Source organism: Ovis canadensis, chromosome 6 (genome assembly GCF_042477335.2).
Source record: "Ovis canadensis isolate MfBH-ARS-UI-01 breed Bighorn chromosome 6, ARS-UI_OviCan_v2, whole genome shotgun sequence".
NCBI classification, from domain to species: domain Eukaryota; kingdom Metazoa; phylum Chordata; class Mammalia; order Artiodactyla; family Bovidae; genus Ovis; species Ovis canadensis.
Window position 1 is genome coordinate 37683231 of NC_091250.1, and position 117607 is coordinate 37800837.

A 117607-nucleotide genomic window follows, 5' to 3' on the forward strand; every position below is an offset into this window, starting at 1 on the left:
GGTTCAGTTGCTCAGTCATGTCCAACTCTTTATGACCCCATGGAATGCAGCACGCCAGGCCTCCCTGTCCATCACCAGCTCCCAGGGTTTACTCAAATTCATGTCCATTGAGTCAGTGATACCATCCAACCATCTCGTCCTCTGTCATCCCCTTCTCCTGCTTTCAATCTTTTCCAGCATCAGGGTCTTTTCAAATGAGTCAGCTCTTCACATCAGGTGGCCAAAGTATTGAAGTTTCAGCTTCAGTATCAGTCCTTCCAATGAATAGTCAGGACTGATTTCCTTTAGGATGGACTGGTTGGATCTCCTTGCTGTCCAAGGGACTCTCAAGAATTTTCTCCAACAGCACAGTTCAAAAGCATCAATACTTCAGCATTCAGTTTTCTTTATAGTCCAACTCTCACATCCATACATGACTACTGGGAAAACCATAGCTTTGACTAGACGAACTTTTGTTGGCAAAGTAATGTCTCTGCCTTTTAATATGCTGTCTAGGGTGGTCATAACTTTCCTTCCAAGGAGTAAGCATCTTTTAATTTCATGGCTTCAGTCACCATTTGCAGTGATTTTGGAGCCCCCCAAAAATAAAATCTGTCACTGTTTCCACTGTTTCCCCATCTATTTGCCATGAAGTGATGGGACCTGATGCCATGATCTTAGTTTTCTGAATGTTAAACTTTAAGCCAACATTTTCACTCTCCTCTTTCACTTTCATCAAGATGCTCTTCAGTTCTTCTTTGCTTTCTGCCATAAGGGTGGTGTCATCTGCATATCTGAGGTTATTGATATTTCTCCCAGCAATCTTCATTCCAGCTTGTCCTTCATCCAGCCCAGCTTTTCTCATGATGTACTCTGCATAGAAGTTAAATAAGCAGGGTGACAATATACAACCTTGACATACTCCCTCCCCAATTTGGAAACAGTCTGTTGTCCCATGTCCAGTTCTAAATGTTGTTTCCTGACCTGCACGCAGATTTCTCAGCAGGCAGGCCATGTGGTCTGGTATTCCCATCTCTTTCAGAATTTTCTGCAGTTTTTTTTGATCCACATAGTCAAAGGCTTTGGCATAGTCAATAAAGCAGAAGTAGATGTTTTCCTGGAACTCTCTTGCTTTTCAATGATCCCACGGATGTTGGCAATTTGATCTCTGGTTCCTCTGCCTTTTCTAAATCCAGCTTGAACATCTGGAATTTCATAGTTCACATACTGTTGAAGGCTGGCTTGGAGAATTTTGAGCATTACTTTGCTCGCGTGTGAGAAGAGTTCAATTGTGCAGTAGTTTGAGCATTCTTTTGCTTGCTTTTCTTTGTAATTAAATGAAAACTGGCATTTTCCAGTCCTGTGGCCACTGCTGAGTTTTCTGAATGTGCTGTCATATTGAGTGCAGCGCTTTTACAGCATCATCTTTTAGGATTTGAAATAGCTCAACTGGAATTCCATCACCTCCACTAGCTTTGCTCATAGTAATGCTTCCTAAGGCCCACTTGACTTCACATTCCAAGATGTCTGGCTCCAGGTGAGTGATCACATCATCATGGTTATCTGGGTCATGAAGATCTTTTTTGCATAGCTGTTCTGTGTATTCTTGCCACCTCGTCTTAATATCTTCTGCTTCTGTTAGGTCCATACTATTTCTGTCCTTTATTGTGCCCATCTTTGCATGAAATTTTCCCTTGGTATCTCTGATTTTCTTGAAGAGATCTCTAGTCTTTCCCATTCTGTTGTTTGCCTCTATTTCTTTGCATTGATCGCTGAGGAAGGCTTTCTTATCTCTCCTTGCTATTCTTTGGAACCCTGCATTCAAATTGATATATCTTTCCTTTTCTCCTTTGCTTTTTGCTTTTCGTCTTTCCACAGCTATTTATAAGCCCTCCTCAAACAACCATTTTGCCTTTTTACATTTCTTTTTCTTGGGGACAGTTGATCCCTGCCTCCTGCATAATGTCATGAACCTCCATCCATAATTCTTCAGGCAGTCTGTCTATCAGATCTAATCCCTTGAATGTATTTCTCACTTCCACTGTATAATCGTAAGGGATTTGATTTAGGTCATACCTGAATGGTCTAGTGGTTTTTCCCTACTTTCTTCAATTTAAGTTCGAATTTGGCAATAAGGAGTTCATGATCTGAGCCACAGTCAGCTCCCAGTCTTGTTTTTGCTGACTATATAGAGCTTCTCCATCTTTGACTTCAAAGAATATAATCAATCTAATTTCGGTGTTGACCATCTGGTGATGTCCATGTGTAGAGTCTTCTCTTGTGTTGTTGGAAGAGGGTGTTTGCTATGACCAGTTCTCTTGACAAAACTCTGTTAGCCTTTGCCCTGCTTCATTCTGTACTCCAAGGCCAAATTTGCCTGTTACTCCAGGTATCTCTTGGCTTCCTACTTTTGCATTCCAGTCCCCTATAATGAAAAGGACATCTTTTTGGGTGTTAGTTCTAGAAGGTCTTGTAGGTTTTCACAGAACCATTCAACTTCACCTTCTTCAGTATAATTGGTCACAGCATAGACTTGGATAACTGTGATATTGAATGGTTTGCCTTGGAAATGAACTGAGATAATTCTGTCATTTTTGAGATTGCATCCGAGTACTGCATTTCTGACTCTTTTGTTGACTGTGATGGCGACTCCATTTCTTCTAAGGGATTCTTGCCCACAGTAGTAGATATAACGGTCATCTGAGTTAAATTGGGTATGTTTTAATTTCTTCCTTTCTGCCATCTACAGGTGAACATGGTTCTGAACAACTGCACTTTAGTTTAACAGTCAGGCAGAGGAGGAGGATTCTCTGAGGCAGGCCATTAAGCATGTATGTATAACAAAGGCAGCAAAAATCAAGCCACAGAAAGATTTCCATATGTAAAATTATTAATAGACAGCCAGTGGAAATTCACTGTATGAAGCAGAGAGCTCAAACTCAGTCCTCTGAGACAACCTAGAGGGGTGGAATGGGGCAGGGGTAGGGGGTGAGAGGGGGGTCAAGAGGGCCGGGACATATGTATATCTATGGCTGATTCATGTTGATATATGGCAGAAACCAACAATATTGTAAAACAATTTTACTTAGTCTCCAATTAAAAAAATTACCTTCAACATGGAGTCAGAATTGGCTTTTCCCTGCAATAGTACTAATTTAAATTTTTTCATCACATGCATGTATTGATCTTTCATGTAACAAAAGAGTCATATGACAAAAGAGTTAATAAAAATTTTGATTGCCCTTAAGAGAAGTGGTATGCATCCAAAGTTTAAGCCTCTCTCTCCAGAAGCTCCTTAATTTCAGACAAGTTCTTTAATTTTTTAAAAACAAGAGTTGCATATGCCAAGTCCCTTATCAACAAGAGATTTAACTTAATTACCATTTTAGCTCACCCAGAAATGGAGTTGTAAGCTAGTCAATCAGGAATTGCCTAAATGGCACCAGTTAAGCAATCTGACTGATAGGCCCCAGTCATTCCCTAAAGAAAAGTAACTTTTCAATTACCAGCCCAGTTTTTTGACCTGTATAAGTTCCTCGCCCCTATAAAAGTTCCTTCTGCCTATAGAAGTCTTCCAATTATACTGGTCCTTGGAGCTCCTTTCTATCTAGTAGACTGGCTACTGCCCGATTCAAATCAATTTTGCTCAAATAAAGCCTAACAATTTTTAATATGCCTCTGTTTATCTTTACTTTGTTTATCTTTAACAAATCCCTTTGCCCTCCCTAACCACTTAAATTAAAACATAGCTTCTTTATCTCTGTATTATCTTATCAGATAACACCCAGCATTTTCACAGTTTAGCTGTGAGAAAAGTAGTCTATACCAGCTCACATTTGGTTAATCAAAACAATATTGATTAGCCTATAAAAAAGTAGACTATTTTATTTATAGCTTTTTAATCTACAAATTTCTTAAATTCGGGAGAAAACAGTCAATATTCACTAAGATATTAATAATTATGAAATATTATATATTAAAAGTAGATTTATTTTCTTAGTCCTCCCCTCCAAAGGAAATAAGTGTACCTTTCCAGAAATTATATCAAAACTATTGAGTAATTGAATAGGCAATTTTTAATTGAATGTTTACTAAACTCCAAGCATCTTTCCAGGTGCAGGGTATAAGGAGTAAATAAAAACGAAGTTGCTAACCTCACAGAGTTAACACTTTGGTGGGAGGAAACATAATATAGACAAAAATGAATACATACTAATTATATCTGAAAGTTATGAGAAATATTTTAAAAGAAACAGAATAGACGAGAAAGTTGTTATTTTATACAGAGTTCTGAAAAAGCAAGCGCTATTTCTGAAAAACAAGTATCTAGACTTCTATTTCTGCTTCCCTGATGCTGGGAAAGATTGAGAACAAGAGAAGGGGATAACAGAGGACGAGATGGTTGGATGGCATCACTGACTCAATGGACAAGAGTTTGAGAAAGCTCTTGGAAATGGTGAATCACAGGGAAGCCTGGTGTGCTGCAGTCCATGGGGTCGCAGAATCCGACACGACTGAGCGATTAAACAACAAATTTCTGCTAATAAAAGTTTCACCTAACTACCAGTCTTCAGTAACTCTTTTCCCAAGTCAGCCTATTAGGAACTCACAGCCAATAGGAAAAAATAGTAAGCAAGCGGAAAATGAACATCTAAAACCCAAGAGTTTTCGAAGGAGCACCAGTCTTGTTTCTGGGCTGGGCAGTAACTTTCAACTCTTGTCATCTGAGGTACTTCGTTTGTTTCAATTTTTTTTTCCTGTTGGTTTTTTTTTTAAAAACAACTGTTAATGTAGTTCTTTAACGTTCCTAATTCCCTTTTATTAATAAAGAAAAAAATGTTCGGCTTTGTGTTTTTCCAGATTTCAAACACTTTAAGGGTGGGGCGAAAGAAGGCGTTTCTATAAGGCTGCCAGCACTTCAACGGCATTTAGCAAATACTAGTTATTTCCGCTATTACCCGGTGAATCGCGGTCTTTGCGGCCCGAAACCTTCCAACCCATTATCCTTGGACTTGCCGCCGGCCTGGCGTCCCCCGCGCCGCGACACAGATGGAACGGACCGTGACGTCACGAGACCGCGACTCAATCAGACGCGGCGTTCGGGAAATTTTAAATTTAAAGGCGGGGTGGCCCGTACGCTCTGAAGCGCCGGCGGTGGAGGTTTCTGACGTATTCCCTGGGATCCAACCGGGCAGGATGGCGGAGGAAGGAGCCGTAGCCGTCTGCGTGCGGGTTCGGCCGCTCAATAACAGGTAGGTAGGCCAGACCGAGCCCAGGTCCCCACTGCGGACTCCGGCGCCGGCATGAACCGGAGGAATGAGTCCTCGCTCCTCTTTTGCTCAGCTGCCTAGAAAGTCGGCCACTTGCCCGCTTTGTGCCCCCGTTTCCTATCTGTAATGGGACGGGGCAGGATCGAGGATCTAGAGGATCCTTTTCAGCTGCGGAATTCTCTTATATCTGTAACCCAGGCTCACCGACGTTAAAGACCTTACTCCCTGACCTGCACTGCCATCGCCCCGTCTGCGATCCCCACCGGGAAGGTCGAAATCGGAAAGATCCTACTGCGCTCATCACAGTGCAGTTAAATTTTACGTTTAACTGACTCTCGCTTCCCCTTACTGTATACTCCTTAAGAGCGAAAACGAATCAGTTTTGTTGCATTGTATTCGGTACTTCAATCAATAACTGAATTCCGCATTCAGAATGTTGAATGAACAATATTCATCAATATTTTTTTTTAGTACAGTGTACTGTATTAAAACAGACGCTACCATTGTTGCCCAGTGGATCTCACAACAGAAAATAGATAAATGATATAGAATATTAGGTGGTGATACTGGAGTAGTAAATGCTTTAGAGAAAAAGCAGGAAGGGGAAGCAAGGAAAGTCTGTTTGCTATGCCAGTCTTGGGTCCTAGCCCCAGAATGCTAACACAGTTTTGTCTCTGAGAAACATTTGTTAAATCTTACGAGTGCTTAATAAATGAGAATATCAAGATGAGGAATTTCCTGTTTTTAATAAGCTTATTGATGCATTAGAAGACAGCTGCATAAAGAAACCATTATAATATATCGTGACAGATGTTATGATATACAGTTAAAGAATGTTTGCTAGCTAAGTCATTAGTCCTTTAGTGAGGTGACTGTAGGAGAGGAACAGGGCAGTGTCAGGGAACACCTGAATCATGAATGAAAGAATAGTTAAGGTACTTAGTGGAAACCTCAGTCAGGATATTCCAGGCAGAGAAAGGTTGAATCTAATTTTGGGAGTGAACTTCAGGTAGTTGATTCCTCTGGGAGTTAAGGTGTATACAGTATTTAGAGGAAGATGAGATTGAAAAGAAAAATTATAGTGATAGAGGTATCATGTACCAAATTAAAGATTTCAGATGGTTTTTAAATGTTTTAAGAGAGAAAGAGAGACATATCAACTGCCACTACTCCATAGGAAGGTGGAAGTGAAGAGTTTCACAAGGAAATTCCCATGAACGTGCAGGAGCTCACTGAAGCCCCATTTAAAAGTGTTGCCCCCTCAAAGGTAGATTTTCCACATTTATCTTATTTATGGTGTAAGTCATTACAATCTTTTAAAATATTTATCAGAAGATGAAGTCTTTCTACCGTCTCTCATGTAACACAGCTTCTATGACCAGTTATTCTAAAATGCAGTGGTTTTATTCTTTTAGAGAAGAAGCGCCTGACAAAGATACTCAAGTTTACTGGAAAACTGACAATAATACAGTTTTTCAAGTTGATGGGAGTAAATCCTTCAATTTTGGTAAGTTCATAATAGCATCAAAAGTTAACCTGGTATCCTTTTTCTATTATGAGTACAAAAGCCTTATGAATAACACTGGATTTGTCACTAAAATCAAACCGAGCCTTCAATAAACTGCTTCAATGGAAACTTTGAAAAATTGTTCATCCATCATTTATAAGCTAATAAACTGATGCTTAAATACAGTAGTAGTAAAAAAGAAAAAGGAATTAAAAAATTAAATGCATATACTATTACTGTAGTCACAGTAACTTATGACTGAAACTAACATTCTTCCTCTTACTCATGAGAGTACTTGTGGCCTGAAATTCTGTAAACCCAAAATATTTTGCTTAGTGTCAAGTCATCTTTACGATCTTCCAATTTGTTTCTATTGTTTTGTTTTTTTGTTTTTCAGCTAGTTTCAAAACTCTGTAAAGAATAAATAGTGAAGATATTGCATCTTTGTCTGCTAGAATACAGCAGGAACCTACCTGTGCTCTTGTGGAGCTTACATAATGGAAAGAAAGGCTTTAAACAAGTAATTTCACTTATGCTGACATAAGCTTTTGTGGAAATCTAACTAAACTTGGTGTCTGGAATGGTACCATTTACACCAGGATGAGTAAGAGCTAGCTAGAACAGAGGGACTTCCAGGCTCTGATGATTAACTCATTTGTACATTAATTTAGCATGTATATAGTGCTGACAACTATATACCAGTGCCACAGTGCCAGGCACTGTTCTAAGCACTTCCTATATATTCACTCATGTAATCCTCCTAACAAGCCTGTGTATTTGGTGCCTTCCTGTTTTACTGAGGAACTGAAGCAAAGTGGCCTGGAGTCACATAGCCAGCAAATAAGAGAGAAAGGCTCCAGATCTGTATTTTAGCCATACTGCCATGCTGCCACTTAGCCTCCACAGAGCGACGGTGACGTCCTCTGAACAACCTCAGGAGTAAGCATGGTTAAGTTGTCAAATTAGCGTGAAACTAGAAAGCCACAGAGATGTGTGGAAGAGAAAATGAGTTCTGGTAAAGAAATGTTTGATGGTATTAACATAACCTTTTTTTTCAAACTTTTTATTTTGTGTTGGGATGTAGCCAATTAACAACATTGTGGTAGTTTCAGGTAAACAGTGAAAGAACTCAGCCATGGATATAGATGTATCCATTGTCCCCCAAATCCCCATTCCGTCCAGTCTGGCACATAACATTGAGCACACTTCCTTGTGCTATACAGTAGGTCCTTGTTGGTTATCCATTTTAAATGTAACAGTGTATACATGACCTTCCCAAAGTCCCTAACTCTCGCTCCCCCCTGGCAACCATAAGTTCGTTTTCTAAGTCCTTGAGTCTCTGCTAGAGATTAAAAAACCTAAGTACCACAGATTCTCAGTAGCCATATATGCCCATAAAAAATGTGGACTCATCCACCTATCTGAACCACATAACGTTAAGGTTTGAATCATCTGCCATTTCTCCTTGCTCTGAGATAATGACCCTTAAGCAGCCTTCAGATGGCACTTAGGTTTTCCACATTGTTCTGCCAATAGGGCAGATGTGCGGTCGCCGTGCAAGGAGTGTAATCACTGAACTCTTGATTGCAGGTCAGTAATTTCCCCTCCTGATTTACAAATCCATTTCTTGCGAGCTTTTCAAGGTGAGGCCACCACTAAAAGAGTGGTCTATTTTTAATGTGCTAACAAAAGCAGAGAACCACATCCTGGACTTGTGAATTCATCAGTGTAAATAACCACCCTAAACACCAGCCTTCAGTAGCCAGCTCATTGATCATTCCCCATAAGACTTCAGCTTTGGTCAGTTCTTTTCTTCCAGATACCTGCATTTCTTGGTTTCGTTTGAGCTAGACTTTCTTGCTAAGTATGTTGGAAACATTAGAATTTCTCAAAGAATAGTAACAGTCTGCATTTCCTAAGTGTTAACATATGTTCACAGTAATTCTATGAAGAAGATATTATATGTCCATTTTACAGTTTAGGGAACTGAAGCATGGAGACATCAACCACTTGCCCAAATTCACACAGCCTGTAAGTGGCAGAATCAGGATTTGCAGTCTTGATTCCAGACCCCTATATTCAGATCCAGCCACCATGCCCTACTGCCTCTTGAAAGCACATAGGATAATAGACTTGTATTTTTTGTGTGTGAGGACCAACACATTTTGCCTAAAGAGAGTATTTCCATAGGACCAATGAGTTGAAGAAAATATTGTACCTTAAATATTCTATCATACCATATCCTGACAATTTTATTTCTTTGGGCAACTACTAATTCAGAATGAAAATAGAGTCAATTTGTTTGGTTTAACTTAAATATGTTTTGTTTTGTAGATCGTGTCTTTCATAGTAATGAAACTACTAAAAATGTGTATGAAGAAATTGCAGTACCAATCATAGACTCTGCCATTCAAGGCTACAATGGTGTGTATTCACTGCAGAAGCACTGCAGTCTTTGGTGTCTGCTCAGCAGGCACCGACCATTTTCTGCACTGTAGATTCACTGTAATCTCCGCATGTATTTGTTTTGTTTTTGCAGGTACTATATTTGCCTACGGGCAGACTGCTTCAGGAAAAACGTATACTATGATGGGTTCACAAGAGTATTTGGGAGTAATACCCAGGGCAATTCATGACATTTTCCAGAAAATTAAGAAGGTAAATAACTTAGCTAAGTTTCTAGTACATGCAGGTAAAAATAGTGATGATAGGATAGCAATCTTACTGTTCTCTTGTAATGATGAAAGGAAGTAGATTTATAGTTATCTCTGAATTATCCAGGGGGAAAGAAGGAAGCCATAGCATAGACTCATTTTCTTTTCCCATGAACTTACCTAAGAAACCTAAATTTTTTTTGTTCTTTCCCTTAAATCATGAAGCAGTACTCCCACCAAACAGTGGGCATTAAGGAACAGGAAAACTTCATCACAGTTGGGTCCTTATTGCCTTTGTTTAGCTACCAGTGATTATTAAGGAGCAGTAAAAAGTAGACTAGGTTAAAAGACAAGGAGACCAGAAGGCCAGAATAGGCAACGTAATTAGTTAAGAGTTGATTTAAATTACTTTTTCATCATTATTTTAATGATTTTCAATGTCTTGAATATATACAGGTTGAGTTTTATTTTGAGGTTAGAGAGTTGAATGCGGTACTTTCCTGTTACAATTCTATGATACTGTTGGTTATTACTGAAACTGTGTATTTTGTTGTTGTTTATTATTGTCAGTATAGAAACACAGGGAGAATTTTTTTTTGTTTTTTTTTTTTTTTTTATAAAGATAATTTCTTGAAAGACAAATACATGACTTCACCTCTATGTAGAATCTAAAAAATAAAAAATGAACAAACAGAAACAGACTCATAGATAACAGAGAACAAACAGGTGATTGTTAGAGGGAACGGAAGTTGGAGGAATGAGAAATAGGGTGAGGGAGATTAAGGAGCACAAACTTTCCATTAGAAAATCAATGAGTCACGCAGATGAAATGTGCAGCGTGGGGAATATAGTCAGTAATATTGTAACATCTTTGTATGGTGACACATGGCAATTAGACTTCTGTGATCATTTGGAAATGTATGGAAATAGTGATCCACCATGTTATGTATCAGGAACTAACATAGTGGAATGGGTCAACCACACATCAACTAAAAAATAAATTAAAATTCTATAAATGTGTTTTCTTAAAGAATAATATTTAATATTAGCATGTTCGCATTCGTTATTGGGTTTTCATAACTGGATGATCTCTGAAGTCATCACATTATCTTTTTCTTCTAGTTTCCTGATAGGGAATTTCTCTTACGTGTGTCTTATATGGAGATATACAATGATACCATTACAGACTTACTTTGTGACACTCAAAAAATGAAGCCTTTAATAATTCGGGAAGACTTCAATGTGAGTAACAGAGTTAACAGGGTGGCTCAAAAATTAGATACACTGATTGGGATTATCTTTTCTTGAACATTTGCCTTTAATTTCTGTATACTTTAAAGTAAATCCTGTTACTATGGTTTTTTATTTTCTTTCTTAGACACTTGCAGAGATTATCTCTTAAGTAATATGTATAGTTTTTAAATATTGACAGTTACAGTATTTTGGTGTAAGTGCTTAAAAAGAGCAAGGTGGAACTATCAGGTTAGAATTTGGTATACTTTGGCATGGGAAATACATTGTAAATATCGGAAGTATACTTACTATTTTCATACAGAATAAAAATCCCCGTTTTCCACATAACATCCACAAATGAACTCTGTGATCGTTTGTACTTTCTTTTTGAAATTCGAACTTTTAAGTGACTTATATTTCCCTACTTTTACTGTAATTAAACTTGTTTCAGAGGAACGTGTACGTGGCTGACCTCACAGAAGAAGTTGTTTATACATCAGAAATGGCTTTGAAGTGGATCACTAAGGGAGAAAGTAAGACTTCGTACTATATTTCTTAAAACACTTATAGAAACTATTTAGTTGAATGTATTCAGGCTTTAAATCACACTTTTCACTTTTCATCTAAAATACAAGTTAGTGTTTTTCTTTGGATTTTAATACACACAGCTGAAATGTGACTCTCTTACAGAGAACAGGCATTATGGAATTACAAAAATGAATCAGCGAAGTAGTCGTTCTCATACCATTTTTAGGATGGTAGGTAATTCTCTCTATATTTTCTCTTTCCAATTAAGAATACACTAATTTTTCTATAAGTTGCCTTTTCTTTCTAGATTTTGGAAAGCAGAGAGAAAGGTGAACCTTCTAATTTTGAAGGATCTGTCAAAGTGTCCCATTTGGTGAGTATTGAGGAACTGTGATTAATGTACTATATGAGCCAAAGCAAAATTTAATATAGCTGCTGAAGGTTTGGTTTCATAAGAGCTATTGACTAATTTGGCAAAAGCATCTATAAATTGGTAGTTTAGTCTCACCAATAACATGAAATTTCTAGCAGAAATGCAGGAAGAGGTCAGAGGATCTTACTTTCTGTGATCTTATGCTGCCACTCCCTAAGCTTTAGGTGTAAGAACTGTGGGAGTGAGGCTTTCCCTAACCGGTAATGGAGAACGGGCTAGTTCTATGCACACTTAAGAGTTAATGTAATCTTGGGATTCGATGGGGTTTTGTGTGTTCGTGATTTTGGGATTTTGTTTCTTGGCCTCCACCAGTGCAACTGAGACTTGTGAGATGAATGAAAACCTGGGTGAGATAGTTAGAAACAAATAAATCATATTACTCTCATTGTCTGTTGGTAAGTGAATATAAGCATTATGCAAACATTCCTTCTTGCTGAACTGCATCATTTTTCTTCTTTTTTTTTTTTTTTTTGTGCTTCCTTTCTATTCCTTCCTTACCATTATTGTTTTGTTCCCTGTCTTCAAGGCCCGAATTCTTTAGTTTGATGTAGGATATGATTTAAGATTACTGCATTTGATATGAAAATTTCAGGGGAAAAAATAATAAATCTATAATATGTTTACTTTCAGATTTTGAAAACTCATTTAAATATCTAATTGCAGTTCACCTTAGTTATTTTACCATATAAGTATAGCATTTATTTTAATAGACTGGTCTTTTAATAACAACAGACTTAACTTCTGTTTTGTCGTCCAAAGCTGGCCTATGATATATCACTACAATTTTAACTTTTAATATAATTTAGCTTTACTAGTCTTGACGTACTCAGTGATCCGTTTGGTGTCTTTTCTCATATTTTTTGATGATCTATCATCTAGGGACCATACATACTATCTAACCCAACACTCCAGATTTGCCACTTACTCTTAAGTATCTTATTGGAAAGAATACTTCCCCAGTCATTTTCTGGCTCTTTAAAGATGATTTTTTGTTTTGCTTTTTGTATTTTTTTAGTGTCTCCTGGCCTTCCTAAATAATAACATCCAAGTGCTCTCAGCCCAGGTCCTTTATTTTTGGGGTTTCTTTCCTCCTACCCTCCTAATCAAAGCACAAGAGTATTCTGTAGCCTTTCTTCCCTTGTTTGCCCTTAGGCATTGTTACCATTTCTGTGGTGATGATGGTCAAATAATTATTGTTTCTGAAGTCTCTGAGTTCTAAATTATGTCTCTCCATAAAGATTGTCCCACTGTTAAATCTCAAGCTTCAGTGGGTCTAAAGCCAAATTAATTTATTACTATCATAGTGAATATTCCTTTTACCAGTAGTACTTACATCTTAATTCGTGCTGCTTTCCTTACCACTTTGCCCCTTTATTATGCCTCTACCTAGGTCATTTGTAGTAGATGCTATGTAACAGCAATTAGATTTCTTTGAGGACTTTAGTGAAAACAGTACATATCTGAGACAGGACTGTAAAACAAGAGTACATAATTATCTGCCCACTCCCCAAAGAAAGAAGTAATTTAAATCTCCACTTTCTTTTACTACATTAAGAATATTTACTGGGCTCTCAAATTTAAAAAAAGAAGAAGAAGGCATCCCTCTGCCACTTGCTGTCTTCACTACCACCTCCCTAGCCCAAGCCACCGTCACCTCTCACTTAGATTCCTGCCCCAGCCTCCTGACTGGGCTCCCACTGCCACTTTTGCCCCTCTCCAGCTCATTTTCCATCTAGGGGGGCCACAGGTGATCCTTCAGAAAGTTAAATCAAGGTATGTCACTCTTCTGCTTAAAGTCCCATCTCGGCTTCCCATTGCATTTGGAAAATCCAGAGTCCTTATCCTTGTTTACAGAGCCCTGAGTAATCTGACTCCTGTCTCCTCCTCTTACACTGTATTATCCCATCTCCACTTCACCAACTCTGCCATGCTGCCTTTTCTATTTTAGGAACATACCAAGCTCATTTCTGTTTTGTGACTGGACATACTCGCTATTCTTTTAATTTGGACTGTGTTTCTCTTGGTCTTGCATGGCTGCCTCCCTCTGTCATTTCAGATCTTAGCTTAATGGGGAAGCCTTCCCCTACCAATCAGAGAACCTCCTGTGTCCCTTCTTCCCTCTTCCAGGACTATTTAAATTATCTGTATTACACTTACCATATTCTGTTTCTCATTTGTTTGTCTTTTTCTGTCTCTTCATCCATTTCCTCCTCTCATACACTCCGTAGACAACATAAGCTCTATGAGGACAGGGACCTTGCTTGTTTAGTTTACTGACGTATCCCTAGCACCTAACATACTACCTGAAGCATGACAGTCACTTTTTTCAGTAATATCTGTGAAATGAAAGAGAGTTTTGTGCTTTTAAAGATGCTGCAGTATAGTAAAACACATAACTAGCTCTACACAGTAAATGTTGTAAGAATAAGTCATGCCTATAATGACCTCTGGGTGCACATTTTAAAAGAGCAGCTCGTTCAAGGAATGGGAGGAGGAAGGATAAAATCAGCAAAACTACATTGAGCAGGTAACATTTGCCTTGGATCCTGAATAAAGAACTTTAGAAGTAACAGAGAATGGCATAGGGTAGCACTTGGAAGTGTAGAAGTATGTGAGGGATTCAGGGTGTAGTGAGTAGTTCCGCTTGAGTTAGGCGTAAGTAATGAATAGATATAAGGCTGAAGCAGCACAAGTGCCAGATTGCAAAGAATCACCAAGTTCTGAACTTTGTGTAGGAAATAGAAAACCTGTTCTGGCGGCATTATGGAGGATTTGTTACATTACAAAGAAGGAACAAACGTTACGGATTGGTTTGACAAGGGAAAGCCTAAACAGTCGGGTGAGAGATGAGGTTACAGATGGAGTGTTCAAGTAAACTGTGTGTTTAAAATGTCCTTTCAGTAGTTTGGATTTTATCTCGTTATGCTTTCTAAAGGTTTATTTCCATCTGTCTTACAGAATTTGGTCGATCTTGCAGGCAGTGAACGGGCTGCCCAAACAGGTGCTGAAGGTAAGGAAAACTCATGAAATACAACGTTGACTTGAGTGTCTTCCAATTCTTTCGCAGAATAAAAGTGCTGCCATGCATTTTAGAAGCTAATAAAGTAATGACAATAATAATATTGTGATAAAAGTCCCCAGTGTAAAAAGTAGCTTCTGTATCTGACCAGTTATCTCATTTGGGATACTATGTGTGTGTTAGTTGCTGAGTCATGTCCAGCTTTTTGCAACCTCAGGGACTCTGGGTCCCCATGTGACCCACTAGACTCCTCTGTTCATGGAATTCTCCAGGCATTGAGTGGGTTGCTATTTCCTTCTCCAGGAAATCGTCCCTGGGCCAGGGATTGAACCCAGGTCTCTCACCGAAGGCAAATTCTTTACCAGCTGAGCCACCAGGGAAGTCCTTGGGCTACTGGACCATCAATTTTTTAAAAAGCCAAAACTATGCAGATTCTAGAATTGCATAGCTGAAGAGCTTATGAGAGTACCATGAAAACCATCTAAATTTTCATAATCAGTAAGAAAATTCAGAAAGGTCATGGGGCACACAATTAATATTCAGACATTAATCATTCTTAAAGACAACCAGCTACAATATTCAGTGTAGAGAAACATGCAATATACAAATAATAGGTTAGAAGATGTAACACCTCAGAAGAAACTCAACAAAAATTGCACAGGGCCAAAAAAAGAAAACTTCAAAGCAGACCTAAAGGACGTAACCAAATATTAATACATAAACAAATGGAAACGCACACTTAGATGGAAAGGTGCAAATTCATAAAGATTTCAAGCCTCCCTCTGTGTTAATTTCCTGCAGCCTGACATAAAGTTACCCAGCTGAGCATGGCCCATATCCACCAAATCAGTCTTATGAACAGGAAGTACATACTGTTGTTTCAAGTTGGCTTATTAAATAACAGTATTATAGCGGCAGCTAAATAATGCCCCTGTGAAATAACAGCTCTTCAGAGTTATTTGATGCATTATTTTTTGGGTACATAGTAGATTGGAATCCTACTTAACCCTCAACAGGGTTCTAGGTAAGTAATTTCTGATGCATCCATACAGTGAAATTCTATGTTATGAAAAAGACCAGTGTTTACTAATCTGATGCATATATACTACCAAGTGAAAAAAAGCAAAGGGCAAAATAGTATATATAGTATGCTACTATTTGTCTGAAAATTAAAGGGAGAAATGAGTGTATATGAACTTGTATTTCTAAAAATCTCCAGAAGAATAAATAATAAACATGGTTTCCTGGTAGAGGGGATAGGAAACCTGTCCTGGTTGGGGCATAAAACTGGAAGAGAGCTTTTTCAGAGTATTTGTTCTTTTTTTAATGTTAGAGTCATGTGTGCCTATTTAGTTTTAAAATTAAAGATATGGGGGTTGTGAGTCCATATAGGAATAAATTTGGTTTCAAGTCTGTGGTAGTCTGTATTTGAAGTTTTAAAAAAACTAGATTCAAATGGAGTAATTAGAGGGGATCTTTTAGGAAACGGACTGTTCCTCCCTCTTGTTCTTTTTTTATTCATCTTTTTTGTTGTGCTGTCTCTCTCAGATGATAACCTTTCTGATTAATCTAATAGGTGGGAGGGTAGGGAGAGACTGCCTCCATCAGTGATATTAAAGTTAGACTCAGATTTAGTCCAAAACAGAGACTTCAACTTTCTAATTTCTACTTTCTCTCATAATTTGCTGATAAATAAGTTCATCATCAAATGCAGGGCTCAATATTAGTATTTATATTTGTGTAATAAATACAGGTTTACGACTCAAGGAAGGCTGTAATATAAATCGAAGTTTATTTATTTTGGGACAAGTGATCAAGAAACTTAGTGATGGACAAGTTGGGTAAGTGTACCCCACTGTACATTTATCTGTTAATTCTTATGTTTAAATTAGGTCAAAAATTTTAATAGTTTTGTGAGTGGTTGCTCAGTCATGTCCAACTCTTTGCAACTCCATGCCCTGTAACCCGCCAGACTCCTCTGACCATGGAAGTTTTCAGGCAAGAACACTGGAATGGTTTGCCATTTCCCACTACAGGGAATCTTCCTGACCCAAGGATTGACCCACGTCTCTTGAGTTTTCTGCATTGGAAAAGGCAGATTCTTTACCACTACGCCATGTGAGCATCCCTTGCTGATGCTTCTACTGCTAAGTTGCTTCAGTCGTGTCCAGCTCTGTGCAACCCCATAGACGGCAGCCCACCAGCCTTCCCCATCCCTGGGATTCTCCAGGCAAGAATACTGGAGTGGGTTGCCATTTCCTTCTCCAGTGCATGAAAGTGACAAGTCAAAGTGAAGTCGCTCAGTCGTGTCAGACTCTTAGCGACCCCATGGACTGCAGCCCACCAGGCTCCTCCATCCATGGGATTTTCCAGGCAAGAGTACTGGATTGGGGTGCCATTGCCTTCTCCAGTCCCTTAGTGACGCTCAAAATATATGTACCTATTTCTTTCATATATTCAAAAGCTCTCATGACTCTGTGAGCATTTGTGGCATTTAGTGTCCTACTAAATTTGCTTTCTGTATTTTAAATATTTTTTTTAGTTAATAGTTTCGATCTGCCCCATATAACCTGTAAAGAATTTTATAACTGTATCTGTTTTAAGGTTCTCCATTAAAAACCAATCAATTTTGTTACATAAAAGCTTTCTCTTTTTCTTCCCAAACTCATTTCCTTTAAGTGGTTTCATAAATTATCGAGATAGCAAATTAACACGAATTCTCCAGAATTCCTTGGGAGGAAATGCAAAAACACGTATCATCTGCACAATTACTCCAGTGTCTTTTGATGAAACACTTAGTACTCTCCAGGTGAGTTTGATTTTTATCTCAAATTAATCTGAGGGGATATCATCTTTAAGAAGGAAAAATTACCTACTAAAAATAGGTATAGGTCTTTTAATTGACATAACATAATTGATAAAATAAAATTGATGTGTTTTTCCCAAATCATAAAATCCAAAATCCATTATCCCACCTCCACAATTTCTGCCACATTCAAAACTATTTTACTGAAATTGACTTGATTTTTTATTTTTACAAACTCACTTATGAAAGGAAACTTTATATCAGTTCCATAAGTGAAAAACTAGTAGCACTTACAACAAATAGAGGGTGACTCAAAAAACATGTGTATGTGTTTATAACAACAACAAAAAAACTTCCAAAACTCCTACTAGCTAATTGTTGCCTATCCTGCACTGAGCCTAGGTCCTCATTTTATGTTTAAAGAAAAAAAGGAGGAGGGTTGGGGTGGGGGAACTAAATTGTCAATAGAATGGCTGTCTCAATGAAGGATTCAGTGTCATATATAATGGACACCTTCATGTACCCACTTAAAGTTACTTCTGATACACTGTAAGAAACATTGGTTTAAGTAGCTACTGAGTAGCTAGGTACTGTCAGAGAAAAAAGATAGAAGATAGAGTTATGGGCCTCACAGAATTTATAGTCTTAGAGGGAAGACAAGACCTGTCTTCCAACGTGATTGCCTTGGATTAATGCTTAGTTCAGTTCAGTCACTCAGTCGTGCCTGACTCTTTGCGACCCCATGAATCGCAGCACGCCAGGCCTCCCTGTCCATCACCATCTCACAGAGTTCACTCAGACTCACATCCATCAAGTCTGTGATGCCATCCAGCCATCTCATCCTCGGTCGTCCCCTTCTCCTCCTGCCCCCAATCCCTCCCAGCATCAGAGTCTTTCCCAATGAGTCAGCTCTTCACATGAGGTGGCCAAAGTACTGGAGTTTCAGCCTCAGCATCATTCCTTCCAAAGAAATCCCAGGGTTGATCTCCTTCAGAATGGACTGGTTGGATCTCCTTGCAGTCCAAGGGACTCTCAAGAGTCTTCTCCAACACCACAGTTCAAAAGCATCAATTCTTTGGCGCTCAGCCTTCTTCACAGTCCAACTCTCACATCCATACATGACCACAGGAAAAACCATAGCCTTGACTAGACGGACCTTAGTCGGCAAAGTAATGTCTCTGCTTTTGAATACACTATCTAGGTTGGTCATAACTTTTCTTCCAAGAAGTAAGTGTCTTTTAATTTCATGGCTGCAGTCACCATCTGCAGTGATTTTGGAGCCCCCAAAAATAAAGTCTGACACTGTACTGTTTCCCCATCTATTTCCCATGAAGTGATGGGACTGGATGCCATGATCTTCGTTTTCTGAATGTTGAGCTTTAAGCCAGCTTTTTCACTCTCCTCTTTCACTTTCATCAAGAGGCTTTTTAGTTCCTCTTCACTTTCTGCCATAAGGGTGGTGTCATCTGCATATCTGAGGTTATTGATATTTCTCCCGGCAATCTTGATTCCAGCTTGTTTCTTCCAGTCCAGCGTTTCTCATGATGTACTCTGCGTAGAAGTTAAATAAGCAGGGTGACAATATACAGCCTTGACGTACTCCTTTTCCTATTTGGAACCAGTCTGTTGTTCCCTGTCCAGTTCGATTAATGCTTAAGTGGCAAGTAAGTAGGATAGAGTTCAAAGGAAGGAGAAGGGCTTTTGATGGGAGCACTACTGGCCTTGTTATGGGGACATAGAATGCTCTCTGTATTCAAAAGTATTAAACTACCTGGGAAGAGTACTGATTTTTTTTCTTTTGTTTCTTTTTTCTTTTTTTTTTTTTTTTACAAATCTTAATTACAAGAAAACCAAGTATTATTAATTTGTGTATGTGTTGAGTGCATAACACTTTTGCATTTTTCCCCAGTTTGCCAGCACTGCCAAATATATGAAAAATACTCCTTATGTTAACGAGGTATCAAGTGATGAAGCTCTCCTGAAAAGATACAGGAAAGAAATAATGGATCTTAAAAAGCAATTAGAGGAGGTATGTATGAACCATGTATTTCAGTAAAGAGAAGAGACAGATTTAGAACTGAGATCTGCCTAAATGCCCAGAGAGTCTGAAGCCATCAATAACAGCTCTGCAACCTAGATTTAAAACAATTTTCAACTAAGAAGAAATCAACTCATGCAAAATTTAGTTTAATTTACTATAAACTAAAAGACTTGGTTTCCTGAAATTATTTTAGGTTTTGTTTTTCATTTTCAAAGGGCAAAATTTGATGTTTTCAAATGGGCCAAGTTGACAGAGATTTTTTTAAAAATTATTACAAATGTGTAGGAAATTAGGTTAAAAAAGAGAGAGACCATATATAGTAGTTTAGGTAACTAAACTACTTTCCAGAGTTTCACATTATCTTGAATTTTTCTTCCAAACCCAGGATAGGAATTCAATAAAGTAGATAGGAATAGTAGATAGGAATTCAATAATTTGTTTGTTTTAACTATTATGGCCCTCGATTTTGTGTAAATCTTGCATTCTGGTGATATTTTTAGGAGTGATCTAAAATAACAAATGGTAATCTTATGAAAACATCTCTTCTTTTGCTGTAGGTATTCAAGTCTCTGCTTTTATGATCTCTTTGCCTTCTATTTATATTTTAAGCAGTTAATAGAATTGCCTTAGCTGCATTATAATAATTTTATACAGAGCATATAGAATAATGACATGAGAAGAAATGGATATTTTACTTTTAGTTTGAGAAATTACTGATTATGGTAACTGTACTTAGAGTTCGGCACATAGAGTATATTTTATTTCAATATAATTAAAATTCTCTTAGTTCATATACAAATATCTATTCTATTCTTTTAAGCTACTTTCAAAGTTTTAAAAAATATAGCTATGTATATTATTAACATAATCCATTATTACATTCTATAGGTTTCTTTAGAGACTCGAGCCCAGGCAATGGAAAAAGACCAACTGGCCCAACTCTTGGAAGAAAAAGATCTACTTCAAAAAGTCCAGATTGAGAAAATTCAAAACCTAACACGGATGCTGGTGACATCTTCTTCTCTAGCATCACAGCAGGAATTAAAGGTAAAATTTAAAAGATGACAGCTTAAACTTGGTATACAGAGAATAGAACCGGACATTCCTATTTATTTATTACATAATTATTCATTTATCATCTTTCAGTACTTTATATTCAAGAAACCAAGAACCTGTCGTATATTTGAAGTTCATTAAAATTACCGATCCCTGATGTAGAAGTACTAATTCAAGGATTCAAGCTTACTACCTTAGTTTTCTTCTAGGAGTTTTATGGTTTCAGGTGTTAACATTCAAGTCTTTAATCAGTTTCAATTGACTTTTATATATGAGAAAAGCATCTATTATATACGTGTAAGTATAGTGGTCCAGTGTAAGTGTAAGTAAGATAGTGGTCCAGTTTCATTCTTTTACATATGGCTGTCCAGTTTTGCGAACATCACTTACTGAGCAGACTGTCCTTTCCCTATTTTATCTTCCTGGTTCCTTTGTTGTAAATTAATTGATCATATATGTGAGGGTTTATTTCTGGGCTTCTATTCCATTGTTTTTATGTGTCTGTTTTTGTGGCACTATCATACATATTGTTTTGATTGCTGTAGCATTGTAATGTAGTTTGAAGTCAGGAAGCATGATGCCTCCAGCTTTGCCCTTCTTTCTCAAGATTGTTTTGGCTATTTGGAATCTTTCGTGGTTTACAGTCTACAGTTTAGCCAAGGAATCTGTTTGCAATATGTTTCTTAAGAAATTCTAATATAATTAATTAGCTGATTGGAAACCATGGGTGTCTGAAGTATATTGGAATATTTTCTGTTTAAAGAAACAAGAATGTTAATATCAAGAAATTGATCTAGACTGTAGATCAACATAGTAATCAAAATTCTGACTTCCGATTTGTATGTTTTTTTTGTTTTTACTAGGGTTTTGTTTATCTGACAGCTTTTTTTAATTTAAGAGGATAGCCTTTGGGTTTGAACTCCCTGGGTATGAATCCCGGTTCTGGCAATTCCTAACACTTGACCTTAGACAATTTCTCAAATACACGTTGCTACAGTTTCCTTATCTGTGATATAATAGCTTGGTCCCTACTTCATAGGATTGTTGTGAGAATTAAGTGAAGTAACATACAGTATGTGCATAACACTATACTTTACACTCAGAAATCCTCATTAATTGCATACTGCTAAGATTATTACTGGGCTTTCCTGGTGGCTCAGTAGTAAAGAATCCACCTGCTAACACAGGAGACAGTTTTGATCCCTGTTCTGGGAAGATCCCAAACGCTGCGGAGCAACTAAGCCTGTGCTCCACAGCTATTGAGCTTGTGCTCTAGAGCCTAGGAGCTGCAGCTACTGCAGCCCGCCTCGAGCCCATGCTCCACAACAAGGGAAGTCACTGCAATGAGAAGCCCACTCACTGCAATTCAAGGAAAGCTTGCACAGCAACAAAGACCCTACATAACCTGAAATAAATAGGTTTTTTAAATATATATATATATATTATTAATAAGTATCATGTACAGATCACCACACTAAGTATAGAGACACTCAAGATCTATTTCTTGACGGAGTGATGAGTACAGAATAGCCCGGTGGAAGGTATAGGGAATAGTATTTCAGAAAAACACATAGACAAAAGCTTGAAGTTGTGGGACAACAGTATATTAGACTTTCTGGTGGCATGGGCATTGTAAACCACATTAAGGGATTTGAACTTTGAATTTTGCTAAAAACAAGGAAAAGCCTTGTATAGAACGTAATTGCAATTACATTTTGGAAAGGTGTGATTGATATGTGCATCAGATTGATTTGGCCTCTACAAGGATTGTGGTTCTGAAGATGGAAGAAATTGGATAAACTGGAGAGCTATTTGGGAGGCAGACTCAACTGGACTTTGTGGTTGTTTGAACGCAGAGGCAAGGAAGGAGAGAAAGAGGCATCCTGAATGACTTGGAAGCATTACTAGGCTTTCTGGGCAGTTGGTAGTGTGTGTATTCACTGAATGAAGAGTAGTGGAGCTGCTCAATGTTTGATTCAGGACATCTCCATTTTAAGACAGCAGGCAGTTGGAAATGTGAAAGGTCTGAGATGGACATGTTAGTTTGGGTATTAATTACAGCTGATCCAATTTAAAGTCCTGGGAATGGATGAGCTTGCCCTTGGAGCATGTTGAGAATGGAAAGAACAAAGGGTCAAACACAGAACCCCAAGAAACAACAACTTTTAGGCAAAAGCAGAATAAAAGAATCCCTAAAGGAGCCCATGTTGAGCTCTAGAATTGAAAGGAAATCAGGTGAATGAGGTAAGTAGTGTCACGTTCTGCTTACAGATGTTGAAGACAAAGATGCTTCAGATTTAGAAATGAGAAGCTTATTTGCAAAAGCAGTTTGAGTTATGCGTTGGTAATAAAAGCCACCTTGTTGTGGGTAGAGATGCCCAAAGGGATGGGATCTTGAATACAGTTGAAAAGTCTGGCCTTAGAAGGAGAAACATCTATTCATTTCAACAAGGACAGAAGAAGGAGTGCTTTTGTAAGTTTAGGCTTATATTGTCTTTGTGAAGTAGGTTTAATTTTTCTGCTGAGATATCAGGAGATGGTTGGAGACATACGTTCATAGTGTGCTAAGAGTTCGAAATAGTATAGCGCATGGTGTTGAGCTGAAGGTCATTGGAGTAGAATATTTATATACAGCTGGGTTTTGCAGAGCAGACTGTGGAAAGGGCTGGCTGTCTCAAACCTAAAGGCAGTGTATGTAGAGGCATGAAAGCGAGCAGTGTATTCTGGGAACAGCAGTTAATCTTGAGATGCAGTGCAGTAGACAGAAATGATCCTGAAGAGACAAAGAAGTAGATAAATGATGAGGAAGATGATAGTGTGTAAACTGAAAGAAAATGGTAGCTAGAGAGAAGTGAGGAGCCAAGAGTTTGTTTCTTTAAAAAATCAAAAGCAAATAAATAGGCTTGAGCATTTGTAAGGCCAAGAAGAAGGAGCTAGGGAAGGTGACAGATGACCAGATAACTGAGGGAATGGAACTGGGTACCCCAGTACCAAAGTGCTGTTGATAGCTATGGGGTGGCAGCAGCAGCTGTCCCTTGTAACACCAGAGTACTTGAAGAGTTGTACATCAACCAGTTCCTCTCAGTTATGTTCCAGAAAAGCTTATAAGTAAACCTTCAAATAAAACGTATAGTATAAATGATAGTTTCATCAAAGTTTTCAGGGGTTAAACAGTGATCTGAAAAGATTGAGTATGTTTTCTTATCTCAGGATATCCTTAAACTATTAAGATACTGAACTCAACTTAGTAAAAATTCCACCAAGGCAATGGTTTTTTAAAATGGAAACTAGTTCCTTTGTTTTACAGTATATGAGCCCCAATCTATGTGAGGTAATTTTGATTTCTTTCTTTTTAGGCTAAAAAAAAACGAAGAGTTACTTGGTGCGCAGGGAAAATTAACAAAATGAAGGACTCAAACTATGTAAATGAATTTAATATGGCAGTGAATGTAACAACAAGAACACATAAGGCTGCTGTAAGTTTAGGAGAAATTGATGAATGTGAGTACTTCTCCAGTTACTTTCATTTATAAAAGCATCTGTATAAAGAGGGACATCTTTTTAAACTTTATTTTTTAATTGAAGGATAATTGTTTTACAGAATTTTGTTGTTTTCTGTTAAACCTCAACATAATCTGCCATCAGTGTACATATGGCCCCTCCCTAAAGCAGCACTTTATTTATAACTCAGTAATGTGATAAACACATTTAAATGAAATGTATGTATTAATATTTTAAATGTAATTACGATGGAGATAATGAGAAGTGATTTTAAGAAAGTGAACGTTCATGAAGTTTTCTTTTATCTCCACATGTCTTAAGAATGATGACACATTGTAGTTGAAGCACACATTTTGGTTCTAATCATTATCCAGTTAAATTAGTATCCACATAACCTCAGCCTTCAACTACTACTCTTGAAAGAATTCCTGTGTTTACGACAGAAATCTGTTTCAGAATTATCCCCAATGTAGTTATAAATATTTTTTAGGGGCATTTTATTTATTTAGTTATTTATTTTTTGCTGTGCTGACTTTTCTTTGTTTTTTTAAATTTATTTATTTTAATTGGAGGTTAATTACTTTACAGTATTGTAGTGGTTTGTGCCATACATTGACATGACTCAGCCATGGGTGTACATGTGTTCCCCATCCTGACCCTCCCTCCCCATCCCATCCCTCTGGGTCATCCCAGTGCACCAGCCCTGAGCACCCTGTCTCATGCATCGAACCTGGACTGGCGATCTGTTTCACATATGATAATATACATGTTTCAATGCTATTCTCTCAAATCATCCCACCCTCGCCTTCTCCCGCAAAGTCCAAAAGTCTTCTTTACATCTGTGTCTCTTGCTGTCTCACATATAGGGTCATTGTTACCATCTTTCTAAATTCCATATATATGCATTAGTATACTGTATTGGTGTTTTTCTTTCTGACTTACTTCACTCTGTATAATAGGCTCCAGTTTCATCCACCTCATTAGAACTGATTCAAATGCATTCTTTTTAATGGCTGAGTAATATTCCATTGTGTGTATATACCACAGCTTTCTTATCCATTTGCCTGCTGATGGACATCTAGGTTGTTTCCATGTCCTGGCTATTGTAAACAGTGCCGCGATGAACACTAGGGTACACATGTCTCTTTCAATTCTGGTTTCCTCAGTGTGTATGCCCAGCAGTGGGATTGCTGGGTCATATGGCAGTTCTATTTCCAGTTTTTAAGGAATCTCCACACTGTTCTCCATAGTGGCTGTACTAGTTTGCATTTCCACCAACAGTTTAAGAGGTTTCCCTTTTCTCCACACCCTCTCCAGCATTTATTGCTTGTAGACTTTTGGATCACAGCCATTCTGACTGGCGTGAGATGGTACCTCATTGTGGTTTTGATTTGCATTTCTCTGATACTGAGTGATGTTGAGCATCTTTTTGTGTGTTTGTTAGCCATCTGTATGTCTTCTTTGGAGAAATGTCTGTTTAGGTCTTTGGCCCATTTTTTGATTGGATCACTTATTTTTCTGGAATTGAGCTGCATGAGCTGCTTGTATATTTTTGAGATTAATTCTTTGTCAATTGCTTCATATGCTATTATTTCTCTTAGGGGCATTTTTAAATCCACTTAGTCAAATCTCAAATTTAGAATTTGTCCTTTTTACCTATACTGTACTAAGGATCTGTGTATTTTATCACTTATTCTAACCACACAATAATTCTAACGACACAGTTAATTCACACAATAATGCAAATGATCACATCTGTTTTTAATGTATTTTTGTCATTCATATAGTAAGTACATATTCAGTTCAGTTCAGTCGCTCAGTACATATTAGTTTGAGTTTATTAACTCTGATGAGAATTTTTTTAATCTTTGAGTTTTAAGAAGCTTAATAACATTTATAGATAAATTTCTTTTCTCTCTAATTATAGCTCTCTGTTCAGAGTCTGATATTTTCAGTAACACTCTTGATACATTGACTGAGATAGAATGGAATCCAGCAACAAAGCTACTAAGTCAGGTAATTTAAATGTATTTTACAGAGTATTATGCTTTTACTCTTTTTTAAAACTCATTTGTTATTGGAGTTTATTGTTGTTGTAACACATTTCTAGCTCTCAATTAATTTCAGTAACAGTTTTAGTTTCACTTAGGGCCTCCTGGGTGGCGCTAATGGTAAGGTGAAAGTAAAAGTTGCTCAGCCCCGTCCAGTTCTTTGTGACCCCATGAACTATACAGCCCATGGAATTCTCCAGGTCAGAATACTGGAGTGGGTAGTCTTTCCCTTATCCAGGGGATCTTCCCAACCCAGGGATCAAACCCAGGTCTCCCGCATTGCAGGCGGATTCTTTACCAGCTGAGCTACAAGGGAAGCCCAGTGGTAAAGAACTCACCTACCAATGCAGAATACTTAAGAGATGCAGGTTCCATTCCCTGGGTTGGGAAGATCCCCTGGAGGAGGGCATGGCAACCCACTCCAGTATTCTTGCCTGGAGAATCCCAGGGACAGAGGACCCTGGTGCGCTACGGTCCACAGGGTCACAAAGAGTCAGACAGAAGTGACTTAGCGACAATACCCTAGGGGTAAAAAGGGTTGACTTTTAGTGTCGAAATTCTCAGTCGTATAGTAGAAGAATGATACATGTTAGGGAATGGTAAGATTGCCAGAAAATACTGAAAATTAAAAGTAAGTGTCTGTTGTCTTATCAAGAGTTTAAGAAATAAGGAATAGTATAATGAATACTATAGTAAGTTAAATTATATACTTACTTTCTAGGCTCTTAATGTTCAAAGAAATATAGTTTTACAAATGTATTTACAAATTTTATTTTCACTTTGGAGGAAAATTGCAGTGATTCTTGGGAATTATTATTACCATTAGCTGACCATTGCAACTAGTTTTAATTAGTTAAGTATTTAGACGAAGTATTTTTGTGTCCCTAAAACATACTCTAGAAGTTCAGTGTTTTTTGAAAATCCTTGATGTTAGTTTTATTTTTAACTCATGGTTTGACTCTCAAACAGTATAGAAAGCAGAAACAGACCCCTTTTGAATATAGGAAAACCCAGCAGCCACTAGAGTTTTAAAGATCAATAATCTCTGTTTCACTTCTTAAATTCAGAGATACTGAGAAATAAAATAGTAGTCAGACAAGAGGACAGTTAAATTATCAGCTTTATGACTAATGAGTTTAAAGACCTGTATTCCATTTTATGAGCCCTACCTCCTACTTTTAACTCAACTTTTCCAGTCAAGAACAGGCAGAGCATTTGTTATATGATCCTTTTTTTTTTTCATCCTAACCCTTTCTTCTATTCTGAGTTAGTTTACCAAAAGTGCAGACCCTTTATCTTACTCTGTATCAAGCTGGACTGTTAAAAAGATATTGAAGAAGAAAATGGCCTGAACCACCAAATGATTCAAAGTTAAATTGATTGATTAAATTTTAGTTAAGAAAACAAAGAATATATGATTAGAATTCTGACTTGAAAATTTGGTTTTGTTTACAATAGGAAAACTTAGAAAGTGAATTGAATTCACTTCGTGCTAACTATGATAACCTGGTACTAGACTATGAACATTTAAGAAGAGAAAATGAAGAAATGGAATTGAAATTAAAAGAAAAGAATGATTTGGATGAATTTGAAGCTCTAGAAAGAAAAGCAGAGAAAGATCAAGAGGTAAAGAATGTGGAAATGTGAAACCAAACTAAAAACACAAGTTTAAAGGAAGTATTCTCTTAAAAATATTTATTTCTAAACTTGAGATATTGAAGATGTACCTGTTTTCCACATATATACACAATTTAGAGAATTTAAGAAATAATTTATATTATTTTTTAAATAGTTAAATCATATTTGTTTCTCTTGTGCTTATGCACAAGAAGAAATTAAGAACATCTTTAGGAAGGTTTGGTGAATCTGCCTATTGATGGATTTGTCTTGAAGAAATTATTTCCTGATAATTTGTATATTAAAGTATTTAATTTGTTGAGCATATGAGAAGCGCTGCCTAGACTATAGCCATTTCCTTCTGAGACCAACATGAATTTTAATATCCAGCTGAATGTTTTATATATGGATAGTATCTATTAATGAATTTTGCTTTTTTAGAAAGTATATACCTAAATAACTGTGTGTAGCATTAGGCTACATGTTAAGCTAATTCAGAAGCCATCAGACTTTGGGACTTGGAAACTGTCCAAGATTCAAGAGATTTCTTAGTGTAGAGAGTCTTTAACCTAGAGTTCATAAACATTTTGAAATTATTTTATGGAATTTTGGAGTCCGTATTCAGTTTTCTAGAGTAAGAATCCACAGCTACTGTCAGACCTGGGACATAATCTATTAGTGAAGTGAAAGTTTCTCAGTCTGTCCGCCTCTTTGCAACCCCATGGACTGTATAGTCCATGCAATTCTCCAGGCCAGAATACTGGAGTGGGTAGCCTTTCCCTTCTCCAGTAAATCTTCCTAACCCAGGGATCGAACTCAGGTCTCCCACGTTGCAGGTGGATTCTTTACCAGCTAAGCCACAAGGGAAGCCTGACATGATCCATGAATCCTCTTAAAAATGAGAGTCAGTGTTTTGGTGTAGGCAAAATATGAGTTAATATGTAGCTGCTTCTCCGATTTCTGTGTGGAGAGCCCAGAGGGACACAGTTCTTTTTTCTGTTTCATAGTTTCTTACCTGTTTTTCTTTCTTAAGAAAAAAAGAATTCTGTGCCAAAAGTTCTGCCTGCAAACTGTAGTATACTTACTTCTACATTTCACAGGTATATCCTGAGAGGCAAAACTCTGTAAGTTCTCCACAGAGTTCCATTTAACTTGTTTTAAAATTTGTGAATTCACAAAATGTAAGACATCATGAAAAGAAGAGTGAACTTCAACGTGCAATCTGAGTTTTATTGAAAGGGAAGTTCTAGTATCATATTTAAGAGCATGGTCTCTGGAGCAGACTAGCTGGAATGAAGCTCTAGTTTTGCTATTTATTAGCTCACCACAAATTTGAGCCTGGCATGAATTGTGGGCAAGGCTTTGAGGAAATCATCAGATCTCTCAGGGCTTACTCTTCTGTGTATCTTCCCTCTTGCAGTTAAATTGGGAGCTTTTCAAGTCCCCTTCTAATGCCAAAATCTTACCTAAGTTTTTATATGTATCTTATAAATAATATGGTATAAAATTAATTTTGGGCAATTTTATACCCAAAGTGTAGCAATAATGTCTCTAAGTTTTCTTACATTAAATAAATATATTCCATTAATCATTAAAAGTGAAAAAATTCACTGAATTGAATCACATACAGAAAGATTACAAAAATAACACAGTCTTACATCTTGATTTTTTTTTCCTTTTTACCATGAAAGGGGTAACTAATCCTATTCTTTACATTTTCACTTGGACACACTTTGAAATTCTAGGTTCTGTGAAGTAACCTAAAAGTTTAAGTAATACAAACTTAATCTGTTCAAAGACAGTTTTACAATATCCATTCCATATTAAACTAAAAATGCAAGTCTGGGTGTAAGCAATGAAGTATGTTCTAAAACCTACATTTTGGGGGATAGTTTAGCCAAAAAGGAGTAAAAGTCAAATTACAGCCTTAGGATATGTGACCATTGTCCTGGCTTTTAAGGGTTTTGTCAAAAATCACTAAAGCTGTGGGTAATTTTCAAGTAAAGATACAGTAATAAAGATATTTAAGTAGTAATTTTAGAGAAAGGAATAAACAAGGTCAAGTATTATCATGATCAGGGAACAAGAGAAATTTCATTTCCCTACCAATTTTAGCTTGATTTAGTTTTATAATTTTCACAACTTAGAGATATTTATGTTTATTAAATGTTTCATTTCACCTGCTAAAAATTATAGCTAAAATATGCAACATTTTTTATGTAGCAGTAGATTAACTTTGACCATATCATGTACATTCTTTACTCTCTGCATTTTAAACAATACATCATTGGAAGAATACACTCATCTCTTTTCAAAAGTTACTTAGTCTTTTTCTGTTTATCTGAACCAGTACTTTAAATGAAGAGCAATTCCAAAAGAGAAGGAATTTTTCCTCCTAAATATTTTAAAACTTAAAGTTAATTATTTACTTCTTCATTTCTGGCAAATGTGGTTTCCTTGCACAAAAGTTAGAGAAGAAAAGGTAAAAGAGCCAGCCAATTTAAATTATAACAATACAGATTAAAACTTTGCTGAACAATGGGCTAGCCACTAATCACACTTCAGGACTGAGCACTTGAAATGGGGCCAGTCTCTACTGACCTAAGTATGAAAAAAAGATGAAAAGTTACGTGAATTTTTTAATACTGATTACATGAAGTCATCTGAGATCTTTCCAGAACAAGAAAAGCCTGGTAGCCTTTAAGATCATGCCCCTGGAGGATATGAATGAGTTCACCACACATATTCTGGAAGTAGTCAATGCACACATGATGCTGAGCAACTCGAACAGCCAGCCTTCCGCAGGGAGAGCACCTATCAGCAATCCAGGAGTGGGTGAAGCTGGGAACTTCGGTGGGAATAACTTCATACCAGCAAGTGGCCTCACTGTGGCCCAGAAACAGGTGCTGAATTTGATCAAGGCTTGCCCAAGACCTGAAGGATTGAACTTTCAGGATCTCAAGAACCAACTCCAACATGTCCGTAGCCTCAATCAAGCTAGCTGTGGATTTTCTAAGCAACGAGGGACACATCTATTCCACCGTGGATGATGACCATTTTAAATCCACAGACGCAGAATAACTGGATCTGATTGGGTATCCGAGATATTTTCCAGTTGAACCTTTTTTTGCAGCCTCTTGTCTCCAGCTGTGCATATAATTGGCGAGTTGACTTCTAGGAAGTAGATTTCATCTATAAAAGATCTCGACTGACATCCTTTTGAAACTTACTACTACTCTTCTGTGTTTTTGATGGACTTCCCTGGTGGCTCAGACGGTAAAGCGTCTGCCTACAATGTGGGAGACTGGGTTCGATCCCTGGGTCAGGAAGATCCCCTGGAGAAGGAAATGGCAACCCACTCCAGTATTTGTGCCGGAAAATCCCATGGACTGAGGAGCCTGGCAGGCCACAGTCCACAGGGTCGCAAAGAGTCAGACACGACTGAGCATGAGCACGGCATGGCTAATTATATTAAAATTAATTCTACCTATTTCTTTTTACTTTTAATAGTGGCTACTAGAAAATTTTTCATTATGAATTTGGCTCATATTATATTTCTACTGAATAATGCTGACCTAAAATAGAAAAATGTCAAACTAGCAGTAGTCTGAAATCTAAAACTAGATAGGACTGAGTTATTATTCTCCAGAAGATTTTATTTAAATGAGATGCTATTTTTGTAAGTCCCTTATATTTGACTAAAAGTTGCTTTTACTCTAATGACTCATCTGATTATGTAGATTAAGGAACTCTAAAGGATAATACGTTTATCTTTGTTAAACTATAGTTTACTTGTTTTGAACACTAAAGTTTCTGGTACTTAAATATTTAATGCTGCAGGTATTTCAATCAAAAAGAAACTTCAATAGAAATTCTCATATCTTTACGTAATTGTTATACTTTTAGACAGTTGAACAATATAAAGCAGTAACACTGTCTTTCCAGTATTTAATGTAGAATAAACCAACAAGGTAATATTTCATGATCCCATACATATCTCTGGAGCTTTGGTGAACAGTAAAATATTATAAAGATACCACTTAAAACTGTCATAATCCAAAACTAAATTTCAAGTCACAACTCATTAAAAGTATGCCAGTATAAAGCTAGGTAGATAATTTATCAAAAGAGAAAAAAACCTTATAAAATAAATACATTCTGCACTTAACCCAAAACAAAAATCTATTAAAAGTATGTTTTTTTAAGAGTTTGATTACCACTATGTCTTCTACAAATGGTGGATGCTGATTTGCTTTTGACATTATTGTAGCTTTATTAACAGATGACGTAGCTATTTTGGGGTCACGCTTAGGCTTTTTTTCTTATTTGTTTTGTAGGGTGTGGGGATTTTTTTGTTTGGCTGGAGAGTTTGGGGTTTTATTTGTTTATTTTTAAATAATGAGGTGCTTTGTTGCAGTAGCTTGAACAGTTGCTTTCCCAGTCCTTCTTGCTGTGTTGGGTGATTCTAGAGCGGTGAATGAATGCTATCTTTTTTTTTTTTTTTTGCTTTATTAACTGTTGGTTTGCTCTGTTGCCTATTCACATGCTCTTACAGATGCAACTAATTCATGAAATTTCCAACTTAAAGAATTTAGTTAAGCATGCAGAAGTATATAATCAAGATCTTGAGGTGAGCATTTATGTTGATATTTCTATTGATAAGGAGCCCAAACTGTAAAACATCTATGTTTTAAATATGATTTCAGAAAATAGAGGGAATTATATTTTTAAAATCTCAACTCTTTGAATTTTGCTATCTACTGATTTAAACTATTAAATGTAAGTTCTTTTTAATTCCTTAAGATTGAAACCCATTTAAATTGTTTCATTCTCCTTTAAATGTTTTAGAATGAACTAAATTCAAAAGTAGAGCTGCTTAGAGAAAAGGAAGACCAGATTAAGAAGCTACAGGAATATATAGAGTCTCAGAAGTCAGAAAGTATGAAAATGGACTCATCATACTCATCGGTAAAAGTCAGATTTATTTTGTTGTATCATCATTTTGACATTTGTAGTTATACTGTCATCATCATTGCAAATATTTATACTGAGCCGACGATGTGCTGGTTGTTGTTCTAGTTGTTTTAAGTATAGTATTTAATCCTATGAGAGAGGCACAATTAATATCATTTCCATTTTATGGATAAAAATCAAGAGTTAACAATACTATCCTTCAATCGAATTTAATAAGTTAGTGATGAACTTCCATTCAGTTCAGTTCAGTTCAGTCACTCAGTCGTGTCTGACTCTTTGCAACCCCATGAATCGCAGCACGCCAGTTCTCCCTGTCCATCACCAACTCCCGGAGTTCACTCAAACTCACATCCATCAAGTCAGTGATGCCATCCAACCATCTCATCCTCTGTCATCCCCTTTCCCTTGTGCCCCCAATCCCTCCCAGCATCAGAGTCTTTTCCAGTGAGTCAACTCTTTGCATGAGGTGGCCAAAGTACTGGAGTTTCAGCTTTAGCATCATTCCTTCCAAAGTACACCCAGGGTTGATCTCCTTTAGAATGGACTGGTTGGATCTCCTTGCAGTCCAAGAGACTCTCAAGAGTCTTCCCCAACACCACAGTTCCAAAGCATCAATTCTTTGGCGCTCAGCTTTCTTCACAGTCCAACTCTCACATCCATACATGACCACTGGAAAAACCATAGCCTTAACTAGATGGACCTTTGTTGGCAAAGTAATGTCTCTGACTTCCATTAAAAATCAGTAATTAAAAATTTTTTTAATTTTTTTCAATTGCTTTATACAAATGCATGGAGAAATATATAATCGGTATCTTCAGGTAAGCAGTTGACATTGATTAGTAATTAGAACTATAAAACATGTAATTGAGCATTATTTCATAAATTACATTAATTCTATTTCATTAATATATATATTAATGTATTCTCATTATAATGAAGTAACTATTTTAACAGTTTAATACTTTTCAGCAGAAACTGTAGCTGTAGGTTATTTTGGTCAGTATAAGATCGTGCTATTAAACAGTAATGAATTTTATGGTGGAATTAGCTTTTTTTTCCTATTTTCTTTCAATTCACTTGATTACTTCAAGAAAGTATCAGTTGAATTTGAGTTTTTAGCTCTCTTTTTTTAAAAGGCAGCAATTTCTAGCCAGAAATTTTAGATTATTAGCTGCTTTTGTTCTTCTTTTGTTTGCATTTGAGGTTTTCAGAGTACTTTTTGTTATCTTCTATTAGTACTCTTTTATTACCTTTTGTTAATGGCAAATGATCTTTTTGAAAGTGTTTTTATTGTTCTAAGGCCTTGGAGAGAAAGACACTTTCAGATCCTGGCGTGTCTATTGATAGAATAAGAATTCCCCACCACCACCACCTTTTTTTTTTTTTCCTAAATCTTTTTGGCTGTGCTACGTGGCATGTGGGATCTCAGTTCCCCAACCAAGGATCAGATCCAGGCACCCTGCATTGGAAGCTTGGAGTCCCAACCACTGGACCGCCAGGGATGACTTTGCCCATTTTTTAAATTGTTGTTTATTTCTTTCTCTTTATTCATCCAGTTCATTGATTCATGCATGCACCCATTAATATTTTGCCAAGGACATATGGTTGAATTCATGTATGGCTGAAGTCATGTTAAAATGCCACTTCTTTCTAAAAGTGAGCTAAATTTTTTTTTCATATTTATCAGTCATTTCCTTTTTCTCTTCTGTGAGTTGCCTTTTCATATCCTTTTTCTATTTTTCTACTGAATTATTTGTCTTTTTTTTAATTTGTTATTAAACGTCCTTAATTTTAACTATTAAGTACACACCTGTCATGTTTTGCAGAGAGTAACTTTAAAAAAAAAAAACAAAGACTTCCCTGGTGCTCCAGTGGTTAAGACTCCACACTTACACTTCAGGGGGCACAGGTTCAGTCCCTGGCAGGGGGACTAAGATCCCACTTGCCCTGCAGCATGACCAAAACAAAACATAAACAAAGAGTAAAGCAGAAAACAAAAATACACAGAAAACTCTAACAGGCTAGGCTTGTTATCCTTTCTAAACAATAGCAGAATTATTATAGTACTTCTACACGATGCATGTATAATTTTGAAACATTATAGCTAGACTTTTTTTTTTTTTTTTTAATTTTTCTCTTTTGGCTCCATTGCATGGCTTGTAGGATCTTAATTCCCTGACCAGGGGTCAAACCCAGCCCCTGGCAGTGAAAGCATTGAATCCTAACCACTGAACCCCTTAAAATTCCCTAAAATATTTTTATTATGAAAAGTGTTATTCATTTTTATCTATTCTAAAAATACACTTGGTAATTTGCATTATTGTAATCATTTTTCATTTCTTAGGAATAACATACATGTATATATTGGCTTTTCCAAATCTAACAAAATTAGATTTCACTAAATCCTTTTTGTCATGTGTAAAGGAAAACACTGAAGACCTAAAACAAATGAGACAGACTCTGCTTGATGCCGAAACTGTAGCTCTTGATGCTAAGAGAGAATCAGCCTTTCTTAGAAGTGAAAATCTAAAGCTGAAAGAGAAAATGGTGAGTGATTTTTGTAATATTTACAATAACAGTTGAAATTCATTTCACAGTACATTTCTGTGAATTTACAGTGTTTCTCTCAATAGAAAGAACTTGCAAGTACATGCAAGCAGATGGAAAATGATACTCAGTTATATCAAAGTCAGTTGGAGGCGAAAAAGAAAATGCAAGTTGATCTGGAGAAAGAATTACAATCTTCTTTTAATGAAATAACAAAACTCACCTCCCTTATAGATGGCAAAGTTCCAAAAGGTATTTTATCATTTCAGACTTACCTCTTTGTAAATCTGTCTTTATATAGAATAATACCTAAAAGATTTTGCAGCTTTATTCCAGTGATTAAAAATCCATTATTCTCTGGTGTTTTTAATTGCTTAATGTTAAATGTTACTGTCATTTAGTATCAAAATTTATAAATGTTAAATCATTTATATCAGACATTAAATCAGAAGAGTTTAAAAATTATTTCTCAAATAAATTGAACCCAATCTTGGACAAGGTGATTAACTATTGGATTAACTATTTACCTACACTGACTCTTTCTTTAATAAATTTTATACAATCTGATTAAATAATCTAACTACATGCATAATTTAGATTGACCCAATAATTGCAAGCTGTTTTAAACTTATTAAAAATTTTCTAGATTTTCTGTCTAATATGGAATTGGAAAGAAAAATAACCCATCTACAGAAAGAATTGAATAAAGCAGTCGAAGAAAATGAAACTTTGCGTAATGAAGTTAATTTGCTGTCAGAATTGAAATCTTTACCTTCAGAAGTAGAAATGCTAAGGAAAGAGGTAAACATTTTTCAAGAAAACAACTCATGATATAAAAACCTTTGCGAAGTACCTTAAATATTTTGCCGTAATTTATTATAAAGTGCCAGGCAAGAGACTATAAATGTTTGATTCAGTTTGTTAGCAAAAGAAATACAAGTAAAATTCTAAGAAAAATCATGCAATGCCTGCCTCATCAGAAAGACAGAAAACATTTTAAAATGATAGGTAAGGATTTAAAGACACATCCTGATTGTGTTTCTACTGAGTGCCCTTCTGTGTGCAATTCTTATTAGAACCAGAGATTAGAAAGCAAAGCTTTGAAAGTAAAGTTAAACAGGATAATATGTGTTAAAGAGATATGACAAGAAAAATATTGCCATTCCTCAATCAAACCTTTGTTTAATTTCAGTGTCTTTGATGGGGAGGGAGTAAGGTAAAGAAAGTTTTTTTCCTCAAAACTGGTCAACTAAGTCCTATCTTGCTTTCATAGCTAAATTTTCTTTCTTTTCCATAGATACGGGATAAATCTGAAGAGCTCTATACAGTAACATCAGAAAAAGACAAATTGTCTTCTGAAGTAGTTGATAAGGAAAGTAGAATTCAAGGTTTACTTGAAGAAATTGGGAGCACTAAAAATGACCTACCAGCTCCCCAGTTGAGTTGTGAAAGCACTGATCAAGAATTCCAACATGTTAAAAATCACCATATTGAATTTGAGCAAAAGTATAAGATGGTCCTTGAAGAAAATGCAAAATTGAATCAAGAAATAGGAAATCTCTATAAAGAAGCTGAAGAACTTGGGTTAAATTTAGAGGCTTTGAAGACAGAGGTTAGTGCAGGACATCCTCTAGGGAAATGATCGTTGTTCTGGGGTTTTGCTTCCATATATATGTTGCAGAATGATCTGCTTTTCACATTTATTTTTTCTCATCTTAAAGCTCTCTCACAAAACCCAAGAACTTCAACAAAAAACAACTGAGACTCAAGAAAGATCAAACGAAGTGGAAGAGCTGAAGAAACAATTAGAAAGTAGGGAATCTAGACTGCAAATGGTAGAAAAGGAGAAAACACTGATTACTGAGAAACTTCAACAAACATTAGTAGAAGTAAAAACCTTAACCCAAGAAAAAGATGATCAAAAACAACTCCAAGAGAGCCTACAAATTGAGAGGGACCAACTCAAAAGTGACATTCAGGATACTATAAATATGGTAAGGTTTTGACTGAACTTTTGAAATCTTAGAGCCTCTTTAAAAACCTTTATTTATTATTTACAATCAAGCAGTAACGGTAAAATTATTTTCATTGTTTCACATTCTAATGAAAATTGTTTTCTATTTCTCTGACAAAGAACATAGACACCCAGGAACAGCTACGAAATGCGCTTGAGTCTTTGAAACAACACCAAGAAACAATTAACGTGCTAAAAATGAAAATTTCTGAGGAAACTTCCAAGAATTTGCATATAGAAGAAAACTTAGAAGAAACTAGGGATGAATTTCAGGAAAAGGTAAAGAGTGTTTCTGGTCAAAGTTATCATAAAACCTTGACACTTAAGTATATAACCTTAACCTCAAACACTAAAGTACATAATGGTAATCTCAATCTTTATTATTCACAGTAGTAATAACTCAGAATAATTTACATGCTTAAGCCTAATGTCTTTGAAATAACTTCAAATATAACTGCTTACCATCAATTTGGAAAGGAAAAGACAAAAAGTACTAACTCAGATTTTGAGCTGACCTTTTTTCTGAGACCTGATATAATTTGCACATCTTCAGAAGTCACTGAAGTCTAAGAGTGTGAGAAAGATTCTGTGCTTATTATGGCTAAAATATTTGTTTTATGTTGGATTTTGTATACTTTTTGTTTGTTTAGTGTTTGCTATAGAATCAACCTGTATATCATGTTTGTGTCTTTTTCTAGGGTTTCGGCCTTAATTTTACTCTCAGGTGCTTAAATCTTACCTTAATTCATTCTGGATAGTAAGATTCATTTTGCCCTGAGACTTTAGGAGAAAAACTGCTTTAAAAAAAAAATATTTAACTGATTATTCAATCAGTTACGAATTTAATTATATGCATTGGGATGCTAATGGTGATTTTTTTTTAAAGGGAGGCATATTAGTCTGCTAGGGCTGCCATAACAAAATATCACAGACTGTTTGTAAACTATGTGTTTATCTTTGCAGAAATGTCTGTTCAAGTTTTTGCCCATTTTTAAGTTGGTTTTTTATTGTTGTAAGAATTCTGTTTTTTGGATATTAACCCTTTATCAGTTTTAAGATTTCCAAGTATTTTCTCCCATTTCATAGGTTGTCTTTTCACTCTGTTGATTGTGTCCTCTGATGCACAGAAGTTTTAAATTTTTACACAGTTTAAGTTAGCTTCTTTTTTTCCCCTCTGCCCTGACACACAATATTCCGGTGCTGGAAAAGGAGCTTCTCTTCTCTCTCCTATGCTTAAGGCCTTTCACTTCCTCTATTATCTCATGTTCTCAGCTTATCTATAATTTGAATCAACCGTGGGCCAAAGGTTCTTGACCTTGATTTGAAGTTTATAACTTCTGCTTTCGTAAGGGGAAGGTTTTATGAATAGTTTATTTAGAATAAGATATAACAATGTATATCTGCTTTAAAACTAATCCAGTCATAGTGCCCCATGAGAAGGAGGCCTGGAGAAGGATATGGCAACCCACTCCAATATTCTGCCTGGAGAATTCCACGGACAGAGAAGCCCATAGTGTCACAAAGAATTGGACACGACAGAATGACTAACATACACACATGTGAGGAGACAATAAATGAGAAGTGAGGGAAATTATACTCATTGGGACCACCTGGCTTCTGTTCATGCTAGAAACTTCCATGGTGACAAAGGGTCTGATAGGATTTTCAGCACCATTCTGTTTATTAGAGGTCTTGAAGTCTGTGCGGGAAGGCTGAGATTACCTTGGTCCAATGATAACCATATTCATGCTGGAATCATCAATGTAGATAAAAGAGAGGGTCCAGGAATCTCCTAGGACCCCTCTATTCTGGGCACCACAGAGGTCTATTAGGAGGTCTGTCAGAAATCCTCTTGGAGTGCCCATTTTCAACCTACTTGATGTCTCTCTCTTTAGAAATGCAGTTTCTCTAGTGTGTCTCAACAGAAATTAAATTTTACTCATAACCACAGTAGCTGAAATATTTCCTAGTCTGAGTTCAGTTTTTAAATGTACCTTGGTTATCATAATAGAATACTTTGTCTCGGTCTTCTTTGTCTTTGTAGATATTCCTTTGTTTAGGAGTAAAGATTCAGGAGTGTGAACTATAGTATCAGACAAACTGGTCCCAAAGGCTATATGTTCCCCACCTTAATTTCTCATATAGTTAGCTCCGTGGTGTGCAACATTGTCAGAAGCTCATGAGTATTGCCAGCACTTAAGAGGGTAACTAAAGAAAGGTTGGTTTGTCCATATCCACTCTAGAGAACAAAGAAACTACTAAAAATACTAATTTGAAGTTTACATAATAGTATGGGAGAATACATATGATCTACATGAAAAAGAAAAGCTACAATGAATCCGATATATGTAAATTAATTATGATTGCTATGTTTTTTAAAAGTTAATGGAAAACACTGGAATGAAATATTCCAGAATTCTAATAGTGGTTGTGTTGGTGACATTGATGATATTTTTTCTCTGTATTTTTCAGATTTTTTTCTAACATTAATTATAGATCTTTATAAAAACTTTTAAAGACATATGTGACCAGTACGGAGTTGAATATTTATTAGACTAGTATAAAGTTACATAGTAACACCTAATTTCATGGCAACAATTGTGATGTTAGCCTTAGTCTCCTTTTACCAGGGACTTCACATTTTAAGTTACATTTGGTTAAGACTTATTATGGATAAATGAATTTACAAACATGCTTTTCTTAAGCAGTAATTGAAAATTATATATTAAGAAAAGATGAATTATACTATTGTAATGTGAGATATATTTCTACCAAAATTGCTTTGCCCTCTACATGTATACTTACAATGGCACATACTTGCCATTGTAAGTAAGTATGCACTACCTCTGAAAATGAAAGTTGGGAATATTCTTATTGGGATTAGGGAATGATTTCCAGCTTTTAAGGAAAGAAATAAAATGATAGAGCTCAAAGTAGCTTACTTTTTCATAAAATCTGGTTAACCCATCATACATAAAATAATTGTTAATATATATAGCTGTTTCAGTTCAGTTCAGTGGCTCAGTCGTGTCCAAGTCCTTGTGACCCCATGAATCGCAGCAGGCCAGGCCTCCCTGTCCATCACCAACTCCCGGAGTTTACTAATTCTCATGTCTGTCAAGTCGGTGATGCCATCCAGCCATGTCATGCCCTGTAGTCCCCTTCTCCTCCTGCCCCCAATCCCTCCCAGCATCAGACTCTTTTCCAGTGAGTCAGCTCTTTGCATGAGGTGGCCAAGTATTGGAGTTTCAGCTTTAGCATTAGTCCTTCCAATGAACACCTTTAGAATGGACTGGTTGGATCTCCTTGCAGTCCAAGGGACTCTCAAGAGTCTTCTCCAACACCATAGTTCAAAAGCATCAATTCTTCAGCACTCAGCTTTCTTCACAGTCCAACTCTCACATCCATACATGACCACTGGAAAAACCATAGCCTTGACTAGATGGACCTGTGTTGGCAAAGTAATGTCTCTGCTTTTGAATATGCTATCTAGGTTGGTCACAACTTTCTTTCCAGGGAGCAAGTGTCTTTTAGTTTCATGGCTGCAATCACCATCTGCAGTGATTTTGGAGCCCAGAAAATAAAGTCTGACACTGTTTCCACTGTTTCCCCATCTATTTCCCATGAAGTGATGGGACCAGTTGCCATGATCTTCGTTTTCTGAATGTTGAGCTTTAAGCCAACTTTTTCACTCTCCTCTTTCACTTTCATCAAGAGGCTTTTTAGTTCCTCTTCACGTTCTGCCATAAGGGTAGTGTCATCTGCATATCTGAGGTTATTGCTACTTCTTCCGGAAATCTTGATTCCAGCTTGTGCTTCTTCCAGCCCAGCGTTTCTCATGATGTACTCTGCATAGAAGTTAAATAAGCAGGGTGACGGTATACAGCCTTGACGTACTCCTTTTCCTATTTGGAACCAGTCTGTTGTTCCATGTCCAGTTCTAACTGTTGCTTCCTGACCTGCATACGGGTTTCTCAAGAGGCAGGTCAGGTGGTCTTGTATTCCCATCTCTTTCAGAATTTTCCACAGTTTATTGTGATCCACACAGTCAAAGGCTTTGGCATAGTCAATAAAGCAGAAATAGATGTTTTTCTGGAACTCTCTTGCTTTTTCAATGATCCATCGAATGTTGGCAATTTGATCTCTGGTTCCTCTGCCTTTTCTAAAACCAGCTTGAACATCTGAAAGTTCACGGTTCATGTATTGCTGAAGCCTGGCTTGGAGAATTTTGAGCATTACTTTACTAGCATGTGAGATGAGTGCAATTGTGCAGTAGTTTGAGCATTCTTTGGCATTGCCTTTCTTTGGGATTGGAATGAAAACGGACCTTTTCCAGTCCTGTGGCCACTGCTGAGTTTTCCAAATTTGCTGGCATATTGAGTGCAGCACTTTCACAGCATCATCTTTCAGGATTTGAAACAGCTCCACTGAAATTCCATCACCTCCACTAGCTTTGTTGGTAGTGACGCTTTCTAAGGCCCACTTGACTTCACATTCCAGGATGTCTGGCTCTAGGTGAGTGATCACACCATCATGATTATCTTAGTCATGAAGATCTTTTTTGTACAGTTCTTCTGTGTATTTTTGCCACCTCTTCTTAATATCTTCTACTTCTGTTAGGTCCATACCATTTCTGTCCTTTATCGAGCCCATCTTTGCATGAAATGTTCCCTTGGTATCTCTAATTTTCTTGAAGAGATCTCTAGTCTTTCCCATTCTGTTCTTTTCCTCTATTACTTTGCATTGATAGCTGAGGAAGGCTTTCTTATCTCTCCTTGCTCTTCTTTGGAACTCTACATTCAGATGCTGATATCTTTCCTTTTCTCCTTTGCTTTTCGCTTCTCTTCTCTTCACAGCTATTTGTAAGTCCTCCCCAGACAGACATTTTGCTTTTTTGCTTTTCTTTTCCATGGGGATGGTCTTGATCCTTGTCTCCTGTACAATGTCAAGAACCTCTGTCCATAGTTCTTCAGTGCTCTGTCTGTCAGATCTAGGCCCTTAAATCTATTTCTCACTTTCACTATATAATCATAAGGGATTTGATTTAGGTCATACCTGAATGGTCTAGTGGTTTTCCCCACTTTCTTCAATTTAAGTCTGAATTTGGCAATAAGGAGTTAATGATCTGAGCCACAGTCAGCTCCTGGTCTTGTTTTTTGCTGACTGTATACAGCTTCTCCATCTTGGCTGCAAAAAATACAATCAGTCTGATTTTGGTGTTGACCATCTGGTGATGTCCATGTGTAGAGTCTTGTGTTGTTGGAAGAGGATGTTTGCTATGACCAGTGCGTTCTCTTGGCAAAACTCTATTAGCCTTTGACCTGCTTCATTCCATATTCCAAGGCCAAATTTGCCTGTTACCCCAGGTGTTTCTTGACTTCCTACTTTTGCATTCCAGTCCCCTATAATGAAAAGGACATCTTTTTTGGGTGTTAGTTCTAAAAGTTCTTGTAGGTCTTCATAGAATCGTTCAACTTCAGCTTCTTCAGCATTACTGGTTGGGGCATAGGCTTGGATAACTGTGATATTGAATGGTTTGTCTTGTGAACTAACAGAGATCATTCTGTTGTTTTTGAGATTGCATCCAAGTGCTGTATTTTGGACTCTTCTGTTGACCATGATGGCTACTCCATTTCTTCTAAGGGATTCCTGCCCACAGTAGTAGATATAATGGTCATCTGAGTTAAGTTCACCCATTCCAGTCCATTTTAGTTCACTGGTTCCTAAAATGTCAACATTCACTCTTGCCATCTCCTGCTTGACCACTTCCAATTTGCCTTGATTCATGGACCTAACATTCCAGGTTCCTATGCAATATTGCTATTTATAGCATCAGACCTTGCTTCTACCACCAGTCACATCCACAACTGGATATCGTTTTTGCTTTGGCTCCATCCCTTCATTCTTTCTGGAGTTATTTCCCCACTGATCTCCAGTAGCGTGTTGGGCACTTACTGACCTGGGGAGTTCCTCTTTCAGTATCCTACCATTTTGCCTTTTCATACTGTTCATGGGGTTCTCAAGGCAAGAATACCGAAGTGGTTTGCCATTCCCTTCTCCAGTGGACCACATTCTGTCAGCTGTTTAGGTAGTTCTTATTAGTGATCAGGCACAAGAGCACACACTGGAGCCAGAGCATTGGGTTCAAAACCTGGTTATTCATCTCTGAGTGACCTTGGGCAAGTGACCTATCCTCTCTGGGATTATTTCCTCATCTGTCAAATGGAGATAATAATAGTACCTATCTCATAAAGTTATAGTGAAGATTAAGTATGTCAATATATGAAAATATTGCATGATATAAAGTAATATGTATTGGCTATTTTTATTATTATTATTAAAAGTATTGTTAACTAAGAAATTCTTTACTATATTTATATTTTAGATGGTTGTCATAGATAAAAGCCAAAATTTGGAAACCACAAAAACTCAAGCTCTGATCACAGATGCTGCGGATAATGAGCTAACTGAGCAAGAGAAAAAGATATTTTCTTTAATACAGGAGAAAAATGAACTGCAACAAATGTTAGAGAGTATTACAGCAGAAAAGGAGCAACTGAAGACTGACCTAAGAGAAAACATTGAAATGGTAGGATTAAGCACTGTAAACTTTGCAGTATGTTTTCGTCCTTGTATACTTTAGACTTCTACAATTTTATTGAGGTATTTCTTACATGCCGTGTGATAAATGTAACAGATGCAGGTATACAGTCTGATGACTTTTGACAAATATCTCTACTGTGGACTTTCCATTTTCATCAGGTCGTGGAACATCACCCCAGAATGTTCCCTTGAGCCCTGATCTACTCAATCCCGATCTTAACCTCTGCCCCATGTAGTCACTGTCCTTATGGTTTTTACCTTAATCATTTTGTCTGTTCTAGAAATTCATACAAATAGAATCACACGGCATACACTCTTTTGTGTCTTCTTTCTGTGTGTGCATGCTAAGTTGCTTCAGTTGTGTCTGACTCTTTGCAACCTTTGGAGCGTAGCCTGCCAGGCTCCTGTGTCTGTGGGATTCTCCAGGCGTGAATACTAGAGTGGGTTGCCATGCCCTCCTCCGGGGAATCTTCCCGACCCGGGGATAGAACCCTTGTCTCTTATGTCTCCTGCTTTGGCAGGCAGGCTCTTTGCCACTAGCGCCACCTGAGGAGCCCATGCCTTCTTTCTGCTCTCCTGCTCATTGCTGGGTAGCATTCCATTGTTGGAAAGACTACAGTTTGTTTAGACTTTCTCCTGCTGGTGGAAATCTAGATTCTCTTCACTATTTGGCTGTTTTGAATAATGATGCTGTAAACATTCATAAACAAATATTTTTATGGAGATTTTGTTTTTTATGTCTCTAGGATAAATATCTAAATGGAATAGCTGGATCATAGGGAGATATATATTTAACTTGCTGAAAATTTACTAGGTTGATTCCCAAAGTAGTTGTACAATTTTATATTTCTATCAGCAAATTAAAAGAATTCTGGTGACTCCACATCCTCACCAGCACTTCACAGTATTGTGTTTAATGTTAACCATTCTGTTGGGCGTGTGCCTCATAGTTTTCATTGGCCTTTCCCTAATGACTATAAAGATATTGGACATCTTTTCATGCTTACTATCCAGTGTTCTTGCCTGGAGAATCCCAGGGACGGGGAGCCTGGTGGGCGCCGTCGATGGGGTCGCACAGAGTCGGACATGACTGAAGTGACTTAGCAGCAGCAGCAGCATGAGATTGCTTATTGGCTGTTGTTTATCTTTTTATAAATTGTTTGTTGTGTCTGTGATATATAATATTTTTCAGTCTACAGATCTTTTCCATATTTCCTTAAATTTGTTCTTAAATGTTTCTTTTATATATGCTGTTGTGATTTTTTACTTCATTTTTAATTGTTTATTGTTAATGTTTGTTTGCAAACCTGCTTTAGTATTTTTTTCTAAATTTAGAGATAATATAATGTACCTAGAATGAAATTAATACTTTGAGAAGTTTGCTATGGATCAGAGTAGCACCTGACCTTCTGTGTGGTTTTCTGTGTTTCTTGGGGTTGTCTGTTTGGTTAGAATTATTGACTGTAAGTAACAATACAGACAAAAGTCATACTCATTTATCAGTCTCTGGCTTGAGATGTTTTTGTGACTTAAGAATGCTAAGTATTCTTAAGAATACTTAAGGATGTTACTGTTTAAGCTTAATAACTTGGATTAGTCCACCTCCTGCTACCAAACAGTGCTGCCATTTTGACCTTGCTATTAAGCAGTGTAAAATCAAAGCCATTCCAGCATATGAAAAGACCATAACCATATATAGATATATAGATGTGTCTCATATTATCTGTTGTCAACAAAAGCTTAAAAGTGTCTTTTGGCTTAGGAGTAGAAAATGAGCAAATCTCTCATGATAAAATACTAAACCCAGTTCTAATTCTCATGATAGGAATGTAAGGTGAGCAATGAAGAAACAGTATTTAAAAAATCAGATTCTTGCCACTTATATGATTAAGGCCTCACTTTTTAAATTAATCTTTTCCAATATAGTTTGTCATGATCTCTTCATTTTTTGGCTAAAGTAAATTCTGATTTTTACCTGATTTCTTAAATGTGAGTATTATTTTGATCTCAACTTTTAAAAAAAAATTCTAGAGCATTGAAAACCAGGAAGAATTAAGATTTCTCGGAAATGAACTTAAAAAACAACAGGATATTGTTGCACAAGAAAAGAACCATACCATTAAGAAAGAAGAAGAGCTTTCTAGGACCTGTGAAAAACTATCAGAAGTTCAAGAAAAACTAAAGGAAAAGGTGACTTTTTAAAGTTATCTTCCTGGTCATTTTTCCTGACTAAATTTTTTACTTATATAATAAATTTGATTCCAGTAAAACTAAATTCCAGAAATAACCTCTCAGATGAACAGATCTTAATGGACAATATTTTGGACAGTTTCAACTCCTACTGAGATGTTAACCAATATCCTTTGTGGTGATTATATTATTCTGGAGTCTTTAGATGGGGGAAGGCCTTCATTTTTCTAAACAAGTCGTTTGATATATTCGTTCATCAAGTGCTTATTGAGCACTACCATAGCCAGGCACTCTTCTGGGCTCTTGAGATACATTGGTCAACAAAACAAAGATTCTGCCCTTGTAAAGATGCATTAGTCTTGCTCTGAAATGTGAAATTCATCTCTACAGTCAGCCCTCTGTATCTGCAGGTTCTGCATCCATGGATTCAACTAGCCACAGATCAGAAATATTCAGAGGAAAAATACAGAAAGTTCCAAAAACTGAAACCCCAAATTGCCACACTTGGCAACTATTTACATAGCATTTATATTGTATTCAGTATCATACGTAATCTAGAGATGAGTTAAAGTATATGAGAGGATGTGTTTATGTTATGTACAAATAGTTGTCATTTTATAAAAGGGACTTGAGCATTCATGGATTTTGGTAACTGCAGAGGTCCTGGAACTACTCTTCCATGGGTAACAAGGGATGACTATATTATCACTTAGATATTTTCAATAAGATGCTATTGTAAAATTTGTAGACAAGCCTAAGACTCTTGTAATAATTATATTCCCCAAGTAATTCTAAAATGCATCCACTGAGATCTTTCTGTATATTCTGGAAGCAGTATCACATTCATTACAGATAATATATAGTCATTTCCATTGTGCTTATATATATTTTTTCCTAATATGGATTCTCTTAATTCTCATCCCTTTTACTATAACCTAATTGAATATGTTAAAACCTAATTTCTATTTCATATTCCTCCTAAAGAAGGGAAATCACTGAGCTTATGTAAAAGTTGATGCTTCATTGTTTGTTTGGGCCACTTCATATGGCCCTCACTAGAAATGGAGGTAAATTATTCAAGTTTTTAAGAGACGTGGAATTATAGTTATTTGGCACAGTAATGTCTGCATATTTAATTAATCCCTTCTGTTTTTTAGTTTTTCTCATTTTCACATTCTTCCTTGATTAACCTAGTGGCACTGTATTAGTTTCCTAGGGCTTTTGTATCAAATTACCATAAACGTGATGGCTTAAAACAACAAGAATTTATTCTTTCACAGTTCTGCATCTTAGAAGTTCACAATCACAGTATTGGCGGGACCAGGCTCCCTCCAAAGGCTCTAGGGAAGAATCCTTTAATTCCTCTTCCTGTCCTTGACTCCTAGCTGACATTGGTGTTTCTTGGCTTATAGCTACATCTCTCCAATCTCTGCCTCCATCTTCATAGGACCTTCTCTGTGTCTCTGTGTGTCCTCTTGTCTCTTATAAGAACTACTCACTTTGGATTTAGGGCCAACCTTAATCTAGAAGGATTCCTTCTCAGTCCTTAACTAATCACATCTACAGAAACCCTATTTTCAAAGATCAGGTTCTCGGGGTCTGGATAGACTTGAATTTGCTGTGGGACACTATTTGACCCACTAGACATTGTACCTAAAAAGTTATTTTACTTTTAATGCCCCTTGTTTGCTTATTTTGGAGTAGTTGACAAGGCTATGATAATGATTATTTCAGTTTGCAAAGTAGATTTTACATAAGAATTTTAAGAGAGTATAGACAAAATAGTAATTATAAAAACTGTATTTCTTAAGAGCCAACAACTGCAAGAAAAACAGCAGCAACTGCTTAGTGTACAAGAAGAGATGAGTGAGATGCAGAAAAAGATGAATGAAATGGAAAACTTAAAGAATGAACTAAAGAACCAAGAATTAACATTGGAGTGTATAAAAATTGAGAAGATAGAGTTAGCTCAGAAACTTCATGAAAATTGTGAGGAAATGAAATTCATAACCAAAGAAAGAAACGACCTAAAGAAATTACAGGAGTCATTTGAAGTAGAGAGAAATAAGCTTAAAGAACACATAAGACAGATTGAAGCTACAGTAAGTCATGGCCTTTCCTTTCATCTATTAAATGTTTTTTTAAAGACTGAGTCAATTGGAAAGGGGGCGGCAGTGTGGATGATGTTCTCACAATTATTCTTTAAATCTCACTTCCTAATAAAGGGTCTAGAAACAAAAGAAGAACTACAGATGGCCCACATGCACCTAAAAGAACACCAAGAAACTATTGAAGAACTAAGAAGAGACGTTTCTGAGAAGACAGCTCAGATAATAAATACTCAGAAGAACTTAGAAAAATCTGGTACTGAACTGCAAGAAAAGGTTTGTCCTTTCTTCTTTCCATCCTTTCTTCTTTTCCTACTTTCTTTCCCTTTTCTTTCTCCTTTGAAGGAAAGATAGGTAGTGAATGGGTTATAAATAATTCATTTATTGAGTAATATTTATTGAGTTTTTAATGTATTGGGTACAGTCCTGGATTATAGAAATAAAGTAGGAACAAGGTGGACAGATCCTCTGCAGTCACAGAACTTATTTTGTAGTGGAAAGAGATTATCAATAAACAAGCAATCAAATGAACAGGATAATTTACGATAATAACAAATGCTATGGAGAAAATGAAACATAAACTAGACCAACCTATGTTAAAAGCCAGTTGTGTGCTAAGTATTGAGACTATAGATATGAATAAGACATTGTTCTTTTTCCCCAGTGTGAGCATATAAAAAACATTCTCAAGTCCAATTTAATAAATGCAGGAATATGATATGCAAAGTAACACAGTAACACTAGTGATCATGGAAAGAGGGAATCAATCTTTACACAAAAAAAATTTGTGAAGTAGCATTAGAGTTCATCTGAGAATGAGGCCATTCATTTATTGGGATATAATCTGCTCAGTTCTGAATTTTCTCCTGTTGTATTTGAGAACTAATATAGAAATGAATCAGTGAAATGGAACTAGTATAGAAATGAATCAGAACTAGTATAGAAATGAATCCAAAATCACTGCAGATGGTGACTGCAGCCATGAAATTAAAAGATGCTTGCTGCTTGGAAGAAAAGCTATGACCAACCTAGACAGCATAATAAAAAGCAGAGACATTACATTGCCAACAAAGGCCCATCTAGTCAAGGCTATGGTTTTTCCAGTGGTCATGTATAGATATGAGAGTTGAACTATAAAGAAAGCTGAGCACTGAAGAATTGATGCTTTTAAACTGTGGTATTGGAGAAGACTCTTATGAGTCCCTTGGACTGCAAGGAGATCCAACCAGTCCATCCTAAAGGAAATCAGTCCTGAATATTCATTGGGAGGACTGATGCTGAAGCTGAAACACCAATACTTCGGCCGCCTGATGCGACGAGCTGACTCATTTGAAAAGACCCTGATGCTGGGAACGATTGAAGGCAGGAAAAGAAGGGGACAACAGAGGATGAGATGGTTGGCTAGCATCACCAACCTGATGGACATGAGTTTGAACAAGCTCCAGCTGTTGGTGATGGACAGGGAAGCCTGGCATGCTACAGTCCATGGGGTTACAAAGAGTTGGACATGACTGAGCGACTGAACTGAACTGATAGAAGTGAAGCATGCAACTGATTGGATTAATAATTTATTGATAAAGTGTACTTTGGATATAAACTGGAGAAAAAGAAAATTATGACAGAATATGACTAGCAGTCATGAATAGCTTGAGTAGGAATCAAGGGAAAGTGAGTAAATGGGAGTTTGTGGTCCGTGGTAGGCCATGAAGGTTTAAAATCACTTCCATTGCTGTGGAGAGTATCCTCATCTTTTCCCTTTAAAAATTATGACAACATTGTCTAGATAGTATCCTTAGTATTATATGACTATCGCAAGATCCCAGTGCTTCATGAGGAACAGGAGCTACTTCCTAATGTGAAAGAAATCACTGATAACCCAGGAAACAGTGGATGAGCCAGAGCTGTTGAAAGCACAATCCAAAGCCAGAGATTCAGCAACACTAGCAAGTATAGAAGTGACAAGTCTCAGGGTGGCTGCAAAACTTCAGGAAAGTCACAGGAGATAAAATCTCTCACTAAGGAAAGAGAGAATCTTAAAATGACAATAGAAGCACTTCAGATTGAACGTGACCAACGGAAGAGATGAGAGAAACTTTGGCTAAAGTATGTCTCATCCTTTCCTCCCATTTAATAAGTGTTTTATAAGTGAGAAAGAGAGCATTCATAGTTATAATATTCCTATCAGTTTTCTTTAAGTATCTCTTAATTACGAAGTGATTGGAAATAGAACAACTAAAAACTGCTCATAAATACTAAGAAACTATGGATAATGAAGGAAAATGTTTCAGGGAAGATACTTGTTTTCTTAAGTATTGAAAATGATTTAGAAAAAGCAATGTTAAATTACAGGAAGGGATAAAGTCCAAAACACTGTTTTCTTCTGTGTTTAAACTTATTTTTCCAGCATCCCATAAGGCATTACCATTTCCCTCACCGATCCAGTCAGAAATCTGAGAATCAACCCTACTACTATCCCTTCCTCCCCACTCCCTCTTTAATCCAAGAATCAAAACCTTGTTGATTTTAAGGCATGTGCCTATGTGTGAAATCCTCCCACTCTTCTCCGTATTCTGTCATAATTTTCTTCTCCAGTTTACATCCAAAGCACACTTTACCAATACCCTAATCCAAGCCAGGATTCTTTCTGGCTGTCCTGCAATAGCCTCCTAACTGGTCTCTCCATTCATTTCATACTTCTGTAATTCATTCCCCATTCTGTGCCAAGGTGATGTTTTCGCCTTAAAACTTTTTCATAGCTTATTATTGCTATTAAATGACCCTGGATCCCAGACCTTGCTGGTTTCTACCCCTGTTTCATCTACTCTTCCTCCTGTTCATTGGGCTCAGGCAGCTCTAGTCTATTGCTCTTCCACGTTTCTCAGCTTTCAGATGGTCTGGTCTTCCTTCCTGTAGTATTTCCATACTCCTCTTTGCCTAACAAGTGCTCTCAGCCTTTGTCTCTCAACTGAAGCTTTCCATCCCCCAGGAAGCCCTTCCTAATCACTCAGAATAGATTAGGTTTGCCACTGGTACCCTGAAATAACCCGCCACCTCTGTTTGGTTAAGATTTGATATAATATGTATTTTTCCTTCTAAAATGTATAAGTCTCAAAAAGGCCAATCATGTAAAGTCTCATTTACCATTTCATCTCCAACTTCTAATATTATAGGATACTAACAACACAATGAATACTCAATAAATGTGTTTAATATCTGAATAATGGGAGAGTGGGTGAGAGGAAATATTGTTCTGGAAATGAGCTGTTAAATCCCTGATTTCATTGTTTTAGAAAGCATCCTTGTTTCTTTTCCCAAAAAATGAAATAAAGTATCTCTGGATATCAACTGTATCATTTTATGATTCTCTTTAGATCCGAACATCTCAAGACAAACAAGAACAGTCCTTCAATATGAAAGAAAAGGACAGTGAGACTAAGAAAATAATGAATGAGATGGAGCAATTGAAGGACCCATTCAAAGACTCAGCACTACTAAAGCTAGAAATGGAAAAGCTCGAATTGTCTGAAAGACTTCAAGAAAGTCATGATGAAGTCAAAGCTGTAGCAAAGGAGAGAGCTAACCTTCAGAGGCTACAAGAACTTCTTCAATCTGAAAAGAACCAACTCCAAGAAAACCTAAGAGAAATGGCAGCTAAAGTAGGTGTCATTCATTTTCGTGTGTGTGTGTGTGTGTGTGTTAATATTCTGTAAGCAGATATCTTGGTAAAAACTAAACCTCTGGGGAAAAGGAATTCGTTACCATGTAATGATTATAATGTTTTCAAATTTTCTTGCAATTTCTTTTAATAATAAAGCAACTAGAAACTGAAGAGAAACTTAAAGTTGCTCATTGTCACCTAAAAGAACAAGAGGAAATTATTGGTAAACTAAGAGCGGATCTATCAAAGAGAGAAACTGAAATATCACACATTCAACAGGAATTGGAAACAGCAAATGATAAATTACAGAAAAAGGTAAAATGGGAGTAAAGGAACAGGGGAAGAAAATTTAAGGGAGGTAGCTAACTAGATTACAAAGGCTACTGTTTACTTACTAAATTGTTTTAAAAAGCATCCTAAATTTTTTCCTTAAAAATACATATATATATATGTATACACAAACATATATAAGCACATGTTTTTATGTGTGTTTGCATGCAAGTATATTTTTGGCTTTGTCTTTTTTAGACTCAAGAGCTTTATGAGAAGCAGTTTATTACTGTCAAGGAAATCAGTGAGACTCAGGAAACAATGAGTGAGCTGGAACAGTTAAAGGAACATCTCAGAGTCAAAGGCTCGTCACTACAAAGAAAAGAAAGCGAGAGGCTCACATTGGCTGAAAAACTTCAGGCAAGTCAGGAAGAATTAAAAACCATAATTAAGGAAGGAGATGAACTGGAAAGGATACAGGAGGCCCTTCAAAAAGAAACAGACCAACTCAAAGAAAACACTAAAGAAATTGTAGCTGATGTAAGTTACCCTCTTTTGATGTTTTTTGGTTATAAAAGTAGTGTTGAGGTGATAATGATGATGTTCACTATTAAGTTAGATTAATTTTCCTGGAATCATAAAGGAACAGAAGATCAAAGCAGAACTAAAAGCTACTTACATTCTTCTGAAGGAGTACCAAGAAACGATAATGCATAGAATAGTTCAGAGAAGACAGATCAGGGAACAAATATCCAGAGAGTCTTAGGGAATTCAGATACTGACAGGCAAACGTAGGTCTCGTGTTGTTTAGAAAATGACATCCGATTATTGTGTTCTGCATATCCCTTAAGGAAGAAAATAATACATACATTAAACTAAAATATAAAGATGATTGGCATAATTATAGAAATAGTTCTTTTTCCTAATATTTTCTGCCTATGTCCTAACTTGCTTTATAATTTTCACAGATTCAAGAACTTCAGGAAAAAGAACATCAACTTCTTGAGATGAAGGATGTCAGTGAGACTTGGGAAAATATATGTGAAATGGAAAACTTGAAGAAGCAACTTGAGGCCCAAAAGTCAACTCTAGAAAATATAGAATGGGAGAATATCAAGTTAACTCAGAGATTCAATGAAAATATTGCAGAAATAAGATCTGTTACAAAAGAAAGAGATGACCTTAGGAATATGGAGGAGACTCTCAAAGTAGAGATAGACCAGCTCAAGGAAAACCTAAGAGAAACAACAAATAGAGTGAGTTACCATCTTTTACCCAACTTGTAAATGTGAAATTGTGTCCTAAAAGAACTGTGATTGATAGAATTGGTGGAGATGTAAAAATGGTCCAACCCTTGGGGAAAACTGAAGGGATGGATATATGGTGGTGGTTGTTGAGTCCGACTCCTTGCAACCCCACGGACTGCAACACGCCAGGCTTCCCGGTCCTTCACCATCTCCCGGAGCTTGTTCAAACTCATGTCCATTGAGTTGGTAATGCCATCCTACCATCTCATCCTCTATCATTCCCTTCTCCTGCCATCTGTCTTTCCCAGCATCAGGGTCTTTTCCAGTGAGTTGACTCTTCAAATTACATGGCCGAAGTATTGGAGCTTCAGCTTCAGTATCAGTCCTTTCAGTGAATATTCAGGGTTGATTTCCTTTAGGATTGACTAGTCTTGATCTCCTTGCTGTCTGAGGGACTCTCAAGAGTCTTCTCCAACACCACAGTTCAAAAGCAACATTTCTTCCACGCTCAGCCTTCTTTATGGTCCAACTCTCATATCCATACACGACTACTGGAAAAAACATAGCTTTGACTATACAGACTGTTGTTTACAGTAACCCCTAAAATCCAGTTATTGCTGTTTATCTGCATATATTAGCATAATTGTGCAAAGATGTTTATGGACAGATATTCATTGCAGCAAGTTCCAATAACAAAGCAACCCCCCTCACCAATAGGAAAAATCCTCACTGTCCATTAGACTGGTTGAACAAAAATACAGCACATTCAGACCATGGAATACCAACCCATAGGTAAAGAATGAGATAGAGCTGATTAAAAAGTTTCCAATGGGAAAAAGGAGTAAGAGTATCTAGAATATATTGACATCCAGAAGTTACTTTTAGAGGATGAGAACTGAGAGGCCCAAGGAGGGAGGGGAATTTTTACTTCTTACCCTATGCCTTTCCTACATATTGTTGAATTGTATTATTCTGAATGTATTCTTTTTCTTTCTCTAATAATAAAGGACCTGGAAAGACAAGAGGAACTAAGAACTGCCCAGATGAATCTGAAAGAGCACCAAGAAACTATCGATAAACTCAGAGGAATTGTTTCAGGGAAGACAGATGAAATATCAAATATCCAAATGAATTTAGAAAACACAAATATGGCCTTAAAAGCACAGGTATTTCTTATAATATCTAAGTAACTGAGAGTTTGAATCAGGTCTTTTGTGTTATGAAACAGGGTATGAGTTTGCCAAATGCTGAAAATAAGTAGAGATTTTCCTATTCAATTTAGAAACTACTTTTTAACTTTCTCTCTGTATCTGTCTATATCCTAACTTACTGTTTGATTATCTCAAGGTCAGTGAACTTCAGGAGAAAGAACATCAACTTCTTAAGGTGCAAAATGATCTCAGGGAAAATATATATCAAACAGAGCAATTGAAGAAGCAATTAGAGACTCAGAATTCAATCCTGGAAAGCACAGAAACAGAGAAGTTAAGGTTGACTCAGAAACTCCTTGAAAACGTTGAAGAAATAAAATCTGTTAGTAAGGAAAGAGATGACCTAAGAAGAATGGAGGGAACCCTCAAAATGGAGCGAGATCAACTCAGAGAAAGCCTCAGAGAAACAAAAGCTAAAGTAAGTTACACTCACTCCTCTTGCCAGCAAGTTAATGTGATGTTTTCCTTACATCAGTGAACCCTTCTTTGAAATGAGTGGTACTTTTGGTGAAAGTTAACAGGATACCACCTTTTAGGCAGGTAATTTGGTATTGTTTGTGAAAATTTTAAATTCTGTAACCAGCAGTTTCTTTATGGGCTTTACCCTACATGTACATTTACTCAATTAAGAAAAAGTAAATATATATGTGTGTGTGTGTGTGTGTGTGTGTGTGTGTGTGTATTCATAACACAAACATACATACCATAAAGTTGTTCATTATAGCAATTTGTGATTTAAAAAAAGATAGGAAATAACCTAAATGTGCATCACAAGGAAACCAGGTAAATATATGCAGTAGGCCCAGGTGTGGAGAAAGAAATGGCACCCCACTCCAGTATTCTTGCCTGAAAAATCCCATGGACAGAGGAGCCTGGTGAGCTACAGTCCATGGGGTACAGAGAGTGGGCCATGACTGAGAACATGTCCGGGTGTCACAGTGGTAAAAGAATCCACCTGCCAGTGCAGGAGACGCTGGAGATGCAGGTTCAATGCCTGAGTTGGGAAGGTCCCCTGGAGGAGGAAACAGCAACCCAGTCCAGTATTCTTGCCTGGGAAATCCCATAGAAGACCTGGTGGGCTACAGTCCATGGGATCGCAAAGAGTTGAACACAGCTGAGTGACTGAGTGTGCACATACAGTATACATGCAACCCCTAAAAAAACGAAATAGATTTGAATGTTCTAATATGAAAGCCCAAAGTAAACCTTAGGGGGAAAGCAAGCTGTAGAAGAGCACATGTATAGCATGTTCGCCTCTGAAAAATGTGAGTACATTGTGGGGAGGTGAGGCCAGGGGAAGCGCAAACCTACAGTTTTCTAACAACCTCAAAGATGTGGAGGAGGGAATAAGAAGTTTATCATTTTTACTAAGGAAATACCGTTTTCATTAAAAAGAAAGTAGTTAACACTAAGCTATGTTGTTTTTGCTTTTATTTTTTCCTGTTAATTAAGGATCTAGAAAAACAAGAAGAACTAAGAATAGCTCACTTGCATCTGAAGGAGCACCAGGAAATTATTGATAAACTCAGAGGGATTGTGTCTGAGAAGGCAGAAGAAATATTAGATATGCAAATGGATTTAGAAAATTCAAATGCTAAATTACAAGAAAAGGTATTGAGGGGGGTCATGGGGCTTATATGCTCAAATACCCAATATATTCCTAGAATAAAAAGTAATGCCTAAAATCCTTAAGGGATATAAAACACTTCAGCCACATTAGAAAGCAGCTTGGTAGTTTTTACTAACCCTGAACCATATACCTGCTGTGGCCCAGAATTTTCTATCCTTGGGTATGTACCTAAGGAAAAAGAATGCATTCTTCCACATAAAGACATACAGGAGTGCTCACAGCAGCTGCAATCATAATTGTGAAGAACTGAAAGCAACCCATATGCCTGTCAACAGGAGAATCGATATTTACATTGTGATGCATAAGTTTAAAAATTGGCAAACGAGCTTATGTTTGCCACAGGGTAAGAGTGAGGGGAAAGGATAGTTAGGGAGTTTGGGATGGACTTGTGCACACTGCTATATTTTAAATGGATAACCAACAAGTTCTTATTGTATAACACAGGGAACTCTGCTCAGTGTTATGTGGCAGCCTAGATGGGAGGGGAGTTTCGGGGAGCATGGATACATGTTTATGTGTGGCTGAGTCCCTTTGCTGTCTACCTGAAACTGTCAGATCATTGTTAATCAGTTTGACTCCAATATAAAATATTTAAAAGACAACAAATAAAATTTTTTAAAAGCAGACAAACTGATCTGGGATGAAAAAGGTCAAAATAGTGATTTGTTCTAGGAAGAGCACACAGGTAAAGTAAGTGTTCTATATTTTGATCTGAGTTTTAGTTACATAGCTGTATGCATTTGTTGAGTATAGCTGAGCTGTATACATGTAAGATTATATGTAGTCATGTATATTATATCACAAAAGACACCAAATCCTGTATGAAATTTTACAGCACATTAATGAGTAAAATGGGGTAACTATTGTCTTAATCAGTTTAGAAACTATTCTTAATTCTTCCCTAAAAAAATGATCCAATTAATCCTACCATGATTATCTTAAGGTCCAAGAACTGAAAGCAAATGAACAGCAACTTTTTAAGTTAAAAGGAGAAATTGGTGAGACTAAGAAAAAAATGTGTGACATTGAGCAACTGAAGAACGAATTTAAGTGCCAGAGTTTAACTATGAACAAAATAGAAATGGAGAACTTAAACTTGGCTCAGAAGCTTCATGAAAACCTTGAAGAAATGAAATCTGTAATGAAAGAAAGAGATAACCTAAGGGGGCTGGAAGAGACCCTCAGACTGGAGAGAGACCTACTCAAGGCGGACCTGCAAGGAAGCACAGCTGGGGTGAGTTGTCCTCCTCCGTCCTGCCAAATAACCGTTTGTATTCTAAGAAGTTTGAAAATAATCGATGCTATTCGTGAAAATTTAAATGTTATAACCTTTCAGGGAGACAATTTGACAATAGCATTTTAAAAATTTATCAATATAGACATTTGGTACAGCAGTTCCACTTGTAGGAATTTATCCTACCAGTATATTCACATGTATGGGCAGAAATACAACAGCATTCACTGCAGCACCATATGTGATGAACAAAATCAGAACCAATCCAAGTGTCTGTCAATAAGGCACTGGATAAGTGGGGTTCGTCTGTATACTGGAAAACTAAGCATAAGAAGAGGACACTCTTTACATGATACTGATTTAGAAAAATATCCAGATGGTATGAAATGTGGAAAATAAGTGGCAGAGTTGAGCATGGTACAGGACTGGGATGGGTGAGGCTAGTGTCAGGGCCTTAGACTTTATGTCCCTCTGAACTATTCTAATTTAGCAGTGGCGTGTTGGTTATTTCTAACTGTGAATATGTATTTCTTAAGATTTGGTTTAACTAGTTCATTGTTAAGAAAAGGTAATGTGCCTTTATCTCATATTTCTCAATTTCTTCTGATAACAAAGGAACTGGAGACACAAGAACAACTAAAAATTGCTCATATCCGTTTGAAAGAACACCAAGAGACTATCGATAAATTGAGAGAGAGAGTTTCAGAAAAGACGTCTCAGATTTCACATATGCAAAAGGATTTAAATAAATCAAAAGATGAATTACAGAAAAAGGTATGTGTTGTTTTGTTCTTTGAGGGAACATGTGCATGCTAAGTCACTTAAGTTGTGTCCAGCTTTTTGCGACCCCATGGACTGTAGCCTGTCCACGGGATTCCCAGGCAAGAACACTGGAGTGGGTTGCTATTCCCTTCTCCAGAGGATCTTCCTGATACAGGGATTGAACCCTGTGTCTCTTATGTCTCCTGCATTGGCAGGCACATTCCTTACCACTAGCACCACCTGGGAAGCCCCTAACTCTGGGGGAATAACTGTCCAAAATTATTTATGAAATGAGAAAGGACATAGATACAGATATGTCAATATAAATATATATGTATGTCTACCATAAATAGACACTATTTTACTTTCTTTAAGGAATTCTGTTTGTATTCTAACTTGTTTTATAATTGTGTCAAGATACAAGAACTTAAGAGAAAAGAGCTTCAACTTCTTAAAATGAAAGAAGATGTCAGTAAAACTCATAAAAAAGTGAATGAAATGAAACAGTTGAAGAAGCAGTTTGAGGCCCAAAATTTATCTATGCAAAGTGTGGAAATGGATAATTTGCATTTGACTAAGAAACTTTATGAAAGCCTTGAAGAAATAAGAATTGTAGCTAAAGAAAGAGATGAGCTGAGACAGATAAAAGAGTCTCTCAAAATGGAAAGGGACCAATGCAGAGAAAAATTAAGAGACCTGCTAGCTAGAGTGAGTTCAGAATCATTCCCTATCTAGTAACTATAAGAATCAAGCTTTTTTTGGTAAGAGTGACAGTTATTTTGTGGTATATTTATGTCTACAAACAGTAAAGGATAATGAAGGAAACTTAATTATAGTTTTCACACAAATAGAAAATGCGGTTTTAAAAAGAAGCCAAAATATTATTCAGAAAATACCACTTTTTTTGTTGTTAAGAACTTTTTAAAATAGAAGTATAATAGATATACAATATTATATGTTGTAATATACAGTATAGTGATCCACAGTTTTTAAAGATTATACTCCATTTATAGTTACTGTAAAATATTATCTATTTTCCATACTGCACAGTATTTCTGGGTAGCTAATTTTATACATTATAGTTTGTACTTCTTAATCCCTTAGTCTTGTATTGTCCCTTTCCCCTTCTCTCTCCCCTGTGGTAACCACTAGTTTGCTCTCTGTATTTGTGAGTTTGCTTCTTTTTTGTTAAATTCATTAGTTTGTTATATTTTTTAGATTCCGCATGTAGTGGTATCATACAATATTTGTCTTTATCTGGCTTATTTTACTAAACATAATACCTTCCAAGTCCATCCAAGTTTTTTGCAAATGGCAGATTTCAGTTCCTTTTTTATGGCTGAGTAACACTCCACTGTGTATGTGTCCCGCATCTTCGTCTGTCCATCTGTTGATGCATGTCTGGGTTGCTTTGGCATCTTGGCTATCGTAAGATGAACACTGGGGTGCATGCATCTTTTCAAACTACTGTTCTGGTTTTTCAGAAAATACTTTTTAATTCTCTAGTTTTAAAAAAACAAAAAATGTTACATAAAGCAGACTATTTCTTTCAGTGTAGTTTTTTAAAGGATTTCTAAGCCAAGAAATGACATTATTCTCAGTGGAGAAAGATTTGAAGAATCATAAAAGATTAAATATCTCATTTCTGTGCTTCTGCCCAGTAGAGTTTTAAACATAGGCTCTTGTTAGTGAGTTTTGAAGGAAAAAGACAAGTATAAATAAGGAAGTTCTTGTGATATGTATTTATAAATATTCACCTATGTTAAAGAACCTGCGTCATTATATAAAATTCAGATGAATAAGAAATCTGTAAAAAATCTTTCTTATTCTCATATTTCATTTTCATGTTCATCATTATCTTCTAGTAAAGAAATAGTGGAAAGTAATATCATTTGTAATCTCAATAGAAATATCAGACACTTGGAAATCATCTTTAGTGGGCCCTAACTAAATCTATAAAGAGACTAAATTCATTCAATGAATATTTATTGAACAATATTTTATTTTGCACTTTTAATCAGAAATACAAAATATATACTGGGTATGAATTTTCTGTTCCAAGGTTCTGGAAAGAATATATCAGCAGGACTTAGAACACCATAAGTAATATACTTGGTTTTACTTGCATATCGAGTTGGCAACAGTGATTGTAAGGCAGAAATTTGGAAGAGTAGGAACCAGAAATATATCTAAAATCCAATTTTCAACTAAAAGTAGTAAAGGAACAGATCCTATCTTCCAAAATTATGTGGTTTTGCCACTTTTTCCAATGACTTGAGGTCACTCACTGAAGACTTACTATTATTTATTTTCTGAGCATTGTTAAGACTACTTTAAGTTAGATGTGTTATATTTAATTCTATTATTGAAAAGATATAAAAATGTAATCAAAGTATATGATTAGACATATGTGAATATAGTTACAGCTGAAGTCTTGCTGATTTCTTTCTATCAAAGCAGGATCAACAGAACCACAAAGAGGTAAAATATGAAAAAAGCTTACTATGTGATGGAAACCAACACCTTATAGGAAGCCTGAGAGAAAAGTGCTTTAGGATAAAAGTAAGTGTTCTCCTGTTAAAGTTACAAATGAAGATTTGTATGCCTCCAGAGGTCTAACGTGGATTGAATAGATAATGCTCAATACTTTTCTAAACTTTATAATCTAGCACTAGTATATATATGTATACATAGATACACGCATACACCACACACACACAAAACAGAGGCGTTTGTGATCATAAGGCTTCACTGGAAAGGTGGTATTTGAGCAAATAGCTGAAAGAGGTAAAGGATCAAGCCACACAGGCCTGTGTCCAGGTAAAGAGCACTATAAGCGGAGGGAACAGCAGGCACAAAGCTTCTGAGACAAGCTTGCTTGGTGGGTTCCAAGGTCTTCAGGAAGGAGGACAGCCAGTTAGAAGAGAAGTGTGGAGTTAATGAGGAAGAGGCAGGCTGTGGGGCTTTAAGCAGACTGCAGGCTTACTCTGATTAAGATGGAGATCTCTTGAGAGAGACATGATCTGACTTAGATTCTAAAGAAATGGCTGTTAGGTTGAAAATGAGTGGGAGCAGGAGGACAATTGAAAGACTAATTCCAGTAATCCAGGCAAAGGTGATGGTGGCTCAGCCCAAAGGGGTAGCAGTGGAAGTGGTGAGAAAGTGTTTGGGTTCTGAATATATCCTAAGGGTAACGCCAACAGGATTATCGTCGCCCCTGTTAAAATGCAGTCCCTAAAAACTGTTTGTGTTGCTTATGGCTATGTCACTTAGCACAGTTCCCAACAGAAATCAGCATTGAGAATGCCTTTTTTAAAAGTACAAATGAATGGCATACAGCGCTGCTCCATGCCATAATCTGATTCATTCTAAGACTAAAGGCAGCACCCCACCCCCAACATCCACAGATTACTGAACATCTATCTAGCTTTTCCTTAAATTATTCAAAAAAGAATTCGTTGTGGTCAACTGCCGCTTCCATAATTTAACACCCTAAACTAAACATGTTATTTATTACATGATTGTAGCAACTTGATGTTCCTCTGCCTGTATTCTCCAGGGTTCAGCTGCCTGGACTTTTATCATTTGTATTTGTGGGCCCAGACTCACTGTCTTTCATATGCAGGCACTGTACTTACCTCGTGAGATAGGTTTTATTGTTTCATTTATAAACAAACTGAGGCTCAGAGGAAGTTTAGAGGTTGCCCAAGTTAATTAGTAGAATAAGGATTTGAAATCAAGTCTGACAAAGTGTAAAACTTGGGCATAGAAGCATTTTTACAAATATAATTTTTATTTCCTTTAAAATAATATCTATATATTTTGTAGATTGCATATATTCAGGTATCATTTAATATTTGATCCTCTAGAAGACTCTATGGCAGTTATTGTAATCTCATTTTATAGTGGTGAAAATGGCTCAGTGTTTCCCCAGTTAGCGAGTGGCAGAGCTGGAATCTAAACTCAAACTCTGATAAAAGGTTAGAAAACTTAGACTCTAGGCAAATAATAGAAATGTGTGAAGAAGCTCCATCAATTTGACAAATAATTAGTTTGATTCTTGGTCGCATATCTGCTCACTCATACTGCCCACTGTAAATATAAAACAGCATTCAGACTTGAGCTACAATACATACTGGATTGAATTCACTCAGATTTCCCTTCAGACTTTATATAAACAAATGCTCCTTCAAATCATGGATGTTCAAAAGACCAAAAGAAAATGCATCAAATGATAACAATGATTGTTTCTGATTTTCTTTGTTATATTTGTTTAATTTTTTTTTAATTTCCACAGTAATTTTTATAATCCAAAATCAATAGTTTGCTTTTGATTTTTAAACACAAACATCATAATTTGTTTTCCTCCTACAAGAAGTAGTAAATCTTTTTGTTGCAGCTCTAGGGCTGGGACTATTTCTTGTTAAAATAAATTAGTACATTGAATAAATTCTAATTTTCTTTAGGAGCTTCTTAAGAGATACTCAGCGATGGATAATCACTATGAATGTTTAAATAGATTGTCTCTTGACTTGAAGAAGGAAATTGAAACCCAAAAAGAGCTTTCAATTAGAGTAAAAGCAAACCTCTCACTTCCATATCCACAAACCAAACAAATCCAGAAACTTCTCACTGCAAACCAGAGGTGTTCCATGGAATTTCATAGAGTCGTAATGAAACTTCAGGTACCATCTTTTTAAGTAATATCTTTGTAAATACTGCTGTAAATTTCTATTACTAACAACATGTTTAAGTCCTACCTTGAAAGTTGGCCTGTCATGCTGCAGTCCATGGGGTTGCAAAGAGTCAGATACAGCTTAGCAATAAACTTTTACTTTTCCCTTTTTGAGAGTTAGCATATTCACTATTAAATTGAAGATTGCATGGGTCTAAGAACAGTGTGCAAGACCCTCAGTGCACCTAGGACCTGTTTATTCAACAAAACCTGAGCTTTGCCTGTGGACCTAGACACTGTCCAGGTATTTAGGAGACAGATGTGAATAGCATCTCAAGAACCTCATAGTGAGTGAAGCAGACATATAAACAGGTAATAAGCCTTGTTATAGAAGTATATTTAGATTGTATGACATACCAGATAAAAAGTTAGAGAAGATAAGACTGGCTTAAGCGATAAAGCTTGGCGTTCATTTTGTAGATGAGGCAGAGCCATTGGATAGTTATTTTAAGGTGTTGGCAATGGCATGATCAGGTTATTATTTTAGATACTTCCCTATAGACAAAGAAGAAATGAGTTTGTGGCCAGAAACAGTTGCACTGGGTCCAGATAAGCTGTAACAATGACACTACTACTAGGGAAGGATTCTTGGGATGGAGGGGACACACTTGTGACAGCTTGAGATAGTAGTCCATGTGACTGATGGTCGAGGTAAGGGGGAGAAGTTTAAAATGAGAATCAAAATTCAGGTTTAGCCAGGTTTGTAGACAGTGTTACCATTAACAAATAAAGAGGGGAAAGAGATTAGGTGTTCAGTTTGAGATGTTTTGAGGTAGAAATACCTGTGACAGAATGTTTGAGAAGAGAGACCAAGTAAGCATTCAGTTGAGAGTCTGAGACTTGTCAGGAGAAATGTCAGGACTAAAGACAAAGATTTGGGATTCGTATAGCTGACACATTGCACAACATCTGTGAGTAACATCACCCAGAAAGCATAGCAGAGGAATAAGAAGTTGGAGATACAATAAGCACTTCAGAAGGGATAATTCAAGAGACAGTAGCAGAAAAGAGCAGCTCATGGGTTAAAGATTAGTAAAAGTCAAAGTGGCGGAAGAGAACCAAGCACAAGTGCTATCACTGAAGTCAGTGAAAGAGTCTGCCAGAGACGAAGTAGTCAAGAGGGCAGATGTGTTAGCCGGCACGAGGACTGAAGAGATCCCCCCAATTTGTTGATAATAGAGCTCACTGGTGATCTCTGTCAGTCTGGTTTTAGTTGAGTGATTAAGGAAGAGGCCGAATTATAAGAGATTAAGGGATGGTGGAAGTTAGGGGAAGTAGGGAACTGGTACCTGGCCTTCCTGTTTGGTAAATTGCCCTGCAGGCCCTGATACTCTTCCACAAACCCTGGCAATCAGATATCCAGAACTTACTAAAGAGATCCACGCAGCATATGGTATTCAAACTATTATCACCTTAAAGCCAGACATCTAAATACACTTGACAAGTAAATCTTGAGACATGTCATACCCATTTTTGTTACCTGGTCAAGGTAGGCAGATGTTGAAAATAATCTCAGGTATCTAGCTGGGAAACCTGGGTGGTTGATGATTTAATTAACCAAAAAGAGGATAATAGACATAGATGGGTTTCTAGGGAAAGGAATCATGTACATTTTAAGCCTATTGAAATTGAGGTGATTGTAGGACATCTGTGAAGTGTATTTCAGGAGGAAGTCAGAAATACAGAACTAGAGAGAGGCCTGAGAGTTATCCTCCCAAGTTGCTGAGAAGAGAAAATTGAGAATAGAGCGGCTCTTTCCTCATTCCTCACTTAACCAGGAAACATAGATAAAACAAGAGATGCCATCCTGCCTCCTAGTCTCAGGGGTTTAAAACTTCTTCTAAACATGGTACAAGTTTCATTTCCCAATTTGTTTTATGTTTCTCTGCAAGTATGTGCTAAGCTATGTTGCAAGGACAAAGGAAGAACAACATGAATCCATCAATAAATTTGAAATGGCTTTTATTGATGAAGTGGAAAAGCAAAATGAACTGCTAATGGAACTACAGCACTTTCAACAAGATTATGATGTACCACCTGGAGAATCAAGGGACCTCAAATTGAACCAGAGCATGGATCTACATATCGAAGTATAATTTGTTTAAACTGGGTTTAACTAGATGTCAAGCCTTTTATCAAGTCGAAAAGTACCTTTGCATTTATTTAGAGTTATTTTTACTTACCAAAAAATTAAAACTCAGTTGCAGAATGACAGCTGGTGAGGTGTGAAGGGTGCCAGATAATAGTGTAGCGTCCTTTCAGAACCCCAAAGATACAGAAAATAGATGTAATATCATCAAGTGGGAATTCATGGAACCCCAGAATAAGTTTCCAAATGCCTTCTGAAACTTCCTAGATCTGTGACTGGGAGTCAGAAATATTTTCATTACAACTCCACATGAAGTGTCCTACTCAGCAGTATGAGGCCAGCATCCAATTTCCAATACCATGTGCAGCCTGTTATGTGCCCAGAAAGCAACATCCAGAGACAGTTCATATATTGTGGTAATTAGTCATAGATGTATAGTTTTGAGGGGCTTTAATTTGAGCAGGATTTGTAGACTTGCCTTTGTTACATAGGTTGTACTGCCAAAATTTTATTATCAATAACTAAAGTTTTAAATTAAAATTATATTTACTTTAAAATATTAAGAATAAAGTTCAGTAAGGTGTTTTCCCCTTTTATGATATTTAGATTAAAACTTTTCTAATGTTCAGATGATTCATTGCTTATTTTTCACAGGAAATTCTTAAGGATTTTTCAGAAAGTGATTTCCATAGCATAAAGACTGAATTTCAGCAAGTACTAAGTAATAGAAAAGAAATGACTCGGTTTTTGGAAGAGTGGTTGAATGCTCGTTTTGATATAGAAAAGCTTAAAAATGTCATCCAGGAAGAAAATGATAGTATTTGTCAAGTGAACAACTTGTATCATGAGAAAATAACGGTAAGTAGTCATTTTCTTGCGCCACCTCATTCTTCTTCTTGTTGACGGCTTTAATTTTTCTACCTCATTTGTTTAAAAAAATCTAAGAACAACTTAATTTTAAGTATTTTCTTAAAATTTACTCGCGTGTGCTTTGTGAAAAAAGTTGACTGTAAAACATCTTCTGCCTCTAATGTATTATGCTTCCTTAGGATAATTAAAGATGTATTTATGCTTATAAAGAAGATAAAATCTTGCTGTGCAGCAGTCAGTTTTTTACACAAAAAATCCTCTTGCCATTTTCCTCTTTCTATTCTCACTTTGGGCTGCTTCTGTAGGAACTGAGCCTTTTTTCCAAGCAGCCCCGGACAGTGTGAGCCCAGAGCCTGTTTCAGGGCTACAGGCAGCAGCTAGAGGAAACCCCTGGACAGCTAGTCAGCTGCTTCATTAGTAAGGCCGCACAGGCTTTTCGTCTCAGCAGTGTCACCCTCGCATGCCTGGATCCTTCAGCTTTGATGTTCACACTGTGGTTTGTGATCATCGTTCCAGACCAGCCCTAGGGAACAGACTCATAAGAACCAACATCGCTTTCACACTGTTTGTTGTTTCACCTTTTACTAATCAGAATATTCATTCTACTTTCTGAAGTAATCCCTATCTCGTATACCTAGAAAAATATGCAGTAATGAGAAAATGACTTGTTACTGCATGTAACCAGTGGAGAAGGAAATTGGTGGAAAAGGCAACCCACTCCAGTATTCTTGCCTGGGAAATCCCATGGAGAGAGGAGCAGGTGGGCTACAGGCCATGGGGTCACAAGAGTCGGACACAACTTAGTGACTAAACCACCATAAGTAACTGGAGCAGAGGGACCTGGATTAATATTACAGCATTTAATATTAGTGTCATATCTCTGTGTTTGGGTAGTTATTTCCAAACAAAGACTTTAACTTCATCTGGAAACAATACTTTAATCATATTGAAATATAGATAATGTTCCTAAAAAAAATAATTGCCTGTGAATGGATTGTTCATCCTTCTGTTAAATAGTCCAGGCTAGCAAAAGAGTAAATGAGTTGTTTCAAAAAAAAAAAAATAGTTCATAGTCAATGGAGAAACGCATAGCCAGTGTTTGGATAAGGTAATCTCCACATTATTAAGTGTTGTTCTTGTAATGTTGAAGGCCCAGTTGTGATCAAAAAGCAGGAATTCCTCCAGCAAGTTCCTACTGTTCTGCACAGGGAACTGTACTCTGTATTTTGTAATAACTTGTAAGGGAAAAGGATCTGAAGAAAAAGGAAGATAGGTATGTATGTATAACTGAATCACTTCTCTCTACACCTGAAACTAAGACAGCATTGTAATCAGTTACACTTCAATGAAAAAAGAATGTGGGACTCTTGCAATGAGGACCAGCATGGATATGTGGCTTCTTCCAGCATCCTGAAAGAAGCAGTTGGTAGTTCTATGTAGTGTGAGGTCCTAGTTGAGAGCCATGGAGCATCCAGGATGCTGGCAAGAACACAGCTAAGTTAGGATCCAAGGATACATTGGCCATAAAGCCACCAAGAAATTTTTAGGTAAGACCAATAAGGCATCCATGATGACAGCAAAAAGTACATCCCTTAGAAGTTAGGAAGTAAAAGGATGATATGAGTAATTTCAGAGCTAGTTAGGCTTTGATGTAAAAAAAAGATATTGGTTGATCATTATTCCCTGCACAGAAATACAGGGTTTTCAGATTAATTACGAAAAGTCAGTGAATGATTTTTCCTATAAGCACTGAGGTTTAGAATGAAAATAGCTTGTTGTTAAGTTTACTGGGTATGTCCTGCTAATGTCAGTTAATGTTTATGTATGATGTGGTATATGTCATAACGTGCATAATAACTTTAACCTGCATAATTCTTCAGTTGGGATCCAATACAGTGAGATTATCATCTTGCAAAGCAGTACAGGTGCTCTTCAGCCCTTACTGTTTTATTCTCATCACCAACATCCAACATCATTTGAAATTTCAGGAACTGATTTGAACCACAAAGAATGTTCACATTCTTTTAAAGTTCTATTCTGGAGTGTGCTGAATAATAGGTGTCAGCCTATGCCTTGTCCTACAACTCTAGTATTTTCATAATGTTTTCCTTTTTTTTTTTTAATGTAATTTATTTCATTTGAGGGCTATAATGGTGTTTTTACAATCCAATAGGCTATAATGAATGAATTAACAGAGTTTGAAGAAAGAAATGCTACCATAGCCAAAGAATGGGAACAAGATCTGAAATCAGTGAAAGAAAACAATCAAAAACTATTTAAAAACTACCAAACTTTGAAGCTCTCCCTGACCTCCGGTGCTCTTGTTAATCCTACTACACAAGACAGGAATCTTCATGTCACAACAAGAGCTACACAGCAAGTCACAGAGGTGTGTACTTTCTTAAGTTTTTCAGTTTGCAGTGTCATCAAAGTCTTAAAATGCCTTCAACATCTTATATGACATTTATATATAACATGTCTTACATAGCATTTCAGAGCAAAATTACAGTATTGAATGTGTTAGAGAGCATGGGCTATCTTTGCATACGTGTGATGGGCTTGTTTTTTTAAATAAGAGTTCTATTGTGGCTATCATTTAGCTAATTAAACAGCTAGGTGCTATATAAGATCTTCCCTTTGAATTATGAAGCAGAAGTAACTCATAGCTTAATTTGATTACTAGGTGCATACACCACTCAAAGTATTATTACTGTACAGTGCAAGCTTCCTAAATCATGTGACTTCCTATTAAACTATAATCTGTGTCTTTATACAAAACTAGTTTGGGGGAAAGAGCAATTTAGGGTTTCTCTAATTATCGTCAATGTTTTTCATATTGGTTAATGTTATAATCAAAAATGGAAGAGGCTAAAAATAGATTTTGTAAGCAGATTAACGTGTGCAGAAGAATCAGTATGTTACTTGAATAATTCAATTACTTTATCCTTACTGGGACTCTGTAAAGCAAACATGGTATTTTATTTTATTATCACACAAAATGACTTAGTGGGGAGCCCAAGAGTAAATTATAATTGATCATTTTTACTGAAATAAACACTCATAATAAAACAACAGCCACTAGTTTAATAAATACCAGCAGAAACCAGAAGGTCACTAGTATAGAGTAGATTGATGTATTGATTACTACAGACCTCAGTCAGCTGGCAGAAATTTAAATCCCATCTAACAAAGCAGTAAGATGAAGAAGCAGTGAGCCAGGACATGCCTTATCAGATAAAAATCATATGCTATTAGTTTGGAAATTATGCCAAATTAGAATAGTTTGGTAATGATATAGGAATAGATAAGTAAAATAGTTTGGTAATGACATAGAAATAAGTAAATAGAGCATTGGAACACAACAAAATTCCTTACACTCAGGAAAGTTTGAGAATTTGTATATCATGATGGTTAACAGTCAACTCAGTGAGGAAAAAACGATTTACTTAATATTTGATTCAGAACAACCAGCTTGACACCTGGGGAAAAAATATCTGGATTTCCACCTCACTCAAACAAAAATAAATTCTGGGTAGGCCAAAAAGAAATGTATTTTCTGAGAAAAACTGCATGTATATATATGTGAATAATCTTATAAATATGAACAAATTCAGATATTTAAATTCCAGTATTTTTGCTACCTGGAAAAAAAACTAGAAATCACCTAAATGTTCATTAGTGGATGATTTCCATGAAACAGGATGTATGTATCCATGAAAAAAATATGAGAGATCTACATAGATAGCATCACCGACTCAATGGACATTGAGTTCAGTCATTCAGTCGTGTCCAACTCTTTGCGACCCCATGAATCTCAGCACGCCAGGCCTCCCTTATCACCAACTCCCGGAGTTCACTCAAACTCATGTCCATCGAGTCGGTGATGCCATCCAGCCATCTCATCCTCTGTCATCCCCTTCTCCTGCCCCCAATCCCTCCCAGCATCACAGTCTTTTCCAGTGAGTCAACTCTTCACATGAGGTGACCAAAGTACTGGAGTTTCAGCTTTAGCATCATTCCTTCTAAAGAAATCCCAGGGTTGATCTCCTTTAGAATGGACTGGTTGTATCTCCTTGCAGTTCAAGGGACTCTCAAGAGTCTTCTCCAACACCACAGTTCTAAAGCATCAATTCTTTGGCACTCAGCTTTCTTCACAGTCCGACTCTCACATCCATACATAACTACTGGAAAAACCATAGCCTTGATTAGACGGACCTTTGTTGGCAAAGTAATATATCTGCTTTTGAATGTGCTGTCTAGGTTGGTCATAACTTTCCTTCCAAGGAGTAAGCGTCTTTTAATTTCATGGCTGCAGTCACCATCTGCAGTGATTTTGGAGCCCCCCAAAATAAAGTCTGACACCGTTTCTACTGCTTCCCCATCTATTTGCCATGAAGTGATGGGACCAGATGCCATGATCTTCGTTTTCTGAATGTTGAGCTTTAAGCCAACTTTTTCACTCTCCTCTTTCACTTTCATCAAGAGGCTTTTTAGCTCCTCTTCACTTTCTGCCATAAGGGTGGTGTCATCTGCATATCTGAGGTTATTGATATTTCTCCCAGCAATCTTGATTCCAGCTTGTGCTTCTTCCAGCCCAGCGTTTCTCATGATGTGCTCTGCATAGAAGTTAAATAAGCAGGGTGACAATATACAGCCTTGACGTACTCCTTTCCCTATTTGGAACCAGTCTGTTGTTCCATGTCCAGTTCTAACTGCTGCCTCCTGACCTGCATACAGATTTCTCAAGAGGCAGGTCAGGTGGTCTGGTATTCAATGGACATTAATCTGAGCAAATTCCTGGAGAAAGGAATGGCAACGCACTCCAGTATTCTTGTCATGGAGTGAATTCCGTGGACAGAGGAATCTGGCTGCCTACACCCGTGGGGTTGCAAAGAATCAACCATGACTTAGGTACTGAACAACAACCATTGGAAAGATCTGGAAAAAATATTGTCAAGGTTTTTTTGTTTTTTTTTTTTAATGCAGGACTATTTGTTTAGTATGTTCCTACTGTGTGTGTGACTGTTTTTATGAATTGAGTATTCATGTATGCTTAGATACACATAGAAAACTTCTGGAAGGATACACCTGGAAGAGTCAAGTCGTTACCTTAGGGTCAGCCGGGGTACTGAGGTGGGGAAAGCTACTCTTTGTCGATTGTTCCATATGCTTTTATTTTTCAAGTTCAAAACTAGATAATAAAAATAAAGGAAAAGATATATTAAAGAGCTAATTATCAACTCTTAAGTTGTGTTCATTTAAAATGTAGGTGCCTATTTAAAATGCTTGGTACCATGCAGACTAGTAAATAAACACTAAACCTTATAATGTAAAGTCTGGGTATTTTTTAACTCAAAAAGCATGAGCTTGTAAATTAAAAAAATACATGTGTAAATTGGCATTTGGCTGCTTCTTCTCGTTTATCCTTTGTTAATGTGATCTGTGAAAATGAATACCTGTATATGATTATCTTTGTCTTATATTCTGTGACTGTCTTTATGGCAGACCTTAAACGTGTACTTTTTCTAATAGAAAATTCAAGCGCTGGAAACCTCACTCCGTGAAGCTAAAGAAAGTGCTATGCATAAGGAGGGCAAGATTATGAAGATGCAGAAAGAACTTGAGATGACTAATGATGTAATAGCAAAACTTCAGCGGCAAGTTAATGAATCAAATGAATGCCTTGAAAAAACAAAAGAAATGATCCAAGTACTTCAGGTAATTTAGCAATCTCATTTTACAAATATAAGAGTGGGGTTTTGTTTTTTGTTTTCATTTACTGTTGAATTTGGCAGATGATTTGGGACTCAGCTTTTACTTCAACTTTGTATTATCTATGCATATCTGAAGTTCAGGACTCCAAACTTTTAAAAAGCAAGTGACAACTTAGAAATGAAATGTAGGAATATATTTTCATCCAAAATTATTTTTGTCTTCCTAAAAAAATCGTGTTTGAGACATATAAATATTATTCTTTATAGTTTGAAGTATATTTTCTTATTTTTCCTAAAAAGCTTCAGATCCAAATAATACTCTTTATTAGATAAGTACATTTTAAAATTCTCTTTTCTTCCACTTAGTCCCTTGTTGTTGAGTCCCACCTGCGAGCCTGTCAGCTGCCTCTGACCTGTTTTTCAAAGAGCAGCAGCGTGAATACATTTGACCCTGAGTGCCGTCGCACCGTCTGTGCCCTCGCTCGTTGTGTCTCTACCATTCCCTTTTGGTTTAGCCCAGCCACTTCCCATTCTTCTTTACTTGAGTCCAGTCCTAACAGGTGTTTGTGTTACCTCTGCTCCAGTGTCTCTTCATTGTAGTTAAAACTGGGAACTAGTCAAGAATGTCTATTCTTTGCATTTTTATTGTTCTAAAAATTCAGGCTCACTCAATGAGACATGAAACAGAGAGGCAAGAGAAAATAATCTTTTTTGTTTTTGTGACAGTATAGCTAAAAACCAAAAAATTTCACTGTGAAGCTTTAAAATTTTGAGACTAATATTTCAAATAATTTAATGACCACATTTTTACTCATTCAACAAATATTTGGGGCTACCTGCTATGTGTTAGTCCTTGTTCTAGATGCCACATGTACAGCAGTGGGGTAAAAAAGTTTCTCCCTTCCTTCAAGGAGTTTACATTATCATTCAGGAAGTGAGAAAATAATGAAATATATGTGTGTGTGTCAAATAGTGAAAAATGCAATGGAAAAAAATTAAGCCAGACAAGGTACGGGGATACTGAATAAAGTGGGAGTGTAAGGGAAAGAGATGTGATTCTATAAAGGGATACTGAAGAGGGCCACACCTTTAGGGTGACGTGAAGTGATGGGGTGAGCAGTGTGGTAGAAGGGCCTTCTAGGCAAAGGAAGTAGCAAACACAAAGGTCTCAACACAGAAACAGAAAGTCTAGACATGTTCAGGAAACCACAAGAAAGCCAGTGTCTCCCAAGCAGAGTGAGCAAGAGGATAGAGGTGGGAAAGGAGGTGAAAAATAGCAGAGAGCCAAATCATGAAGGGTCTTGCACGCTCCTCTGGTTTTTGTTCTGAGTGAGATGGGAAATCATCAGAGGATTTTGGCTAAAGGATATCATGGTCTTAGTTAATTTTTAAACAGATGTCCTTTGAAGAGAGAATCCAGGAGAGTGTATTAATGTGACATGCTAGCTGCTATTAAAAAAAGGGAACCAAAAATGCAATGGCTCAAGTAAGATGGAAGGTTATTTCTCTAGCTTATGTGAAAGCCTGAGTTCCAAGTTGGTGGATGGACCATCTTTGACTATAAAATATCCTCAGCAGGGAATCCCCTGGTGGTCCAGTGATTAAGACTCTGTGCTTCCACGGCAAGGGGATGTGAGTTTGATCCCTGATTGGGGAACTAAGATCCCACACGCCATGTAGTGCAGCCAAAAATAAACAAAAAATTTTTAAAAAATCCTCAACAACACTGAGTGATACTTTGTGCCTTAAATTTGACTCCAGTTTGATATTTATATTGTTTTACTGACATCTTTTTCTTTCATTTTCCTGATTAACCTGTCTCTCTCCATTTCATTGTTTTCCACCTCTGTTTCATTTGTTTAGGTAGATTGTTTTAAATTGGGGAAAAAAACTTGTTGAAAGAAACAAAAATCATATGTTCTCTAAATACATATTCGCTTCCAATTACTTTACCTCAAATATCTATGTTATTCATTTCAGGGTTAAAATTTGTGCCTCCCCTGCTTTTCATATATTAAAAGATTGCTGTTTCCAAATGTTTCTGCAAGATCAAGGGAGCGCTTCAGAATTTCTCTAAAATCATTGTATTTTTCTGTTCTCTAAAACATTTAGGACAAAGCTGCTTTAGGAGCTAAACCTTATAAAGAAGAAATTGAAGATCTCAAAATGAAGTTGGTGAAAGTGGACCTAGAGAAAATGGAAAATGCGAAGGAGTTTGAAAAGGAGTATGTCTCTGCCTTAACTGAACGTGCTTTTAACAGCTTAAATTTCCTTTAACTATATAAATTTCTTTGCATTAGTTAAGTTTTTAAAATATAAGAAAACATTATTATTTGCTTTTCTAAAAATAAATTCAGCCACTCACGGATTTCAAATTTATTAAATTCTCATTACATACGTAAAGGTTTTAAAATAAGCACAATCCTGGTTGCTAACACTATGTCTTTCGGGAGGGGGGTGCTTTTTGCTCATTTTGTATAAATAGCTTTAAAATACCCGTTTTATGCTTGAAAGTGAATGCTAAAAACCCTGTGGTGGGGAGTCCCTGGCAGTCCAGTAGTTAGGACTTGGTGCTTTCACTGCCATGGACCCAGGTTCAGTCCCGGGCCAGAGAAGTAAGGTTCAGCACACCACAAGATGTGGCCAAAAAAAAGACCTGTGGGTTCCAGTTTGCTAAGGTTTCTGTTGGTTTTTATTTATTTTATTTATTCTTTCTGTCATGTTTTTGTGGAAAAGTTGTATTTCCTTTTAAATTATAATACCTAATACCCAAGAGCATATTCTTTTTTCCTGATTTATTTATGTAGTACTGTATACATGGGGCTTCCTTGGTAGCTCAGATGGTAAAAAGAATCTGCCTGCAATGCGGGAGACCTGGGTTCAATCCCTGGGTCAGGAAGATCCCCTAGAGAAGGGAACGGCAACCCACTCCAGTATTCTTGCCTAGAGAATTCCATGAACAGAAGAGCCTAATAGGCTACAGTCAATGGGATTGCAAAGAGTTGAACACAACTGAGTGACTAACACACCACACTCACACTCACACACACACACACACACACACACACCATATACATAATAGCATGCCTAAAGTTCCTTGTGATATAGAATAATGAAAAGACCGTTAGACAATGTCAGGGAAACTAAATTAGAAATATATTTCCTCTAATGAAATATCACCTTTAACAAGCTGGTTATCCCACTGGGCTTCACATTCATAATCAATAAAAGGATTGGTTTATATTAAAGGATTTCTTATCCCTCTTGGCTCTTAACGTTTTTTATTCTTCCTATAAATCTTTAATAAATATTTAATGATAATGTGTAATTTTGCCAAATACATAGCACTCCAGATCTTCATTCATTCTAACCAGCCTTCCGGTGATAAAAAGTGAAACATATCTGTTAAGATCTTTCATCATAAAAAGCAATTTTACTTACAGAATAGAATCAGCAGATACTGTCAGCCTCTAAAAAAGGCAGAGTATCTTACAACCTATCACTGCTGATTAATGCTTAAGCAAACAGTTCATTAAATGTCTCTACCAGGGAACAGTGAGCAGAATTTGACCTTTGATTATAATACCTTGGACCAGAGCTGCAGCTAGGGTTTGCTTTCCTGACTTCAGAACAGAAGCTGCTTTTTGCTTTCATGCTCTGGTGATTGTTATACCTTCTTGGTATTTACTTGTTTTATGGTGCCCCCAGGTATAACTTTACTTAATATACCTTTAATAGCTATTGAGCTTCCAGAAATTTAAATAGAATTGATTTCTCAATGTTAAAAAAAAATCATTCCTGCAACCAGACAAAATACTTCCAATTTGATGATATAATAGCTGTGAGGTGCGTAATACCAGGAAGGTATCATGAGGGGTTACCTACTGCTACCTATAAACATTATGTTGATATGATGTGTCTTGCTAGAAAATTCTTGACAGCAGTTGTGTTTATTCCTTCATTAAAAATGTGTTTCTGGGTTTTTACGTATTTCTGTTGCTCTTAATAGAATTGCTTCAACAAAAGCCACTGTAGAATATCAAAAAGAAGTTATAAGGCAATTGAAAGAGAATCTTAGAAGAAATCAACAGGCCCAAGATACCTCAAGTAAGTGGAAAATGCTGATACTTCCCGATCTTTCCACACTTAAACATTTTGAAGAGTACATAATGACAATCAAGAATAAACCTAAGTTAATCACTGATTTAGAAAAAACTGTTTTTCAGATGAATTCATTGGGCTTATATTTATCCTGTGATATCTCCTTAGTTTCCTATAATCTTGACAGTTTCTCCATTATAGATTTTTAGAAAATAGGAAATTTGCTTTTGCATTATCAAATCTTTACATATTAGTGAAGATATCTTCAGTACTATAAAAGAATGACTCAACTATCAGGGTAGAAGTACACTTCCCAATAAAAATACAAGCACATATCTTAGTAGATGGTAACCATATGCCCAGTAAAAATATCCATTCACAGTAAAATATTATCTGACTTGTTCTTACTGGCAGGCTGTTTGAAATTTATCATAGGAACAGTCTTCAAGTCCATGAACAAATTTCTGCCTATATGTCTCTCAAACTATACCTTTTTCTATATTTCTATTTCTTGTGTTTCATTTATAAAGAGAAAATGCTGACCAGTACTTAGATCAGCTTTTAGAGTAGGACAAGCATTGAGTTCACAGTCAAGGACAGGTCTCTGAATTGATTGCCCTTATTTAATGCTGTGTGAAACCCTGAGGGCAGCCCTGACTTAGCTTATGTGTGTAATTGTTTTAAGGATGACACTAAAAGTTGTATGTGCGAGCACTCTGAAAATTTTAAAAGTCTGGCTTTGGGGTCACACAGAGTCGGACACGACTGAAGTGACTTAGCAGTAGCAGCAACTGTAGGATGATATTTGTGTGTATTATTGTCCACTCATTAAAAAAAATCAGAGTGCGCTTCACTGGTGATCTGGTGGCTGAAGAATCCACCTGGCAACACAGGGAACGCAGGTTCAATCCCCGGTCAGGGAACTGAGAGCCCACGTGCGGCAGAACTACTAAGCCCGCGTGCCACAGCTAGAGAGCCCGCGTGCCACGGCTAGAGAGCCCGCGTGCCACGACGAAAGAACCCACATGCCTCCACTAAGACCTGACACACCAAGTAAACGAATCAAGAAAGAGACCTGACACACCAAGTAAACGAATCAAGAAAGAATCAGAGATAGGGTTAAGGTGATCACAGCTCCAACCTGAACAACTTCAAGAGAGGAAAACAGACCTGAGAGTTCCTTGTTGTGCCAGGAGGATCATTATAAGTACTCTTGATTTGTGACTTTCATGTTGCTGATTTCAAAATCACTCAAAAGGAAATGGACATCGAGTATCTTCCCCACACACACCTTCACCCTTCTTTAAGAAATTGCCAGTGACCCAATGGATTATTCTACGTCAGAAAGCACCTCACAGTTACATGCGGTTTTATCTAAAATGTACAAAGCAGTTCCTTACATTACTTCCACACACACAGTATAGAATCCTTAATAATGCATGCTTTAGTATCAACTCAGGTTTATTTAGTGAACAAGTATGTACTGAGCACTAGAAGTTCACTGAATGTGGGTGGATCCCACACACACACACTGTAGGAAGAAGCCTGGCAGGTGATTCCACGGATACTAGAAGACCAACTAGTGAGGGACAGCTCTGTCTGGGGAGAATCCTTACTACTGCAGCCGTGGAAAACCACACTAACAGGGTTATGCTAGTGGGATTGATTGGTAGGAAGAAGCAGGAGGATTCTAGAGCTATTGAAAATTGATGGCCAAATAGGCATGTGAGGTAAGGGAGAAGGGAGTCAGGGTTGACTTCCAGATAGAGGGTGGTCAAGGTATTTTTATTTTTATGACTTATTGCCCTTTGTTATTGTTTTGTGTTTTGTTTTTTTTTTAATTTTGAGCTATTGAAATTATCCCCCACCCGTCTGTGCTTTCGCGTCCCACAGTGCTATCAGAACATATTGATACTCAGCCTTCAAATAAACCCTTAACCTGTGGAGGTGGCAGTGGCATTGTACAAAGCACGAAAGCTCTTATCCTGAAAAGTGAATATATACGGCTAGAAAAGGAAGTTTCTAAGTTAAAGCAGCAAAATGAACAGCTCATGAAGCAAAAGAACGAACTGTCAAGGTAAGCGCGCCTTATATGATACAGAAGTTGTGTCTGTTACATGTTGGGGAGAATGGTGTAAACACGTAAGTTTTGTCTTTTTAGCTTTCTTTTGCGGAGTGGGTACTTTTTCCCAACTAAATATTTTTTGCATTTGATAATCCTTCACACAAGATGGAGAAAGTAACTTTTAAAGTTCATATGTCTTTTCTAAAAGGAATAGGAATACAGTACCACCATTCCATATATTTGCCATCAATCAACTGACCTATGTTTAACTAAGCCAAGAACCAGGAAGTAAAAAAAGAGATCTTTGAGGGGGCAGCTCATATATACCACAAGTCCATATACCCAAGTCAGTGAGCCCCCTACTCAAGGAAGAGCACCTTAGGTCCCTTACTGTAGCTGCTTAGTTTTACTTGTAAACATTTCTAACAAATTTAATTATTTACCTTCTACCCAAGAATAGAATCTTGTACTAACCTCTGCCAGTGGTACAATAGAGGAAAACTAGGCATTAAACTAATAAGTAAAGTCCACAAATAACTAATTCTTTATAGTGAGTGCTGTCAAGCCAACAGCAACATCAAAAAGTAGGACATTATGAAAGAGTATATAACAGAGATCAACTCTTGGTGTGGGGAGGGGTGCTGATCAAGAGATTAATCTTTAAGATTCAGTGTGAAAACTGATAGAAGCTAGGCCAGATGAAAGGAGAGGCAGGTAAGCTCTCTAGGCTGAGGGGATGGCATCTGCACATGGCCCGAGTCCGAAAGAGTCACCTGCTGGTGGAGCCGAAAGACGTCCAGTGTAGCAAGGGCAGAGACGGAGACAGTGAGGCGCAGTGAAATACCAGAGGGAGCTGGCCCGATAGCACAGGCCCCCGGAGGTCACTGGGAGGACGTTTGGAGGGGATCCGAAATGTACTGGAAGGATTGCCTCCGTTGGAGGAGACCCTGACCTTCCGAGGTCAGACAGGATCTCGGTATAGGAGGCCCCAGCTTAGGAATTTGTTTATTGTTGCCCAAGCAAAAGATAGTTTTGGCATGGACTGGAATGGTACCAGTGCAGATAAAAATAAGGAGATGAATTTGAGAAATAAGTATGAGGAAGAAGGGGCCCTAGGATCGTTGCCCAGGTTTCTCTCTGGAGGAACCAGAGCAATGCTGGTAGCATTTCCTCTATGAAGCCAGAATATAATGAATCCAGAAAAGCACCACAAATTATTTCTCTTAAAATAACAGATACATTAGAGTCATCTATCCCAGAGGCTAATTTATCAAATTATGGCCACCAAATACACTAGATCATATCATCAATTCATTTAAAATCTGATACCATTTCTTTTCAAACCCTCGTGATTATGGAGATTTACTACAATTACTCAGTTTATAATGACCTCATTTCATTTTCTGAACTGTAGAAACAGTCCAAACAGGAATCATTAGGTTGAAACTAAAATGTAAATATAAAATGCTAAATTTTATGTTATGTATATTTTAACACACACCACAATTTTAAAAAAACATTTTAAAAAAATAAAAATAAAACTTTTTTTTTTTAACTTAAATGTGAATACGTTGCAGGAATTGCAGTCTTGTGGTCTCCTTTTTTCTCCTCCTACTCCCCCTTGCCTACCACCACCACATTTAAGCAATTATCATTATCTTTCCAGTGAGGTCAAGACATGGAAGGAGAGAACTCTTAAAAAAGAGGTTCACAAAGAAGTAACTTGTGAGAATTCTCCAAAGTCTCCTAAAGTGACTGGGACACCCTCTAAAAAGAGACACCATATGTCTTCTCAATGCAAGGAACGGAATGTCCAAGATCCTGTGCCAAAGGAGTCGCCGAAATCTTGGTTTTTTGATAACCGATCAAAGTCTTTGCCAGTACCTCCTCCAGTTCGCTATTTTGATAACTCAGGTTTAGGCCTTTGTCCAGGTAGGTAAATATACTGGTTACTCAGAAATGGGGGAATAACAGTCGGAACTTCTCTTTACCACCTGACCCCACAGGGCAAGTATCGACAGGAGAGGATGGAGTTGACCAAGCTCACAGGGCAGAGACTTCATTGCCTTCTGGGGGGACAAAGTTTCTCTGAAGTGCAGTCACTTTTTACCCTGAGTGAAGCCTGTGTCTTAAACTGTCATCTTTTCCCTGGAATGGACAAGCAACACTCCCAAGGCTATAAAGACACTGCCCTATACACAAAACTACTTTTACTGAAAAAGACTTTCTTAGGAATTCAGCGGGCCAGTATTTCCAGTAGGATTATATATTCATTTTACACAAGCTGGATCATAGACTTGCATATTTACTCATTCGTTCAGTCAACAGAATTCTTTAATATCGACTCTGTGATACATGTTACACCCTAGTGGTGAAGTAACAAGCAAAACTAGGTGCGGTTCCTGTCCTGGAGCTTACAGTGCACTAGGTATAGACAGCAGTCAGGTAGTCAGAGGGAAAATTCTAGACTGCAGAAGGCTCTGAGGCTTACAGTAGGCTCTTGTTTTAGGAATATTATGGAGGTCTTCCTTGAAGAAGGGGACTGAGATCTGACAGGTTAACGGGAGCTAGCTGAACAGAGAGAGGAGAGCAGCACATTTACAGATAGAACATTGACAGCCCCAGCCAGAGCAGGAGGGACCACGGTCGGGGAAGGGCTGAAGGAGCATGACGTGGCCAGAGCGCAAGGAACGCAGGCTTCTGTGGATGGAGTCAGTGAACCAAAGAAGAGAGGCAAGAGCCAGACCTGCAGGACTCTGTAGCGAGGGTGAAAGAATTTAAACTTGACCCTGAGAGCAGATGGAGGAAGCCTTCAGATATCTAACAAGAGCAGAGGAGCGTGATGGCACGTACATTTTGAACACATTGCCTCAGCTGTAGGGTACCCCACAAATCACGGGAGCAAGAGTTTAACGGGTGCCTGGGCAAGGGGGCAGCGTGAACTTGGGCAGGCACAACAGAGTCGAGGGGACGCGACAGATGGAGAGATCTGGAGGTAGAATCAGCAGGCTCAGTGCCTGATTGGATGGAGTGGGTGTCGGGCATCAGGCCCAGCTCTGCGGAGGCACTGTCCACAGAGGTGGGGAGCGTGCCGGGAGAAGCTCTGTAATCTGGTGTCTTAGCCTCTCTCACCACATGCCCAGGAGGGCATGGCCATAGCCCTTTGTGACAGGGTATCCACCTGTCAGAAATACCCTATTGCATTTGTAGAAACCTAAAACAAAAAAGGCTTCATCAAAAGAGGCAGCTGCCAGATATTTAAAGCTCTGAGGAGAGGTCGCCAGGGTGTATGAGAGCTCTGAAAAGTGAAGGTTTCAGTCTCTCAGTGGTGTCTGACTCTTTGGGACCCCGTGGACTATCTCTCTCCAGGCTCCTCTGTCCATGGAATTCTCCAGAAAAGAATATGGGAGCTGTGACAAAGAAGGAATCAGTTCATTCTCATCAACTGCACACCAAAATGGAATTAAGTCAGCACCTTGACAGTGCTCTTAGGGAGATAGTAAAGAACAAAGCAATTTGGGAAAAAAAAAAAAACAAACTATTCAGCTTTTTGAATAGTATTTAACAAACACTTAAGGACCTTACACTAGTTAACACTTCCATAGAGCTTTTGGTGTATACACACACATACACATACCATTTTAGAAGAGTCTTTGGAAAAACTGATATGTTTTATAATCACCTTTTGATTTTATCTGACAGTGCCAAAGGCGCAAGCATAATATGAACTAATCCAACTGCAAATAAAAATGCTTAAGTCTTTTTATCAATACATGGATCTTTCTGCTACGATTTTTAAGTGAAATAAAAGGCTGGGGGGATAAATCAGAAATTCATCAATTCAGAATTAAAGGACATAATCCTTGAATTAGTATTAATAAAATATTAATCTAAAAAGTTAATGTCAGTTTTTAATTTTAATTATAAAAGGGGATTTTCATTATCTCAAGATCAGCTATCCTAGATTTATGCATATATAATTTTAAAAGTTATTACTTATAAGTAAATAGATGCAGTTAAAATGCTTTTTTAAAGCTTCAAAGAAAGCTTTCCAACAATGGCTAAGTATTCTCTAAAATACATAGTATTTGTATAGCACACTAGTTTTTTCCCAAAAAATAGGACAAAAGAAAATCAAACTCAGCTAATCTGTTTGATTTACTTTGCTTCTCAGATTGATGGATTCCAACTAAAAATTTATTACTTCTAGGTTTTGTGTACAGTATGGTTTTTCTAAGCATTCGTTTTATGAGAAAATGGGGAATAAATGTCTTCATCTCTGATGAAGGGAAGTCTACCTTTTTAACAAGGAAACTAATGACCGTGTTGAAGCGCCATGATTTATTCTTCCCATGTCTCTACTGTCACAGCTTCCTTTCCACTTCAGTTGTATTTGAGTTTTGTCTCTGTTTTCACTAAGATTACTTTTGTTGTTGATTTTTTTTTTTCTTTCCTCCTCAGAAGAACAAACTGCTGAAGTGGAGACCGAGGATCCCCAGCGAGGTCCTTGGCAAATGCCGTCAGGAAAAGAGGTGCCAGAGTGCAAGACTCAGTAGGCTCCGCTCTGCCACGTTTCTGGCGGCCCAGCCTTCCACGTTTGGAAGTGTCTGTGTTTATTGCTTGATGTGTCTATCCCTGGCAGGCATGTCACAGTCCAGCTTCAGTTCAGTTCCCACTTTGCCACAAGGAGGGGAAGATGAAGGAATGGGATGCATTCCCATAATCTAGAATGGCGACAGCAGTGTGCCTTCTTCTTAAACGTGGTAATCCTTCAGAAGTTGAAAAGTTTTATTTATTTATATGCTTTATAAAGAATAAAGTTATTGAAGGAAATTTCCAATCTTTCCATGTATACATAAAATGTATATATTTTTATTAATATAAAGTTATCCACATATGACAGAGAATTTCTAAGCATAAGTCATAAGTTAATATAAAGTATCATTTGATTAACAAAATTATAGACTCTTTTAGTGCCTTAAACATTCAGTAAATGTTTGATTAGTTGTTCCAGATCATAGCACCGTGTAATTTAACTGATGGCTTCTTGGTGGGATACTCAGGGTATATCTGGCCCTGCTCTCTTCTGCTGTGTTGACTTTCAGAATTTTGCGGTAAAAATACGCCCATGCATTCTGTATCTAGGCTCTTAGGAACAGCAGGTGACACAGCCTCTGCATCCTCTAGTTTTAATCCTCCTTTTGCTGTAACAGCTATGGAATTTGTTTCTCACTTTCCAGTTACAACCCCCCCCCCCCCAACTCCCTGTGCAGGCACTCTAAACTGGTTTGTTATTAGACTTTGTAGTCGGTTGCACTTCATTAGCAACTGGGAAAAAAAAAAACACCAATTTATTGTGCCCTTTAATTTTAGACACGAGGAAACAGCACCAGAGTTTCTATCGAGGTAAAGTTTTCTAAACCTGAGGTGCCCACAGATAGACAAGGCATCTGGACTTCATGTGGTCTGTAAAACCTCTGAAGTTCAATAGTAACTTGTGTGTGTGGATCCATTTTTCTAGGATACTGAGGTCCATACTGTCTCTTGTTATATCCCCAGAGGGGTCTCTGACCTATTAGAGGTTGTTACGAACTACGGTTTTAGAAAGTATCTGATACTTTATATCACGTCATTTTGAAAAACCACACAAAACAGCAAGATGCACTTAGAACAGAGTTACTAATTTCAAGGCATTCTTGGCTCTTTGGTAAGAATATTTATTCAGAGAAAGATTAGGAATTGCATCACAGTCACCATTCTAAGGGGCTTCCCTGGTGGATCAGATGGTAAAGCGTCTACCTGCAATGTGGGAGACCCGGGTTCAATTCCTGGGTCGGGAAGATCCCCTGGAGAAGGAAATGGCAACCCACTCCAGCACTCTTGCCTGGAAAATCCCATGGACGGAGGAGCCTGATAAGCTACAGTCCATGGGGTCGCAAAGAGTCGGACACGACTGAGCAACTTCACTTTCATCATTCTAAAGTCTGTGGATTGGATATTTTCCCTTAACACTGTCATAGGAATTCACTAACGCTAAGGGGAAAGTGTCCTCTCCTGTAATCCTGTCACCTGGACCTGTTTCTCCTTTCCACAGTTACCCAAACAAAACACTGCAACAGCACTGTGGGTTTGATTCTTTACAATGTCCACTTCCCCCAAAGTGTTGATAGTAGTAGGTAAGTTCACCTGAAGAATAAAACTGCTCTGTGTGTGCTCAGGGCACACAATTGTGTCCAACTCTGTGACCCCATGGCCTGTAGCCCGCCAGGCTCCTCTGTCCATGGGATTTCCCAGGCAAGAATACTGGAGTGAGTCGCCATTCCTTTCTCCAGGGAAACTAAAGGCCATTAAAAATAAAATTAGTCATAGGGTTTCCAGTCTAAAAGAATGTTGCTTAATACTCTGAACTTGGATGTCCAGTTCCTTCCTCAGATTTGGGAAGTTTGGGGGCCAAATCAACTTTTTGTCCCCATCTCTCTTCTGGAAGTACCACCATATGTTGGTCCACCAAGTACCTTAGGCTCTCTACACTTTTCTTTTTCCTTTATGCTTCTCTGACTGGATGATTTCAAATGACCAATTTGTTGATTCTTCTGCTTGATCAAGTCTGCTGTTCAACCCCCCTAGTGAATTTTTCAATTTGATTATTATTCAGCACCAGAATTTGTCTGGTTCTTTTTCATAGTTTCTATTTACTTGTTAATATTTTCATGCTGTTGATGCATTATTTTCCCAGATTCATTTAGTTGTCTGCATTGTCTTGTAGATCATTGAGCTTCTGTCATTTTTAATTCTTTGATAGGTGATTCTTAGATGACCATTTTTTTTAGTTTCTGGAGATTTATCTTGTTTCTTTCGATAGACCATGCTTGTGTGCCTTCTGACGTTTTGCTGGGTTTTATGCATTTGAAAAAAAAGCAGCCACCTCTTCTGGCCTCATACAGGGAAACACCTTCATCAGTCAGCTTGTTTACAGATTTTGGGGGGGCCTCTGACACCTTTGCGGGGTGTGCCACTTCTCTGGGCTTGCGTATGAGATTTGCCAACTAGAGAGGGCTGCCAAATTCTCTTTCAGGCGCGCATGATGTCTCCCTCTGGTGTCCGTCTGCAGTACTGCAGGCTCTTTGGTGCTGCAGCAGCAAGTCACGCCACGGTCCTTCTTTCTCATCGCCCCCGGGCATCCAAGTGTATCAGCTTCCCCATCAGCACCCCAAGTCAGGCGAAACACAAACCAGTCTCTTGTGCAGCCATTCAGAAAGCTGGAACACCAGACACTCACTCTTCTCCTCCCTCCCAAGAATGAAGCCTCCAGGGGGCACCTGGGCCTGACTGCAGAGCCACACCAGTCTCTGCAGGTTCTCTGGTGCCAAGCCATGCCAGTTCCATCAACACTCCGAGTCAGGGGAGAGTAACCAGTCACTCGGGCACCCCTCTGAAAGCTGGAACTTCAGGTGAACCTTCCACTCCCCTCTTTCCCCTACTCCCATGATGGGAAACTGAGCCAGAGGCTAAGCTGTGCTAGCCCAGGGAGGGGTGGTTGCAGGTGAAGTGAAACAGCTCTTCTCACCTGCTTCAGTGCGGCCGTTCCCAGCTTTGCCCTGACCTGGGGTACTGCCACCAGGGAAGCCTTCTTAACTGGCTTCTAAAGTTTTCACAAAAGTATTTTGGCCCATATATTGTTGTTAAGTTGGTGTCTGTCAGGGAAAGAGAGCTTCTGTCCCTCCGCCTCTGACATCTCCCTTGGTATGTTGTTTACCTCTAATGATAACAAGTTTCAATATTGTGAGTGACTGCAAAGGAACGATTATGAAAATCAGCAATGGAAACTCGTGAGAATGTTAAACAATATTACGGTCAGACAGTACTAAAATGATCTGGAAAGCAAAATTAGGACCAAAGGTGACAAAATATTCATAGGAAACATGCTCTTGAGCCTCACAATTATCACCGAGACCTTACCATTAATATTCAGCAAATATTAACCATCAGCTACGTGCTCATCATCAGACTAGGCACCAAAATGTACTGCCTTTGTGGAACTCGTCGTATTTGGAAAACAACGCATATAGTTTTAATATGAACTGATCACATGCAAAGGTGAAAAAGCTACAGTCCCTAGCTTTGGAGAAATTTAGTCCACTGACAAGACAAATGGCTAAGCAGATATTTGCATTACCATGAGGCAGGTGGTCATAAAGTAACCACTACTGTTGAAGACCAGGGGATGAAGGAAGGCTCAAGAAAAAGTATCGGAGTTGGCCTTGATTAGAGAACTCTCATGTTCATAAAACGTGTATTCCAAAATCTTGAATTCAAAAGTCAAAGAAGAGGGATTGTTCTTAAAGCAAGGAGCACAGCTGGCTAATGGTTGCAGATCATTAGACTCAACATTATAAACTACAGTAGGGCAATGAGGTTCTGTTACCAAAAACTAAGCCAGGGTGTTTGGGGTTTTGGTGCCTTTTTTTTTTTTCCTAAGGACAATATTTTCCATCCATTATAATTGAATTTTTAATAATTAATGTTTATTAAGTACAAAAACACTTATTAAGTACTCCAGTACTTTGGCCACCTGATGGGAAGAGCCAACTCATTGGAAAAGACCCTGATGCTGAGAAAGATTGAAGGCAGGAGGAAAGGGGCATGACAGAGAATGAGATGGCTGGACCGCATCACCAAATCAATGGACATGAGTTTGAGCAAACTCCGGGCACTGGTGATGGGCAGGGAAGCCTGGCGTGCTGCCATCAGTGGGGTCACAGGGTCGGACACAACAACTGAACAACAAAGTACAAAAATAGCATTTATACTGATGGCTTCACGCCAAGTCCTTCCTCCTGGTGGCATCCCTGAGGCAAGTGAGAAAACTGAGATTTGTAGAGTTAAGTGACTGACCCAGCTAGTGCGGGAAAGATGTGGGACTTACCTTCATCCTTCTGACTTCACAGTCTTTGTTCCGAGCCACTGTGATTACTATAAATACACATTCCCTCCAAGAGCAAAAAGCATTATCTAAAGAAGTTTATTTTCCCACATGAGAAGTTCAGAGAGCTGATTTTCAACAGTTATGGTTACTATAGGACAGCCTGTCACATGGTAATGCTGTCAACTTGAGGCTGTCCTCAAGGATCCAAGGCCCTTCTCTCACTCACCCTGCTGTCTTTAATGTATGCTTCTGACCTCACACCAGATCACAACATGGTTGTCATGTCCCTAGGCATCACACTGCATTCCAGGAGAAAAGAGCAAAAGTCAAAAGCCTTTCAGAGAGGCCTCAGGGTTCTAGCCAAGAAGGAAGACCTCAGAGATTTCAGCTTATATTTATTTCATTGACCAGCTCTAGAAGCAAAGACGGCTGGGAATTTGAGAGTTGTTTTCCAGCTTTTATTAAGTAAAAGGCAGGGGAAAGTGAGTTACATGGGCATTGAGAGACCCCTACTTAAATAGCACGTGCACAAACTAGCCTGAACAGTCTCTAGGCTCAGTTACATGCCTGTTAAGTATGAGTTAGTAAGCCTTGTAGAGAGGGCTCACATGATCTGGTAAACCTTTTTCCATCTGATATTTCCATCTGATTTTCTCCATTCTCTCTCTGGCCAAACTTGATTTTTGCCTCTTACCCAGCATGCACTTCGAAGTTCCCCGACTCAGCCCCCGCAGTACACTCAAGATGACTGCATTCTGCCACTACGTTTGTAATGAGTGTTACAATAGATTGCGTGTGTCAAAATAACCATATCCATACCTTAAAAGCACAAGAGAATTTCCCCGCCTCAAAACAATCTAGGTCAGGGTGCAGGAAGGAAGGCTCCAGGATCTTCAATGACCTGGTTTCCTTCTATTTTGTTGCTAACTTCCACATGCAACTCCTGGCTCATTCACTCTCGAGTGCCCCCAGAGCAACACATAGTAAGTGCAAATAAAAGAGCCGAACTTCGGTAAAATTGGGGCTTCCCTGGTGGCTCAGAGGATAAAGCGTCTGCCTGCAATGCAGGAAACCCGAGTTCGATCCCTGCGTTGGGAAGATCCCCTGGAGAAGGAAATGGCAACCCACTCCAGTATTCTTGTCTGGAGAATCCCATGGACAGAGGAGCCTGGCGGGTTACAGTCCACGGGGTCGCAAAGAATCGGACACGACTGAGAGACTTCACTTTCACTTTCTCGGGAAAATTGATGAAGGAAGTGATTTCTACATTCTAAGACACCAGATGGTTGGATGGCATCACCGACTGGATAGACATGAGTTTGAGCAAGCTCCGGGAGCTGGTGGTGGACAGGAAAGCCTGGCTTGCTGCAGTCCATGGGGTCGCAAAGAATCGGACATGACTGGGCGAGTGAACTGAAGACACCTGCTGCTGCTAAGTCGCTTCAGTCGTGTCCAACTCTGTTCGACCCCATAGACGGCAGCCCACCAGGCTGCTTTTCCACTTTTCCCTTCTAGCACTCGGAGTTAACAGTTCTACCTAAACTCCACTAGATGGCAGCACATACACATAAAATATATGAATGTGCGCCTAATTTTCTAAAAACTGAAACTTGAACTACAAATCCCAACAGGCATTCCTAGGCACCTGACTTGCTTCTGCACAAAGGTCTTAAGTTTCTTGCCAGCGCTGTGGTCTGGAGGACGCCATGAGCTTGCTGCTCTAAAGTAAGTTTCCCAATATATTAAAAAAGAAACTTTGGCGGCGGGGTGGGGGTGGGGGGCGGGAAAGGAGAGTTTTAATTTTCAGATGTTACTTTGTTCTGCACATTACCTCCTTCAGGATTACTTTTAGCTGTAAGTTCAGGATAAGAAGGGATGTTTAACAAATTTGAAACTCTGGTAAGTTTTTCAAAATAGCCAAAGGAGTCTATTGTAGACATCCTTTTTCCTGTTCGTCAAGAATTCCTGTAAAGGCTCTGTGTCTCTGGACTCAGCATTCTTACTGCGGAGGGCGGGGGTTCAATCCCTGATCGGGGAATTAAGATCCCATAAGCAAGGTGGGCCAAATTTAAAAAAAAAAAATAGCACTTTGATTCTAATATTTGGAGTAAGCAATCGATCTTGTCTGATTTTCACGTTAAATTTATTGAAAGTTGCCTCATTTCGCCATTTCAGATTATGTTTGCACTCATTTTTCCAAAGAAACGCGTTTTCGTGTAATAGTGCAGTTTATCTAGTTACAAGGCTTTAGCTCTAAAATCTGACCCCAGAAAGAAGGAGGACAGCTCGGAGGAGGTCATGAGTGAGCAAAACGGCTGCCCTGCGCTTCAAGCGCTTTTAGTAAGCGCTTCTCTAGGTGTCAAAGCTTCCTGGCGTGTGCCTTCACAGGGCCGTGGGCCAAAAGTCACTGATGACAGCAGTGTAAAGTAGCAGCTTTTTAATACATCATGCTCAGGATTGGGGGCGGGTAAGGATTATTGGGGTTTCTTACTTTCCAAAATATTATATTGAATGTTTAGCTTAACTTTTACCATGGTTTAACTTAAAAGGTATCACTCATGTAAGAAGGGGGAAGAAAAAAAAAAAACCTAAAATTGCATCAAAGTATGTCAGGCATTGTGAACGTCCTGCTTCTCCGTCAATCACAGAGCATCAGTGAAGTCGTAAGCTAGTCCCTGGGGCAGTTCTTAGACCCACGCGCTGTCAGTCTGGTCCTGCAAGAAACTTGACTCCTAGAGAAAGTTACACACGCACGAGTTTTACTGGAGGAAATGCTGGTATGGGAGAAAATGAGGAGGAACTGGGGCTGGGAGAGCGGTTAGACCGCGGCGGAGCCGGGGAGCGGACGAGGGGCTGGGCGGGGTGCGCGCATCCCGCTTCCCTTGCAGTCCGCGGGAGGAGCGCCACGGCAGGCGGGAGGGGCTCGGGGTGTCCCCAAGCTGCGTTCGCCTTGGCAGTCGTGCCGCACCCAGGCACCCAGGCACCGGAAATGGCCCGGGGGCGGTGGCCTCGGCACAAACTCAGATGGGTTTCAGACCGCGGCGCTGGCATCGTGGTCAGTTACGGGTACCAATTCCGCGGAGCCGCAAGGCCCTGGCGCCCTGTGGGGATTTAGAACCACAAGATCTTCTCTGTATCCAGGATCAGGAGGCCTGGGTTTGAATTTCTAGCCGTGAAACACTGGGCGAACCACGTAATCTCTTTGAAATCAGTGCACCCAGACCAGGCCCTGGGTCAGCTCTTAAACACTCTCTTTCGCCGCTGCCCTCCACCCCTCCATTTGTCCACCGCCTCTGCACGACTGCAGTTTCCTCCGAAGGAAACCCGCTGCTCAGCCCCTCCCCAGGCCTGCTCTCCAGTAAACTTTCCAGAATACACATCTGGTCCTGTCGTGCTCTCAAATCCTCCAGTACCAGTACCGATTGCCCACAGGAGTAACTAGCCCTCAGCGTGGAGAGCTGGGACAGAGGTTGGAGGCTTGAAAGTGTAGGCGAGTTACCGCAAAAAGCCAAGGTTGGCTGACGAGAACAGAGATAAGTTCAAAAAGAAATGACTGGATCGTGTGAGCCCTCCAGGCTAGACTAGCTAGCTCTCTGCACTCTTTATCAGACAGGTAATGAGCAGACTGGGAAGGTAATTTTGTGCATGTGCTATCTATTAGCTCACTCAACACCTACCCAGCTCGCCTCCCCCAACCCCTACCCTTTTCAGTTTGTAAAGACTGGAAAATAAAACTCGAATTCTTAGCCTCTGCTGCTAAAGCTGGCCAACAAAACATGGGCTGGAATTTCAGAGGAGGGCTTCCTCCCAAAATAGAAAAGCCAGGTCTCTGAAAGACTTCTGTCTTTTGCTCCCTTCATTGTTTTTGCCTGGAATGCAGATATGATGTCTTGGGAGAAAGCAGCCATTTTGTGCCTTGTTGTGCGGTCAGAGGCATACACTAAGAACTGCAGGGTGAGAGAAAGGACTTGGTTCCTTGCAGACAGCCCCATTTGATCATCGCTTGACTCTTCACTAGCTGTAACCTCATCACTAGCCTTTCCTGTCACCCTGCGATCTGGGTTACAGTCCAAGCATTGACCAGGTATCTTCTGTAGATCCTATTTCCCCTGTCAGACTTCCTCAGTCCTCCCTTTTAAAAATCACTGTTTGTGTCTGTTAAAGTGTTACTGCTGAATGCTCAAACTTTAATCAGCAGCGCTGTGGGGTAGGGTGCTCACATACGGAAGAGTCAGGAGGCCTGACATTAGTCCTGGCTTTGCTGTTGACCAGCCCTGTGACCTTGAGCAGGTCAAGTCCGTTCCCTCAGGTGTAAAAGGGGGGTTTGGACAGGCTCTGACTTTCCAACTCTTATTTTTCAATGACTCTCTGAGGCCAACTGTGAAATCTTACCAAGAGCCCTGGAAAAACCAAAGATGACTGATAGTACAGACCCCAAGAAAAGTGTACAAGGGAGGAAGCAAGAAGCAGTCCCCAGTAGGGAGGACCCACGCAGTGTTTGCAGGGAGGGGCAGAGGGGAGAAGGTGGTGGGCTGTACCAGCAGCAGAGGCTGAAGCAACCTGAAGATGGCTTGAAGTCTCATGCCTGTCTGTCATCAGGTACCACTTCAGCGTGTGTTAGTCGCTCAGTCATGTCCCACTCTGCGACCCCGTGGACTGCAGCCCTCCAGCTCCCTCTGTCCATGGGATTTTCCAGGCAAGGAAACTGGAGTGGGCTGCATTCCCTTCTCCAGGGGATCTTCCCAACCCAGGGATCAAACCTGTGCCTTCTGCACTGCACCCAGATTCTTTACTGACTGAGCTACTGGGCTTTGCTAAATGTTTTTATATGCAAAGCTAGGCATTTAGGGTAAGCGTTCTTGGAGATGGATGGGGATATTCTCAGGTGGTGGGAATATTTGACAGAGGTGTGTGTCTTCAGGGTCTTAAAGGAGTCCGTTGAACCATTCCTTCTAAATGTTACTGCACAAGGCCACGGGCTACAGTATAAGCCATTAAATACACGTCTGTAGATTAAACCGCAGGTTCCAGGATGGGTCGACTTGATGGGAAGGTCATTGTCCTCACAGCTGCTGCTCAGGGGATCGGCCGGGCAGCTGCGTTGGTAAGTTATTATCTTCTGTTGCTTGCTTACTAACTTTTGCGGTACCAAAAGTTAGTTATGGGGCCAGGTACCATGGTTATTTAGTTCTGCTCTTTTTTTTTTTTTTCCTTTTGTGCTTCTATTGTCTTAAGTTACAAAAAGGAAAAGTGACTACTCCGACTCCAGGCAGATGAGGGAATGAATACCTCACATTTATCCTGTGATGTCACTGATAACCTTTAACCTGAGAAACTTATCTGTCTGCCTCAGTTTCTCTGCACAATAATAAAGTCACTGAAGGGGCCCTACAGAAGTGCATTGTTTTCTGAGATTATGTCAGTTCAGAGGCAGGACTCCAGACTTATGAGACTATCAAGTTATCTTTGCCTTCTAATTTATATCAACTTCTCACACATGAAACCCCCGCCTGAGCTAATAATCCACTTTTATTAAGAGGAAAAGTGTTGAAATAACCCATTTTTCTTTTATTATTTGGATTGTAGTCTCTGCTCAGAAATAGAGTGCAGGCTTTAAAATCAAAGAAAGGTAGTATTTTGAGAGGTGTTCAATAACTGAATCCTAGTTTTTTTAAAAAAATATTTATTTGGTCTTACAAAGTCGGGCTTCCCAGGTGGCACAGTGGTGAAGAATCCACCTGCCAAAACAGGAGACTCAAGAGACTCGAGTTCAATCCCTGGGTCGGAAAGATACCGTGGAGAAAGGAGTGACAAGCCACTCTAGTATGCTTGCCTGGAGAATTCCATGGACAGAGGAGCCTGGTGGGCTACAGTCCATGGGGCATGATTGAGCAATTGAGCACAACCACACACACACAAAGGGACAAAGTCAACTGACAAGCACAGTGTATGACACATCGTTCTAATTAACGATAAAACTGGTTAAAAATGTGAAGAACGAGGTGAGACTAGGGAGTGTGAAATTTCACCTACTTCATGGGAAAATAATAGCGACAGAAAGATAAAGGGGAGAGGCTAAGTGACTCGGTTCACAAGAGCAGTTTAACCAAGTAAACAAAGGGTTCATTTGTGCATTGTGTCTCCCAGGCTTTTGCAAGAGAAGGTGCCAAAGTCATAGCCACAGATATCAATGAATCCAAACTTCAGGAACTGGAAAAGTACCCAGGTAAGCACCTCCATATCTTGATTTTGACATTGGCGTCTACAGGGGATTATAAAGCATTAGCACTTTACATGTTGAAAGAAAATTCCTTAGCTGTTCAGCTCCACTGGCCTTCTATTTAAAGCCAGATTCTCTGATACCCAGTTTGTATTCTGTGAGCCTGCAGACAAAAATCTATACACTTAAATGTATGAACAAAGTTTTTAAGGTGCACACTTAAAATTTTTTATTTATCCAACATGTCAAAGGATTCAATAGCTAATTATGAAGTCGGCTGTGACCATTTAACAGTCATTATGACAGCTTCTTACTTCTGAGCCCCCCTCCTCTGAGGGCAGCAGTGTCCAAGAGAAACATGACTTTTGTCATAGGCATAATTTTTTCTAGTAAAATATACATTTAAAATGTTAAAAGAAACAGGTGAAAAGTTTAAGAATATATTTTATTTAACTCAATATATCTAAAATACTATAATATTAATGTACTCATGATCAAAATTATTAATGGGGTATTTTACATTTTTTCCTAAATCTTTGAAACCTGTGTGTATTTTACACTTCACAGCATGTTTCCAATCAGACTAGCTACACTTTAAGGGCTCAGTAGCCACATGCAGCCAGAGGCTGCTATACTGGAAACAGCTCAGCCCTAACATTACATATCATGGCCAGAGACGCTAAGAAATTGTTCAGGTGTTTATTACCCCTTATACTATGGGCTTCCCTGGGGGCTCAGACGGTAAAGAATTCGCCTGCACTGCAGGAGACCCAAGTACTATCCCTGGGTCAGGAAGATCCCCTGGAGAAGGAAATGGCAACCCACTCCAGTATTCTTGCCTGGAGAATCCCGTGGACAGAGGAGCCTGGTGGACCACAGTCTACAGCGTTGCAGAGAGTCACTCAGTCATGTGCGACTAACAGTTTCTTTCTACCACTTACTACATACACCACACTGAACCTAACTCCAACATCAGAGAGCTTCGGGTGACTCGGAAAGAAATCAGAACAGAGCACTTATTTAGAAGTTGAATAGAACAGGTTCCATGATCAACACAGATCAGTTCACTGACCTAGTTAACTGCACAAGACTATCTTGAATTGTAATTCCAACAAATCAAGCTGTTGGAATAGAAAAGCCCTACAGAAAGCAGGCCTTTCTGAACCTCGGTTTCAGTCTTCCCTTTCTGTTTATAAACTTTTCTTTCTGTATCCAAAAGAGAATAATGAACCATGTATTATTTAAAAAAAAAAAACATAAAAATAATGACTGCTGCTTCCGTTCGAGAACGTTCAGGGGTTTTTGAATAGCTGGTGCGGTGTGTATCTCTCACACCCCCATGCCAGATCTCTTGCGGCCAGTTTTCAAGTGTTTCATCCCTTTGGGCTCTCATTTCTTCTCCTTGTAATTTGGTCCAGAAATAAGTGATGATACCTTTGGCCAGCAGAGTTATTTCTGAAAAATAATAGGATTAACATAAAGGTAAAGTACACAAGTAAAAACAACACCTTATCCACCGTCCCTGCCTTTACTCTTCACACAGACAGAATCCACCATCCCTGTAGCAGGGACTTGCCCTCTGGGGGGAAGAATGGGCTGAAATGAGCTGACTCACAGCGATTACTGCTGGCTTACTGAGAAGCACCTGCTATTGATCGTCCCCATGTCACTGTGAAGTCTTTACTCAGAAAAGACCTTTATCATTCAATTTATGGACTAGAGAGAAGGGGAAGAAGAAAGAGAAGTGTTATTGGGAGGTCAAATGGGGAGACTTCAAGATTTTTACTGATAGTCTTAAGATTATGAAGACCCTACGAATGGGCAGCAATCCTACAAAGCCTACTATATGGATATTACCATCGTCATACTTGGAAACAGCTGAATCTTCAAGGCTAAGCATCCTTTATTACAGGCAAATACAGGCAAATAGCACCCTTTGTTTTATATTTCAGGTATTCACACTCGGGTCCTTGATGTCACAAAGAAGAAGCAAATTGACCAGTTTGCCAATGACATTGAGAGACTTGATGTTCTCTTTAATGTTGCTGGGTAATTCACAACTTTTCACTTCACTCTTCTTACAGAAAGCTTTCTGCAACTTTCACACGAAGAATTTTGATAAAGCAAAATTATTCATTGTGAACCATAATATATTCCTTGGGGAATATGACTAAAATTTTGGACAGAATTTTTATTACAATTAAGATCAGCAAGTAAAACATCCATAGACATAGGCTTGGGGTCTAGAGGCAGTTAGGGTCACTCAAGGCACCAGCACTAACACAAAGCCATTGCTCTTTTCAGGACTGGTACCAGGCTCATGCCAATGGACTTGTCACTGATGCTCCACTAGGACTGATAAAATAATATGAAAAACTTTTCCCATAGAGTGTCTTTAAAATGACCCCTTGTCAGAATACATTTACCAGAAGCCAAGTACTCAGGTTATTGAAATGTGAATGTCCCCAGTTTTTTGGCACATTCTAGCAAGTTCTTTATACCTCCCAAGCTCAGTGTTTCTTATTGGGACAGTCAATCCCAGCAAAAGAAGGTTCACGTTGTACCTTTATACACAACATAAAGAGAATGACTTAATTGAACATCATGGGGTGGTACCAAGCTTCCTGACCTACACACGTAAGCTAGAACTGGAGCAGCTACATGTAGATTCAGCCACTGGAAGCTCCAAAATCACTGCAGATGGTGATTGCAGCCATGTAGATTCAGTGAGCTGGAACCCACTCTCCCTTCTCAGGCGTATCAGTAGATGTGAGTAAATAGCATCTCAGTAGATACCTTCCAGATGTCCCACTTTTCTTAGGTAGTGTTACATTTATACCCCTGCATTGGTAGAAGAATCCTAGAACGTTCTAATATAGTTTTGTGGTTCTACCTAATCATGATTCAGAGTGGAAAAAAAAAACCTCTGCATTCATAGTTTATCAAATGTTACAATGTATGGAAATTAAATTATAGCAACAACTTGTGATGATCTGGTTTATAAATAACCTGCTCATCCCTCATGAGGATATACGCAGAACTGTGGAAAAAACAACTAGCAAAATTAGTTTTTGAGCATCTGTTAAGTGTTCAGCAACCTAAGGGATACAGAAATAGAGCGTGTGATTCTTGCTGTCATTCAGTTGAACTGGAAATACAGTGGTGTCAGAACCAACAATCTTTTATAATTAATTACATAATTTTGGTCCAGGGGACAGTGAAATCGAGTAGCACTCAAGTGTTTAGAAAGCTTCCTTGAGGAAATGTGACTTCAAAAGAGTGAGGTTTATATTAAAGGTTTGCTTTGTTCTGCAATGTCTGCTCAATATGTTAGAACTGTACAGTAGGGGCACTATTTTGCTACCCTGAGATGAGACTTGTTTCCTTGAGTTTAGATTTCTCCTTGAGAATGTAAAATTTGTGCGACCAGAGGGTGCTCTTGAAGTAGTAGTTAAGCATTCTATTCTCATTTGTTTTTTATTTATTTTTTAATGGATTTCCCTGATGGCTCAGATGGTAAAGAATCTGCCTACAATGCAGGAGACCTCAGGGTCGGGAAGATCCCCTGGAGAAGGGAATGGCAACCCACTCCAGTATTCTTGCCTGGGAAATTTTCCTTGGAGTTTTGATTTCCCTTGAGAATGTTACCACCCTTATGGCAGAAAGTGAAGAGAAACTAAAAAGCCTCTTGATGAAAGTGAAAGACGAGAGTGAAAAAGTTGGCTTAAAGCTCAACATTCAGAAAACTAAGATCATGGCATCTGGGCCCATCACTTCATGGGAAATCAATGGGGAAACAGTGGAAACAGTGTCAGACTTTATTTTTGGGAGCTCCAAAATCATTGCAGATGGTGATTGCAGCCATGAAATTAAAAGACACTTACTCCTTGGAAGGAAAGTTATGACCAACCTAGACAGCATATTCAAAAGCAGAGAATTACTTTGCCAACAAAGGCCCATCTAGTCCAGGCTATGGTTTTTCCAGTAGTCATGTATCGATCTGAGAGTTGGACTGTGAAGAAAGCTGAGCGCCAGAGAATTAATGCTTTTGAACTGTGGTGTTGGAGAAGACTCTTGAGAGTCCCTTGGACTGCAAGGAGATCCAACCAGTCCATTCTGAAGGAGATCAGCCCTGGGATTTCTTTGGAAGGAATGATGCTAAAGCTGAAACTCCAGTACTTTGGCCACCTCATGCGAAGAGTTGACTCATTGGAAAAGACTCTGATGCTGGGAGGGATTGGGGGCAGGAGGAGAAGGGGACGACCGAGGATGAGATGGCTGGATGGCATCGCGGACTCGATGGACATGAGTCTGAGTGAACTCTGGGAGTTGGTGATGGACAGGGAGGCCTGGCGTGCTGCGATTCATGGGGTCGCAGAGTCGGACATGACTGAGCAACTGAACTGAGAATGTTAAATTTGTGCCACCAGGCGGCGCTCTTGCTCTTGAAATGATGGTTATGCAGCGTGTTATTTGGTTTGGGGTTGGGTTTTGGGGGGGTTTTTTAATATTTATTTATTTTTGCTGCATCAGGTCTTAGTTGCAGCATGCAGGAATTGAGGCCCACGGACTCTCTACTTGAGGCAAGCGGGCTTGGTTGTCTTCAGCATGTGGGATCTTAGTTCCCTGCCGACGAATGGAACCCCCGTTTCCTGCCCTGGAACCTGAATTCTTAACCATTGGACCATCAAGAAATCCATGTTTATTTTTAATGACAGTGATTTTCCCGTGCAGTTGGTATAAAATTTCTTATGTTTCTTAGTTTCCAAACTCCTGCTTTCTTTTAAAAGAAGTTTATGGTCTTAAACTTTTTTAGCTTATGTTGTTAGAATACTTCACCTAATGTGCTAAGCGATACTAGGTTTGACTTGTTAATAGTCTTGGTGATGGAAGGGACAATGGTCCAAGCCAATAAAGAACAGTGGAAAGGATAAGGAAATTCAATAGGAGTTTTTTAGGATGATCATCTTCTCCATTGCTTAATCACTCCTCCAGCTTCGTCCATCACGGAACCATCCTGGACTGTGAGGAGACAGACTGGGACTTCTCGATGAACCTCAACGTCCGCAGCATGTACCTGATGATCAAGGCCTTTCTTCCTAAGGTGAGGTGACCAGCATCGCTAGCGTGAGCATAAGTGGGCCTCCACACTGGACATCCAGAGAGGATCCCCAGTCTGATAACAGCTCTCATACTGACTAACCTGAATTGAACATGTATATCAAGACATTTAATAGAAATGAACTCGTTTACCTTTCCACTTCATTCACTCAAGGGCTATCAGGCTGCATTTCAGATGAAGAAGGCATCAGAGAGCTAAACAAAGTCCTCTCTATAATGAAAGTCCTGTGTTTGAGAGGTGAGATGGGACCATATGTCATCCAATAAATGTATAACATGTGGGATGGTTGTGAGTACTATGAACTAAAAAGATGCTAGGCTATCAGAGAGGTCCAGGAGGGCCTCACTGGAAAAGTGTAACTTTCATAGATGTCCCAGGGAAGTGAGGGAGCTGACTGTTCAGCTATGTGGGATTGAGTTCCAGGGATTGGGACAACAAGGGGGCTTGTGGGCCCAAAGCAGCCTGATGAGAAAGGTATTGCTTTATCACGTCCAGTGTGCAGAGGGATGAAGCTGGGGGGTTAGATAACTTGCCTGAGGTCATGTGACTAGTCAAATAATTAGCCATGCAACTAGGAAGTGGTTAGAGCCAGGATTTGAACCCTAGAAGCTGGGCCCCTTCTTTCTTTCCTTTCTTTCTTTATGGCTGGAGTGACTCTTTGTCGCTGTGCACAGGCTTTCTCTAGTTGCAGCGAGCTGGGGCTACCCTCTAGTTGTGCTGCTTCTCGTTGTGGGGGCTTCTCTCGTTTTGGAGTACAGGTTCTAGGTGTGCGGGCTTCAGTAATGGCGGCTCGCTGGCTTAGCAGCCGTGACGCACGTGCTTGGTTGCTTTGCGGCATGTAGGATCTTCTCAGACCAGGGGTTAGTCCTTGCTTGTCCCCTGCATTGGCTGGCAGAGTCTTAACTGCTGGACCACCAGGTAAGTCCTGGGCCCCTTCTTGAGCGTCAGTGTCTGGGCACACTCTCATTGCTTTTCTGTACCCTGAGTATTCTGCACTCCTGCTTTCAGCCGAACCACAGAGGTGCCAGCAAGGTGAGAGACAGCGTGTGCTAAAGAGAGAGTATTCCTCCTGAGTCTGCTGCCCTTGCATTCACCAGCCTTCACACAACTCATCACTGTTTTTAATTTATTTTACAAACAAGCATTAAGTGCCTTTCAACTGAGAGTGCCACACTAGGTGCTCTGGGGGAGGGGAACAGAAATATGAAAAACATTGACTTCAGATGAGCTTATGAGCCAGCAGTAGCAGAGAGCACAGGCTCAGACAATGAACGAGGTGGACTTTGCACACAACCGGCTCAGTTTAGGGTTGTAAATTGAACCCTAGTGAAATGCAGAAATGCTGGGCTGGAAGAAGCACAAGCTGGAATCAAGATTGCTGAGAGAAATATCAATAACCTCAGATATGCAGATTACACCACCCTTATGGCAGAAAGTGAAGAGGAACTAAAAAGCCTCTTGATGAAAGTGAAAGAGGAGAGTGAAAAAGTTGGCTTAAAGCTCAACATTCAGAAAACTAAGATCATGTCTTCTGGTCCCATCACTTCATGGGAAATAGATGGGGAAACAGTGGAAACAGTGTCAGACTTTATTTTGGGGGGCTCCAAAATCACTGCAGATGGTGATTGCAGCCATGAAATTAAAAGCCACTTACTCCTTGGAAGGAAAGTTATGACCAACCTAGATAGCATATTGAAAACCAGAGACATTACTTTGCCAACAAAGATCTGTCTAGTCAAGGCTATGTTTTTTCCAGTAGTCATGTATGGATGTGAGAGTTGGACTGTGAAGAAAGCTGAGTGCTGAAGAATTGATGCTTTTGAACTGTGGTGTTGGAGAAGACTCTTGAGAGTCCTTGGACTGGAAGGAGATCCAACTAGTCCATTCTAAAGGAGATCAGTCCTGAATATTCTTTGGAAAGACTGATGCTGAAGCTGAAGCTCCAATATTTTTGTCACCTGATGCAAAGAACTGACTCATTGGAAAAGACCCTGATGCTGGGAAAGATAGAAGGAAGGAGGAGAAGGGGATGAGATGATGAGATGGTTGGATGGCATCAGTGATTCAATGGACATGAGTTTGAGCAACCTCTAGGAGACTCTTGAGAGTCCCTTGGACTGGAAGGAGATCCAAACAGTCCATTCTAAAGGAGATCAGTCCTGGGTATTCTTTGGAAGGACTGATGCTAAAGGTGAAACTCCAATACTTTGGCCACCTCATGTGAAGAGTTGACTCATTGGAGAAGACTCGGATGCTGGGAGGGATTAGGGGCAGGAGGAGAAGGGGACGACTGAGGACGAGATGGCTGGATGGCATCACCGACTCTATGGATATGAGTCTGAGTGAACTCCGGGAGTTGGTGATGGACAGGGAGGCCTGGTGTGTCGCAAAGAGTTGGACACGACTGAGCAACTGACCTGACCTGAACTGAACTGAAATGCAGCAGAGCTGCCCCTCTCTTCCACCCCAGCTGGGTTAGGTGACTGACACAGTGAATGCTGCCCCAGCCCAGGGCGGGAGATGAGTTTTCTGATGGCAACACAGTTGCTGATGCTTTGCTGCGGACATTAAGCCTAACATCAAGAAAGATACAGAAGTAAGCTAAAAGGAAAATTGGAGAAATTGATTTAGTAATGAGGGAACTTTTTAAATCTACTTCTTTAGTGTCTAGAAGGAATCTTTGGATTGGCCCTGGTGGCTCCGCTGGTAAAGAATCTGCCTGCAATGCAGGAGACCTGGGTTCGATCCCTGGGTCTGGAAGATCCCCTGGAGTAGGAAATGGTATCCCACTCCAGTACTCTTGCCTGGAGAATCCCATGGACAGAGGAGCCTGGTGGGCTATAGTCCATGGTGTCACAAAGAGTCGGACACAACTGAGCAACTAACATACACATGGAATGTTGAACTAGCAAATTTTTAAAATATACACATTTTTAAAACTTCCTCCTTTTATTATTTTCTTTTTGGCCAAACTACACGGCATGCAGGATCTTAGTTCCCTTTCAGTTCAGTTCAGTCGCTCAGTTGTGTCCAACTCTTTGCGACCCCACGAATCGCAGCACGCCTTTTACCAGGGATCAAACCTGCATCCCCAGCAGTGGATATGCAGTCTTAACTGCTGGACCACCAGGGAATTCCCAGGATTGCTTTTTTGTGTGTGTGTGTGCCTGTTTGGAGTTCATGAGAATCTGAACTGGAGTGTATTTCTTGAAGACTGATCCTTAACACAGGGTCGGAGGAAAAGCTGAGGCTACGGTAAAAGAGGAAGCCTAGGTCAGATGGATAAGACTGTCGCGCGTGTCGGCAACACATCTGTGCACCGAAGGTCTGGCAGACACTGGGAAGGGTGTCACTGCAGGGTACAGTGGGAGCCAAAACTCAGACTTGTTAAGAGTTAACTTTTAAAATATCAAATGCTACCTTCCAAATTAGTGAGTTTGCCTATGAGGTAAAGCAACTTAGCAATAATCCATGTGAGCCAGTGACACTCGTGTGTAAAAAATCCCAAGAGATACTAGTGACTGGGATGAGAAATCAGAAGGCGTCACCTGTTCACGTGACCCTAACGGGCCTGACCCGGGGTTTTGGAATCAGGTGTCGGAAGACCTTAGGCAGGCCTGCGCTCTGCCCCTGAGTCGCCACGGGACCTGGGAGATGACACTCTCTCAGCATCTGTTTCTTCTATTTAAAATGAGGGTGACAGATCCCACAGTCCTTTCCAGCCGTAATTATGTTCCTTAACTATGATGCACATGTGCCGGCTTAGAACTTTCCAGGGGAAGCCAGAGTTTGGAGTCTCGGCAGATTTGTAAGGTCAGGTGGTCAAAACAGGAATAATACTGGGAATTTTTGTTCATAAATTGTTATTGTTGTTGTTCAGTCGTGTCTGACTCTTTGCGACCCCATGAACTCCAGGGTTCCTGAATAAGCATACAGAAAACCATTCCAAGACTAAAAGAGCACTGAAAAAGCAGAGAACAAATTAAAGATACTGTGAAAGGAGGTCAGTGCAGAATCCAAGGCCCGCCCATCAGAAGAGAAGATCCATTACAGCAAGGATCTGGGAGTGTCTTGGCTATTTGGGGGGTCTTCCTCCTTTGCTGAATCTTAGACGAGTCCCTCACACATTGAGGGGCTGAGCAGACATTTGCTGGATGAAGAAATGAATCTCGGTTGTCGGTCCGGGTAGAGGTCAGGCATGGAATCACTGAAGACAAGCCAAGGTCTGCCAAATTTAGGAGCTGAGCTCTGGTCAGGGAGGGCAGAAGAGCTCATGGTAGGGCCAACTAGACAGAGCTAGAGGGACTCTTTAGAGATCTTCGTAGCACCTGCCTGAGTCTCTGAGAAGTCGATGCTTGACAGCACAACCGTGTCCAGGTACTTCATTTTATTGTCACACCTGGCAGAGAGGAGCGTTCACAGCAAGACCGCAGGTGCTGAGCTGGTGGTGAGAAGGCAGCATGGGAGGAAGGCAAGGACTGTAGGTTCTAGAATCAGCCGGCAGACCTGGGCTAAATGCATAGTCCAAGGATTAGAGGGCAGCAGTAACATGTCCCAGGTGACTGTATTCCAAAATACTGCCTGGGGAGTTTATTGCATTTCAGAAGATCGGAGACTGAACTTATTCAATAGTCCATCTTTATAAATTAAACTCTGTGTGTGTCTGTGTGTGTGTGTGCTCAATCATGTTATCATGTCTGCGTCTTTGTGACCCCATGGACTGTAGCCCACCAGGCTCCTCTGTCCGTGGAATTCTCCAGGCAGGAATACTGGAGTGGGTTGCCATTCCATTTTCCCGGGGATCTTCCTGACCCAGAGATTGAACCCACGTCTCTTGTGTCTGTCTCCTGCACTGGCAGGTGGATTCTTTACCACTGAGCCACCCAGGAAGCCCCAACTGGGCTACCTATATTCCATGGGCCTCCTGTGTGGCTCAGTGTAAAGAATTCACCTGTCAGTGCAATAGACAAAGGAGACGCAGGTTCGATCCCTGAGTTGGGAAGATCCCCTAGAAAAGGGACTGGGCACACACTCAAGTATTCTTGCCTGGAGAATTCCACGGAGAGAGGAGCCTGGTGGGCTACAGTCCATGGCATCACAAAGACGCAGACATAATTAAGTGACTGAGCAGGCACAGCACATGTATTCCACGTATATTAAAAATGGATTGTACGTTTCAATTATACCTTGATGAAACTGGGAAAATTAATTAAAGCAGGTTATGTTATTTGCTAAAATGGATAAAAAAAATAATTTTAAGGCTTAGTTTTCAGCACTGTTCAGTTCAGTTCAGTTCAGTTGCTCAGTCATGTCCGACTCTCTGTGACCCTATGAATCGCAGCACGCCAGGCCTCCCTGTCCATCACCAACTCCCAGAGTTCACTCAGACTCATGTCCATCGAGTCAGTGATGCCATCCAGCCATCTCATCCTCGGTCGTCCCCTTCTCCTCCTGCCCCCAATCCCTCCCAGCATCAGTCTTTTCCAATGAGTCAACTCTTCTCATGAGGTGGCCAAAGTACTGGAGTTTCAGCTTTAGCATCATTCCTTCCAAAGGAATTCCAGGGCTGATCTCCTTCAGAATGGACTGGTTGGATCTCCTTGCAGTCCAAGGGATTCTCAAGAGTCTTCTCCAGCACCACAGTTCAAAAGCATCAATTCTTCGGTGCTCAGCTTTCTTCACAGTCCAACTCTCACATCCATACATGACTACTGGAAAAACCGTAGCCTTGATTAGACGGACCTTTGTTGGCAAAGTAATGTCTCTGCTTTTGAATATGCCGTCTAGGTTGGTCATAACTTTTCTTCCAAGGAGTAAGCGTCTTTTAATTTCATGGCTGCAGTCACCATCTGCAGTGATTTTGGAGCCCCCAAAAATAAAGTCTGACACTGTTTCCACTGTTTCCCCATTATACTTTGCTAATTATCCTGGTCTTTTATTACGAGGACTCCTCTTTATAGACACACAAGTTTTGTTGAATATTTTCTTTTTCTGCAAACCTGACCTCGTTGGGTCACCTCAGCCTCTCCTCGTATCCCTGTAGTCCATCCAGCATAAGACCTTATGGCTATTTTAGACTTGGTGCTCTGAAGTGCAGTTAGTAGCTCAGCACCAAAACAGAAAGTAAAACTGCCAGAAGGAAACAGAAAATCTTGGCAAACTCATTTCTGGGTCATTGAACCATTGCCTTCTCCATTCCTCACCTCTCTGGAAGCTGCTGGAGAGACTTGCCCCAGCGGAAGTGATTCCTTTGTTAGAGCCCTTCCACTGCCTACGGAGACTACTCCCCCGTAGAAACTCTTTGTGTACTTGCCTTTCATAACAGAGCATGTCCCGGTTTTCCTCCCTGTGTCCTCCATCTCCCCCAGCACTTTTTCTGACTCTTCACCATCTCCTCCTTGTTGCACACAGCCATCCCCACACCCTCTGATTTCAATGTTAGTGCCCATATTACCACCAAAATCTTGACTTTCTGTCCACTGATGTGGAATAAATAAGTACGGAGACAGAGCTTGGAGAAAGTAGGAAAATGGCTTTAATCCCCAGTGGGTCAAGAGGAGAACACAGCAGGCCACTACCTCAAGAACTGTGCCCCCCGCATGCGGAATCTGAGGGGATCACATAGATTGGGCTCACAGTTTGGGGTGTGTGATAAGGAGCAAAGTAGTGAGAGTGTTGCATTCTTTTTCTGGTTTCAAAACAGTCAGAGCTGGCATCAGGTAGCCCATAACTGGGCCTGGCAGTCCAGTAATCAGGTCCATTTCTCTGTGGTTTATCGTACTGTGGCCCTCTTTTGAAATGCAAAAAGCTGCAAGGGGTAGTCTCCAAAAGAAGGGGGAAGGTAAGCACCTGGTCCACGATGTAATTTACATAGAGTTAAGGGGCAGAAGGTGCAGGTTGTAATTTACATAGTGTCTGGTTAGTTTTGTAAGGTACAGGCTAGTAACTGTTGTGGTTAAGCTGAGAGTGATTAACTCTTTCAGGCCCGTTTACGTTTCTTCTCCAGTCTGGTCACTGTTTCTTTTCCTTTCCTTGTTCTCAGCAGAGGAAAATCTTCATTGCTGTTTTTGCTGCAACACCCATTAGACAGGCATTCTCTCCACTCTCACTTCTTCCCCCTCAAACATTCATGGGTGGGTACCCATGTGAATCTGCCTGCAGTGCAGGAGACCCGGGGTCGATCCCTGAGTCGGGCCTGGAGAAGGAAATGGCAACCCACTCCAGAATTCTTGCCTGGAAAATCCCATGGACAGAGGAGCCTGTTCCAGCTGTACTCATCCCTTCCTCCCACTTCTGTGACAGTCTTTTTGTTTACTGTCCTCAAAATACCCTTTTCTTTTCTTTTTCTAACTAATATTCTAGCTTTCAAAACATCAGCCATCCTCTGTGTGCCCCTCAACCTAGGCTGCCTCCTTCTCTGCACATCCCACTCCTTCTCTGTGTTGGACTCTGCAGACATGGAGATGACGTGCGATGGTACAGGTGGATTTTTGAGTTTAGAATGAAGGAGCTACTGCTGAGATAACATTCCTGCTGCAGGTTGTATTGGCTACTTGGATCAGACTGGTAGTTCTACAGGCAGGCCGGGACTGAGTTGTCTGTCTTAGAATCGCTGGTCGTGACTCTGTACCTGACCACAGTAGGTAGTCCACAAGAATGTGATAAATGGTAAGAGTTTTCCATCAGGAACACACAGTAACATTAACATTCATCAGCCTTTCATTTAGCTCAGGGTTCCTTCGTAGTCTTGCTGATGCTCTTGTGCCCCAGGAAGGCAGTAACCCCTTAAGTAAAGTTCCTGACGATGTGTACACAGGCCGTCAGTTGCCGGGAGTGACTGGGTGAGACCGTTAAGGCTGCTTCCCGATGCTTAATGTTAACAGTTAATAAGGTATCTCTGCAAACTATAAGTAAACGTACATCTTTTAGTCTGGGCTTCCTTCGTAGCTCAGTTGGTAAAGAATCTGCCTGCAGTGTGGGAGACCTGGGTTCAATCCCTGGGTCGGGAAGATCCCCTGGAGAAGGAAATGGCAACCCACTCCAGTGTTCTTGCCTGGAGAATCCCATGGACAGAGGAGACTGGAGGGCTACAGTCCATGGGGTCACAAGAGTCGGACTCAACTTAGTGACTGAACCACCACCACCACATCTTTTAGTTTGGTTCTTATTTTTGGCTATGCTGGCTCTTTGTTGCTGCGTGGGCATTTCTCTAGTTTCCGAGAGCGGGGGCCACTCTGGTCACTGCACACAGGCTTCTTGCTGAAGGGGCTTCTCTTTTGCAGGACACGGTAGGCTCTAGCTCACGTGGGCTTCAGGAGTTGCAGCTCCTGGGCTCCGGAGCACAGGCTCAGAAGGTGCTGTGCGTGGGTTTAGTAGCTCCACTGCACGCGGCATCTTCCCAGAGCAGAGATCGAATCCACTTCTCTTCCTTGGCAGGTGGATACTTTACCACTGAGCCACCAGGAAGGCACCAAATGTACATCTTTTAAAGAGGTAGAATTTTTAACCTACAGAATAGCATGTTTTGGGGGGGTTTTTTGTCTTTGTTTTGTTTTGGCAGATGCTGGCTCAGAAATCTGGCAACATTATCAACATGTCCTCTGTGGCTTCCAGCATCAAAGGTAGGCGTGTCTTCCTCTGGGAACCATGCCCCACAGACTGGCACATCTTCAGGAGTTTAAGGGTTTGGGGAACAAGCATAGCAGAGATCATGTAACCCACACATGAGTTCAAAACTGCTTTTTTTTTTACTGGAATTAAGCACCAAGCCTTTTGCCTTAAATGTGAACCAATCATGGAACTAAAGTTTGCTTGCTTTGCCCTCCCTTTTTTCCCTCTAAATGGATATAGAAATGAAGATCAAAATGGGGGAAGGAAACATTTATCCATTTAATTAATCAAAAAAGATGTACTGAACATCCACTAGATGCCCCTGACCCCAGAGAATCCACAGCCCCAAAGGGGGAGAGAGGTGGGGAAGCACACGGCTTCTGCAGCGTTGATAGGATTACAACATAGCTCTGCGCAGAGTGCCCTCATGATACCAGAGATGGACCTCTGCCTGTGGATTGGGCAGAGCTGCACAAAGACGTGTGGTCCAGCCCTGAGCGAGAGGTCAAGCTGCATCCACGTCTGTGATGCAGACATGGAGATGATGCATGATGTACAGGTGGATTTTCGAGTTTAGGATGAAGGAGCTACTGCTGAGATAACATTCCTTCTTTCAAGGATACACAGTAAGCCCTCCTGGGAGAGGAATACAAAGAAATAGGTTTGTTTGAATTGTGTTTTGTTTCACTTTGATTTATCCTAGTTTGTTTTTGTTTTTTTTTTTTTTTTTGGAATCCACCTAAGGGTTCTACCAACTGATGATGAAAAGCTAAGGCTACAGCTCTCACTTAAATGTAGCATGTCAACACAGAAGTCTCACCTGAATTGTGCCAACAATGATACTATGTCCCCAGATTCAGAAACTAGCCCTATGAATGGAGAACAGCTGATATCAGTTTTTTGAAAGGGTGGAGTGTGAGGAAGCAGTGGAGAGTGTGCTTGTTATTTCTTCCTCCCCTCCTTCTCAGGCGTGATATGCCCTGCCGGCTCAGTGGTAAAGAGTCTGCCTGCAGTGCAGGAGACCCAGTTTCCATCCCTGGATCGGGAAGGTCCCCTGGAGAAGGGAATGGCAGCCCAGTCCAGTATTCTTGCCTGGAGAATCCCGTGGACAGAGGAGCCTGGCAGGCTACGGTCCACGGGGTCGCAGAGAGTCGGACACGCCTGAGTGACTGACACGTGCTTTCCTTCTCAGGCGTTGTGAACAGGTGCGTGTACAGCACAACCAAGGCGGCGGTGATCGGCCTCACCAAGTCCGTGGCTGCAGACTTCATCCAGCAGGGTATCCGCTGCAACTGTGTGTGTCCAGGTGAGCTGGGCACTGTGGGACTGTGAACTTGACCTCTCTGACCTCCTGGCTGCCACTGAAAGGCGCCTGTGTAGGCTAGTTTACCACAGGTTGTGTTGTCACTGGGCAAAGCTCAAAAGAAAAGGAGGCTGGGCTAATAGAGACACAGATGCAGGGAACAGACATACGGACGCCAGGGGGAAGAAAGCAGAGTGGGCCAAACTGGGAGACTGGGATTGCCATATATCTACTACTGTGTACAAACAGAACCTAGCATACAGCTCAGGGAACTCAACTCATTGCTCTGTGGTGACCTGATGGGAAGCAAATCCAAAAAAGAGGGGAGAAATGTATGCGTATAGCTGTTCACTTCTCAGTACAGCAGAAACAGACACAGCAGTGTAAAGCAACTATACTCCAGAATAAAAGTATTTATAGAAAGGAGGATGGGGCAAAGACGTCATTGGAAAAAGAAAAGAAAAGGATTTTCTAGGCTGTGTGCATGTTAAGTTGCTTCAGTCATGTCCGACTCTTTGGGACCGTAAGGACTGTAAGCCTGCCAGGCTCCTCAGCCCATGGGATTTTCCGGGCAAGAGCATTGGAGTAGGTTGCCATTTCCTCCTCCAGGGGATCTTTCCAGCCCAGGAATTGAAACCCCGTCTCTTACATCTCCTGCAATTGGCAGGCAGGTTCTTTACCACTACGCCAGCTGGGAAGCCCTGTTCTAGTCTAGGGAAGAGGGGATGGCATGAAGATTGCCTCTTCTTCCTCTGGGAGGATAGAGGGCCCACGAGGCCAATACCAGAAAATTCCAGACTGGTTGATTAAGATTCTATTTCTGGTAAAGACTGAAACTGCAGTTAGGTTAGGCATTAAATACAGGTTTGGTATCATGGGCTTTAGCATAAATGATGCCATTTTGATTTAACAAATGCAAAATATTTAAATGCTACTTGTGTGGATGGGGGCCATTCTAAACCCTGTGATTAAGAGCTATAACTAGCCTCGGCTTGGTGTTTTGGAAGCAGGCCAGGATGATCTTGTCAGAGAAAAGGTGAAAAGTAGACTGTACTCCCAGCACAGCAGGAAGGAAAAGGAGCCTTCGGACACAGGATGCCACTGAAGCAAGTCAGTCACCTGGGGTGGCCCATAAACAAAAAGGAGGGATTAACACCTTCCTTTGGCTTCCCTGGTGGCTCAGAGGTTAAAGTGTCTGCCTCCAATGCAGGAGACCCGGGTTCGATCCCTGGGTCGGGAAGATCCCCTGGAGAAGGAAATGGCAACCCACTCCAGTATTCCTGCCTGGAGAATCCCATGGACTGAGGAGCCTGGTGGGCTGCAGTCCACAGGGTCACAAAGAGTCGGACACGACTGAGTGACTTTACTTACGCTATACAGAGAGGGTCAGCAAACCGTGGTCTACAGGCCAGATCTGACTCACTACCTGTTTTGTAAACACAGTTTTATTGGAACACATCCCACCCAGTTTGCTTCTGTACTGGTTACGTCTGCTCTCATGCTGAAGTCAAAGCTGAGAAGTTATAAGAGACCAAATGGTTCTCGAAGCTAAAAATACTTTCTGTCTCACTGTTGACTAAAAAGTATGCTGGCCCCTCATGTAAAGGAGAGGAAAAAAGGAGAAATTCTTATTAGTAGAAAGGACATTGATGTTTATACTATACAGCAGTCTATTAAGCACCCAATTGCAGTGTGCCTAAAAAAACAATGTGTATATCTTAATTCAAAAACATTTTATTGCTAAAAAATGCTAACCATCATCTGAGTGTTCAGTGAGTCATTATCCTTTTGCAACAGTAACAGCATAGATCACTGATCACAGATGGCAGGTGGTTCCCTCCCACAGAAGAGGGAGGCAACATATGTATACCTATGGCTGATTCATGTTGGTGTTTGGTAGAAACAAACACAGTTCCGTAAAGCAGTTATCTTTCAATTAAAAAATTGATTAATTTAAAGAAACGAATACAGTAATAATGACAACGTTTCAAATATTGCAAGAATTACCAAATGTGACACAGAGACATGAAGTGAGCAAATGTTATTGGAAATGCTGGAATGCTGCCAGTAGACTGCTCAGAGAAGCATTGCAAAGACCTTCAATTTGTAAGAAAGGCAGTACTTGTGAAGTGCAGTCAAGCAAAGTGCAGTAAAATGAGGTCGGCCGGTTCAGGGTGCTGAAGAGGAATTACCAACTTCCTCTCTGAAACCGAATTCAGTATTGCATGTCCAGAATCAAAGTTTCTCTTGGTAGTTCACAACTGCTGTTGGGAGGTGGGGAGGAGAAACATTTCACAGTTATCCGTTGGACCTTTGCAAACCCGAGGGGCATGCCAGAATTCGGGGAAGGAGTTGATGGGGAACACTGTGTATGGTTTGGAAAGCAACAGGGGATTCTGATCTCATCCTTCATGGTCTCCCCTTGGCTGAAAACCACTGACTTATTAGATAAAAGGGGTGAAGCTACCAAGTAACCTTCGAGCTGCAGAATTTCCATGATTGAAGTGTTCTGTTTAATTTTTCTTGGACCAGAAAGGTAAACTCAAGTAACACTAGCCAAGAGAAGGATCAGCACTCCCCCAGCAGTCCAGTGGCTAAGACACTGCATGCCCATTGCAGGGGGCCCAGGTTTGATCCCTGGTCAGGGAACTAGATCCCACATGTCTCAACTGAAGATGCTATGTGCCACAACTAAAACAAATAAATAAACAAATGTTGTTTTAAGAAAAGAAAGAGGAGGATCTGACAGGAGAGACACAGTTTTGCTCATACACACTGGTGATATTGTTGGCTATTCTTGGTGCCATTTACCCAGCGGAATAAAATGTCTAATGATTTGGAAAATGTGGTTGTTTTAAAGCTGGACTTTTTGGAAGACTGGAAAATATATCCTCACACTGTCTGGGACAGGGAACTAGCTTTGACTCACTGAGCCAGTCACAGAAGAAAATGTGACAAGGAATGAGAGTCTGGGGTGTTACTGACGGACAACACTTCAACACCAGACTGGTGTGGATGGTGGCAGGGATTCAGTCTGTGTAGGGATTCAGTGGAGTCAGGTGGCTGGAATCGAGTGAGAGGACTAGGCTTGCCGCTCAACCTTCACGTGTGAGTTGCTCAGTCGTGTCCAGCTCTTCGACCCCATGGACCGTAGCCCACCAGGCTTCTCTGTCCATGGAATTCTCCAGGCAAGAAATACTGGAGTAGGTTGCCATTTCCTTCTCCAGGGGGCCTTTCTGACCCAGGGATCGAGCCCCGGTCTCCCGCATTGTAAGCAGATTCTTTACCGTCTGAACCACAAAGGAAACCCTTGGTCATTAATACCGGTCACATGTAAGATATGGTGTGCATCTGCCCCAGTGGGCAGCGAGAATTTTGAGGAGGTTGTCTTGAGCACACCGTTGGTAGAATTGTGGACTCCAAGGAGGCTGTTGATGAGGGAAGTGAGGAAAATATCATCAGAAATTGGATACAAAGAGATTTGTGTTATGTGGTGCAAGAAATTTCATCAACACTATTGCCTGCAGTAACTGTGAAGTGTGGAAAATGTTCTTGATGAGCCAGACAATGTAGCCGAGGCAGCAGCCATCTGGCCTGCAGAAGGTTCCGCCCGCTCACAGTAAAATGTGAGAGCAGAGAGGCAAGCTAAGGACAGGGCTGTTAAACAGCAAGAAGCCTCTCCAGAGAAATGGCAAACGATAATAAAATTGAGATTCTGGTTCTGAAGGAGGGAGATAAACTGAGAGATTGGGACTGACATCACACAGTACTCTATATAATATAGATAACTAATGGATCCGCTGTATAGCACAGGGAACTCTACTCAATAGTCTGTAATGGCCTGTAAGGGAAAGGAATCTAAAAGAGAGTGGATGTATGTACATGTATAACAGACTCACTTCGCTATACACCTGAAACTAACACAACATTGTAAATCAATCATACCCCCATAAAAATGTCCAAAAGAAAGAAATTGTTTCCGAGCAAATGTCCAATCCATGACACGCCCAGGAGCATGGTCTAAGGATGGAGCTGAGGCTGTGACTGTGAGGTCATTTTTTTATGACCTTAGAAGGATCATATGGTCTTCCTGGAGTACTGTCAGCAGAAGAAAGGCCCTGTAAAGAGAATTTGCAGATCACAGAAGTTAACAGAAATGCCTGGGAACTTGTTCTACAGAATGTGAACTAACTGGGATTTAAAAAAAAATTTTTTTTAATTCATTTATTTATGGCTGTGCTGGATCTTCATTGCTGCTCACAATTTAAACATTTATAGTCATTTTTATTTTTCTTGTTTTAATTAAAATAACTTAACATTATATTTTTTGAATAAGAAATATGAAACAATGGTTAAAATAGGAATTTGAAACCAATGAGAATTTCAAGATAATGAGGAAAATGTAGAGCCACTTAAGTTAGCCATAAAGTATCATGTGAATGTGATGAGACCAAAGTACTTCCTGGGAATGCTGGGTGCTTCACCAAGAGTCCCTGCCTAGTATGACAAAGAAGAATAGCTTGTGTTTTTGAAAATCATAGAAACGTTATTAAAGAAGTTATAAGACTGTTAAATAAAAGAGCAGGCAGGTAGAGGGGAAATTGTCACTCCAAGTCATGAGGAAAAATTTCACTGATCATTGAATGATACAGAAAGCAAGTTTAAAGTTTAATTGCCAATTTCTTTTTCAGTCTAAGTAAGTAACCAAGCTGAATGCCTTCCTTTTATTTAGGAACAGTTGATACCCCATCTCTGCAAGAAAGAATACAAGCCAGACCAAATCCTGAAGAGGTATAGCTACTGTTTTAAATGTTTAAATCCTGTGGCTTAAAAAAATGCCGCTTCCTTACCTAGAGTAGACAAATCCATAGAGACAGAAAGGTTGAAGGGTGGTTGCTAGGGGGTGGGAGAAAGTGGGTCAGAAGTTGTTTTATAGGTATAGAGTTTCAGTTTTGCAAGATAAAAAGAATTCTAGAGATTTGTGCCACAATAATGTGAATGTACTTAACACTGCTGAACTGTAAACTACAATTGGTTATGATGCTAAATTGTATATTATGTGCATTTTACCACATTTTAAAAAAACATAAAAACGCCCTCTTCTTTAGTACTAACTTTCTGATCCGTCACAGTGTCTATAGGTTTTAATATAAAACGTAGTTTGAGTAGCTTGGGAGTTACCATAGTCCTGTTTGGTCTACTGTTAGTGATGTTAGCAATAATGATACTGTCCCGTATGTTGCATCATGCGTGCTTAATCAAGTCGGCGGTTCCTTTGTAGATTCCTCTTGCCTTTGACCTCCTAAAGGTGTTGCAGGTGCATTCACAGTTCAGCTCACATCGCTGATGTCCGATATGGTTTCTGCTTACAGGCACTGAGCGATTTCCTAAAGAGACAGAAAACAGGAAGATTCGCAACTGCAGAAGAAGTAGCCCTGCTCTGCGTGTACTTGGCCTCTGATGAAGTAAGCACTGTTCTTCCAGGGGGGTTCATTATCCTCAATCACGTTTGGCCACAATTTGCTGATCAAAATAATGTAATTTAGGACGTGATCACATGCAGGTGCTAAGACGTTGCATTTACAAAGTAGGGATAGGTGCTGACTTAATTTGCTTGGTAATTAAGGTCACTTTGACCTCAGCCACCAACTCATCCTCGTTCAGCTTTACACGTTGCTAAATCTGATAGCAAATGAAGTGGTGAATGATTGAAAAAAAAATTAAAATTGCTCAATTTAATTAAAATTAAATTGCTCAATTTTATCATTCTTTTCAAAAATTACCAACTTGGGAAACAATATAATGATTAAGCAATGATTTAATGTAAATCAAACCAGTGAACCTCCAAAACTGTGAGAGCTTCAGGTAAAATGGGGAAAGGGTAAATCAGATTTGTGTCCAGGAGGCAAAGAATTAGCATCTGGTGCTTTCAGTTTTATCAGTGATTTGTTTAGAAGAATCCCCCTACATCCTCCTTTTTTCCCCTATGAATTCTTACTTGTTTATATTCATGTATGGAAATTCATAGTTCTGTCTCTTTCCACTTTGCATGTATTTAGCAACCAGTTTCTTCCTTACTGGCTGCTGTATATTTTGTGTGTGTGTATGTGTGTGTGTTACTTGCTCTTTCCGACCCCATGAACTGTAGCCTCTGTCCATGAGATTCTCCAGGCAAGAATACTGGAGTGGATAGCCATGCCCTTCTCCAGAGGATCTTCTAAACCCAGGGATTAAACCCGGGTCTCCTGCATTGTAGGCAGATGCTTTAGCATTTGAGCCACCAATGACATACAGTTGTGAAAACAGAAACTGTTTTGTTAGAAATATTTCTTATAAGGTATAGAGCACAAAAATATCCCCTGTGTTTTATGCCTTTGAGTAATAACCAACCAGGAAACTAAAAAAAGAAAAGCAGGGGTAGGTGGGAGTAAGGAGGTGTGTTACTGATCAGTCAGCATCTCCTGAATGAAACTTGTACACATCCGGTAGTTGGTGAATGTGGCAAATGCAGAGGTTGAAATGTTTCAGTGACAGAGCAGTAACTACTTCTCAGAACTATTTGTAGCAGTTTTTCATAGCTGAGAAAACTGCTGGACAGATCGTAATGGAACCAGTATATTGACTTTTTTGATCTCTCTGAATCCATGTCTTCAGAAAAGCTCATTTGATCTGGGGGTACTGCTGATAAGCTAAATTGCCCTGATTTAGCCAGAGCTTAGGTTAGCAAATATTTGGGGACACTCTGGCTTGGAATACACAACAAAAGCACCTTTGCCGTTTAAAAAGTTCCTGAAGGGTCCATATGTGATCAGACAGCCTGCCTTTTAAAAAAAACTTAGAGAAACTGGGGGTTGTTTCTTGGTAGAGTGACTACTAACCCACTCATTTAAATACTTTATATGCTTAGTTTTCATATATTGTACTTTACAACACTCTGTACTCCTGTTATGATGTCATTTCCTTCCTACCTCTTCCATTATTTTAGGTTTCAGATGTATTCAAAACTAAGAGCACAGATTTGAGTCTTGATTTATCCATTATCCAAAGGTTTAAGTTAAAATATTTCCGAATCTCTACCACAAGAATCACTTCAGCTTTAATTCTTTGGAAAAATAAAAATTCTGTGGGAAAAAAAACCAGAAACTTTTAAAATCCCTTAGTTTTGTACAGATTTAGATGTCTGAAACTAGCATAAATTGTTTTCTTGGTTAACAGATTATAGTAATTATTACTCATATAAATTTAAAAAATATATTTAGTGCTAGTCAGTTCCTGGAATTAGCCAGGTATATTGATTAACTAAATGTGCATCTTTTTAAACAAAGTTCTGTTTGGTGATTGACATGACCACTTTATGACTGACATACTTGATGATGTTCAAAAGTTTATTAGTGGCATAAAACTCAGCTAGTTTAGAATACTTCTGAGTTTCAAAATGAAAATGCACTATTTTAGCCTATGCTTTATCCTAATTCAGGGAGTGGCTCTGTATCACAGAATTTTAATTTTCTGATTCTGATACCAAACACTCTTAGAATGTGACATGCATTCAGACACCAGCAAGAGTCCAGTTAGCCCCAGATCATGAGAACACGCAGCAGTTTTAAATCATCTGGAATTTAATTCAGATTCTAACTTCTCTTTGTTAAGTGAGATTTCCTAGTACTATGAGAATAAACTGTTTAGCTGTCTCAGTCGGGAAAACTGAAGAAACACAACCTGGCTAACTGTTTGGTCTCCTGTGTTTACCACTGCAGTCTGCCTACGTCACGGGTAATCCTGTCATCATTGATGGAGGCTGGAGTTTGTGATTTCAGTCAGGGTCTCCTTGCTGGGAAGGCGGGCCCTTCCTGACCACAGTGAACCTGCTTATGAAGAAAACTCACCCAACCTCTCTTTCCAATTAACGGCAAATTAATGAAAACAAGACCTTTGATGATGTTCACAAGTATCTGAGTCTTTAAATACATTAATCTCTTTCTAGTCTGTTCTGAAATCATTGTAGGTTGGTGAGATAATGAACTCAAAAAAAAATATTTTAAGAATAAGTCTCAATTTGTAAGCATGTGAAAATTAAAATGTGAATATGAAGAAAAATAGTTGGTGTTTTTTTTAAATGGTATTCATTTCTATTTTATTTCTATTTTCCATCATTCAGATATTTTTGTACAGTTCTGCATTGATCTCTATGTGGGTACTCATTTTAAAATTTTACACCATTATAAATGAACACCAAAGGTATAAAGGAATTTGGCCTCAGTAGCCAACACTTAAAGGGTTTTAGGTTCAGGACTACATATTGTTGATCTGTTATGTAAAAGAAAAATAATTATAGATATTTATACTTAATGGGTGCCATCACTTTTCTTACTACTTTTTTTAGTCTAACTAAAAAATCTTTATTAAAAAAAGTAATATTTGACATGGGCATAATAAACATATAGTTAACTAACTTACCATATTTCCAGTTTGAAGGATATTTTTTAGATTAAGTATAGATTTCCTCACCAAATTCTGACATAGCAGATAAGAGAACATGAAACTTAGAAACAGTTTCTCGATGAATAAATAGAAATGAATTATATAACAAGAAACAAATAAAACTAAAGAAAATTAACATTTCAATATAAATCCATAGAAAATAATTCCATAACATACTACTAGAGAGAAGTTTTTTCTTGTTCTTTTAGTTTTAGAGTTTTATGTTCGTGCTTTATTTGTTGTTAGCTCAGAAGACCAAATGATATGTGTGATGCACCTACAGATCTCAGTAAACGAGCAGTGATTCTTAATCTTTCTCCTTATAACTGTAATATTAACAAGGAAAATTTTGAAACGGACAATAACAGGTTAAATAAAGGTTAAAATTGTATGTATGAAGCAGAACATGCAGTTGATGAGGGTGAGTTAAGCCTGACTGACAGCAAAGGATATTTTGACTAGCCTGCCTGAAGAGTCCACTGATGATAAGATTTGCTTTAGGGGTCTGGTCCAGGTATCCACTACTGGAGCACATATAGCTTGGTTTTTTACCTAGAACCCAGGTCATTCAATTTTAGTCTTCTGCTTTGTAAAATTACAGAATTGAGCCAAATAACTTGGGTTTCTTTTGATGCAATCAGAATATTATAACTTATTATCAAGTGAAGTAATGGAACATTGAAGCTTTTAAGTATGTTATGAACTATACTTAATGCTCTGAGTCATTATACATTATATGTAAGCTATGAAAACATGAATTCTAAATAAATACATGATGAATACTACAAAATGGATTCTAAATATTAACAAATGCTCCCTCAGAATTTGTTTTCTCAGAGATAACTATAAGCATGCATGCCTACTCAGTTGTTAAGGCCTGTCTGATTCTTTGTGACCCCAAGGACTGCAGCCTGCCAGGCTCCTCTGTCCATGGGATTTCCCAGGCAGGAACACTGGAGTGGTTGCCATTCCCTCCTCCAGGGGATCGCCTCCACCCAGGGATCGAACCTGTGTCTCCTGCATTGCAGACAGATTCTTTACCACTGCGCCACCAAGGAAACTCACAATTGTAAACTGTAGAACATTATAAACAATAAAAAAGCAAAAACTAGTCCAAAAGTTCAATGTTCTCCAGAGCTGTGCTAATCAGATTGGGTGACACATCAATGATCATGCGATTGAAAGAAAAGGAAAAATATATTTCATTCCTGTCCTAAGAGGAAGCTGG

General features: G+C 39.1%; 2 protein-coding genes across 7 annotated transcripts; both read left to right on the plus strand.

The window, feature by feature from the left end:
- Positions 1-4909: 4909 nt before the first annotated feature.
- Positions 4910-82550, plus strand: CENPE (centromere protein E). Of its 4 annotated transcripts, none has more exons than XM_069592973.1 (48): positions 4910-5231; positions 6665-6756; positions 9091-9180; positions 9296-9414; positions 10533-10652; positions 11095-11176; positions 11334-11401; positions 11479-11544; positions 14563-14614; positions 16377-16464; positions 17303-17432; positions 19339-19458; positions 20359-20517; positions 23883-24027; positions 25955-26043; positions 27537-27704; positions 32251-32325; positions 32544-32663; positions 35094-35216; positions 35303-35468; positions 35863-36017; positions 36514-36828; positions 36938-37210; positions 37351-37509; positions 43616-43819; positions 45865-46023; positions 47835-48125; positions 48249-48407; positions 51503-51787; positions 51946-52104; positions 52318-52599; positions 53028-53315; positions 54314-54472; positions 54654-54935; positions 55970-56128; positions 57091-57381; positions 57997-58155; positions 60601-60705; positions 62610-62828; positions 64771-64968; positions 65622-65825; positions 68011-68226; positions 71370-71555; positions 73664-73776; positions 75561-75658; positions 77546-77729; positions 79384-79649; positions 82179-82550. In XM_069592973.1, the coding sequence occupies exons 1-48, from the start codon at positions 5029-5031 to the stop codon at positions 82271-82273; spliced, it is 7938 nt and encodes a 2645-aa protein (XP_069449074.1). In that variant the 5' UTR covers positions 4910-5028; the 3' UTR covers positions 82274-82550. The 4 variants fall into 4 exon arrangements, with proteins under 4 accessions (XP_069449074.1, XP_069449075.1, XP_069449076.1 ...); XM_069592974.1 differs by having other exon boundaries at positions 60604-60705; XM_069592975.1 differs by lacking the exon at positions 45865-46023.
- A 5373-nt stretch (positions 82551-87923) lies between these two features.
- Positions 87924-115995, plus strand: BDH2 (3-hydroxybutyrate dehydrogenase 2). 3 transcript variants are annotated; one of them, XM_069593594.1, is made up of 11 exons: positions 88315-88368; positions 90524-90727; positions 91565-91747; positions 92791-92869; positions 94816-94912; positions 97859-97967; positions 106546-106606; positions 107788-107901; positions 112631-112689; positions 113271-113363; positions 115656-115995. In XM_069593594.1, exons 3-11 carry the CDS (start codon positions 91676-91678, stop codon positions 115707-115709), a joined length of 738 nt encoding a protein of 245 aa, XP_069449695.1. In that variant the 5' UTR covers positions 88315-88368; positions 90524-90727; positions 91565-91675; the 3' UTR covers positions 115710-115995. The 3 variants fall into 3 exon arrangements, with proteins under 3 accessions (XP_069449693.1, XP_069449694.1, XP_069449695.1); XM_069593592.1 differs by lacking the exon at positions 90524-90727 and having other exon boundaries at positions 87924-88368; positions 91656-91747; XM_069593593.1 differs by lacking the exon at positions 90524-90727 and having other exon boundaries at positions 88275-88368.
- The last annotated feature ends 1612 nt before the right edge of the window (positions 115996-117607 follow it).

Excerpts from the sequence above, each read along its gene's own strand:
- CENPE (XM_069592973.1), top strand. The coding sequence starts at position 5,029 with ATGGAACGGACCGTGACGTCACGAGACCGCGACTCAATCAGACGCGGC. Across the intron at positions 43,820-45,864 it reads TAAGAGAAAACATTGAAATG|AGCATTGAAAACCAGGAAGA; the intron begins GTAGGATTAAGC and ends AAAAAATTCTAG. Across the intron at positions 48,408-51,502 it reads GTACTGAACTGCAAGAAAAG|ATCCGAACATCTCAAGACAA; the intron begins GTTTGTCCTTTC and ends GATTCTCTTTAG.
- BDH2 (XM_069593592.1), top strand. The coding sequence starts at position 91,676 with ATGGGTCGACTTGATGGGAAGGTCATTGTCCTCACAGCTGCTGCTCAG. Across the intron at positions 107,902-112,630 it reads CTGCAACTGTGTGTGTCCAG|GAACAGTTGATACCCCATCT; the intron begins GTGAGCTGGGCA and ends CCTTTTATTTAG. Across the intron at positions 113,364-115,655 it reads TGTACTTGGCCTCTGATGAA|TCTGCCTACGTCACGGGTAA; the intron begins GTAAGCACTGTT and ends TTACCACTGCAG.